Consider the following 144,179-nt stretch of genomic DNA (forward strand, 5'->3'; position numbering starts at 1 on the left):
AATAAACCAAATGGAGTTTACTTAACTGAGTGTGGATGGCAGGCGTTCCTTATCTCCAATCTATTTCCAGCAGTAAATCATTCACCCACCGAGGCTACAAGCAACATTTACCACTTTGTAATAACATGAAAGGATATTGAAATAGAAAATATAAATGTAGTTACACTGCATGGATGGGAGGGAGATATGAATATCTCAGATCCTCCTGGTTGGTTTCTGGAGGAGCACTCTCCTGTTCTCTATGGCTGGGAGTGAGGAGGTAGGCTATCTATCTCTGCAATCATAATCAACATCGATTTGACTACACTACATACATGCCAGCAAAGATTCATCTGAAAGGAGACTACCTATGTTTTCATCTCTTCTTATTTGGAATCTACCTGAAAATTGCAGACTGGATGCATTTGAGCACAGATTCATATTATTCATTGTATTTACAGTGTAATAATCTACAACTTTCTTCAGGCTTGCAGTGATTAGCGACAAGAAAACACATTAAAATGTTGTATGGTTACATCATGCAGCTCATGTGAAGAATAGAAAACTCACAAAATACCACAAGACTAATGTAGGTTTCTGAGTTTCTGGACACCGCCTGGAAACCATGACTGAGATATTCAACATGGCGCCAATGACTGTCCTAAGCTTGTAGTTCTCTTTAACTTACTCGTTTTACACATCCAGTGTTAATTTCATCACCTATTTTAGATTTAGTTTTAGCCTTAGTCTTTGTGACTAAAACACTTTCTAATCTTAGTCACATTTTAGTCATTTCATCCTTCTTACTTTTAGTTATTATCAATCGACTAAAGCTCGGGACAATTTTTGTCTAGTTTTAGTCACAGTCATTTTAGTCTTATTTTAGTAATTGTAACTTTCTTTTGTTTTATTAAATAGCTCATACAAACCTCTAACTTAACTTCCATCATGAACATAATAGCTTCCACTCCCTTAGGCACAGCCATTTCAGTCACATAATAGTCAGTGCAATCTTTTTTATTAAGTAATTAGGCCAATATTCAGGCTACCTGTAACTTCCATTATGTGCACATTCAGATAGCCTTGTCCAACTAGGCCTACTATCCCCTTGCATACTTTAACTGGCTACATTGATATTGTGGTAGATTGTAACCAATGCCAGTCATAATTAACCATACACTATAAAGCTCAGATTTTCTCCCCATCATAACCATCAAGGGGGTAAATAAAAGTGGTTTCCTGGGAAAAGGGGATAATTAAAGCTTCACAGAAATGCCAGAAGTATTACTTGTACTCCTAATATTCAACAAATAGCATTTGTTTTTCCCATAGGAAAAAAGCAACCTCAACCCGCATTTGTGGACTGCAAGAGACCGCATCAATGAACAACAGCGCACATGGGAAAATAGAGCTTCTGATGAGATCAAAGCAAAAAATAGCCTACATGAAAGTAAGAGGGAGAGTAATCACTATTGTTTCTAGTTCAGGTTAGTTACAAGTGAAGTGTCCTGGCTTCGCATCAGTTCAAATGATTGACGAGTGAGTGAAGACACCGCCTGGGAGCTGTGTGGGAGAGCCGCGCAGATCAGCTCAATCAGATGCAACTAAAATATGTTAATTCTGCCAACGAGAGGATTGCATGACATTCTGCATGCATGCTTGTGATTGGACAAAACAGATGAAAAGGAGCTTCATGTCAAATGTCCATTAGGAATTATCGTCTAGTCACATTTTCGGCAACTAAAATTAATAGTCATTTGTAAAAGTTATCAGGTTTATTCCAGGGTATCCTCTCATTATCATAATAGTTTTAGTCAGGAAAAATAGGTAATTGACGAGTATTTTTCGTCATAGTTATTGTAGACGAAATTATATCAAACTGTATCAAACTTGTCTACTAAAGGTTACAGATACTTTAATTTACACAACAAACCCCCAGCAAGCTTAGTAATTAAAGCAGTGCAGTTGACAAAGCCCCTATGGTGGGGCTGAGGTAGTTCTCACTGAGGTGGGATGACATGAAATGGCCGATAAACGTTAAGCCATCATTTGTCAACAGCTCTCACCATGAGAGAAGGTACAGACCCATATGCTGTGGCCCAGTGAGTTCTAGGTATGGAACCATAGGGCAGAGCCTTATTCTCTCTAGCAGATGTACAGAGTGTAATTACTGTTCACACATAGGGGTTCCAGCACCATGCTATGGGCCTCAGGTCCTGTCCAACACAGCTTTTCTCTAGAAAGAGCCCTCTGGGAAAGAGCCCTGATGGGGTGGGCTGTGTCCCTGTGCCCCCTGTGACCCCCTGCCTCATGCTGTCAGAGATGTAGATGACCTTTGACCCCCAAAACTGTCCCTAGATGGAAACAGGGCATATGTGCCACTGCCATCGTGCTCAGTAGCAGAGCCTTGTTTTGTAACCGTATGCTGGATAACATGGAAAGGTAGCAAAGGCAGTCAAGAGAGGCGAATTACAAGGTAATTGTGGTGCAATTTTAGGAGAACATGACAGATTTGTGAGTTTAATGAGCATAGAATGTTCAGCATTTTAGTCTGTCATCTGATTTGAAATGGTTAGACATTATGTCCAAATTATTACAAGGCAATTGATTTAATGAGAAGCTGAAGAGCCAAAAGTGGTTTCTGGCTACAATGCATGAAGTAATAATTGAAGCTGGTTTCACCATCTCAAAAAATATCATCATAAAAAACTACAACATAGCCTACCTAACCATAAGTTATAGTCTATCTCGAACTACACACTTACAACTTGGAGCCAGTTGAAGTAAAGACAAATTTTACCTGTATCGTTTCAGTTTCTCTACTAGTATAAATTCCATTTTCATTAGGCACTTTTATGGCCCGGTTCCCAGGTGAAACCCCCTGTAAGGTATGGCTGTTTCCTCCCATAGTTATTAATCAAACAACAATACGTCTAAAGGAACCCATAGGGCGGAATGCTCTTTTCCTCCGACTACGACACTCCACTGACCAATTTCCCATCAGGCACAGTGACTCACCCCCATGTTGGTAGAAGCTGCAGTGAGACTTTATTACCTCAGCACAGGCAGACAGGGAGTCATAAAGCTGACAGGTGTGATAACTCGTCCCCACCTTGTCAGGGTGGAGCGAGGGATGGGACAAAGGTGTGATGGGGAAGGGCAGGAAGTGATCATCTTTGGAGGTGCTGAATGGTGCTGAATAGTCTAGCGACACGCCGCTGCCACGCTCCAGCCAGGGACTGACAGGGTGAGAGAGAGCCGTGGACAGTGATGGGTGACTGAAGGGGAAGCGTGATAGATCAGATCCGGCTGCTGTGGGTACGTTCCAAATGGCACCCTATTCATTCTCTATATAGTGCACTACTTTTGACCATGTGCCCTGGTCAAAAGTAGTGCACTAAATTGGGAAAAGGGAGCCATTTGGGTGCAGTCTATGTCTCCCGTTGTTCCTCCTCTGTAGAGTACAGCCGTCCTCTGGGTTGGCACTGGAGAAGCACACACAGGCCCTGTGCCAGGTTCTACCCCTTCTACCCTCTGCCAAACCCCCATCTCACTCTACAGTCTCAATGAAACTGTACAGCCACGGTGGGTTGGGCTACAGTTTTAAAAGGTAAAAGTAGCCTAACATTTTGTCATCAATCTACTTCAACAATAACAAATGGATAGGTCATGTTCAAGCTTTGTGACTTTGTCTTCTTATAACTAACTAATGATGACCTTGAAAAGATAATCAACTAAAACCTTAAAGGTGCACTATGCAGAAATCGCTCCACCATTTCCTGGTTGCTAAAATTCTAATAGTTCGCCTAATTTCAGTTTATGTGACAAAACCTCTGTGAAATATATTTTCAATAAACAAAATTGTGTTTTCAGCTGTTTGAAGCTGGTGTACAAAACGGAAAGTAAAAGACGCAAAAAAGAAATTTAAGAACAGCAAAAAAGGGTGGATGACTTTAATTATCTCTTACATCTAGCCTACATACTTAAGAAGCTACATACAAACTCTGCCACAAAGCAAAATGTCAAACATATAGTTTGATCTCTATCAGTTTCTACTCATAAATATTAATAGAAGTGCAATGATTTACGGCAAGAGAGGGTTTTTGATTTAAATGTCATTCTACTGCCAAATGTCAAATGGCCAATCGTGACTGGGAGGTCATCATATCATATTCATAGATCCCTGTTTAACTTTGTGGCTGGGAGGCAGTACTGTCGACCAGAGCACAGACAATAACTTATTGCTGATGTAGATCACAGCCAACACACAGCCACTGTGTGCTGGTTACATGAATATTTTATCTCATACATGTGTTCCACAGCGCCCTCAGAAACACATTATCTTCTTTTCCCTAGCCCTAGCAATAACATATGAATTATGCCTCTGTCAGGAGATTTGTCTTAAGACCATTATATTTTTACCCACCGAGCACATACACTTACATGTAATAGCATACTGTCAGAATATCTAAATGCATGCAGGCTATATAGCCTTTATGTACAGTGAAACTCTCAGGGGGCACAGAGAACTGGCTGCTTGTATCAGCATGAACGCCCCTAGCTCCGAGGCAGAGACGGATGACACACCTCCAGACCCACCCGTCAGTTCATTTACCTCCAGAATCAAGATTCAGTAGTCTATTTTGTTTCTATGGTGTTTGCCAGAGGTGCTCTGTTTTGCTCAAGGTTAAATTAATTGAATGGGCGTTTCGCCAAACCACTGTAGCTAACTCCAAACCATAAGATATTTGCAGCCCCTCCCCTTGGCCTGGAGAAAGAGAGATATCGGGTTGTGTGAGTGTGTTTATCGCTTTGGCTGTCGGCGGCTCTGTGGGAAAAGTTTATGATGCTGAAAGAAGGGGCAGTCTGCAAGGGCTTTGGATACTATTCTGTGAGAAACAAGAAATAATATTAAGCAAGACACGCTACGTTTTCCTGATGAAATATGAAAAGTCTCTCATTAGAATCATTCTAGTATGGAACAATAGATGATCCTATAGTACTATCGACTAGTTAACGTTCCTCAGCCATTTCCTTAAAGACTTCATGGTGTTGAGATCAATGTCCATGTAAACAAGAAAGCAAGTAAACAAGTCAGTTGACTGAAGTACGTTCCAAATACACTGAGTGTACAAAACATTCTGAACAGGATGTGATATTCCTTGGGATTTGAGCAGGTGTGGGTCTTAGTTGAGGAAGGGTATAGGCAGTATGGCTTTTGATTGAATGAAACATTACAAATCTAGAGAAATGTGTCGCTCTATGGTAAGTCAGTCAGTGACTAACAATATACATTGAGTGTACAATACATTAGGAACTGCTCTTTCCATGACATAGACTGACCAGGTGAATCTAGGTGAAAGGTATGATCCCTTATTGATGTCACTTGTTAAATCCACTTCAATCAGTGTAGATGAAGGGGAGGATTTGTAAGCCTTGAGACAATTGAGAAATGGATTGTGTATGTTTGCCTTTCAGAGGGTGAATGGGCAAGACAAAAGATTGAAGTGCCTTTGAACAGGGTATGGTAGTAGGTGTATCATGAATGGTCCACCACACAAAGGACATCCAGCCAACTGTGTGAAGCATTGGAGTCAACATGGGCCAGCATCCCTGTGGAACGCTTGACACCTTGTAGAGTCCATGCCCCCAATGAATTGAGGCTGTTCTGAGGGCAAAATGGGGGGATGCAACTCAGTATTAGGACGGTGTTCCTAATGTTTGGTATACTCAATGTATGCATAAAAAAAGTAGGTATATATATATATACATAACAACAGCAATACCTCAATGTTTGTGCAACTCAATGTTCGTAATGGTTTGTACACTCAGTGTATCGTTTTCTACATTCAGTAACCTAACTACAAACTATTTATTTATTTGAAGAAATTCCATCAGCGAGCCTCATTCATAAGGAAGATGCAGCAAACGTCCCTGTAAGTCATCAGCCAGCAGCCAGTACAGTCAGGACCAGTGTGCAGTGTGCCCATGAGCTGCATGACTGCCTCCGTCATGGGCGGCATACGGAGGCACTGCGTCCACCAGGTGGCCCACACATCTGGCCCATTACCTCTCAGCTACTGCCATGACTCTCCACCGCTCTGACAGCCTGTTGGAATAATCTCATCAGGACCAGGGAGGGAGGCAGGGAATCACATACTGTCATCGTAACATGCTGCTGTCTGAAATCTGCTGGAGCAGGGCAGCAAAGGCAGCCGTGTGCAGACAGTGTAGTGGGAATGAGTTTACATTCTTGTGACGTAAGAACGAGATGGCCCTTAATTGTACTTTTTCAGATAAGTGATACAATTAGGAAATGTACTAACAAGGAAGTTCCCCGTAGCTATAATATGACTGATGTAATATGGCTTCCGACAGTTGTGGACTCAGAGCTCTAAAAGACAGGAGAGGGGGACATTAGACGTTAACTGCTGTTGTCTGGCCGACTGCCACTGTCACTGACTTTCTTTGCCTGTCAGGTACTGTCTGATGATGATTCTCTAGAACAGGGAGGGGCAACTTTGATGGGGGTGGGGGCAACAAAAAATCGGTACTCATCATGAGGGGCCGCAGTTACATGAGGGCCCCCCCCCCCCACACACACACACACACACTGCAAGCAAAACGTTTTAGTGGCCCCCCTCTTGACAGCGGAGAGAACGTTTTAGAGTTAATTTCGTGCAATTCTACACCTTTTGCCATGGGGTGTAGAGAAAATGTTGCAAGTTTGCTGCAATTCTACACATTTTGCCATGGGGCGGAGAGAAGATTTAACAGTTTTACACATTTTGCCATAGGGTGGAGAGAAATGTTTGCAGTTTTTAATATGATAGCTGAGTGAGACTGACTAACAAAATCAATGGTTGCCCCCCAGACGGTAATTCGACCATGATAACAAGTTGAGATAGCTGGCCGCTAAACTAACTAAAATGTTAGCTGACATGGGCTAATTGACTGACTATCCGAGACTGACATAATCAGAGAAAAACTGCTGATGCACAACCAAATTTAGAAATTGCACCTTGTGTATTCTACTACTCTAACTCGCAACAGTAAGTATATAATAATTATTTGTTGTTGTTTTATTGGGGGGGGGGGGGGGGGTTGATCCAATGGCCATGAAAAGGGGGGCGGCCCTGTTCTAGAAGTACTGTCACCAGGACTCCAATCTATATATTACGTGATGATCCTCTAGAAGGACTGTCACCAGGACTCCAGTCTCTATATAACACGATGTGCTTCTGACCGAGGTCAGCCTTGTTAGCTTATTAGCTCTAAGCACTAACCTCATTAAGGACAGAGTTCTCGGCCTTTACCTTCCAGCGCCCTCCGCTGACTCTCCCATCACCCTAGGGGGGCGCGATGGCATCTCAGAGGTATGCCACTTGGCCCGAGGGCTCCGAGTGCCACCAAGCCAACCGGCGTTTTCTATCCACCATTTTACAGCGTTGAGGCGAAACTGCTGTCAGGGCAAATTTTTCATGAATACAATATTCCGGCTACTGTCACTGCCTTTAATCCCAGAGCGAAAGAGAGAGGAGCTCTGAAGATGGATTACCGCTTCACGTGATATACTGTAGTACTAACCAGACCCTGGCTATGAGCACTAGCAGCAAGTTCAGCACTCAGAGAGAATACAGCATGCAAGACGAAGGTGACTGGAATACCTGGGATACACTCCTACTACTACTACTACTACTACAGATCCCTGCCTGTTTCCTGAAATGTGGCGACTGCACCTCATTCCTGTGTTTACCCTCATTTAGGGCCGTAATTCGGTGTTTGATAAATTGCATAATCCTATCAGAACACAGCAGGACAGGCTAGTACAGCAGGGCGAATGTGATGACAACATTGGTGTCAAGCGCCGGTACGATGACAGATCCTCTATTTATCACGGAGAGAGAGAGAGAGAGAGAGAGATGAGGTGAAATGGGAATGTTGTTGTTTAGTCCCTGGCTGTCTGGCACTCTCCCTAGCCCCAGCCTCACTCCCCTAGCTTCAGCCTGTGTCTGTCCATGCACTCCTGGCTCCTGTTTAAACTGGGCTGCTTTTGTCCTTAAATGACAGGAGCTGCTGATGAAGCTGCTCCTAAATAAAGAAAGACTAGTGTAATGAATGCTGGGTCTCCTCCTGCCAAAAACTGCATTACAGGCTCTAATGTGCTCCCTTGTCTGAATCAGTCTATCAGCTAACCTGTTTCCAGAGAGAGTGAATTAAAAATCCAGAGAGGAATTAAAGATGATATTGGAGGAGAAGGGGGTAGTCGGAATGAGGGCTGAAGGAGAGCCGATGAGAGACACGTCGAGACTCACCCAGGGCAGGTACACGACTTCGATCACCAACCCGGTGCCCAGGCGGCCATTACCTTTTAAAGCCTCTTTGAAATGAGAGGCCTCTCCATCCTTTCCAAGGTGAACAGCTCTCCCTCTATGTTGAATGGTGAATTTCTCTCAGCAGGAGACAGCAGCAAGATGGTCATCATCAGAGACATACCATACATGCTTCCAGAGGGATACCATACATGCTTCCAGAGAGATACCATACATGCTTCCAGAGGGATACCATACATGCTTCCAGAGAGATACCATACATGCTTCCAGAGAGATACCATACATGCTTCCAGAGAGGTACCGTTCATGCTTCCAGAGAGATACCATACATGCTTCCACAGACTCCAAAACAATCTCTAATGTTCTCAGCTTATTTATTTATTTGTTTATTTGTCAGGGACCATGTACAACATGTCGTTGCACCAGATTTAGCTTGATAGCTCATTTTCATCTGTAGTTCCTGGGCAGGAAACAATCAACATCAATACATAATTACAATGCTACAATACACTGAGCGTACAAAACATTAAGGACACCTGCTCTTTCCATGACATAGACTGACCAGGTGAATCCAGTTGAAATCTATGATCCCTTATTGATGTCACTTGTTAAATCCACTTCAATCAGTGTAGATGAAGGGGAGGAGACAGTTTAAATAAGGATTTTTAAGCCTTGAGACAATTGAGATATGGATTGTGTATGTGTGCCATTCACAGGGTGAATGGGCAAGACAAAACATTTAAGTGCCTTTGAATGGGGTATGCTAGTGGGTTCCAGGCGCACCGGTTTGTGCCAAGAACTGCAATGCTGCTGGGTTTGTCACATTCAACAGTTTCCTGTGTGTATCACGAATGCTTTCAACACCTTATAGAGTCCATGCCCAGAAGAATTGAGGCTGTTCTGAGTACAAAATGCAACTCAATATTTGGAAGGTGTTCCTAATGTTTGGTATACTCAATGTATATATATAAAAACATCTAAATATATAACAATATCAATACCTAGTGAAGACAATTTAGTGTGAATGCAATGATACTTTTGTGAAAATAGATGATTAATCTTGTCTGAAAACATGAATTTTCCACTCAGACTAGGCTGTAGATATTTTTGTGAAAATAGATTATTCGTCTCGTCTGAAAACATGGATTTTGGGTACTCAGACTAGGCTGTAGACATGCCATAAATGTTTCACAAACTCCAAAACAATTTCTACACAATGTTCTCAGCTTAGTGACGACTGATGAAGACAATTGTGACAATATGTGGACCAGAATTTGTATCTCTTGCTGTCGATATCACTCAAAGACAGTTATTTTCCTTCCGGAAATGTCCTATGTCAAGAACAGTTTTATTGGGTCCTTCAGAGACCAACTAAAGTACTTGTTTTCAAACCAGGACATCTTGTGATGAGAAAACAGGAATATAATAGGAAAATGAGCAATGGTGAATTGCTAATTCATTATCCCAATGAATTAGTGATTGAGAGAGGGTGAGAGACATGAGGCATATGAAGAAGAGGGGCTGCAGATGCTCCCTAGTGCCAGGGGGCTCAGAGTGAAACACACACACACACACACGCACACACAACCCATGTCACAAAACCAACCTCTCCCACTGTTCATAATATACTGTCCATTTCCGAACACTTTTCTTTGTGTAGGGCACCAGATTACTAGATGTCTTTCACCAATACATTTGTAAGCCCGTGATATAACTCTGGATGCATCAAACAAATAACCATATCCAAATGCTCCCGAGTGGCGCAGTGGTCTAAGGCACTGCATCTCAGTGCTTGAGGTGTCACTACAGACCCCCTGGTTCGATTCCAGGCTGTATCACAACTGGCCGTGATTGGGAGTCCTATAGGGTGGCGCACAATTGGCCCAGTGTCGTCCGGGTTTGGCCGGTGTAGGCCGTCATTGAAAATAAGAATTTGTTCTTAACTGACTTGCCTAGTTAAATAAAAATAATAATTCCCTTCTTCAATCCATATGATGTTGGTACTCTTACCGAGATATTGTCAGTTTCAGGTTTAATCTTTGAATTTCAACTTGAATATATCAACTTCACTTCCATCGCTGTCTATCAGACAGTGCATGGCAAACATACAAGCAGGAGCCGGGAGAATACTGTACATTTAGAAAATATCATATTCTGGGAAGTGTGTTTTCTACCCCTCAAGGAACGAAGCAGAAGTATTTTTATTTTTTTACCCAGAAGGATTATCTGGACAGGCCACAAAGAAATGTCTCTGGAGTGAGAATATTGGGCAAGCCATCTTCTGACACAATACTGCCAAGGGAAGGAGAGAAGGAGTCTGACAGTGGCAATAAGAGCGCATCTCTTCCTTCTGCTATCAATATGTACAGCTGGTAAAAAAATAAAAAAATAAACATTATGCTTTGACAATAACACTAGGATTGGAAACTGCACAGCATTTTGTAAAAAAATTAAATACAAAATAAAAAGCAACTGCAAGAAGTGCAAGCTTTTCCTTTTATTATTTAGGTATAAAAATTCTGATATGGAACTGAGTTTCAATGGGTATTGATGCATGTGGCTTTTTCGCCTCCAATAAAAATGCTATTGCTCTTCAATACAAACATACATCAAACCTGGCACACAGGTTGATGCTAGATATAATGTCCTCCGTAAATGGCTTCCTTACCCTTAGCAATATCAGCATAACAAATAGATGATGTCATTTCGATAAATAATGAATGATTCTGAAACAGTGATACCATTAGCCAATAACAGCTGTCAATTGGGGCTGCATGATTATGTGGAATTAGGGAGGAATTTTACCTCCATAGCTAAGCACAGCCATTCACCAGCCGACTCAAGGACTTGTTTGGTTTGCTATTAGTTGAAAATCTTCCTTAATTCAGCACAGGTTGTGTGGAGCATACTGAAGAGACTGCCTCCATCTGTGAAATAAAAATAGTGGACACACAAAGGCTGGTACGTACAGTAATAATTGGATATTAAACTGGTTATGGCAGAAGGCCATAAGTACCCCTTATGGTAATCTCTTGTGGACAGACTACGTAAACATAAATGGTACCGTTGATATGTCATGATACAACGGGATGCGTGCGATAAAGAGCAGCATTAGTTCCGGTCCTTAGGTTTTACGTCACTAGTTATTTGGAGAAATCACGATTTTGCAGGTGTTAGCATCTTTTGAATTAAGGAATGGGTGGAGAGAAGGTGGAGCTCCTTGTTCCGGTTCCGATGTTCTTTCTCTCTCTTCTCTTAACACGCATGGACCGAGAGTTTAATAGAGCATCTGACCAATTACGCAATACTTTAATTCTGGGTTAATTTAGATTACCCGAATGGCAACATGCACTTCCTCCTCTACTAGAAGGGATGGCTGGAGGAGACACGTGCTATTCGTAGTTTGGTACCACAGATGGGTCCTATCTGTCCTGATCAGATGCCTGAGCTGGGCTGACTGTACATCTCTGGTGATTGTTGTCAACATGCGGCACACGCACACACCACACAGCCTGCAGTACGGGAGGCAGTGCACGTGCACACTCAATGTGACGTTCTCAGAAATATACCTCTGTGGATGAGAAGAAAGTTTTCCTGAAAATGTATTTCTAAAAGGTATTCTTCTAAATCCAATCAGCCTTTATAGACTAATGATATAAAATGTGCCGTACTCTTGACATCAGACAGCAAGCTATGTCAAGTCTAATTATACCCAGTCTATAATTAGACTGCATGTTACATTCAGAAAACCAGAAACCAGAGACTCTAAATAAAATGAAAATCGAGGCGAACAAATACAATCTCATGCAATTTCTTGTAAACATCTCAATATATCGAAGAGTACCCTCTTATCTACAGCAAATCGTCAGTGCCTTCAGTACAAGTTATCCACAGCACTAACAATAATGCACTAGCAGTGCAGAAGTTCTTCATGTTAAATACCTAAGGGTATAACTTTAATTAAATTGGTATTTTATCTTTCGTTTTTTATTGACATTTCCTAATTTCCGCTGTTCACATGAATTAGCAATGTATCTAATATCCCCGTCATCACATTAAGCTGTCTGAGCTTGATTTGTTGACAAATGACACACACTCATGTCAGATCAGTGTCACAGATGAGCATCTAGCGTTGCCTTACTCCCCACGGTAGAGCAGCGCCAAATAACAAAACATACTTGTGTGTTAAGAGTAAGCCCATGGAAGAATGACTGACTGCCAGACATCACTGATTGTTTGGCTTGTATTCATGTTATCCTCCTGATGGCACTGACACGGATAGAGAATCAGCTGCCGGCCCCCTCGCTCTCTCTCTTTCCCCCTCCTCTCTTCTGAGGAGTAGGCACTGATCTGCCAGAGGACCCTGTACCTCTCTCCGTTTATCCGACAGTTGATCCTCTTCCTCTGGGCACTGCTGCCACTGCCTTCCATCTGTGGAGGCGACAGACAGGACAGACATGGCACTGTGGCATGGCGACTGGGGAGGTCCTTTGGAGAGCTGCTTGTGATTTAGAAACTTGGCTTTGCCAGAAACCCTCATCCTCACACTAATTTGTCATGCACAACTTCACCACTCAACGCACAGACACACACACACACCACACACACACCACACACACACACACACACACACACACACACACACACACACACACACACACACACACACACACACACCACACACACACACACACACACACACACCACACACACACACACACCAAAGGAGATCTCAAGACATTATAAGCTAAATGGAAAAATACAGGAAGCACAAATGATTGCCCAACAGGGAGAGAACGATAATCCTAATCAATATACTACTCTCCTCCACCCACCCAAATCACTAATCTATATCTTCACACTTGTCTGTATCATTCAGTCACCACTGGATGGTGATATGGTGTAATACCCTCAAGGGAAAATTCAGATTCTTCCCTGATTCTTTTGTCGGTTCTGATAGTAGGCTACATAAGGGAGAGACGAGTTCCATGCTGCAGTTACAATGTAGACGGAGAGTAAACAAAATCGTATGACTGAGACACAGCCACTCTGTCTGTCTGTCTCCAGGGCTTTGGTCACAGTCACTTTTCTCATTTCTAACTTGTCAGACTCGGCTTCGTCTTTTTTTATCGCCATTGAAATCCCCATTCGCACCACGAGACACTGGAGCAACTTGACAGTGCAAATATGACAATAACACATTTGGACCGAATAGCAAAGAGAATGAATACAGACACCACCACCAAGTGGTTCCCAACTCCTGGCTGTAGACACTGGAGCCTACTACAGCCAGTCTCCAATAGACAATATATCAGTGTTCTATATCTATGTTGTTCTATATCTATGCTGTTCTATATCTATGTTGTTCTATATCTATGCTGTTCTATATCTATGTTGTTCTATATCTATGCTGTTCTATATCTATGTTGTTCTATATCTATGCTGTTCTACATATATGCTGTTCTATATCTATGCTGTTCTAGATATATGCTGTTCTATATCTATGCTGTTCTATATCTATGTTGTTCTATATCTATGTTGTTCTATATTTATGCTGTTCTATATCTATGTTGTTCTATATCTATGCTGTTATATATCTATGTTGTTCTATATCTATGCTGTTCTATATATATGCTGTTCTATATCTATGCTGTTCTAGATATATGCTGTTATATATCTATGTTGTTCTATATCTATGTTGTTCTATATCTATGCTGTTCTATATCTATGTTGTTCTATATCTATGCTGTTCTATATATATGCTGTTCTATATCTATGCTGTTCTATATCTATGCTGTTATATATCTATGTTGTTCTATATCTATGTTGTTCTATATCTATGCTGTTCTATATCTATGTTGTTCTATATCTATGCTGTTCTATATATATATATGCTGTTCTATATATATGCTGTTCTATATCTATGCTGTTCTATATATATGCTGTTCTATATCTATGCTGTCTGTTACTACGTAAAAGCTTCAAGAAGTGAGAAAGTAAATCTACTATGCCATGTTGTATAGGCTAAATCACAATCCTCCTTGGCCGGGGCAGTAATATAGAACGAGGGTTTATTTCTGTGCCACTGCGGTCGGGTGAGACTGAGTAAGTACACCTTTCCTTCTCCTAAGTGCAGGTGAGTGTGTGATAACAGTTTATGCAATCCAAGGCTGCTGGAGATAGTGCCTGCAGGACCCTGGTTAATTTGCAGTTGCCAGTGATGTGTTAAATGGCCATCTGTGAAAAGGTGAGAGCCTCAGTAATGACTTCCTGTCTGGATGAGGAGGAACGGTGGAGTTTGGGTCTGACTGGGTGGGGGGGGGGAGGGGTGCTCACACTTGATGTTCCTGGCAAACTGGTATCATACTGACTGTAGAGGGCAAGTTGAAACTGCATGCACTGGCGCTACACAACCTGATCTGTCAGTCAAAGTTATTTCCAGTGATATGGCTTCATGGGAATTTTAGAGTGAGTTTTGCTCTATTTCATTAATAAATAAAAACATTTTCTGTGTTTTTTGGTTTACTAACCAAATTCTTTAATGATGGTTAGTTAATACAAATATATACAGTATATCTATATATGATTTGGAGCTCAGCTAAATTTCAGTAAGTAATTTAACCATTTCCAAAATCCCAGAACTAGATACAATGCTTAGTGGGGAGTTATTACTGCACATGTTTTACTGGCCTTACCTCACCAAGTATGGTATAGATTGAAAGGGCCACGTCAGTCATTCTCAGACACTGCGGTTCAACTCCAGCCCTGTATTTGTGGGTATTATGCTGGTAACTTCTGAAATAGAGTTCTCCCACCTTAGAGAATGATAATTATCCCTAATCATCGGCTCAACAAGCCTACTATGTAATTTTACAGTAGTTACTTTGGACAGCTACAGCTAGCTAGCATTCTGCTTTCAGCTTGATCAGCAATTCCCTGTGCCGGTTTGGTCACAGTCATTTCAGCCAGGTCACACCAGATCGACTTCAGTATTCAATGTTTGTCCAAGTCCCCAGGACGTCGTGAGATGCGTTTAATACGTCCACTAGGGGCAACGTGAGCACCTATTACCATCTAGTACAACGGTTCTCAACTCCAGTCCTCATGTACCCCCAACAGTACACATTTCTATTGTAGCTCCGGACAAGCACACCGGAATCAACTAATCAACAGGCCCTCATGTATGTATATATATATATATCATGCTGCTGGTACCTCTATGGTCATTCCACCCCACCCCCTCAACAGTCTTTACTCTGCCTCCACCCCAATGGACATTTATTTGCAACAGTTGTTATGATGTATATAGTGCTATTTCTATTTCTATTGTTTTTTATTACCATTTTCACTCTTTTACTTCACTTGGTCCTGCTTGTTGGAGCTCCAAGCTTAAGATTTTCACTGTACCCTGCAATCACACCTGCAACCCTGTACATATGACTGTTAAAACATCTGAATCTGAATCAATGAGCTGTCTGGAGGCTACAACTAAAATGTGTGCAGTTGGAGGTACGAGGCCTGGAGTTGGGAACCACTGATCTAGTCTTAGAGGATCGCAGGTTCAATCCCAGGGCTGGGCACCTGTTTTTGATTTTTCTGTTTTAACCCTATCCCAAACCTTAATCAGTCGGAATGAATGTCTAAACTTAACCCCCCGGACAAACATTGAATACTGAAGTGAGATCTTCTTGGTAATTTACCTTTCACTAGACCAAATCCTTCATGCCTATCACTGTAATGTGCCTGATATAAATTCAAATGGAAACTTGGCACTTGCTGATTTATTGAGAGTACAAGGTGTGTTTGACTGATTGCGTTTCTACTGTGTTCCGTTTAATGATGCGATTTCATTGAAACTACATTGATGATTGAAAAGTAGGACTGTAAGAAGGAAACAAAATGTAACCGTATTGGATACTGCTTAACTACCTAAATTGTTCAATACAGACCATGAACTCTGAATCAGAATCTAGCATGGGAGTGTTTGAATCAGTAATGACATTGTAGTCCTAGGGGGGAAATTATGAGTTGATGCATGAACTAATTACACGCTTATCACACTATATTACAAGATAAATATTTTACAGCACCTGATTGCAAAACGAATAACTAATAACACAGTCAATAACACAGTCAAAAACCATCAGTGAAAGGGCTTTAACATGCAGGTGTTGATTTCTAGATCATTCAACACAAATCTTTCTAAGGAGCGTTGTCGCTCAGGTCTTGTGTGTGTGTGTGAGAGAGAGACGGAGAGAGAGGTGGACTGCTGCCCGTACTGTGTTTTGTTCGATGGGCCACTCTCCTGGAGAGAGGTAAAGTGAGGAAACATACTGGACAAAAGCGCTGTCCCCAGTCAGCCATGAAAACAGCATCAGTGTTCCTGCTGCTAAGCTGCCAGCGCTGAAATGAGACTGTCTAATGACACAATACCCTGGGAAGGCTCAGGTCAGCAACCCTGCCTCGAGGGAAACCTGCCGTGTTATTTAGCTGGCCGGCCCACCCTCCACACATGGACAAAAGTGAGAGGACTGAGAATGTCCCCGTAATGAAACCATCTCTACCTCTCAGAGTGGGTGTTATTACTCAACAGGGATCCGTGTCTGAAAAGGACTGCATGGGCAGTTAATGATCGAATGTCTTAATTTTTTTTTTTTATGGAAACCTTCCCCCCCCCCCCCCCCCCCCCACATAAGACAATAAAGCAACAAAAAAAAAAAAATGAATGCAATGGTCTGAGCTCTAAACCCAAGCTCCAAAACATTCCAAAATAGTTTTGATGTTTAACATGCAGTCTCATTCTGTTTGCTCCCCAGGTCAAATAAGCCAGGTGCTCATGAATATAGAAGGAATTAAAGATGCGTGAAGTTATTCATTACAAGTTGGAGATTTTCTTTACAAGGTTATTCTGCTTTCGTTTTGCTTTCCAGTCGGAGACACGGCTGTCAGATCGTCTCCTGTTCTCTCTCCCCAGGTGGCCCTGAGGGCTGGATACACAGACAGCAACAACAGCCCTCACAATTCATCCGAATGCAACAGTCAGCCCTGGTTCTCATAAAGGAAGGTTGGTACGGGAGTGTACATGGCTCATAAACGCAGGTCAATGTTGAACGTGAAAAGGGCAGAAGGATAATGAATACCGAAATGAAAACTGCACCTTTTTTTAAATCTACTCATTGTTCATTTTACTTTCTGACAGGAGTAAACAATTGATGTAGCAAGATCACATTTTCCAGTAGATGGCCAGTTAGAATCAAACTCCCAGACAGGAAATTTACATTTGTATGTATCACCAGTGTGCGGTGTGCATTAAAGATCTCTCTCCTCCCATCACTGACGGCATTAACTCCCATCCCAGCTCCATACAAGCAACCAGCACATGGCTGTCTCACTGGGAACGCCAATTAGAGTTAAACTGAAATGTTCTGTTAGGAGGAGGGTATTGTGATCAAGGCTGCTAACTATGGTTAAATAGCAATCTCTATGTGATTGCCTGTCAAACTGATTTATAAGAGGGAATTCAGAAAGAACATTCCCTCCATGCTCATCCCCGATGTCATTACCTACTTCTTAAAACATAAATTCTGACTTTTTTTTTAAACATACTTTTATTTCTTGGTTCAAATACTCCTCTAGACTTTACCACAGAGACATGCTGTGAGATGGATGTAATGGAATGAAATCGTCAAGGAATACATAGTGGAAGTGAAATAGCAGCAATGCATCAGAGTACTTGGGTTGTGTCTGAAAACACTAGCCATCAAATCTTTGCATCCTCCTTCCTTACCTCAATATTCCTCTCAAAGCAAATGTGAGGAGGCTCCTCGGACCTCCTCCTCCCCAGAGCTTTGAGGAAACAAGGAAGCAAGGATTTAGGACAGCTAGGAACGTTTTCAGACACTATTATGGACGACGCTGATGAAACGAGAGCGTTCTGATAATAGAGCTGTTGCCAAGGACACTGATAACACACTGCAGAGATGGCAACACCCGGCCGTGTCCTGCGAGTTTAGCTAATCACAGTGTTTGAGTGTGAACACAAGGCTTTATCTGCTGCTGGATAGTGTCATTTTCATTCAGATTGCTCTTCCAAAAAGCAATGAATGTTACTGCTAGAACTGTCTGTACTGCCACACATCTGGTGATGAGGCTTTTCATGTAAGAGTGTAAACGAATTAGCAGGCAACCATTGGGTATTTCTGAATGCCAGTGAGAGTGCTGGGTTTATACAGCGGCTGGTGCTCGGGATAAATCATGTAGCATGGGCTCCACACAGTGGTGGCACAGGGAACAGGAAAATCAGATATCTTCACTGCATAGTCACTTAAATAACTCTACCTACATGTACATTCAGTGGGGAGAACAAGTATTTGATACACTGCTGATTTTGCAGGTTTTCCTACTTACAAAGCATGTAGAGGTCTGTAATTTTTACACTTCAACTGTGAGAGACGGAATCTAAAACAAAAATCCAGAAAATCACATTGTATGATTTTTAAGTAATTAATTTGCATTTTATTGCATGACATAAGTATTTGATACATCAGAAAAGCAGAAGTTAATATTTGGTACAGAAACCATTGTTTGCAACTACAAAGATCATATGTTTCCGGTAGGTCTTGACCAGGTTTGCACACACTGCAGCAGGGATTTTGGCCCACTCCTCCATACAGACCTTCTCCAGATCCTTCAGGTTTCGGGGCTGTCGCTGGGCAATACGGACTTTCAGCTCCCTCCAAAGATTTTCTATTGGGTTCAGGTCTGGAGACTGGCTAGGCCACTCCAGGACCTTGAGATGCTTCTTACGGAGCCACTCCTTAGTTGCCCTGGCTGTGTGCTTTGGGTCGTTGTCATGCTGGAAGACCCAGCCACGACCCATCTTCAATGCTCTTACTGAGGGAAGGAGGTTGTTGGCCAAGATCTCGCGATACATGGTCCCATCCATCCTCCCCTCAATACGGTGAAGTCGTCCTGTCCCCTTTGCAGAAAAGCATCACCAAAGAATGATGTTTCCACCTCCATGCTTCACGGTTGGGATGGTGTTCTTGGGGGTTGTACTCATCCTTCTTCTTCCTCCAAACACGGCGAGTGGCGTTTAGACCAAATAGCTATATTTTTGTCTCATCAGACCACATGACCTTCTCCCATTCCTCCTCTGGATCATCCAGATGGTCATTGGCAAACTTCAGACGGGCCTGGACATGCGCTGGCTTGAGCAGGGGGACCTTGCATGCGCTGCAGGATTTTAATCCATGACGGCGTAGTGTGTTACTAATGGTTTTCTTTGAGACTGTGGTCCCAGCTCTCTTCAGGTCATTGACCAGGTCCTGCCGTTTAGTTCTGGGCTGATCCCTCACCTTCCTCAGACCGAGGGTGATTGACCGTCATCTTGAACTTCTTGCATTTTCTAATAATTGCACCAACAGTTGTTGCCTTCTCACCAAGCTACTTGCCTATTGTCCTGTAGCCCATCCCAGCCTTGTGCAGGTCTACAATTTTATCCCTGATGTCCTTACACAGCTCTCTGGTCTTGGCCATTGTGGAGTGGTTGGAGTCTGTTTGATTTAGTGTGTGGACAGGTGTCTTTTATACAGGTAACGAGTTCAAACAGGTGCAGTTAATGAGTGGAGAACAGGAGGGCTTCTTAAAGAAAAAACTAACAGGTCTGTGAGAGTCGGAATTCTTACTGGTTGGTAGGTGATCAAATACTTATGTCATGCAATAAAATGCAAATTCATTACTTAAAAATCATACAATGTGATTTTCTGGATTTTTGTTTTAGATTCCGTCTCTCACAGTTGAAGTGTACCTATGACAAAAATTACAGACCTCTACATGCTTTGTAAGTAGGAAAACCTGCAAAATCGGCGGTGTATCAAATACTTGTTCTCCCCACTGTATTACCTCGACTAACCGGTGCCCCCGCACATTGACTCGGTACCGGTACCCCCTGTATATAGCCTCGCTACTGTTATTTTACTGATGCGCTTTAATTATTTTATATTTTTAGGTATTCTTTCTTAAAACAGCATTGTTGGTTAAGGGCTTGTGGTCCTCTGTAGCTCAGCTGGTAGAGCACGGCGCTTGTAACGCCAAGGTAGTGGGTTCAATCCCCGGGACCACCCATACACAAAAATGTATGCACGCATGACTGTAAGTCACTTTGGATAAAAGCGTCTGCTAAATGGCATATTATTATTATTTACGCATTTCACCGTAAGGTCAACACCTGTTGTATTCGGCGCATGTGACAAATAACATTTGATGTGAGTACAGGACAACCAACTACTGCAGTGTTCAGCAGGACACAATGTTGAGGAACATTCTGATAGAAATATTGTTAAATCGAACAAATGTCCCTGTGACGTGCAGACTGAGGAATCACGTCAGTTCTATTCATGACACTGTTCCACTTCTATTGCGAAGAAGTATCGCTACGGGGAACGTTGATGAGATGTAGTCAGTCACAGACAGTCTAAACAAGAAGAAAATGGAATTCTCCTCGCATGCTTGCACTGAAATTCTGTCCTCTGATTGAGACAAAACGCAAGGGGAGAGGGCCTCCCGAGTGGCGCAGCGGTCTAAGTCACTGCATCGCAGCGCTGGAGGCGTCACTACAGACCCGGGTTTGATCCCGGGCTGTAACACAATCAGCCTTGATCGAGAGTCCCATAGGGCGGAGCACAATTGGCCCAGCGTCGTCCGGGTTTGGCCGGGGGGGCTTTACTTGGCTCATCGCGCTCTAGCGATGTGGCGGGCCGGGTGCCTGCAGGCTGACCTCTGTCGTCAGTTGAACAGTGTTTCCTCCGACACATTGGTGCGGCTGGCTTCCGGGTTAAGCGGGCGGGTGTTAAGAAGCGTGGTTATGCGGGTCATGTTTGGAGGCTCGACCGTCGCCTCCCGAGCCCATTGGGGAGTTGCAGCGATGAGACAAGATTGAAATTGGGGAGAGAAATACAGAAATACAACCCCCCCCAAAACAACGCATGGGGAGAATCAGTGAATTAATGCAGTGACAAAGCAGGTTTCCAATGTCTCAATACAAAGTCATCAGTGTCATGCGAGACAAAACAACCAGAAATTAACAGAATGTTGAAAAACAAAGAATTAAATTAGATTATATTTTATCAAAAATGTCAAGTTTCCAGGATGAAGAAAATAACAGTGCAACAGTTATTTCAGACATACATATTTACAAAACAGGAAGCATTCAGCAAAGTTGAAAAAAAGGCAGCAGTTTCAAGTATCGTGGAATTTTTCAACACATCAACAAAAACATCCCTCCATATAAAACATCTACGGGAGAAAAGGCCAGTTAATAATTTCGCTATGACAGCATTTAACATTTTAAAGGCCATTTCATAATTTCCTTATGATAACATTCAATAGTTCCGCAAACACATTTTACAAAACTTAAATACAAAAAGCTTAAATTCATATTTAAAAAACAGCTTACCAAAATTCAAAGCTTTCTCTTGTATTTACTCTGGGGGAATACTGTAGGCAAGGGGGAATACTGTAGGCAAGGATACCACACATAGTTCGTTGAATGGCAACCACTGATATACGCTGCTCAATAGTGTAACCCCGTAGACTTGGAAGCAGTGCTGATTGTTGTCAGCCGATCTTAGTGTTGGCCATTTCAGTGGTTTGGCCATTTCAGTGTGTGTTCATGGAACAAACCTGTGCTTCTCCGAGGCTCCTCTCTAGCTCCTGAATACAAGGAGAGATCAACTGACTGTGCAGCTGTGCCATTTTAAACCTGAAGGAAAGAGTTATAGAAAAGATTAGTTGAAAGGAGCAGTATTCCCATTGATTTATCTTTTCATAGTTAGAAAAGGCCTGACGTTCTCCTCCCACAAGAACTGGGATTAAAACACATCTAGCGTATACAATGTTTCCATTAGGAAAAGGTTGTGCCGGTCAAATGTCCGAACATATTTTAATTTGACAGACAAATGCGAGATTTACCGGCCGTATCAAATAGAAAACCCATTTAAATGCCACCACGTGTAGGGTTATGCTTTTTTAGAAGTGCCCACTGCCACCAGTGGGTTTTAAACAACTAATTATTAGAATTCCATGTCGTTCGTTTTTTTTCCTGTGAGCTCAATGCGCAGTTTCTTTGGCGATAAATCAGATCAGGCCAAAACTGTGCGACGTAGGAGGGAGTTGTAGTTTCCAACAGGCCAATGTTCTACATAGTTTAGCACAAAACATGGCAATTAACTAATGACCATAATCCCTTTCATGCCTACTTTTCCAGTCTGTTTCTTTTACGCCTGCTACTTTAGGTTAGTGTGGGGCAGACATGGAGAGAAGAATGTGGGAGAGAGCAGTTGCTTCGGGAGGCATCTCGACCTAAAAATATATGACCTAAGTGAGAAAGTTGGTATTCAGCAGTCAAAATTTGAAGAACTACTAAAATTGTGATTTTGTCAGACAGCAGCTCTATAGAGATGAGATGACTTGGAATGAAAAAATAAAGTCATCAAATAAAACAAAAGCCATATACACAACTTAAATATTTTATTAAAGTGAATAAGTGATGGTTAATAAGTGTTAAGTAAAGAAATGTAGGAGTACAATGAAGAATATTTGAGGCAATACAGCTAGTCACGCACTGGTGCCCTAAATTAGAATTCCAGGTCGCACAGCAGAAATATTTAGGCGCATATGCAAGTAAAATGGTCTCAGTGTAGAGCCCTGAGCCTCGTCTGTCACAGACTCACTGGCGCGGGAAACTTTGAGCTGGTATCAGGTAATACAGTGTTGCAAGTTTGCTATAGCAAGAGCTCAAGACTGACAGGCAGAGTTGACAGAGTAGAGAGATGATGCGATTGAAAGACAACCAGAACCAACCTCCATGCATAGCCAAAGTGATTTATAGAGCATATTTATTTTCAGCAGAATGTTTTTATCTGGTTTTATGCATTTTTACCGTTCCAAAAGCCGGCAATTACCGGTCAAAGGAAACACAGTTTAAACTCAATACAGTGTTAACAATTCAATCAGAACACCTATGACCTGTGAAAAGCTTCCAAAGAAAGGAGGACTTACCTCCTGTGCAGCTCTCTGGCTTTGCTAGGCTCTGGGCAGTAGTGCTGTAGAGCTGTGATACAGTGTGCTGCCAGCATGCTGTAACACTGTTCTCTCACCAAGTTGTGGCTGCTGGTGTCCCACTGTGGCAGCTCGCTGGTGTACCTCCACGCCACTAGGGCGTGCTCCAGAGCAGACTCCCACTCTTGGTTCTGCAGCAGCAGCTGGCCCCACTCCTGGCAGGAAACCTGTGAGGAGGAAAATGCCAAGGTTCATTCAGACACACAGCAGGTGACCCAGCTTCATACCAATCACAACCCAGTTTATCAAAAGTCGAGCACAATGCAAGGAGATTTTCCAAGAATTTCTAGCTATTCAACCATCTTAGAAGCACTTAAGTCACACAATCAGCTCAAATAAAGTTAGAGCGCAAGTCTTAAAATACTTATTATTTATTGCAAGGAGATTCAATTTCAGGTCAATTATGCAAGGAGATTCAATTTCAGGTCAATTACCCAAGTTACATTCACATAAGGACAACTTAAAGAGCATATAACTAAAATGTTGATACTCACTTTAAACACCACAAGGTGTGGATATGCCTTTCTGTAACAGTGTGCGTCTCTGTTGGACCCCAGGCGTGAGTACGGTATAGATCTGTAGACATTGGTCTTCTTCAGGTGCAAGTCATCCTGTAACGGCTTCAGGTCTGTAATGAGGGCTCTGGGCTCCTGCCTCTGCCCCTGTTCTACTAGGATGAGAGATCTTATGAGCTGCACAAGCTGCTGGTTGGACAGGGGTGTCTGGTTGTCTTCCATTCTCTCACTCCGACTACTCCATGTTCTGTATATGGCTGGGTCCACTGCAAAACACACCACTGTATTAGTCACAAGCCAACTAATATAAGACTAGAAACTGAGTGACATGATCCATTTAATTTGCTTACTAACATGAATTCCCACGTTTTGAGTTGCTGGTAATGTTTCTGCCTCTAGATGTGTTTGACAATGGAGCCATGCGTGAACTTAGAACCTCCAGGTAGGACCTTCGCATACGAGCTGCAAAAAACATTTGGCATAACTTTAGAGTGCATTTGTGACTACTAAAGGATCATAGATAACCCAGTTATAATATTCTAGTTGTACTAACGTTAGATAGCAAAGCAGATGCAATGTATTGGTTCTTGCTGAATTAATAACTACAAACAAAATGACAAACAGCTCACCCACAGTCAACAATCTCCATTTGTTGCTTAGCTAAATGTCCAATATCAGCTAGTTATAATTAGGTAAATAGTTGTTAGCAAAGGCTAACAATAGGTACCATGTTGTGTCAATGCATTTGCTAACTTAAAGCTGGCTAGCTAACTAGCTAGTTGACCACACAAGTTAAATTGCCATTTTCAATATGACATGATTTGTTTGTTCAGACTTAGTGTTTAATTGGATCTTACTGGCTGACTATACAGCTATGATGAAAAATTGTTACAAAATATAAAGTTGCCGTTAGCTAGCTAGTTAGCCACATTTGTTCTTGGCGCGCGCTTAGTTCACCGAGGACAGCTGTTATGATGCTGCAGTGGAGGGAAATTTAGCTTGGCTAGCCAGCCACCTACTTTGTGAAGTTGTTGAAGTCAGACGTACCTGCAATTTTCGGCTGTGGAGCTGGGATTTCCACCAGGGCACGTCTTGAGTGACAAATGGTTGCCATATTAGATACGTTGGATCAAAACGACAGACCTCCTGCAAAAAGTTAGCCAGTTATGTCGTTAGCTGTCTAGTTAGCTAGGAAGCTGTCTAGTAGTGCACAGCCAACAAACTGTAAAGGTTGTACTAATAACACGCAGCTACTGCCTGCCAAGTAACTCAAATAAATGCCATAAAATGAAATAGTCCTTGACATTGGGGGATATGCACGTTGCTGACAAAACTTTGCAAAGCTCTTCTCCCGCGAATGTATGATAAAATACTGCCGCAAGAACTTACCGCGCGGGCGTGGTTTCATTATCCATCAACCTGATTGGTCATTGTCGAAACAGGCGCGTGCCTTTTTATTGGAGAACGGGATCTTGAATTGCGCTGTGTTGAAATACAAACAAAATAGCCGCTTAAATACGGTAGGCCGGCACATGTACTATTGTGAAATATGACTTATATAACCATTTGTGAAGTGGTTGAAGTCAGACACACCTGCAATTTTTGGCTGTGCTGTGGGGATAATTAGCTAGCTACTTTATAGCAAAAAGACATAGCACTTGCAAACATTTCACCAGTTCTGTTGTGTTAGCTAGCAAGCAGAAGCTGTGGGTGACCATTGATGTACTTTCTTTTAATAACATGCAGATGCCAAGTAGCAAACAAATGACAACAAATGCATTATAATAATAATCATTGCTACAAATTAAAAAATATTCTTCTGTGGGGTTTATCGGAGGTTGGCATCCAACGTTATGGAGCATTAACGCCACCTACTGTACTGGCCACTTACGAAAAAAGATTGCAGTCAGAGTGCAGTATAACTGCTGTTAGTGCAGTGTAAATACTGCTTCCAAAATAACAAAAACATTTCCCCCCGCAGTATTTTTGCAGTGTAAATGCAGTTAGAGTGCAGTATTACTGCTTCCAAAATACCACAGTCGACTGCAGTTACTGCATATTTTTTTGTAAGGGCGTGTGGGCCAGAGAGGCAGGAACTAAATCCTACCAGCCAGCCCCGTTCTCTTTTAAAAGATAACAACATATTTGAGACTGTATCTAATGATGTTCTACTCAGTATGATCTTTAAACTCAATTCCTGTACCCCCTTCTCCCTCATACTGGATCTCAGCCTCTCTATTTCCCCCTCATACTGCCCACACTGTATCAGTGCATGCTCAACTGTCTCTGTTTCCTGGCAGCAATCACACCTTCCTGTGGTTGTGACTAGAGGGAGTACAGCTCTGACTGGAAGTTACTTTTTGTAGCAGGTTAGCAGAGCATTTTAGCTAAACCTAACCCTTTTCCTAACCTTAACCTAAGTCTCCTAACCTGCTGCGTAAATTCTCCTAACCTGCTGCGTAAATTCTCCTAACCTGCCACAAAAAAGTCTGGTCTTAGCTGTACTACCTATAGTCAGAACCACTTCCTGTTGGATGCTTTCCTATCACATTTAATGTATTATTCAACCTGCTGTGTCCCACCCTTAGCCTTGTAAAGATGGCCTCCTCTCTTCTGTCTCTTCCTACCGTCCTCCCCTCCCGACTTTCCTCTGTACTTGGAATAGATGCCTGCCCTTAGTGTCTCTGTTCCACTGCTCCTGCCATCTCTGCACCACCACTGTCCATATTATTCCCTTAAGCCTCTTCCTTGCTCGTCGGCACCTCCACATCCACCTCCTCTCTCCTAAGGGCCTGTTTAGCTATCACGTCTACTTCCTCATTCCCTTCCACCCCCACATGAGCCGGGACCCAAGCAAAACTTATCTGGATACCCATCTGTCTCACCCGGGCATGAATTTAGAGTACATTTACATTTACATTTTCGTCATTTAGCAGACGCTCTTATCCAGAGCGACTTACAAATTGGTGCATTCACCTTATGATAGCCAGTGTGACAACCACTTTACAATATATTTAAAAAAAACTCATATAACAGGTTGGAGGCTACTGCTGAGAAAACTTTACAGATAATCTGCATCTCGCAGGTTTTCTGATCACCTGATTGACCCATCAACATGAATGGTCATCGTCGAAACATGTGTGTGCATTGCAATTGGAGGATGTAATTTTGAATTGAACCATGATGAGAGCCTCTGAAATACAGGTAGGCCTGCATGTACACAGGGGTCAAATACTGTGATGGAATAGTGTGAGAAATACCAATTAAATTTTTTTATGTCAAAAACACAATTATTAGCTTGCATTATTCATATTCCCACCAGATTGGGTGTTTTTTTTTATGTCCCATATTTCTGGCAAGAGCAAGCTGGGTTTCTTATATATAAAATAAAATGAGTATGTAAGTGTACATATACATGTATATGTAGGTATAAAAACAATATTTATTGATAACCAAATAATAGGCTGATCATTACATTTCAGAGATCATCACTGAGGAGGTCGCATTCAACATAAAATATGAATAATACACATGTATGTACATTATTGCCACTGTTAAAGCATTCCTTTTTTTGCCATTCATAGAATTAGACTAATTAAGTAGTGGATGTAAATTAGATAGGTCTACCACATTAAAATAGCAATACAGTTAATGTTTCAAGGGGATAATATACATTCATATTTGAATGATATTAGCATTTAACAGTAGCCTATATATATATATATATATATATATATATATATATATATATATATATATATATATATATATATATATACAGTGCTATGAAAAAGTATTTGCCCCCTTTCTAATTTTCTCTACTTTTGCATATTTGTGATACTGAATGTTATCAGATCTTCAACCAAAACCTAATATTAGATAAAGGGAACATAAGTGAACAAATAACACAACAATTACATATTTATTTTCATTTATTTCATAAACAAAGTTATGCAACACCCAGTTCCCCTGTGTGAAAAAGTAATTGCCCCCTTACACTCAATAACTGGTTGTGCCACCTTTAGCTGCAATGACTCCAACCAAATGCTTCCTGTAGTTGTTGATCAGTCTCTCACGTCGCTGTGGAGGAATTTTGGCCCACTCTTCCATGCAGAACTGCTTTAACTCAGTGACGTGTGGGTTTTCAAGCATGAACTGCTCGTTTCAAGTCCTGCCACAACATCTCAATTGGGATTAGGTCTGGACTTTGACTAAGCCATTCAGAAACTTCAAATTTGTTGCTTTTTAGCAATTTCCATGTAGACTTGATTGTGTGTTTTGGATCATTGTCTTGCTGCATGACGCAGCTGCGCTTCAGCTTCAGCTCACAGATGGATGGTCTGACATTCTCCTGTAGAATTCTCTGATACAGAGCAGAATTCATGGTTCCTTCTATTAAGGCAAGTCGTCCAGGTCCTGTGGCAGCAAAGCATCCCCAAACCATCACACCACCACCACCATGCTTAACCTTTGATATGATGTTCTTACTGTGGAATGCAGAGTTTGGTTTTCGCCAGGCATTACTGGAACCATGTCGTCCAAAAAGTTATACTTTTGAATCATCTGTCCATAGGATGTTCTTCCAAGAGTCTTGATGATCATCCAGGTGCTTTTTGGCAAACTTGAGTCAACTTTTTGGACGAGATGGGTCCCATTATGCCTGGCGAAAACCAAACACTGCATTCCACAGTAAGAACATCATACCAAAGGTCAAGCATGGTGGTGGTGTGATGGTTTGGGGATGCTTTGCTGCCTCAGGACCTGGACGACTTGCCTTAATAGAAGGAACCATGAATTCTGCTCTGTATCAGAGAATTCTACAGCAGAATGTCAGACCATCCGTCTGTGAGCAGAAGCTGAAGTGCAGCTGGGTCATGCAGCAAGACAATGATCCAAAACACACAATCAAGTCTACATGAAAATTGCTAAAAAGCAACAAATTGGAAGTTTTGGAATGGCCTAGTCAAAGTCCAGACCTAATCCCAATTGAGATGTTGTGGCAGGACTTAAAACGAGCAGTTCATGCTTGAAAACCCACACGTCACTGAGTTAAAGCAGTTCTGCATGGAAGAGTGGGCCAAAATTCCTCCACAGCGACGTGAGAGACTGATCAACAACTACAGGAAGCATTTGGTTGGAGTCATTGCAGCTAAAGGTGGCACAACCAGTTATTGAGTGTAAGGGGGCAATTACTTTTTCACACAGGGGAATTGGGTGTTGCATAACTTTGTTTATGAAATAAATATGTTGTTGTGTTCTTTGTTCACTTATTTTCCCTTTATCTAATATTAGGTTTTGGTTGAAGATCTGATAACATTCTGTATCACAAATATGCAAAATTAGAGAAAATTAGAAAGGGGTCAAATACTTTTTCATAGCACTGTATATATATAGTACCAGTCAAAAGTTTGGACACACCTACTCATTCCAGGGTTTTTCTTTATTTTTACTATTTTCTACATTGTTGAATAATAGTGAAGACATCAGAACTATGAAATAACACATATGGAATCATGTAGTAACCAAACAAGTGTGAAACAAATCAAAATATATTTTATATTTGAGATTCTTCAAATAGCCTCCCTTTGCCTTGATGACAGATTTGCACACTCTTGGCATTCTCTCAACCAGCTTCACCTGGAATGCTTTTCCAACAGTCTTGAAGGATTTCTCACATATGCTTAGCACTTGTTGGATGCTTTTCCTTCACTCTGCCGTCCGACTCATCCCAAAAAATCTCAATTGAGTTGAGGTCGAGGGATTGTGGAGGCCAGGTCATCTGATGCAGCACTCCATCACTCTCTTTCTTGGTCAAATAGCCCTTAGACAGCCTGGAGGTGTGTTGGGTCATTTTCCTGTTGAAAAACAAATGATAGTCCCACTAAGCCCAAACCAGATGGGATGGCGTATCGCTGCAGAATGATGTGGTAGCCATGCTGGTTAAGTGTGCCTTGAATTCTAAATAAATCACAGACAGTGTCACCAGCAAAGCACCCCCAAACCATAACACCTCCTCCTCCATGCTTTACAGTGGGAACTACATATGTGGAGATCATCTGTTCACCCACCCCGCGTCTCACAAAGACATGCCGGTTGTAACCAAAAATCTCAAATTTGGACTCCAGACCAAAGGACACATTTCCACCGGTCTAATGTCCATTGCTTGTGTTTCTTTGCCCAATCAGGTCTCTTCTGCTTATTGGTGTCCTTTGGTAGTGGTTTCTTTGCACCATGAAGGCCTGATTCACTCTGTCCCCCCTGAACAGTTGATGTTGAGATGTGTCTGTGACTTGAACTCTATGAAGCATTTATTTTGGCTGCAATTTCTGAGGCTGGTAACTCTGATGAACTTATCTTTTGCAGCAGAGGTAACTCTGGGTCTTCCATTCCTGTGGCAGTCCTCATGAGAGCCAGTTTCATCATAGCGCTTGATGGTTTTTGCGACTGTCGTTTCTCTTTGCTTATTTGAGCTGTTTTTGCCATAATATGGACTTGGTATTTTACCAAATAGGTCTATCTTCTGCATACCCCCCACCTTGTCACAACACAACTGATTGGCTCAAACGCATTAAGAAGGAAAGAAATTCCACAAATTAACTTTTAAGAAGGCACACCTGTTAATTGAAATGCATTCCAGGTGACTACCTCATGAAGATGGTTGAGAGAATGCCAACAGTGTGCAAAGCTGTCATCAAGGCAACAAAAAGGTGGCTATTTGAAGAATCTCAAATACAAAATATATTTTGATTTGTTTAACACTTTTTTGGTTACTACATGATTCCAAATGTGTTATTTCATAGTTTTGATATCTTCACTATTATTCTACAATGTAAAAAATAGTACAAATAAAGAAAAACCCTTGAATGAGTAGGTGTGTCCAAACCTTTGACTGGTACTGTATATATATATATATCATAATTGATCAATTACTGCAATTACTGCTCACACAGACAGATCAGTGAATTGTTCTTTGTGAAACACAAATGCTAGGCAACCTAGGCCTACTAATCTTCCTATTTTGGTGTTTTCATTATCAATACCGAGGCACACAAAAAGCGGAAGTCTTTGTAGCAACAGGAATACATCATAATTGAGATCATAATGTGAAGATACATCCAAATGTGTGATGTTATATTCTAGTGGGGCGGATGACCATATTTAGGTTGTTGGCTGCACTCTGAGTACCCCGGCTGTCCTTTATTGCTCTGCCCTGGATTGACCGCACTGTTTGTCCCTTTTGTATTGTAGGCTTTAGGTTTGGGGATCCTGGTTGGGCCTGGGCGTCGGAATGCTTCCAAGGGGATCTGAGAATAGACAGAGAGAAAACAGGGATCAATATACTTACGATACATAATGTAGGTTGTTTATGAAACTGACCACAAGATGGTGCCAAATAATGTTTTTTGGCATACAGTAGCCAATATCTAGCAGTTTTCGACAAAACACATGACAAAATCATTCATTACATGCTTATTAAGACATGTAGATGCCCATATATGTGTGCAGTATAACAAGTAGACTAATAAAACATTACTATTTAAGTAAAGCTTTGACATTTTTTTCAACACAACCGCTGTAAAGAATGGAACTAAAGAAATCCATGATTCTCTTTCTAATACTGTCTTTGGAGTTTATAGAGCTATTCACACACAAGTCATTGTTTTGCTCCTAAAGAAGGCCTATAAGAGAGAGTGGGGACGGAAAATGTTCGGAGACAGGTGTTGGATCGTATTTTAGCACCAACTGCCAAAACAGTGACAGGAAATGTCTCCTGAGGGGTTTGCATCACTGCACTGTTTACTGCACAATCAGCTTAAACTGTCGTCTAATGCGCCTAGCTCTCCGTCTCAGCTCTGCCAGAAGGTGATGTCACCGTAGGAGATCTTCATGTTTGTCATTGCTCTGCGTTTAGTTTAAACCCCTCTCTGCTCTCTGCTCAGTTTAAACCTCTCTCTCTCTCTCTCTCTCTCTCTCTCTCTCTCTCTCTCTCTCTCTCTCTCTCTCTCTCTCTCTCTCTCTCTCTCTCTCTCTCTCTCTCTCTCTCTGCTCAGTTTAAACCCCACTCTCTCTGCTCAGTTAAACCCCCCACCCCTCTCTATCTCCTCTGGATTTATGTAACTGCATGTGAGACTAGAGGGATGATGATGAGGGCACTTAGAGCGAAGAAAGACAAGAAGGAGAATAGATGATATCTGCGTCCCAAATTGCACCCTATTACCTATGGGCTCTGGTCAAAAGTAGTGTGCTATTTAGTGAATAGGGTGCCATTTGGGAGGCAGATCATCATGCACATTAAGGCATTCTCCCAGACCTGTTGCATAATGTAGGTTATTATACTGTAGTTTTGAACATTGCAGCTTATTTCATCACTCTTTCTTTCTCTGAGAGAGACCTCTTGTGAGACACTCCAGTTTCGTGCTGAAAGCTATTGAGTGAATCAATCCCAGTCCAAGGTGTGAGTGGTTAAAGACTGTTAAAGACCAACTGTAAGTGAGTGTGTATAAGTGTTTTATGGTTTCGAAAATTAATTCTAAAATGTGCAATGAACCATGTCCTTAAATCCATGCAGGACATAAATTTGAAATGTGTTTTGAAAATGAGGTTAATGGACCAGAAAATCTGTGTGGGTCGTGTCAGGGGGCCATGTTGATTTTACACAGAATGACCTTTAATTATAAGCCTCCTCCCTTTGGAGCCATGCAACAGGAGTACTAGAGAAAGCACTTCCTCTGCCACGGACAGACCAGACTGCAGTTCAGTAGGCCGGCCTGCGTTCTGCAATACTGGCAAAGATGCACGGTTGTCTCCATGGCTACAAAACACAGGATTTGTTTGGTGCTTGGATTGAGGTGGGAGACATTATTTCACAGCACACTACTGGGCCTCAGGATCCTCGTTCATTCACAATATGAGGCCTTTGTTTGAAATGAGCCCAGCCCTGTCTGTTTATTTTCCTCTCCTTGTTCATTGGGCCTATCGGTCAAGGTGTTTGGATTCCATTGTAATGATGACCGTTATTGTAAACTACACGTGAATCCCATCAACTCCTAAACTAGCCTGTGATTAGCCTATGCAGGGTTGCCAGAAACCGCTAACATTCGGTTTTCAGGGATATAGTCTTTTCAACCTAACTTCTGTTTCCCCTGAATAACAGATGTGGGAACTCCGCTCAGGCGTCTTTTTACGCATGCTACGTTAGGTTAGCCTGTGACGTACACTGAAGATTAGTCTCGCCTCTGATTGGCTACTGTATTTTCTGTATTGAAAAACAGCACAGTGGATGATGGTGCCGTGTGATTGTATAGCCTTCATAGACCTTAGATTTAGCTGACATGTCAAAGGTCATGAGTCAAGTGAGATATAAAAAAGGAAAGGGTGTGTCGGACTATGACGCCATCATCCATACTACTTGCACTTTGCTCTTATTCGATATGGACTATGATGTTCTTTTTTACATCAGAACATATGATCTGGCTCAAACAATGACCTCACTAGATGTGAATAAGTACGATCAGATAGATAATGACATGGAGGATATTTAAGGACACAGCCTCTCTGATCCCTTTAATGAATAGCATCTTGTTTAGCCTGCAAATTATTTTGGGCATTGAGAGATTGGGATCCTGTTTCCAAAGTGCAACGCTCCCAGCCTGAATTGACCTAAAGCTTGATATAGACAGCTCTTTATAGTGATACTGACTCAGAGGGTATTTGGATTGTGTGGCGTGTACACGTGTGAATGTATCGGACACAGTTATGTTTCATTCAAGTGAGCTTTAAATGACCAATGTTAATCTGAAGTCTCTTCATGATAAGCCAGTGCTTTGAGTGATGAGTGTGGTTTTTCATCATTACTATAGTGCAATCTATTTGCATTGTTGTGTAGGATACATTATAATATGCCATTAAAACAACTGTATGTATTTGCAAAAGAATCATACAACACTCTGATGAACATAAAAATCATTGATTCACATTGATACAGAGAGTTGCAGCAAAGAAACATCCACTTGGAGAATACCCTCAATAGTTAAAGCACCTCTTGTTTGTCCAAGCTGACTTCCATGTACTTTCCATGGTATCATTAAAGAGGAACTTCAAATTCACTCATGCTAGTCTTTACTCTTGGTAACTGGGTTTCTGTGTTTTGGATAGAAGGAGAAACTATGACATCACCAGCCTATGAATTTAACTCAGCCAAGAAAACACATGTCAGAATTCTCTGGCCTTTTTTTTTTTTTTTCATTTTCTTATAAATTATGGATGTTAACACAAGAGTTCTTCTGAGAGGCCTTCTAGTAATATATATATATATATATATATATATATATATATATATATATATATATATATATATATATATAAAAGTGGCTTTAAAATGCCCTATTCATTGTATGTTTGTGTCTTGATGGTTGAAGGACAATGGACTGCTATCAGAGGTTGTATTGATTGAATACTATTTCAAATAGTTAAGGTAGCACTTGAGCAGTGAAAATTAGATCACACTGAAAACTAAAATATAAAAACTAAGAGTTAGAAAACATGCAGAAATCACATTTATATATATATATTTGAATCTTGAAATATATTCCTCATTTTCATCATTCAGCATGCAGGGTTTCCACTTTAGAATGAGTAAATGAAATATGCAGGCATGGATGACAAACTAAAACAGACATTTTTGCACACTTTAATATTTAGAAAATAAATCGGCTTAAACAAAATGCAAGTAGTGTAATATGAAGTTTAAACAGAATTGAAACGGTCCATCAGTGAATAGTCTTAGTACATGGTATATTTACCAAATAGCATATACAGTAAAGTTACCCCGGTGTTCAGTAAAAGTTTCTTACTACTAGTGCCTTCAAAGGGTTATTGTTTTGGTTTGTATTTGAACGACAATTCATGCACGCGAACATCTTTCCAAACAGAACCAACCAAACAAACCCCAAACACAAACAGAGAAGCGCTTAGGTCGGACTCTCTTCATACAGATCAAGTCAAATGGAGGTGGAGGGAGCAATATAGGATGACTAGGGACTGAGGAGGTTGGGTTGGGATAGGCGATGGTAGTGGGTGGCGAGCAAACTAGGGTTTACTAATTAGGTATCTTGGGATGGGGAATCAGTCAATCATAGGCATTACTTACTGTAATTTGTGAAGGCCTTTTGATTGGGGTGGATGTTGGCTTTATAGTGATGCTACTTGTGATTTTGCTGTTGCCTTTGACAGGGGCACCATTGGATAATATAGGAGTTCTCTGCTCCTGCCCAGGTGAGTAGCATGGGCTCACAGGCTGGGGTGTAGTGTTTAAGCTCTGAATGAAGGGACTCCCTAAGTGAATGTGGATTTTGTTGTCCTCCGTGGTGATGACTTTGGGGCCGGAGCTGTTGGACCTCTGAACCTGCCAGCTGCTCTGCCTCTCTGGTGTCACCCTGAAGACTGCGTGACCTCCCACAACCTCTACCGGCTCCGTGGACAGGGACCGGTCAGGAGTGCCTGTTGTAACCGACACGATCTGGATGGGTGACATGGCCCTGTCTGGAGTGACCGACCCAGAGGAGTCTGGGGTCATCGCTCTGGAGTAGGTGGCCATGGTGAAGGGAGATATGGCTCGATCGGGAGTGCAGGGGGAACCATCTGACGAGGGGGACCTTTGACCTTTGTTTCTGGTAGTCGGGGAGATGGATGCGTTCTGAATTATGGTGATTCTTTGTTTGGGTGGACCACCGCTTGTGGGGATGACTGCAGTGCTGGTGTATGACTGTGTGTTTTCCGCGGTGGGGCTGGTGATTTCTAGCATGGCCATGTTATGCCCGTGGTCTGGGGTTACCTTGATGTGCAGTGGTTGCCCGGGGCTGTGTGTCAGAAACACGTCTCCTTGCTGCACATGGTTCCCATTCTGTCTGGGAACCTGCACTTTCCCGTTGACTGGGTTGTGGCTTTCTTTGGTTTTGAGGAAGGGGACTCTGGCTCTCCTGATGTTGTTGTTGAGGTTGTTGACATTGTTGATGAGGGAGGGGTTACATTGGGCGAGGGGCAACTCATTGTTGTAGTTTGGATCGTCCTCAGAGTCACTCTCTTCGTACAGTTTTCCGTTCACCACGGCCCGCTCCAGTGGGGCGATGCTCTTGTAGTTGGGTCGAAGGTAGTCTGCTGGATCTGTCTGTACCTCCTTGGTGCACACCTGTAAGTCTGAGAAACGCCTGCCGTTCATGCCTGGGCGGAGACTTTTGCTGAAGCGACGGTATCGCTCCAGCTCCCGATTGAGGGTCTCCATCTCTCTGGCCAGTTCTTTATTTCTCACCTCTTGCAGAGTCAGTTTTCTTTGCAAGGTGGAGTGGTCATTTTTAATGCGACAGATGTTTTCCTCTGTGCCCATATATTCATGGATCTTCTCTTTTAGGGCCGCCACCTCTCGGGTCAGATGGCTGGACTTAGCCTCTTCCTCTTTCAGACGCTTGTAGAGGATGTGCTCCTGGTTGGACTCTTGCTTCTCTGCCAATTGGTACTTTGAGAGCTCGTTCCTGGATATTTCCAACTCCTCCATCAAGGCCTTTGCTCGCTCTTGTGCCTTGGAGTATCTCTTCTCCATCGACTCAAACTCATCCTCAGTCTTCAACAAGTCGTCTTCGACGACCTTCATATCTTTAAGTTTTCGCCTCAGGCGCTCAACTTCCTGTGTAAGGTCTTTGACTTTGTATTCCTCTTGTTGGGAGCGGTTGGCGATGGGTGCCTTGATGCTTTCCTCTTTGGCTTTGTTCCTCAGGAATTCCCTCTCTGCAGCTTCCAGTGACTGCAACCTCTTCTTCATCATGGTAACTTTGGACTGCAGGTCGTTGCTCTTTTCCTCCTCGGCTTGGAGCTTGGCCTTGAGTTCATCCCTGTCCTTGGTGGCGCCATACATTTTCTCCTCAAGCTCAGCCTTCGACCTTAGGGCTTTCTTGCTCTCGTCGATAAGCTTCTCTGTCACTGTTGTGACTTTGTCCTGCTCAGCTTGCAGTTTTCCAGTGCTGTTATGGACCTTGTCCTCCATCGCTTTCAGTTTCTCAGCCATGGTCTTCCTTTCATCCACCAGCATGACCGTCAGCGTCTTTAGCTTGGTGAGGTCTTCCTTTAGGGTAAGCTCTGTCTTCTCCAGCTGACCCTCCACGGCCTCCAGTTCTTTAACCCTCGCTTTCAGGACGTCCATCTCTCTGGACAGAACCTTTGACACGGTCCTCTCTTTGTCCAGATTGCACTTTAGCGCGTTGCACTCCTGTTTGCTCTTGCCGAACGCATCCTCTAGTTTCTCCAGCTCCATGATCCTGTGGTTCAGCTTGTCCACATCAGCCTTCAGGCTACGGCTTTGGCTGGCTTCCTTCTCCAGCTTCTTGTTGAGGTCCCTGCACTGGTCCTCCATTCTGACCAGCTCCTCGTCCTTCCCCTCCATCTCCAGAACCCTTTTCCGTAACTCCTCCACCTCGTCCATGAGGCTGGAGTTGCCACATTCCCCGCGGCTGATCTTGTCCCTCAGCTCCTGGAGCTCGTCCTCAGCCCTCCGGAGGGTCTTGTTGGTCTCTTCCAGTTCATCCAGCTGCCGGCTGAGCATGGACAGTTTCTGCTTGAGCTGCCGGTTTTGGGCATCCTCGCTGGTCAGTTTGGCTGTCATGGTCTCCTGTTCCTGGTGGAAGCGACTGGCTTGGTCGCCTAGCTCCGTCTCCAAGCGAAAAACTTTCTCCTCCCCCTCTTGCACCCTTGCATTAGTGGAACTCAGCTCTTCCTGGGCGTGGGATGCGCTGGCGGTCAGTTCCTGGACCTTAGCAGTCTGTTGGGTCAGTTGCTCTGTGAGGCGCTGCTGCTCGTCCACGACCATCAACGCAAAGGACTTCAGCTTGGTCAGCTCCTCCTTTAGGCTGGTGACCTTCTTGTTGTTCTCCTCCTCTTTCCTTTCCTGATAGGCCTTTTCCTGGTCAATGAGCAACTTCAGTCTGAAAGAAAAACACAAGAAGAAGAAAATAAGAAAAAAAGTTAGAAGAAAGAAAGAATGTTGAACTTTTCACAGATACACACATTGGACAACAGACAGATGGGTGGAGAAAGTGATGGATGACACAGGGAGCAACGTAACACAACACAACAAAATATCAATAATATAATATAAACAATATACAGTATATCAGCTTGGTAGACAGTTGTCATTGTTTGTTTGCTTGTGAAATGTGAAATGTGTCTAATTCTTATTCCCAAAGTGCCATCGGGCCTATTATTAGTAGGAATGCAGATAGACCATGAACACTCATGGGTGTCACATTTGTCTGACCATACTGAATGGATTTCTGAAGGGGTTTGACATTTTTTGTAATGGAAACTTTAACAGATGATAAATATAGCTGTGCTGTAACTTTCCCAGATCGGTAGCCTGACATACACTTGCAGTGTTCCTTTTTAGATCCCCCGATAGCAGTTAACTCTCACATGGGTTGGAAACTCTACATGCTGTAGTAAATGTGACATGTGAGTCCAAAATAGTACTTCTTATAGTCATTCTTTTACAAATTGATTTACAACTAAAATATCTAGATTACCCTTATTTTGGATTTGCATTACTTATGTCCCGTATTACTTATCTACTGTTACTTAAAAAAATAAAAAGAGAATAGAGATTGGATAAAATGCAATGTTTTTACTGTGTGAGGATGTTCTGTCCAAATGCACTCTGATCTTTGGCTTTGGTGGCTAGACCTTTCTGGAATGCTGAATGTTTACCCTGATCCGTATCTGACAAGAATACTCCCATCAGCCCAAATCAAACTGTAGACTAAACCTTTATTCAACCACACTGCTGCTTTTGAAATGTCCCACTGAGTACAGTCCTCTTTCATACCTGTTAGAAGCACCTACCCTGCTTAAATAAACAACTAAACTTACATTGTAGTTATTTTAATGTCTAGAGTAATACTGAGTTCATAGTGTGCACTTGTGTAAGCGTCGGCCCATGTAAGTGTACAGTCTACTGTATGCACAGCATATGTAACAGAATCACAGGGGAAGCTGGGGTCACGGTGGCTGGCAGGGTATGCATCTCACCGGGCCAGTGTGCCTCCGCTCCAGGCAGCGTTGGAGGGGATGTTATGACTGCTGCATGTGCAGCTGCCAGCGTGCTAGCACAGATGTCGAACTGGCATGGAACAATCCCCTAATTAAGGGATTCCTCTACTACCCCCTCCCTCCCTCTCTCTCTGGTTATATATTTGAAGGAATCCCCCCCCCCCCCGGCTGGATAAACAGAGGGCTTCTCTCAGTGATCACTAATTACATCAGCATGGTAGAGCTGGGGCTAGGGCAGGTTCCTGTACCCGTCCCCCTACTGTGTGTCAACTCCGAGTGGAGGAGGTGGAGGGGTTAATGTCCTATGATGTTAATCCTATGATGTCCCATATGTTCCACATGTTCCATATGCTCCACATGTTCCACTGTGCCAGAGATCTGATGATCAAAGCTGATTAGCTTGAAGTTGATGTACAGCAGGGGAGCATCAGATGGGGAGGAGTTTGTAAATGCTTTTAGTGTCCCCACTGAGAAAATTCACAATGGGAATTTGTGGGATAATCAGTTCTACAATATCTGAAGACATTTTGAAAATCATGATAGGCTATTAATATTGCTGAGACGTTAAGACAGAGCAGAGGACTGTCAGCCATAGAAAGTCCTCAAATGTAGCTAGAATGCCTTATTTATATCCTTGTTTACTCTAGCAGTTATCTCCACTACCACTATTTTCCCAGTGATGTAATCAAACCAGAATAGAATGTGAACTGAGCCGAGGTCCTGGACTTCAGACTCTGCTAGTTAGTACAAGTCGACCTGGTTTCCCCATTTTTAAACAGAAAGGGTTACGTTCTGAAGATACATTATGCAAACAGAAGATACATTCAGGGAAACTTCCATGTATTATTAATCAGGTGCTTGAGATCAGCCAAGGCATAGTAGGCTATATGATGTCTCTGGTGAGGAAATGGCATGTATTCCCTAGGATCCTGATCACTTGACATAAGAATACTGTATCCCTTCTAAGGGACAATCGTTGGATTCTGTTTCCCATGGACTCAGAAGTCTGCTGGACAAGTGGGACTTGACAATAGAATAACAAAACTTGGGAGAGCAGAAGTTCAACTGCCAGTGGGTCAACTGTGACTACTGTAAGTCGCTCTGGATAAGAGCGTTTGCTAAATGACGTAAATGTAAATGTATATGGTTGAAAAGCAAATAAGAGAGGCATGACAGTTACCACTTGAAATTCTCAACGGTTGCCAATGAATGATGTATTAGTTTACCCAGTTCATCCTTATATGGCTTTGCATTCAAACTTGGTTATACAAGATGTCAGCTACAGAGAACAGCAACTTTGTTGATTAATCATTGAAAAACTACCGAATCCTATTCTAAATGAATGAATTCTATTGCGCGATTACCTTTGGGATTTTACAGGAATGGTGATTACAAGGCCACACTTGATTGAACTATTTATTTTGTCACTGCCAATTTTCCAAATAGAGTCAGTCTGTCTAAAACGGTACATTCCCATAAGGAGTTTCTATGTCATGGAAAATAGAGTGGTGCATTCTGCATGGTAAGCAGTTGAGAAGTGGGTGCGGGTGCAGATGGCTATTAACCCAAAACCAACCATTCACCTACTGACCTCTTCTGAGCAACATCAGCATACAGACGCTCGCGCACACACACACACACACACACACACACACACACACACACACACACACACACACACACACACACACACACACACACACACACACACACACACACACACACACACACACACACACACACACACACACACACACACACACACACACACACACACACACACACACAGCCAGCAGCAGGATGTCACCATGCCCACTATTACGGCGAAGGCCACAGAGGGCTTTCCTCACATTTAAATAAGCAGCTGTGGCCAGTGGCCTCAGAGCTGGAAACTATGGCTCAGACTCTGTAAACAGTGCTGCTGCTGAGATGATACAGGACATGGCAGTAAACAGTGCTGCTGCTGAGATGATACAGGACATGGCAGTAAACAGTGCTGCTGCTGAGATGATACAGGACATGGCAGTAAACAGTGCTGCTGCTGAGATGATACAGGACATGGCAGTATTCTGTGTGTATGTTTTAGAAGTTAATGTCCAAGACAATGCCGTTGTTATAGAAGTCAATTTCCTGCCATTTCCTTAAAACACCAGATTGTATTTTACCTTTATTTTAACAGGGAGTCCCTTTAAGACCAAGCTTCTATTCCTCTTTCACACAGGAGCATACACATACTTTACAAAATACATTATAAAACAATGATCTGTTCATGTCTGATCCTGAAGCCTGTTTTTAGTGTAAATAGATAGAAGCAGTCAGTCTGTTAGGAGGATTCTTCCTGGAGTGCGTTATGAAAGAGACATAGGAAGCTAGCCAGGATACGTCCAGCAGAGGGCAATCAGTAAGCAGTATGGGTTCATAAAATTATAGGCAGTATTTGTATGCCTTTAGTTGAATGACTGTGCTAGTTTAATATTTTATTTTTAATAGTTACATTTTAGGGGTTTAGCTGGCTATGCTGTATGTTACATAATCAATAGCTCATAATAAAAACAATTATTTTTCAGGTTCTTGAATTCATTGTAATATCTGAGTTTTATATTCAAACTTAATTTAACTTGTTGGTTCATAAACGTACCACTCAGAAACAAAGATCATGGAGTATGTGAAGTGATTAATCTTTCACAGGAGAGCAGGTTCAAATAACATTTATCATCTTTTTTATTTCACCATGCACATTTCCCCCGGATTTTCACAGACAGAGTGTCGTGTGAGTGTTGAGTGGCCCGTTCAACTACACTTACGAAATGAACCACTGAATTAACCATAGCTTTAACTCATGACTTCACACACTGAATCAGCTTCTACCAATGTCCTCCCTCAATGGTACGTTTGAAAATCACAATTAGGGAATTAATATTGTGCACAAATTGTTACAATATTTAGTTACTGTACTTAGCATCCCTTCAATTGTAATCACAGTTTCCAAAATATCAGACTGAAATTTGTCAAAATTGTTTCAGCATTTTTTCATGAACTTGTTGAATGAAACATTTATTTCTAACAGATTGCATATAATTTTATCCCAAAAGACAAAACTTTCCCAGAGTCAGAAATCAATTCTTTACACTAACCGAACGGAATATGTAAATATCAAAGCTGTACTTATCCCCCTTGCACTCAGTCACAGTGCTCCATAACGAACCAACAGAGCAGCTAAGTTGAGTTAAAGTTGCCTTGCCTCCTACCTGTTCCATAGGTCTGTCCGGTGGCAGCCTCAGTGATTGAAGCTCATTATGTTGCAGTACTCTCTCTGTCTCTCAGCTCTCACACAGCGGTCTGTGATGTGGACATTCCAGCAGGGAGACCAAACAATAAGAGATGTCTCACTGCATGCTCCCTGCCTTTGGAGCATTACATCATCAACATGCCCTTATATGGAACTTTGTGTTGTACAGCCTCCCTGCCTCTCAAAGGGGTGTGTGCTCCAGTGTGTGTGTGTGTGTGTGTGTGTGTGTGTGTTTCAGTGTGTGTGTGTGTTTCAGTGTGTGTGTGTGTGTTTCAGTGTGTGTATGTGTTTCAGTGTGTGTGTGTTTCAGTGTGTGTGTGAGTGTGTGTGTGTGTATGTGTTTCAGTGTGTGTGTGTGTGTGTGTGTGTGTGTGTGTGTGTGTGTGTGTGTGTGTGTGTGTGTGTGTGTGTGTGTGTGTGTGTGTGTGTGTGTGTGTGTGTGTGTGTGTGTGTGTGAGAGAGACAGATTATTTGCATGTGGGCTTAAGCGTATGTGTGTGTGTGTCCACCTAGGTGTGGTTGTGTGTGTGTGTGTGTGTTTGTTTGTCCACCTAGGTGTGGTGTGTGTGTGTGTGTGTGTCCACCTAGGTGTGGTGTGGGCTTTATAACAAGAATAGAGAGGAAAAGTGTTGAGCGACGTCTGTAACGTGTGAAATATCTGCTCTCTCTGGTCTGTCTATACTCCAGAGGCAGAGGGTGAGGAGAGACAAGCGCTTTAGGTTACAACATTTCCTTCTGGCTTTCCTCAGTAAGAGTCATGCATTCAACTGAGGAAGAAAATACACAATTAACTTGACCGACAACCGTGTTTAGTAAGGAAATCTGTGTGTGTATGGAATGTATTATTGTACTACACTATTAGATCCGAACCGAATTAGAAACATGCCAAACATTTACATGCAACACTTCACACAATCGACAACACAAACATACCGCAATAGTATATGGTACTCTACTAATCCATAATGATGGATTGAATGTAAGACCGTTATTAGGGACTGCTAATCGAGTGCTGTCAGGACTTTTATTGCATGACCGTTCATCTAGAAACTGTCCTCACATTTACAGCTCACAATTCACATTTACAGCCCTCGTATTATCACAGACGGCTCATTTCTCAATCTATTCTACAGTGTGCTTATCTTTCCCTTGTTACCAAGACTCCTCTCTCCACTTCAATTCACGCAAGCAAAATAATAGATTCACACTAAATAGCTGGCAGCAAACTACACTCTAATTTAGACTGAGCTAGTACCCAACTGCATTAAGTTCAGCGGCCAAAAATCCTGGACATAGCCTGCTAATAGAGATCATTGAGTAAATTGTCCTCCCGTATCGGTTCAATGTCCCTATTATCGTCGGACAGAACATCAGCTGTTCGCTGAAACAATGGAGTCCACAGCAACAGCACGGACCTAACATGACATCAATCATCCTCGTTAGGAGGAATCAAGGAAACGCTGGGACACTTCCTGTCCCAAAATCCTCTAAATCAGATGTCACAGCTTCACAATGGGAGCCAAAGCTTGGTTGCCAAGCTGTAGAAAATTAAGAAATACTGTCAAGACAATGTAGAATAGAGATGTCCATTGAAGGCCAGAGAGCAATGAACCAAACAACCCCCTCCCTCCTTGTTAGTGGTTTGAAAATTGCAGCAACCACAATGAAACAAATACGTCATTTGACACGGTGCAATCAAGTTTCTTGAGAACATTTTGTGGTGATAACCCCCGATTATACAACGGACCAAACAACCAAATACTGATTACATTTGACTCTGTCATGATCTTTCTAGAATTTTTATAACAATTTGTTTGTTCTTGACGTAAACACATTCCTTCATTTAGAAAGCCCAATTAGAATTTGTCTATTTCTGAATCGGGACATTTCCAACACATCCTAGACAGAGTGCTCCTGATCCCAGATGTTCTTCATTGAACATGAAAGTTGGCCACACAAACATGTTCTCTATGTGAAGCATCTGCCAAATTATAAATAGTGGAAAAACGAATCCCTGTTTTATGTAATGTCTTGGTACATGAGTCTTCCTCTGACACTCCGAAATGGAATGTAGAGTATCATGAATCAGCTAGATTGAGTGAAAATGTGTGGTTTCAGAGAACATTTCCCATGGACACACAATCCTAGAGCCTTCGGAAAGTATTCAGACCCCTTGACTTTTTCCACATTTTGTTACGTTACAGCCTTTTTCTAAAATTGATTAAATATTTTTTTCCCTCATCAAGCTACACACAATACCACATAATGACAAAGCAAAAACAGGTTTTTTGAAAGTTTTGCTAATTTATAAAAAATAAAAAACTTAAATACATAAGTATTCAGACCCTTTACTCAGTACTTTGTTGAAGCACCTTTTGCAGCGATTACTGCCTCGAGTCTTCTTGGGTATGACGCTACAAGCTTGGCAAACCTGTATTTGGGGAGTTTCTCCCATTTTTCTCTGCAGATCCTCTCAAGCTTTGTCAGGTTGGATGGGGAGCGTTGCTGCAGAGCTTTTTTCAGGTCTCTCCAGAGATGTTCGATTGGGTTCAAGTCCGGGTTCTGGCTGGGCCACTCAAGGACATTCAGAGACTTGTCCCGAAGCCACTCATGCAATGTCTTGGCTGTGTGCTTAGGGAAGTTGTCCTGTTGGAAGGTGAACCTTCTCCCCAGTCTGAGGTCCTGAGTGCTTTGGAACAGGTTTTCATCAAGGATCTCTCTGTACTTTGCTCCGTTCATCTTTGCCTTGATCCTGACTAGTCTCTCATTCCCTGCCGCTGAAAAACATCCCCACAGCATGATGCTGCCACCACCATGCTTCACCATAGGGATGGTGCCAGGTTTCCTCCAGACGTGACGCTTGGCATTCAGGCCAAAGAGTTCAATCTTGGTTTCATCAGACCAGAGAATCTTGTTTCTCAAGGTCTGAGAGTCTTTAGGTGCCTTTTGGCAAACTCAAAGCGGTCTGTGCCTTTTACTGAGGAGTGACTTCCATCTGGCCACTCTACCATAAAGACCTGATTGGTGGAGTGCTGCAGAGATGGTTGTCCTTCTGGACGGTTCTCCCATCACCACAGAGGAAATCTAGAGCTCTGCCAGAGTGACCATTGGGTTCTTGGTCACCTCCCTGACCAAGACACTTCTCCCCCAATTGCTCAGTTTGGAAGAGTTTTGGTGGTTCCAAACTTCTTCCATTTAAGAATGATGGAGGCCACTGTGTTCTTGGGGACCTTCAATGCTGCAGAAATGTTTTGGTATCCTTCCCCAGATCTGTGCCTCGACACAATCCTGTCTTAGAGCTCTACGGACAATTCCTTTGACCTTATGGCTTGGTTTTTGCTCTGACATGCACTGTCAACTGTGGGACCTTATATAGACAGGTGTGTGCCTTTCCAATACATGTCCAATCAATTGAATTTACCACAGGTGGACTCCAATCCAATGTAGAAACATCTAAAGGATGATCAATGGAAACACCTGAGCTCAATTTCAAGTCACATAGCAAAGGGTCTGAATACTGATGTAAATAAGGTATTTATGTTTTTTATTTTTAATACATTTGCTAAAATTTCTAAAAACCTATTTTTTGCTTTGTCATTATGGGGTATTGTGTGTAGATTGCTGAGGAATTGTATTTAGTTAATCCATTTTAGAATAAGGCTGTAACGTAACAACATTTTGAAGAAATCAAGGGGTCTGAATACTTTCCGAAGGCACTGTATGTATCCACAGCTCCCAAAGTGTGTTGTGCTGAATATCGCTTATGTCTATATTACATTTTCTTATACATGATTTGTAAAGCATTTATGTAGGTCTTATAAAGGTCTCATGGCTTCATCAGGCCTTTGTAAGACATTATTGGTTCAAGTGACCTTCTCTTGAGACTTGCCAAGTGAATAAAACCAATGTTTCAAGCCACAAGTTCTATACCATATAGGAAGAACCACCATGACCCACCATTTGGGAATCAAACCATGCCCCTAGATGACAAATGGACTCTCTGCACCCTGTGAGTGGTGGGAGTGTGCAGACTGTCAGTGCTGTGGGAGTATGCAGACTGTCAGTGCTGTGGGAGTGTGCAGACTGTCAGTGCTGTGGGAGTGTGCAGACTGTCAGTGCTGTGGGAGTGTGCAGGCTGCAAGTGCTGTGGGAATGTGCAGACTGAGACACATGTTTGCGTGATCCTCACTCCATGCCTGGGGCCTGATTACCTGACACATATGACATCACTAGTCCCTTAATCACATCCATATGGCTACTGTGTGTTCACTCTCTCTCTCTCTCTCTCTCTCTCTCTCTCTCTCTCTCTCTCTCTCTCTCTCTCTCTCTCTCTCTCTCTCTCTCTCTCTCTCTCTCTCTCTCTCTCTCTCTCTCTCTCTCTCTCTCTCTCTCTCTCTCTCTCAGTAAAGGCAGAACTGAGTATGTAGTAGGCCAGGGTGAGTCTGGGATCCTTTGACCTCGTAACAAAATGCACATAACCTGGCTGGCTGTGGAGTCTGAACATCCTGAGGGCTGCTTTACAGGTGTTTAAATGGACACCACCTTCACCCCCATACCCCTCCTCACCACCACCACAACCCCTCAGGGGAGTAAAATGTATGTCTTTCTTCCCAGTTATACTGTCTCAGAAATAGTCTACCTGATAGTATTGTATCAGTGTTACATAATATATAGTATTGAGTACAGTATGAGTCATAAAACACGGGAATGGTTCCAATCGTATTTTCACCCTTCATTTTTCCATCTGGGATTTTAGAACTACTTCATAGAAGGTCTGTGTTTCGTGTAGGCTTACCCTGGCGTGACGTTTTGACCTCGGACAAGGTAACTTTGATCAACAATTAGCATTGCGAATTGTTTTGAGTAAATTGAGGCGAATATATTGATAAAACTCACCTTGTCCGAGAGAGAATTACACGGCTATCAATACGTCATGCCAAGGTAAGCCTACATTAAACACACAATTCATTTGAATTTTTTGTAGAATTCACGATGTGAAAAATGAATGGCGGAAAAACCATTGGAAACATTTCCGTGTTTTTACAGCAGGCTATACTATACATGGTATACTTAAGCAATAAGGCCCAAGGAGGTGTGGTGTATGGCCAATATACCACGGTTAAGGGCTGTTCTTAGCACGACGCAACGCGGAGTGCCTGGACACAGCCCTTAGCTGTGATATATTGGCCATATATCACAAACCCCCGAGGTGACTTATTGCTATTATAAACTGGTTACCAACGTAATTAGAGCAGTAAAAATACATGTTTTGTCATACCCGTGGTATACCATGGCTGTCAGCCAATCAGCATTCAGGGCTCGAACCACCCAGTTTATAATATATCTATATCAAGGCAGTGGCATAATGGACAAAACAAATGACTCCATGGTGTGACATCACCAGGAGACGATTATAGGTACATATCAAATGACAATGTAACAGTTGAGATTGAAGAGTGACACCAAACAGGCCATAATTTAGGACAAAATAACTACCATCACCTCATAAAGGACACACTCTTGTTCTAGCCTTCGGTGAGAGGAGGGGTGTGTGTGTGTGTGTGTGTGTGTGTGTGTGTGTGTGTGTGTGTCGACAGGGCGTGTGTCTGTTGCCATTTCTGGGCGCAGGCAGCTGATAATAATTACTTCTCAAGTATTTTGACTGATCCTGCAGCTCTGGAGTGCTTTGGAGGAGGATGTTTCCAATGGCTGTTTTCACAGGAGACACAATGGATTGGGGCCATTACAGACATAGGTCCTGAGACCTGGGGCCATTAAAAACAGAGGTCCTGGGGCCATTACAGACAGAGGTCCAGGGGCCATTACAGACAGAGGTCCAGGGGCCATTACAGACAGAGGTCCTGGGGTCATTACAGACAGAGGTCCTGGGGTCATTACAGACAGAGGTCCAGGGGTCATTACAGACAGAGGTCCAGGGGTCATTACAGACAGAGGTCCTGGGGCCATTACAGACAGACGTCCTGGTCCTCTTACATACATATTAGTGAGCTGCTGGCAGGAATAAGCCTTCCCCTGCGTCCCAAATGTCACCCTATTCTCTATAAAGCACAGCGCCCTGGTCAAAAGTAGTGCACTATATAAGGAATAGGGTGCCATTTGAGGTTCACCCTAGAGCCTTGGCCTGGCTAAACAGATCACATATCACACACTACAGATGGGCAGGGCGCAAGTGTGGTCAGTCGGTTGAGGAGCAGTTCAGCCACTAAGCCACTATGGCTTCCAATGAGAGCACACTGCAGGGGAAAACACACTACTTAGGCTACATAACATGCTATTTTCCTATAGCTCTGGCTGGCCGCAGTCTCTACTCCCTATCCTCAGCCAGTGATTAGCGCAGTATCTGCATGGCTCTCGCATCTTAAACTGTATAGGAAGCACAGAAGAGATAAACAGACATTACTAACAGATCTGGGTCTGCCTGGGCGATCCTTAGATCCAGATCAGCTGTCAGTTGTCTATCTATTATTTCTCCTGGATTATCAGGAGTCTCAGGTTACCACAGATCTAGGATCAGATTACACAACCCTAAATCCCAACCTTAACCATAAGGAGCATGAAATACAGTGCCTTCAGAAGTATTCATACCCCTTGACTATTTCCACATGTTGTTGTGTTAGTCTGAATTCAAAATGGATGAAATATTATTTTTTTCTCACCCATCTACACACAATACCCCGTAATGACAAAGTGAAAACATGTTTATAGACATTTATGCACATCTATTGAAAAAGAACTACAGAAATATCTCATTTACATAAGTATTCACACCCCTTAGTCAATACAATTAGAATCACCTTTGGCAGCAATTACAGCTGTGAGTCTTTCCTGGTAAATCTCTAAGAGCTTTGCACACCTGGATTGTACAATATTCTTCAAGCTCTGTCAAGTTGTCTGTTGATCATTGCTAGATACAGTGCCTTGCAAAAGTATTCATCCCCCTTGGTGTTTTTCCTATTTTGTTGCATTACAACCTGTAATTTAAATAGATTTTTATACATAGACATACACAAAATAGTCCAAATTGGTGAAGTGAAATGAAAAAAATTACTTGTTTCAAAAAATTCTAAAAAATAAGTAACGGAAAAGGGGTGTGTGCATATGTATTCACCCCCGTTGCTATGAAGCCCCTAAATAAGATCTGGTGCAACCAATTACCTTCAGAAGTCACATAATTAGTTAAATAAATTCCACCTGTGTGCAATCTAAGTGTCACATTATCTCAGTATATATACACCTGTTCTGAAAGGCCCCAGAGTCTGCAACACCACTAAGCAAGGGGTACCACCAAGCAAGCGGCACCATGAAGACCAAGGAGCTCTCCAAACAGGTCAGGGACAAAGTTGTGGAGAAGTACAGGTTTGCGCTATAAAAAATTATCAGAAACTCTGAAAATACCCCACGGAGCACCATTAAATGCATTATTAAAAAATGAAAAGAATATGGCACCCCAACAAACCTGCCAAGAGAGGGCCGCCCACCAAAACTCATGGACCAGGCATGGAGGGCATTAATCAGAGAGGCAACAAATAGACCAAAGATAACCCTGAAGGAGCTGCAAAGTTCCACAGCAGAGATTGGAGTATCTGTCCATAGGACCAATTTAAGCCGTACACTCCACAGAGCTGGGCTTTACGGAAGAGTGGCCAGAAAAAAGCCATTGCTTAAAGACAGAAATAAGCAAACACGTTTGGTGTTCGCCAAAAGTCATGTAGGAGTCTCCCCAAACATATGGAAGAGGGTACTCTGGTCAGATGAGAGCTTTTTGGCCATCAAGAAAAACGCTATGTCTGGTGCAAACCCAACACCTCTCATCACCCCGAGAACACCATCCCCACAGTGAAGCATGGTGGTGGCAGCATCATGCTGTGGGGATGGTTTCATCGGCAGGGACTGGGAAACTGGTCAGAATTGAAGGAATGATGGATGGCGCTAAATGCAGGGAAATTCTTGAGGGAAACCTGTATGTCTTCCAGAGATTTGAGACTGGGATGGAGGTTACCCTTCCAGCAGGACAATGAACCTAAGCATACTGCTAAAGCAACACTCAAGTGGTTTAAGGGGAAACATTTAAATGTCTTGGAATGGCCTAGTCAAAGCCCAGACCTCAATCCAATTGAGAATCTGTGGTATGACTTAAAGATTGCTGTACACTAGCGGAACCTATCCAACTTGAAGGAGCTGGAGCAGTTTTGCCTTGAAGAATGGGCAAAAATCCCAGTGGCTAGATGTGCCAAGCTTATAGAGACACCCCAAGAGACTTCAAGCTGTAATTGCTGCAAAAGGTGGCTCTACAAAGTATTGACTTTGGGGGGGGGGGGGTGAATAGTTATGCACGATCAGGTTTTCTGTTTTTTTGTCTTATTTCTTGTTTGTTTCACCCCCCCCCAAAAAATAGCATCTTCAAAGTGGTAGGCATGTTGTATAAATCAAATGAGATAAACCCCCCCAAAATCCATTTTAATTCCAGGTTGTAAGGCAACAAAATAGGAAAAATGCCAAGGGGGGTGAATACTTTCGCAAGCCACTGTAGCCATTTTCAAGCCTTGCCATAGATTTTCAAGCCGATTTATGTCCAAACTGTAACTAGGCCACTCAGGAACATTTGATGTTTTCTTGGTAAGCAACTCCAGTGTATATTTGGCCTTGTGTTTTAGGTTATTGTCCTGCTGAAAGGTGAATTTGTCTCTCAGTGTCTGATGGAAAGCAGACTAAACCAGGTTTTTCTCTAGGACTTTGCCTGTGCTTAACTCTATTCCTTTTATTTTTATCCAAAAAAACTCCCTAGTCCTTGCCGATGACACACATACCCATAACATGATACAGCCACCACCATACTTGAAAATATGAAGAGTGGGACTCAGTGATGTGTTGTGCTGGATTTGCCCCAAACATAATGCTTTGTATTGAGGACATAAAGTTAATTTCTTTGTCAATTTTTGTGCAGTTTTACTTTAGTGCCTTATGGCAAACAGGATGCATATTTTGGAATATTTTTTATTCTGTACAGGCTTCCTTCTTTTCACTCTGTCATTCAGGTTAGTATTGTGGAGTAACTACAATGTTGTTGATCCATCCTCAGTTTTCTCTTATCACAGCCATTAAACTGTAACTGTTTTAAAGTCAACATTGGCCTCATGGTAGAATCCCTGAGTGGTGTCCATGCAACAAAGGGGTTGAATACTTATTGACTCAAGACATTTCAGCTTTTCATTTTTAATTAATTTTGTGTAGGCAAGTGACAAAAAAATCTAAATGTAATCAATTTTAAATTCAGGCTGTAACACAATGGAAAGAGTCAAGGGGTGTGAATACTTTCCGAAGGCACTGTAGATCTGACCCTGGATCAGCAACTGCTACCATGTTCATGGTTTAAAGGCTCTGATCATAAACTTATATGTTGTGTATAAACCTGTATTATTTAATAGTAGTCATGTATCTCTCTACAGACTTGTATTCCAGTCATCTTTCATATGCTCCAGATGGAAACTTGTTGTTGTCACTACCCATGAACTTGTAAATATGTCTGATATATGGACATGCCCTGCTCATAATCCTCAATGTCTTTCCCTGTCTGTCCTATCCTCTTGAACATGAATCCAGAACTGATATGCTTGGCCTAGCTACTGTAGGTAGAACGATAATTCAATAAACCTCAAATATGCTGTTGCTAAGCGTTAAATCACCGGTTGCCTTTGTTATTTACGGTTTGGGAAAAGGTGCTAAGGAGAGGAAGCTGCTGTTTAACTTGTACAGCCACTCCCTTCCACCCATACTGCTGTTCTAAGTGTATAGTGTTCCTTCCAGCAAGGTCCCAGCTTGAAACAATACAGGGCTAGAATTAGTGTAATTAACATACCTGCACTTCAAAGTCAAAAAACACCGGAGCTGCGTTAGATTACGGCTAACATAAGCAACACTTGTTAAACGCAAGCGACCGGGGGCTGCTGCTGCTGTTGCCTGGGACTAAAGTGGTTCTTAATAAAGATATATTCGTCATTTCCCTCTGCATGCATCATCTATAAACAGTGGTCAGTGATTATATGCAGCGGAAATGGTTTTCTAATCCATGGTTTCATTATTTTGTGATGCATTGGTGGAAGAATCCACAGGCTATATCCCCTATTAGGAAGTAAATATGCCCCCAGTGACACAACTTCATCGCATAGCTATTTCAAAATAGCCCTGGACCGTGGGGAAACTTTTCTGTCTCTTCTCTGGAAACAATTCTAGAATTAGATTATGATGTTCTACAGAAGAAGTAACCAGCGTTAGAACAAAGCTTTCATTTTAACCAGCCACCCAAAAGAGTGCCAGGTCTCAAGAAGACGATGCTATTCTACTGTACATGTGTTATAACCCCGACAAGGTGGGTTCAGATTGTGGGCTGGTTCCATGAATAGGCCTCTGATGGCACATTAAGACACATCAATGACAACCAAGGGATCGCTACAGCATCACTTAACATGCTTTATTACAGGAGTTGTCCACTCCCTAATCCTCCCTAGTCCCTGCCTTATCATTCAGCTGGCTAGTCAGGTTTTCCGTTACAGCAAGCCAACCAACTGCTAGCTGGAGCTCTGGGTTGAACCCACTGGCCTAGACAACAGATAAAGATGTGAGTCTGTGTGTTGACTAGGAATGTAAATGATGGTGATTGGGGCTTTAGGCGTGAATTTACTTAGCAGAGACTCTGGACGGCAGATGACAGATTTCTTCGGTGGTGTGTGTGTGTGTGTGTGTGTGTGTGTGTGTGTGTGTGTGTGTGTGTGTGTGTGTGTGTGTTTAGGTTGAGATTGTGGTTCGTTGTGTCTGACTGAGAATGACATCATCCCCCCTCCTGGAGCTTCCATAAGAGGGAGGAGGAGGGATGGGAGGATGGGAGGAGGAGGGATGGGAGGATGGGAGGAGGAGGGATGGGAGGATGGGAGGAGGAGGGATGAGAGGATGGGAGGAGGAGGGATGAGAGGATGGGAGGAGGAGGGATGGGAGGATGGGAGGAGGAGGGATGAGAGGATGGGAGGAGGAGGGATGGGAGGATGGGAGGAGGAGGGATGAGAGGATGGGAGGAGGAGGGATGGGAGGATGGAGAGATGGGAGGATGGGAGGAGGAGGGCTGTGGTTTGGGATCCTGGTTAGTTGGAGAGAGTTCACTCTATTGTCTAGCTGTCTCCTGTCCAGGCAGCTCAGCTCTCATTGAGTGTCTGAAACACCCCCCTCACCACGGCCATTATCTCTCCCTCCTTGAATTCATCAAGCTTTCCTTAACATGAGGTCTGTAGTCATGATAAACAGGAAATGGTGGACATCACTACTACAGGCCCATGTCAGGCTGGCATAGACTTAGGGATCAGTGTTGATTTATTAATGAGAGCTTCCCTTGCACTCACGACTCACCCGGCCCATGTTGATGCTGTCATCGTCTGGGCCGAGAGTTTTCTCACCTCAATGACAAGACACAACAGATGGTTTGTATCTGTCTGGGCCCTTGAGGGGGGGTGGGTTGGGGCCCTGCTCTCTGTGTCTGTCTCTACAGTGGGAAACCTTGGAGAGATGAGAGAGAGGACTGTAGAGCGACCAAACTAGCCTAACCCAGCCTAGGCCATCTGGCCCCTCCCAAGTGTGAAGGAAGACATATAGAGGAATACTTTTAGGTTTGATATAAAGGTCTGCCATTGAGCCTAGAGCAAAATCACTGTAGTCAAGTTAATGCACGTTGTCTACAAACAATTATACCCGCAATTTATAATAGGATGTTCAAGTTTGGACACTTCCCCGGTGCGGCGGTGCCAAACGGAACCGAGCCAAAACTTTACTGGCAGTCACTGAGCCAAAAAGCTATATCAGATTTTGTCTTTGTTATTTTGGGTAATCATAAAACTGCCAGTAATATATGGGAGCTTAAAACGTGAGATCATTATGTTCTTTGTTTTAAAAATGAGTGTGCTTTAAAATATGAGGTCATACTATACTTACATTAAATTAGAGATCCAAGAACAGTGTTTATGCATGGGGTTTTATTCTCATGTGCTTGCTTGTCCACATAATTTCTACCTTCTTTCTAGCTACGTACTGAAAGATTATGAGTATTGTCATAAACCATTCATACTGATGATACAAGCCAGGGAAGAGCAGGTGGAGGAGGAGTGCTGTGCAATGTCCTCAGTCTAACCCTAGAATTGTAAATAGGATGTCAATGTCTTGGTATGTGTGGTACCAACTTGTTGCCGTGGTTGAAACTACATCTGGATCCCAAGTTGCAGATGTACTGTAGTATCTATGGTACATGGTAACAACAAACTTTACAATAGTGTTGTACGTTTCAGTTTACGGCTACATTTTGTGTCATTTGGAACCATTTTCTTATGACTTGAGGGAGGCTGAAATATTGAATACAAGAAATACAAAAATACAAAAAAGTAACTAAAGACTGTAAACCCTTTGATATAACACCACCTCAACCAGCAGCATCCCTGACAGAGACTAACAGTGTCAGAACCTGACTTGTGTTCAGCCTCCTCACTCTTGCATTGTTACTTCCCAGTTCACTCTCTCACTAAGCCAACTCTATGGCCTCTTCAACTCACTAGACTCCAGCATGAACTTATTGTGAACCCCGCCCCCCACTCCAACTCTTAAAGTTCTCAGTAAGGCACCTCTTTTATTGCCAGAGGATTACCTGGGGAGTGACCCCCACACATTTATCTCCAGATATTGGTTCCCTCTGCTGCTGCTGCTTGACACAGTCTGACCATATGTTTTTATGTAGAGGGAGAGAAAAGTAAGGGGGGGGGGGGGGGGGGGTCAATGGTACTGTAGATATCTGATCCTGTTCAGTTCCCCCTGGCCTCATGTGCTGTTGCTGTATCCTTTAATGTTTCACAAATTGCCCTCTCAGGTTTCTCTAAAGCTGTGGTAAACTGTACCCCCACCCCCCGAACCACTCATAACATCAAGAGAATAATATAAGATCTGCTTCAAACACCAACATAATAGGATAATAACACACAGTGTGTTGCTTATTCAGTCGTGTAGAAAGATAGGACGGCTGAGGGTAGAGCAGGAACTTGATTATTCATTTGAAATGGTTGCTCAAAAGCAGTTGTGCCAAGGATGGATTTGCTAACCACTATCTTGTAATCAGATGATGTTTCTGTGTGATGTTGTTTTTCTATAGTGCTGCAGTTGATGTAAGTAGTCTTCTGAGTTGTGTGGCCTTTAAAACTACTATAATTAGCCGTTCCAGCCATTGGGCCTGCTGTATACTTGTTACAATTGACTGAGAACTGGTCAAATCTCTGAATTCCTGTCGTAAAAAGCCTGGATTTCGTTTTATGTTAAGCCAGGGGTATTCACACGATTTGAATTACATTTCTGTAATGTTCTCCAAGAAGCTTGGTGGGCTTGTAAAATGTTAACATGTTTTGATTTAGCGCTTTTACACTTGGTCCACGTGGCATTTGTGAAGAACTTACATTATTCTGGTTGTCTTGTATTGTGTGTCGTTGTGTTGCCATCGCAAGTGTTGCATTTTTCAGGTTTTGCTACATAGCCGAGGTATCCAATTTTGTATATAGACGGATTTCGCAATCGTCTTCATTCATGTGACCTTTAGAATAAATGGAAAAGGTCTTCATCAATCATCACAGACACCTGCATTGAGCCAAGAGAAGAGGACGGAGACATTTAAGACTACTGTGGCTCTTATTTCCCTGGTTGAAACATCTCATCAAAGCCCCCAAGATGCATTGGGACAGGGCGGTCCCTGTGACAGCTCTTTATTGTTTCAGCCAAACACCTCGTCTAGTTTTACGGTTTGGTTTCTATATCATGACTTGACATCCGACCACCTTCAGTCTCGACAAGTTCTCCCAAGGCTTCAGGATATGGCCTTGAATTAATCTTTCCAATTTTAACCACAAACTATTCATCTGTCCCATTGTAACCACAAACTCAACCCCTTGTCTCAGTTTCAGCCAGTCTATTCTTCTTGGACTTGTTACATTTGAAAGTTCACACTTGTAAATTCCCTGTGTTAGAGAGGGTGAGTGGTGGGTGGGGACATGTTAGATAACAGTTATTAGCAGACTGACCTAGCTTGCCTCTAACAAAGGGCTGCATTCACACCAAACAAGTAAACAAACTTGATGATGGCCATGTCGAGTCTACGTCAGCAGACGAATTCCGTCAAGGAAAAGTAAATTGAAACTCCGTCCCCATAAATGTTAGTAATGAACAGTTCTCACCTCAAAATTAGCAGTTTCCTAACGCTTTGCGCGAGTTACGAGGTCGATTTTAGATTTTATACAAAGTTAATAAAACGGTGTGTACACACAGAGGCTGGAAGTGTGTACACCACATTGCCTTCCATGTTGATGGGATAACCCAATGAATAATAGCAGATATAAATCCAACACTGACTCATAGAGGACGTACACAACATGGCCTTGGAACATTACTCCTAGTATATGGTGAATGCTCACGTTTACATCTGTGGAATAGAAGTATCTAAAGTAACCCAAAGAGTTATGGCTTAGAATCTGTTGGTGTTTGTAACAATGCAGAGTTGTAAGTGACTTTTGTTTTACAGCCTAGTGTCTGTGGCCCTCGTCATCCCAGATCCCATTGGTAGAAAGAGGATGTGAGGTCATAAGGTGCTGATTACATGAATTTCCTGGGAGAGTGTAATTTGTTAGACTGGTGTCAAAACAGTGAGAGCTTAAGCTACACACAGTACTTGACATAAACCATTAGACCTTACATCAGGGGCAAGTCATGTCAGAGATAAGCCCCTTAACTCTGGAGTGACCCAGCCTCCTCGCTTGTACAAAACATTTTCATGTCTCTTTTGGCATGTGTTGTTACTGACGGCTGAATGTCAAATGACACGTCAGAACACAGAATGACACTAGATTGCAAATATAATTCTTCCGAAAAGATTAGCGTGAAATGCCACTGTGATTATGGGCAGACGCCATCAAAACAGAAAGAAATGTTTGCCACATCCAAGTTTGAATGAAACGTTTGCACAATTCAGCCAGACAGAGAGAGAGCCGTCCGGCCCGGAGAATGGAGAATGCATTCACCATGACAAGAGATTTCAGCTGGCAGCTCTGGGCTCCTTTTTCCCCATAATTCACTCACTATCTTGACACCATGTTGGCGGGAGAGCGTGAGCAGCACCAGCACATTGTACAGACAGACACAGCTGCTGCTGCCAGCCTCAGAGACGTCATGTCCAAGTCTGCGTCCCAAATGGCACCCTTTTCCCGTTATAATGCATTATACTTTTGACCAGGGTCCATAGGGCTCTGGTCATAAGTAGTGCACTATATAGGGAATGGGGTGCCATTTGGGACACACCCAAAGTTCTCGCTGTCGGGCGCTTCCTTCCAGCCTGACAATATGAAAAGAACTTCCTTTACCCATGTTGTGCCAGTCATAATTTAAGAGGTACTGTGTAGGCTATCCACTCAAACAACTGCTACAGAGAGATTAATCAGAAAAGCTATCCTTTGTTGGTAAAAGTATCCTCAACATGTAATTCCTGGCATTTTTGCTCCTCTGTTGTAATCGAAGACTTGTCTTTACTCACTCACCAGATCATACGGAGGCAGAACATGGGGAAGACATTTCAGGCATACTGGTGTGTTAACTGATAGATTTTTTTCCAAAGTTCCATTTACTTTTTGGAATACCTCTGGGGGAGTGAAATGAAACCCTAATAGCTGGACATACTTACGCAAGGGAGGAATCCATTTATACAAGGGACAGTGACACAAACTTGGCAAATCTTAACTGGGCTTAAATTCCCCAAAAGTTGGAGAGTTTTACAGTGCATGAAAATGCGGGAGGAAAGGAGTGGGAGGCATTGTTCATTATGCAAAGCACTGATATGCTTAATCATCCAAAGTAATACACTCTCTTGCTCTCTCGCTCTCTCTCTCTCTCTCTCTCAGGGGGAAAATAGGAGCTGAGAGTAGAGTATGTACTCTGTGGTCTGCCAGGCTAATCACTGCATTCTGTCAGAGATATGTAATCACATGACGCCATACAATGACGGCTCCCCGGACCTAATTGGCCCACACATTTACAGAGGGAACGGAGAAACGTCTGACAGCTCTGCACACTAAGAAAAGCACTTACATGTCGTAAAACGGGCCTTTAATCATTATGTCCAAGGTTTTAGTTATAGTTCACCTCCTAGACACATTACAGGTTGAGGTTCAAGATGGACATCATTGTAGATCTTGTGTATTGAGTACGGTGCACTAAAACTGTCCATTAGTTGTGCAGTGGGTTTTTAACAGGCTTTCTCGGCACAATACGTAACCTGGTGGGATCTGCTTCAGTTCTATTAGAGGCAGACCTTAGTGGAGCACACTGATCAAAATGTTGGTCGCATCATCATCACGTCCATGGCTAGACAATCCTTTCACTATCTGACAGTAGAAGAGGAAGACGGAGTGTTGGCAGACTAGTCTGTTAGGTCACAATCAGGAATCAGCTCACATTTTCCAATCGGTCCAAGGCCACGCCTGTGTGAAACAATGACAGTGTATACAGGTGTGGGATCTTAATTTGACCAGTTCCTCACAGCAGGAACGTAATCCTGCAGCAACAGGAAATGTGAATTATTATGTGGATTATAATTAATTGGACATTTTTGTATGGGTTGATGCATTTTTCATAAGGGAAAATGAAGTTTGAAATTTCTAAGTGGTAATTACAAACTTTAGAATCAGTTTTAAAACTTCAAATAGACTACAAGTTTTAAATGTCATGCATTGAAGGAAAGTTCCCTGGTTTAGGTTTAGGTGAGGTTGGAAGCCCAAAAGGGCTTACAGTTGAAGTCAGAAGTTTACATACACTTAGGTTGGAGTCATTAAAACTAGTTTTTCAACCACTCCACAAATTTCTTGTTAACAAACTATAGTTTGGCAAGTCGGTTAGGACATCTACCTTGTGCATGACACAAGTAATTTTTCCAACAATTGTTTACAGACAGATTATTTCACTTATAATTCACTGTATCACAATTCCAGTGGGTCAGAAGTTTACATACACTAAGTTGACTGTGCTTTTAAACAGCTTGGAAAATTCCAGAAGATGATGTCATGGCTTTAGAAGCTTCTGATAGGCTAATTGACATCATTTGAGTCAATTGGAGGTGTACCTGTGGATGTATTTCAAGGCCTACCTTCAAACTCAGTGCCTCTTTGCTTGACATCATGGGGAAATCAAAAGAAATCAGCCAAGACCTCAGAAAGAAAATTGTAGACCTCCACAAGTCTGGTTCATCCTTGGGAGCAATTTCCAAACGCCTGAAGGTACCATGTTCATCTATACAAACAATAGTATGCAAATGTAAACACCATGGGACCACGCAGCCGTCATACTGCTCAGGAAGGAGACATGTTCTGTCTCCTAGAGATGAATGTACTTTCGTGCGAAAAGTGCAAATCAATCCCAGAACAACAGCAAAGGACCTTGTGAAGATGCTGGAGGAAACAGGTACAAAAGTATCTATATCCACAGTAAAACGAGTCCTATATCGGCATAACCTAAAAGACCGCTCAGCAAGGAAGGAGCAACTGCTCCAAAACCGCCATAAAAAAGACAGACTACGGTTTGCAACTTCACATGGGGACAAAGATCGTACTTTTTGGAGAAATGTCCTCTGGTCTGATGAAACAAAAATAGAACTGTTTGGCCATAATGACCATCGTTATGTTTGGAGGAAAAAGGGGGTGCTTGCAAGCCGAAGAACACCATCCCAAACGTGAAGCACAGGGGTTGCAGCATCATGCTGTGGGGGTGCTTTGCTTCAGGAGGGACTGGTGCACTTCACAAAATAGATGGCATCATGAGGAAGGACAATTATGTGGATATATTGAAGCAACATCTCAAGACATCAGTCAGGAAGTTAAAGCTTGGTCGCAAATGGGTCTTCCAAATGGACAATGACACAAAGTTGTGGCAAAATGGCTTAAGGACAACAAAGTCAAAAGTAATGGAGTGGCCATCACAAAGCCCTGACCTCAATCCTATAGACAATTTGTGGGCAGAACTGAAAAAGCGTGTGCGAGCAAGGAGGCCTACAAACCTGACTCAGTTACACCAGCTCTGTCAGGAGGAATGGGCCAAAATTCACCCAACTTATTGTGGGAAGCTTGTGGAAGGCTACCCGAAACATTTGACCCAAGTTAAACAATTTAAAGGCAATGCTACCAAATACTAATTGAGTGTATGTAAACTTCTGACCCACTGGGAAAGTGATGAAAGAAATAAAAGCTGAAATAAATAATTCTCTCTACTATTATTCTGACATTTCACATTCTTAAAATAAAGTGGTGATCCTAGCTGACCTAAGACAGGGAATTTTTACTAGTATTAAAAGTCAGGAATTGTGAAAAACTGAGTTTAAATGTATTTGGCTAAGGTGTATGTAAACTTCCGACTTCAACTGTATATGAAAACCACACCACAAATATAAGTAAAAAAAAAAAAAGTTTTCAACAGGTTGATCAAATTAAGATCCTACAACTGTAACTGCAAATACATAAAAGAAGAGAGAGAGGTGGATTTCCCCTTAGGTTCCATCTTTAGTTTAGTTTGTAGCTACAGCCACCTCAAGAGGATACGTTTCTACCTGAATACACACTGTATAATGTGAACTGCCATAAAAAATATATACAGGCTTTTCAAGTTCAGACAATAAACTATTCAGAGAGGAAGTCATAAAACAAACCACATTAACTACAATAATCGTCTAACAAGTCTGGTTAATAGGTGTGGTATTTTCATACAAAAAAAGCAGTATTATTGTGAATGGCAGTTTTCAAAGGATGACTCCTAGGACACTGACACAACTCTCACACTTGCAGAAATTCTGAATGCATGGAGGTATGTTTGCAAAATGTACTCAGTCCGTATTTCCCAGAAGTGGAAGGTCAAAGATGTACTGACGCAACTGGAGCTGAGTTACAGCCCGCTTTGTTTGGACAAAGCATATCGAAGGGAGTCTGTGCCATCTGTATGTTTAGAAGGAGTTGGTGGATATGTCATAGTTGTGTGATGATTCTGGACCTCACCACAGTTCCTGTGGTCGGGCCTTAGAGCACACTACTACACACATTTCAAACAACGTCACCACTCCACACATGTAAAACAAAGTCATTGAGAGTTTGCTTACTGCAAGTGTGTTTCTCTTTGCTCTTCTCCCTTCCACGTCCATGACCTCTATGTTTGCAACTCTTTCTCTTTCCACATCAAAAAGCAGAAATAAACAATCATATAAAAAATTTAACACTAAAGATGATATCATGTTTTGTTCATCTTACTCCTTGCTGGGGATAAACATTTTGCTGGCAAGTCACAACATTCTGTCATGTTTGCTCTATACCTTCAACCCTACACTGAAATTCCAAACAGGAATGTACAGCATGCGTAAGTGTAGCAAAGCATTCTGGGAGCCGTGGCAATACAGGTGTGCTATTCATTAAAGTCATGACCAACTGTTAGAGTCTTGGCTGGATGCTCTGGAATCTAATTGGTCAGCAACAGATGATTCATCATTCTGCTGCCTCTAGTAGTTAATGAGAGAGTAATAGCATCTAACAGAGATAGTCAAGATGTGACAGGGGATCCTGCTTGTGCTTGCACCAGTAACAGCTGGATGATAACTTCTTAAAACATAGTCCTGGACATTTGTAGTCGATTCTCACAACCTACCATGAAGGTGTAGCCATACTGAGAGAGGTATGCTGTTCCTGCTCATAAATTATAATGAATTCATGGAAGAAGATCAAAACACCCAATGTTCTATCTTCGAGAACTGGGAAGGATGTACGTCCCAAATGGCACCCTATTCCCTATATAGTGCACTACTTTTGACCAGAGTAGTACCCTACATAGGGAATAGGGTGCCATTTGGGACGAAGGCAGATAATAAGCATCCCAGGAATGATGGCATGGCAGTGGAATGTTCCAGATGCACCTGAATGATGTAATCATGACAGAGTCAGTGGGCCGGCACACTAAGCCCCTGTGTGTGAGATGGGACTTTAGAGAGGTAGAGAGAGAACACCCATCCATCTTACTGTGCTGTCAAATCAATGACCAGAGTGCTACTTTTTCATGACAAACATCATATTTGTCTAAAGGTATAGTCACCCACTAGCAAGAAAATAAAAACATCCAGATTTGCATATTATCATCCTAGTCAACCAAGTTAACCTTTCACCTTTCAAACCCAAAAGAGACTGAGTGTGCTGAAGCACCTCTGTGCCATACGTAACACGCGTGTTGAAGTCATGTTTTAGGCAACATCTGCTGATGGTTAGAGTGCTCTGTGCTGCTCTGCTCTCAAGCCCCACCACACACACACACACACACACACACACACACACACACACACACAAACACAAACACACACGAAAACACACACACACAAACACACTGTACACTGCAGTGAGGTCATCAGGCCTGGACGTGGCTCGTTAGCCAATTAATCAGAGGGGGCTGCTTGACCTCTATCAACCCCCTCAAACTCCCTCTCCCTCCTTGCCCTCTAACCCCCAGGCTTTCCAACCCAACAGTTGGAGGCTCAGTGCCAAAATATAGAGGAAGAAAGAGACAATGAGAAAGAGTGAGAGAAAGAGAGGAGGAGACGGAGATAGAGAGAGAGAGGAGGAGACGGAGAGAGAGAGAGAGAGAGAAAAAGAAAGAAAGAAAGAAAGAAAGAGAGGAGGAGGAGACGGAGAGAGAGAGAGAAAGAGAGAGAGAAAGAAAGAAAGAAAGAAAGAAAGAAAGAAAGAAAGAAAGAAAGAAAGAAAGAAAGAAAGAAAGAAAGGAAGAGACGGAGAGAGAGAGAGAGAGAGAGAGACAAAGAAAGAAAGAAAGAAAGAAAGAAAGGAGGAAGAGACGGAGAGAGAGAGAGAGAGAGAGAGAGAGAGAGAGAGAGACAAAGAGAGAAAGAAAGAAAGAAAGAAAGAAAGAAAGAAAGAAAGAAAGAAAGAAAGAAAGAGAGGAGGAGGAGACAGAGAGAGAGAAAGAGAGAGAGAGAAAGAAAGAAAGAAAGAAAGAAAGAAAGAAAGAAAGAAAGAAAGAAAGAAAGAAAGAAAGAAAGAAAGAAAGAAAGAAAGGAGGAGGAGACGGAGAGAGAGAGAGAAAGAGAGGAGGAGACAGAGAGAGAGAGAGAAAGAGAGAGAGAGGAGACGGAAAGAGAGAGAGAGAAAGAGAGAGGAGACGAGAGAGAGAGAGAGAGAGAGAGAGAGAGAGAGAGAGAGAGAGAGAGAGAGAGAGAGAGAGAGAGAGAGAGAGAGAGAGAGAGAGAGAGAGAGAGAGAGAGAGAGAGAGAGAGAGAGGGGAAGGGAGCTCTGGTGTCTCGTCCATTCTCAAATCCCTGCTACACATAGCCCTCGTAGTATGTAATCACACTTGCTGTTTGCCAGCATGGTCCAGAAAGGAAATGACTGCATCCAGCGAAAATGCATCATACAACAATGGATTAACGGGCATGAAATCAAAAACTGGTGCTGCGCAGTGCTCTTCAAACAGGTGAACTGTAGCCAAGCTTTAGTACTTAGATCACAGAGGCTATTGTTGCTCTCTTCAGACGAATGATAATTGGTTTGTCTATCTACATTCTGTGTTTTGAGGTTTTGCTGTGTTGCTGATTTGTGTTTCTGCCCCCTGTGATAATGTTTTGGAATGTCTGTCTTCAGAACAGAAGCTGCCACACGACGTATGAGGTCCCTGCTACAGTTACAATATTTATTGAAGTTGCTTCGGGGAATTATTTTTGCTGCAGACACCCAAGAGAGTCCAAGAGAATGTGTTTCCATTTTGACCAAAAAGGTTTATGGTTCAAATAAGCCTTTTTACCCCCTGGTTCATGTCCATGTTTGGTCCAAATGGTAAACACAAGACAAGACAGTAACACATGTGACAGTCTGTGTACGTGCTGGTGGGCTATTGAATGTAAATATGCAGAGTTACTTTGGACAAGTGACTCCACTGTTTCTTTGTTCTGGCCCAACTTAATTTAGTTATTTTGTTTTGCTTGAATAAACACTGTTCGTCATATATGCTACTTATTAAGAGCCTAAAGGATACAGTCGTAATAGAACAGAACCCTTAAGTAATCTTAAGGGTTGCTGACTCTGTAGATATTTGATAGTTTGTAAGAGTATAGCATAATATCATAATTACCCAGATTATAGCCATGTAAAAATCGGTCTTTTGAGGATAGTCTAGACAAACAACCAGGGATTAGATGAGGTAAGGCAACACCTCAGAGACACCCACCTTTACTCTACCATTGTTCCCCAAGCACTTCACATGTTGCTCTAGCTCTGCTCTAGCCTGTCTCCGAGCGAAGCCAGATGACGAAGGCAGATGTAGAAGAAAACTTCCAGCTCTACTTTCTTTACAGTTTACACACTCAAGCCGAAATCTGGATGTCCTCTAGTCTACAAAGCTTTGGCCAAACTTTAATCATTACCATGGCGACCTGACATCTTGTTGAACATGCAGTATGATTAATGCTCTTTTCCTCCTCGACCACTGTGTTCTTTCTCTCCTGTATAAATCTTTCGCCTTGTTCTCACAGAGTAATTAACGTGATCCCTGGACGGAGGGATATTTATCATGGCACTCCATCACTTCCTGACACGCTCCTCCGAACCGTGACTGAGTCCAGTACTGCAGGCCCAGGCCGTGGCCGCGGTCCGCCAAGCCAAACACACCGACCGACCCAGAGAGGTTCTGATAATGCGGTCAACATAATTAGGGCACCTCGCTCTGGACCGGGCTGATGGCCAAATCTCTCTCTCTCTCTCTGAAGTGATTTGGTGGACGTGTAAAGTAATCTGGCTGAAGCAGCAGAGACCGCTAGAGGGAGGGATGGATGGAAGGAGGGAGAGATGGAGGGAGAGATGGAGGGAGAGATGGAGGGAGGGGGTCATACTGTACCTGTATGGTACAGTCTAGTCCGTTTTACACCAATTTACAATGATAGATGTCTCTACATGAAGGCATAGCCTCAGTCAGAAGGTGAACTCCCTGTTAGGGCTTGAATGTTCTCAGTCAGGTTGGATACACTTAAGCCAGATCTCTCTGACTTCACTTCACACTGACTGACTTTGCCATATAAAGACATTACTTTGACACAGAGAATCTGCCAGAGTATGTGTTTGCAGAGCTCAAGAGAGAGAGAGGGAGATGTTGCTTATAACAACGGCAAAGGCAGTTTCATTTTGGGCCAAGTCATCGGGTTTGACTTCCACAGTCCCGATCTGCAAACTATGGTCGAGTTTCTAAGTACCAAAATGAGTGTGGGTCATGTTTGAGTTACGACACTATTAATGTCTATAATAGGGGAAAACTGGACTCTGTCAGATGATCTGTTAACGTGTATAGAGTGTAATGTAGAGTTTGTTTTTGACATCTCCTTGGCATGCCCATTAATTTCCTGTAATATTATACATAGAGTATATTACAGGTCAATTATCACAGAGTTGCAGAAACCTGGTTGAAAGCTAAACGTGTGTAAAACTGGGAACCTTCAAGAACGATTTCTCTGTATGTAACTACAGTCTGCTATTCATAATGTCGTTCTGAATTCCAGGTAAATACCAGCTAACCATGAAGAGCATGTATTACTCCAATATCTAGCCTACACAAACATCAGTATGAATCTGTCTCTAACTATTCAGGGTTGGTCAATTGTGCTTTGGAAGCCAATGAGTAAAGCTTCTTTGGCATTATGCATCACTCTATCAACTTACGATAACATGTCTCAACACAACCTGGGTTATAATACAGCCAGATCATTTATAAGGGGATTACCAATCAAAGGCATCCTGACACTGATGTATTAAATTATTTATCAAGCTTTTGGTTTAAAGCCCCTCTTTTCTAAGTGAAAACAGTAATTACAAACCATCCAAAAAGGTTTTGGCATGTAGGTGTTAATTTCAAGATCATTCATTCAACACCTTGAGGAACCTTTCTGAGGAGGGTGCTCAGCTCTTGTGTGTGTGTGTGAGTGTGTGTGCATCCGTATGTGTGTGTGTTCATACATGAGTCCGTGCCTGCTTCTGCGCATGTTCTTTGCTTCTGGCCATTTTGAGCCAGTAATCGAACCCACAATTGCTCATGCTCCAGATACTCAACTAGCGACCTGACATTTCTAAGTGACCCCAAACTTTTGAACGGTAATGTATGTTTGTTAAGTTGAGAAACAGAGCAACAAACAGACCTCTCTCGTTCCTGCTCCAGCAGGTTGGTGAACTCGTCGCTCTTCCTCATGAAGTCTCCATGGTTCCTCTTCTCGTCCTCCAGCTTGTACAGGGCGTGCTTGTGGGACTGCTCAGTCAGCAGCAGCTGCTCCAGCATGCGACGGTGGGTCTCCCTCTGCTTCTCCACCAGCTTGTCCAGCTAGGCCAGACCAGAGCATTTACTGACCACTCCTCTATGTGAGGTGATATAGGATGTATAAATGTATTTTAATACATGATTGTCCAGTCATGAGACAAAATCCCATAGTCAATCTTTGAACCTACAAAGTAGCTACTTCATATACATTTCAGCAGACACTCTTATCCATAGCGACTTACAGGAGCAATTAGGGTTAAGTGCCTTGCTCAATTGCACATCAACAGATTTTTCACCTAGTCGGCTCGGGGATTTGAGCCAGCGACCTTTCGGTTACTGGCCCAACGCTCTTAACCGCTAGGCTACCCACCGCCCACCTACTGTAGCTGAAGTTATAAGTCTCAAGTCTCAACCCTTCCACGTCACCTTATCAGGGTGCTACACTTCACTGACCCCAGTCTTTACTGAGCTGCTGTATTGAATGTGTTGTGACTGTGCTACCTCAGCCATGGGCCTCTCGTAGATGTCCTCCTGGAAGGTCTCAGCCTTGCTCTGGACGGTGTCTCTCTGCAGGGCCTGAAGGACCTTCTGTGGGGTGACGAACCCATACTGGGCCTCCAGGAGGGCCAAGTCAATCTTCTCAGCCTTCAACACTGTGATCACCTCGTCTCTGGCCTGTGTTCGGGGAGAGAGAGAGAGAGAGAGAGAGAGAGAGAGAGAGAGAGAGAGAGAGAGAGAGAGAGAGAGAGAGAGAGAGAGAGAGAGAGAGAGAGAGAGAGAGAGAGAGAGAGAGAGAGAGAGAGAGAGAGAGAGAGAGAGAGAGAGAGAGAGAGAGAGAGAGAGAGAGAGAGAGAGAGAGAGAGAGAGAGAGAGAGAGAGAGAGAGAGAGAGAGAGAGAGAGAGAGAGGAAAGAGTTCTATGAGCATGAATCTAAGGAAAAAAGCACCATGCACCATGCCCCAGATCAAACCACAAATCCCTCTCTCCATCCCTCCGTTTCTCCAGATGCCTAGAGTCACGCTCCATCACAAATGAGCGCCACCTCTCCACTCCTCCAGCCAAGGTCACCAGGGCTCTGAGGATGCGTTCCAAATGGCACCCTATTCCCTACACAGTGCACTACTTTTTGACCAGAGCCCTATGGTGCCGGGTTAAAAGTAGTGCACTATATAGGGAATAGAGCGCCACTTGGGACATATCTTGAGCCTCTTGATGTCTGCAGGATGGATTAGACCTGAAGTCTTCAGGATTTCTATAAGGTTGGAGATGCGCTGCTCTGCAATTTAATAGGTTCATCTTGTGGGTTCATCTCTGTTTATAGGTCTCTGTGCTATTGATGCCTGCACCATCCATCAGTGTGAGACTACTAGGTCTACTGTTAGCTGTCTGATGTCAGAAACCCTCTACAGCTCCCCAGCTGTTATCTGTCTGTCTATTACCAACAAGCCTGTCCTATAGCTAGACTACCCATGGTTTAGTATTACCAACAAGCCTGTCCTATAGCTAGACTACCCATGGTTTAGTATTACCAACAAGCCTGTCCTATAGCTAGACTACCCATGGTTTAGTATTACCAACAAGCCTGTCCTATAGCTAGACTACCCATGGTTTAGTATTACCAAGAAGCCTGTCCTATAGCTAGACTACCCATGGTTTAGTATTACCAAGAAGCCTGTCCTATAGCTAGACTACCCATGGTTTAGTATTACCAACAAGCCTGTCCTATAGCTAGACTACCCATGGTTTAGTATTACCAAGAAGCCTGTCCTATAGCTAGACTACCCATGGTTTAGTATTACCAAGAAGCCTGTCCTATAGCTAGACTACCCATGGTTTAGTATTACCAACAAGCCTGTCCTATAGCTAGACTACCCATGGTTTAGTATTACCAAGAAGCCTGTCCTATAGCTAGACTACCCATGGCTCGGTTGACCCTTATCCCAGATAACTCATGTTAGGACCCAGTCTAATGCCAAGCCCTCACCATGTTCAATCTAACATGACTCAGTAGCTAATCTACTCTATGCTACTCTGGTCATATGACCTGTTAGTGTAGCCATGAACTACTATACTCTAATCTGACCCAGTCCAGCCCACACCTGGCCCAGTCTCTAGTGGTCCACCCTCTCACAGTGTCTCCTCACCTAATAACCCATGAACCAGCCCAGTCCAGCCAAACCCTGGCCCTAGTCTCACAGTCTCTCCTCACCTGCAGTTCTCCCTCCAGCATAGACAGCAGGAACAGAAGGTCATCTCGGGAGAGGTCCCTGGCCTTCCCGCCTGCTGCCTTCTCCCTCCGGCTGTTACTGCTGGCACTGCCACTCCCACTGCTGCCACTGCCCTCCTTGTCCTTCCTCTGGACAGTGCCTGTGTTTGTGCCCGTGTCATCGGGAGGCTCCCTGTGTCTGGCCCGTCCTGCACCCCTGCCCTGTGGCTCCTCACGTTCTGTGGCCCGCCGCCGCGATCCTGCCTGATGCTGCGCCAGCTTGGCCTTGGCGGCGTCCTCTAGGCTGTTGCTACGGGAACGCATGGTTGTTTACCTGCGGGGGGAACAGGAAGGAACATAGTGGGAGGAGATTAATAGGTGGGGTGGGGTGTAGCCGTGGGGTAAAGGGTTGGTGGGTTGGTGGGTTGGGGCGGGAGACAGCTGTGCTGTGAATGGAGTGATCTGTTTTATTCAGCCCCGAAGCGCAGTCGTCCAGGCTTTGTATCATTGGATAAGACCGTGGTTTGGTTAAATCACTGACTCATGACAATGATGAAGCCATGAATGGCCCGACAGTCTTAAGCTCCATTCACAGTGTCATTTATCGTTTTCTGAGTTGTATAGTACCGGGAAAGGTATACGTACACCTTGATGAAAAAGTGATTGTGAAAATAAATCCTGAATAGGCATAGGCCAATCTCTGTCCTGTGTGTTTGATCTGAGGAAAAAAAGAAAACCCCTTGAAGAAAACCCCTTGAATCATTCATTACATCACCAGTTGTATTAGTGGCCTGGCCTGGCTGACAGTTTATTAGGAAGAGGGATAGCTGTTTGACTGCATATGTACACAGGCAAGGCACGGAATGATTCAGGGATGATGTCATCACCACAAGCAGCAGTCTGCTTGAACAGATCTAAGAGATCTGGGCTCCAGGCGAGAGCAGAGAGCAGCCATATCCGTTAGTGAGTGTTTGCTCACACACCATCACAATGCACTAGTCCCTGGAGGATAGCGTGTAACTCTGTCAACCTTCATCAGGGTTCTGTTGATGAGTAAACTGTGTCACAGTAGAGACTAAAGCAATCAGACCCTGTCTGGTCCTAATGGATCACAGCTATTACTCACAGTTAGTCTCGCAACATTTGAGCTGTTCAAACAGACAAAGGGCACAGCTGGGATCCAGGTCGACAAGGAGCTGGTTACGCAACACCTCCAAAGAGTTCAACTCGGGTCATTGTACACTCTTAGAAAAAAAGGTGCTATCTAGAACCTAAAATGGTTATTCGGCTGTCCCCATAGGAGAACCCGTTGAAGAAACCTTTTGGTTCCAGGTAGAACCTTTTGCACAGAGGGTGGAAAAAAGGGTTCTCCTATGGGGACAGCCAGGTAGAACCCTTTTCAGTTCCATGAAGAACACTTTCCACAGAGGGTGGAAAAAAGGGTTCTCCTATGGGGACAGCTGAATAACTATTTTGGAACCCTTTTTTCTAAGAGTGTACTGCCAAAGTGCCAAACCTGACGAGTACTCAGTGGGTGTATAAAAATATCTAACAATCTCTTTTATTGACTGTCCTGAAATCCCAGATATGCCCCAGTGTTCTCTGCTGTGCTGTGTGTGTTTGTGTGAGACTGAAATAAAGCTGGCTGGAGTGGAGTGTCTGGCGTGTCTCCATATCAACCCTGGCTGTTGTGCGCTCACTTCCCAGACAAAGCTGTGTGTTTTGAGAGGAAACATTGCCGAGGGCCAATGCTACTGGTCAGCGTTGGGTTTGACAGTCACACAGGCTGCCCTGTTCCATGACTGTAGTGGTTGGACGTAGGAGTGCTGGGAAACCTATACTATACTATACTATACTATACTATACTCCTATACTGTGAGCGAACTATACTTCTGTTTAGAACCTCTCACTGGGAGTGTCTATGGTTCCAATCCTAGGCTGGATCACTCCCTTCGGCACATCTATACTGGCTTTGCTTAGTACACTACTTTTAGAGAAACGTTGGTAACACTTTCTTTTTAGAGCCTACCTTCCTTTGGAAGCTCTCACCCAGATCACTCTCTCCCTATCATTTTATAGTCCAACAATAACAGAAACAAAACTAACAAGAATGTGCAAAGAGTGACTTTTGCTGGAAAGCACCAGTGATTCAAGCAAGCCTTATGAAAGCACAGTTTGAGATGATGATGATGATGATGATGTTTTTGGAATTATCCCTGAACTTCTCAGAGTCAAAGGTTATCCTCAGAAGAGCACGAAACAAAAACACCAGTTATGTAACTGCTGATGTACGCTATATATGAACTATGAGCATGGTTTACTGTTGCTGATGTACGCTATGTATGAACTATGAGCATGGTTTACTGTTGCTGATGTACGCTATGTATGAACTATGAGCATGGTTTACTGTTGTTGTGTACGCTATGTATGAACTATGAGCATGGTTTACTGTTGCTGATGTACGCTATGTATGAACTATGAGCATGGTTTACTGTTGCTGATGTACGCTATGTATGAACTATGAGCATGGTTTACTGTTGTTGTGTACGCTATGTATGAACTATGAGCATGGTTTACTGTTGCTGATGTACACTATGTATGAATTATGAGCATGGTTTACTGTTGCTGATGTACGCTATGTATGAACTATGAGCATGGTTTACTGTTGTTGTGTACGCTATGTATGAACTATGAGCATGGTTTACTGTTGTTGTGTACGCTATGTATGAACTATGAGCATGGTTTACTGTTGCTGATGTACGCTATGTATGAACTATGAGCATGGTTTACTGTTGCTGATGTACGCTATGTATGAACTATGAGCATGGTTTACTGTTGTTGTGTACGCTATGTATGAACTATGAGCATGGTTTACTGTTGCTGATGTACGCTATGTATGAACTATGAGCATGGTTTACTGTTGCTGATGTACGCTATGTATGAACTATGAGCATGGTTTACTGTTGTTGTGTACGCTATGTATGAACTATGAGCATGGTTTACTGTTGCTGATGTACGCTATGTATGAACTATGAGCATGGTTTACTGTTGCTGATGTACGCTATGTATGAACTATGAGCATGGTTTACTGTTGTTGTGTACGCTATGTATGAACTATGAGCATGGTTTACTGTTGCTGATGTACACTATGTATGAATTATGAGCATGGTTTACTGTTGCTGATGTACGCTATGTATGAACTATGAGCATGGTTTACTGTTGCTGATGTACGCTATGTATGAACTATGAGCATGGTTTACTGTTGCTGATGTACGCTATGTATGAACTATGAGCATGGTTTACTGTTGTTGTGTACGCTATGTATGAACTATGAGCATGGTTTACTGTTGCTGATGTACGCTATGTATGAACTATGAGCATGGTTTACTGTTGTTGTGTACGCTATGTATGAAACCACAAACATAGTTTGTTGATGAACACATTTGTTTTGCTGCCTGTCAGCTTGGCCAAGGTGTGAAGAGGAATCTGCCAGAACACAAAGTCTGTAACTAGTTAGTCACCACATTAGGTAAGAGACCTTGCATGGCCTCTTCTACTGCTGCTGATGATGAGGTGCACCACAGTGGTATTATTTTACCAGAACATCCCCTCCTCCATAGTGTTCTGAACAGCAAACAACATCTTCACGTCAAGTATAATACTGGGGATAGTTCATAACAATACAATCTGTAACATTGAAATGACCACTGAACAGATTCCCAATCCCCAGACTGTACCTTTAAAGTCAACTCACATACAATTGTCTAGGGAAGGTGATTGTTATGAAATATTGATACACTACAGTAAACCCAATGGGCAAAAACTTTTTTTTACCCAACTTTGAACCTAAATCCAATGATATGGTGAAATGTTTTGTTTAATTCACATTAGTTGACAACTCAATCAAATGTAAATCAAATATGGACGTTGAACTAACGTCTGTGCCCAGTGGGAGCACTGAAGAAAGCACAATGCAATGACAGTCTTCTCCCCCTCCATGTAGTAAACTGATCAGACTAGTTTGACATCCATACTCTGTGACACTATGAATGAAAGAGTTTGTAACGTGTGCGAATCTGCCCAGAGAGATGACTTAATCATGATTTGTTCTCCTACTAATCTGGCCAGTTTATCATCACACAGGCTGCTTCCCAAATGGCCCCTAATTACCTACATAGGGCCCAATAGGTCCTGGTGAAAAGGAGTGCAGTGCATAGGGAATAGGTTACCATTTGGGACGCAAACACAGTCATTGTGTCAAACCGGCTCAGGCCCTTTCACGTCTCATTGTCTCATTCTTCTACAGGACCACAATAGGAGTAGGATCACAGCCAAAAGGTGATGGAATGATAAACAGCACTTCATACTGTTTGCAGAGGATTAGCTATTGCTTTTGGCAGATAGGACATTAACGTAAGCACGCAACATGGACTCATGCTTGCTCATGTCTATAGGCCTATACTTTGCATTTTAAGTAATATCAGTACGCACACACATACACCTCTCTTTCTCACACACACATTTGGTACTAACTAGTACAGGTAGGTACTGTAGATACTACCTCTATAGCCAGTACACAAAGCTTGCCTGAAAGACCTGCAACATATCTGTAATATACCTGTAACATAACATAGTCATCATTCCTCAACACAAACTTTGTCTAAAATAGAGTAGAAAATCGTTTGGCAAGACTCCCTCTGTGGTGCAAATGTGTCATGACATCCTGATGTGATTATTGCCAGAGTAATGACCTAGGAAAGAGTGCTGTGAGTTTGGGGGGATATGAGGGATGTGAGGTTGGGTTTATAAGGCTGCACTGTGAGGTCACAGACCTGGCAGAACTAGACTCAGCCTCTCTCTTACTGAATGGAAACAAAGTTTGTCAAAGGCGCCTGACCTTTACATTGATGCCCTGCCTTTCTCTCTCTCTCTCTCTCTCTCTCTCTCTCTCTCTCTCTCTCTCTCTCTCTCTCTCTCTCTCGCCCTCTCTCTCTCTCTCGCCCTCTCTCTCTCTCTCAATTCAATTCAATTTCAATTTAAGGGCTTTATTGGCATGGGAAACGTATGTTAACATTGCCAAAGCAAGTGAAGTAGATAGTAAACAAAAGTGAAATAAACAATAAATATTAACAGTAAACATTACACTCAGAAGTTTCAAAAGAATAAAGACATTTCAAATGTCATATTATGTATATATACAGTGTTGTAACAATGTGCAAATAGTTAAAGTACAAATGTGAAAATAAATAAACATAAATATGGGTTGTATTTACAATGGTGTTTGTTCTTCACTGGTTGCCCTTTTCTTGTGGCAACAGGTCACAAATCTTGCAGCTGTGATGGCACACTGTGGTTTTTCACCCAGTAGATAAGGGAGTTTATCAAAATTGGGTTTATTTTCGAATTCTTTGTGGATCGCTGTAATCTGAGGGAAATATGTGTCTCTAATATGGTCATTCATTTGGCAGGAGGTTAGGAAGTGCAGCTCAGTTTCCACCTCATTTTGTGGTCAGTGTGCACATAGCCTGTCTTCTCTTGAGAGCCAGGTCTGCCTACGGCGGCCTTTCTCCATAGCAAGGCTATGCTCACTGAGTCTGTACATAGTCAAAGCTTTCCTTAAGTTTGGGTCAGTCACAGTGGTCAGGTATTCTGCCATTGTGTACTCTCTGTTTAGGGCCAAATAGCATTCTAGTTTGCTCAGTTTTTTTGTTTGTTCTTTCCAATGTGTCAAGTCATTCTCTTTTTGTTTTCTCATGATTTGGTTGGGTCTAATTGTGTTGTTGTTGTTGTTGTTGTTGTCCTGGGGCTCTGTGGGGTCTGTTTGTGTTTGTGAACAGAGCCCCAGGACCAGCTTACTTAGGGGACTCTTCTCCAAGTTCATCTCTCTGTAGGTGATGGCTTTGTTATGGAAGGTTTGGGAATCGCTTCCTTTTAAGTGGTTATAGAATTTAACGGCTCTTTTCTGGATTTTGATAATTAGCGGGTATTGGCCTAATTCTGCTCTGCATGCATTATTTGGTGTTTTACGTTGTACACGGAGGATGTTTTTGCAGAATTCTGCATGCAGAGTCTCAATTTGGTGTTTGTCCCATTTTGTGAATTCTTGGTTGGTGAGCGGACCCCAGACCTCACAAACATAAAGGCCTGGACATGTACTGGCTTAAGCAGGTCTCCCGAGTGGCGCAGTGGTCTAAGCCAGATCCTAATTGGTATGTCAAATTTGATGTTCCTTTTGATGGCATAGAAGACCCTCTTGCCTTGTCTCTCAGATCGTTCACAGCTTTGTGGAGATACCTGTGGCGCTGATGTTTAGGCCGAGGTATGTATAGTTTTTTGTGTGCTCTAGGGCAACGGTGTCTAGATGGAATTTGTGGTCCTGGCAACTCTCTCTCTCTCTCTCTCTCTCTCTCTCTCTCTCTCTCTCTCTCTCTCTCTCTCTCTCTCTCTCTCTCTCTCTCTCTCCCTCTCTCCCTCTCTCTCTCTCTCTCTCTCTCTCTCACTCTCTCTCGCTCAGGACAGGAGCTGCTGCTTGTAATTCAGACCGTGGTCTGTTCTTACATATATATTACTTGGTGACGATTAAATCTTGACGATTTTTCGCAACACACATAGCGGTCCTGGCCACCTGCACTAGAGTCCAGGAGAAGGTCCAGACAAAACACATCCTCCCATGAAACCTCTCTGCTCTCCAGACCCTGACCGTGGGACCTGTCCCATATGGACACACACAAACTGGAACACTTGTTTGAGTAACGCAGACTGATAGTGTATTTCAAGCCTACTCTTCACATTCCATAGACCGCAATGTATTTACCATTAACTTATTTCTTACCAGAAGTCAGTCCATGGACTTTAAAAGGAGTATTTGTTGTCCCGGTACACAGATAGGGTTATGGTGATGACTTCACTTTATGTGCATGGAGGAGGAATGGGGGGAGGGGGAGGAGGGGTGGAGGGACGGGGGGATGAAGGAGTGGGGAGGAGTGGGGAGGAGTGGGGAGGAGTTAAACAGAGAGGTTGAAAGGTGAGGATGCAGGTGTGCTTCTAACATACTCCTTTTCCTCTTTTTCCCTTGCACACACACACACACGCACACGCACACACACACACGCACACGCACACGCACGCACACACGCACGCACACGCACACACACACGTATGCACACACACACGCACACAAACACACACGCACACACACACGCACACACATGCACACACGCACGCACACATGCACGCACACACACACGCACACACACACACACACATAGTATGCACGCACGCACATGTATGCAATGCACATACACACGTGCATACACAGACAATTAGACAATTTCCTCTTAGATCACTGAGATTTCCTCTTGGATCACTGAGAGCTGTACTTATCTATTTCATAATAATTATTGTGTTTTTTTTATCAGATATTATGCATTTTACTACGATTTCCACAAAATTCTCATTACCGCAACAGTTTTCAAAGTCCCAAAAAGTTATAAACAAGTTATTTTTTTTAAATAAGAACCTAATTCTGAAGGCATTTAAGTGAATAAATGAACTTAACTAGTGCTCATCTAAGGACTACTCCTCTGGATGATGCATCATAGGAGAATAAAACTTTATTTAAAAACTGATTGGAATTTTTACAGCAACTTGAAGAAGTGTTACAATAATGAGACATGTTCACAGACGCTGTATTTGTACATAATAAATATTGTAGTTTAATGTAAACTTCAGCTAGTATACCTTTATGATATATGGACAAACTACAGCAACATATTTTGTGTTTTATTCAAATAAATTAAATTGTAGCTATAGGCTTGTCTCTAATCCCTCTGTTTAGATAACACACCACAGTCAACTGATCCTGAACTCTCTAAGACACAGGTGTCAAACTCATTCCACGGAGGGCCGAGTGGCTGCGGGTTTTCGCTTCTCCCTTGTACTGATTAGTGAGGAACTCCCCTCATCTGATTGTGTCGGTCTTAATTGAAAGGAAAAAAAACAAAACCCAGCAGACACTAGGCCCTCCATGGAATGAGTTTGTGTGTTGGATGTATCATAGTGTCCATGAGCTTAGTCCTAGAGCAGGGGTGTCAGAGTTATATAACTTTTATCACACTATTTCAGCGCTGGCATTTCAGGCTTTAATTGTTCATTCCAATGTTCCATTTCTATAGCGTAGGCTATAGCATTTCTCTCTGGAGACATGATAAGGAACTAGAGGAGGCAGAATAGGACAGATGGTATGGTACGTTACAACACAATGTAAGTCTAGGAAAGAGAGAGCATTATAAAGTCACTGCAATGCAAAACCAGATCAGATTTCTCTTCTCTCCCTCTCTTTCAGACACAGAGCATTGTGTAAGAAGCCTGACTACAGGCAGGGGTGGTTAAATGATCATTCACGTCAGTTGTTCAACTGTGTAATCGTAGATTACTTTTTGTGCAATGATTTACGAGAGCTATCTCTTATTTGTTATTGGATGTTTTCCCCCAGTCTAAATGCCAGAGGTAACAGATTCCCATCCTCAGTTTGTATAGACTGTTAGTATTCTCTGCTTCACACTGTATTGTTGTTTATCACAATGGGACAATAGGAGATTCATCCCTGCATATCCTCTCTGACTTGACCTATGCACTGACACAGACAAACACAGACACAGACACTGGTGTGTACGTTGTGTTCTCGTAGTGTGATACAGTAAAGTTAGCAGCCGATGCGTAACTTAGTGATACAGTACAGTTAGCAGCCGATGCGTAACTTAGTGATACAGTTCAGTTAGCAGCCGATGCGTAACTTAGTGATACAGTAAAGTTAGCATCCGATGCGTAACTTAGTGACAAGAGGAACACCTACGTGAGAATGCTATTCATTGACTACAGCTCAGCATTCAACACCATAGTGCCCTCAAAGCTCATCACTAAGCTAAGGATCCTGGGACTAAACACCTCCCTCTGCAACTGGATCCTGGACTTCCTGACGGGCCGCCCCCAGGTGGTAAGGGTAGGTAACAACACATCTGCCACACTGATCCTCAACACGGGGGCCCCTCAGGGGTGCGTGCTCAGTCCCCTCCTGTACTCCCTGTTCACCCATGACTGCATGGCCAGGCACGACTCCAACACCATCATTACGTTTGCCGACGACACAACAGTGGTAGGCCTGATCACCGACAACGATGAGACAGCCTATAGGGAGGAGGTCAGAGACCTGGCCGTGTGGTGCCAGGATAACAACCTCTCCCTCAACGTGACCAAGACAAAGGAGATGATTGTGGACTACAGGGAAAAAAAGAGGACTGAGCACGCCCCCATTCTCATCGACGGGGCTGTAGTGGAACAGGTTGGGAGCTTCAAGTTCCTTGGTGTCCACATCACCAACGAACTATCATGGTCCAAACACACCAAGACAGTCGTGAAGAGGGCACGACAAAGCCTATTCCCCCTCAGGAGACTGAAAAGATTTGGCATGGGTCCTCAGATCCTCAAAAAATTCTACAGCTGCACCATCGAGAGCATCCTGACTGGTTGCATCACCACCTGGTATGGCAACTGCTCTGCCTCCGACCGCAAGGCAATACAGAGGGTAGTGCGTACGGCCCAGTACATCACTGGGGCCAAGCTTCCTGCCATCCAGGACCTCTATACCAGGCGGTGTCAGAGGAAGGCCCTCAAAATTGTCAAAGACTCCTGCCACCCTAGTCATAGACTGTTCTCTCTGCTACCACACGGCAAGTGGTACCGGAGTGCCAAGTCTAGGTCCAAAAGACTTCTCAACAGCTTCTACCCCCAAGCCATAAGACTCCTGAACAGCTAATCATGGCTACCCGGACAATTTGCACTCCCCCCCACCCCATCTTTTTACGCTGCTGCTACTCTGTTAATTATTTATGCATAGTCACTTTAACTATAACCACATGTACATATTACTTCAACTACTTCAACTAGCCGGTGCCCCTGCACATTGACTCTGCACCGGTACCCCCCTGTATATATAGCCTCCCTACTGTTATTTTATTTTACTTCTGCTCTTTTTTTCTCAACACTTTTTTGTTTTTGTTTTATTTGACTTTTTTATAAAAAATAAATGCACTGTTGGTTAAGGGCTGTAAGTAAGCATTTCACTGTAATGTCTGCACCTGTTGTATTCAGCGCATGTGGCCAATACAATTTGATTTGATTTGATTTGATACAGTACAGTTAGCAGCCGATGCGTAACCTATTGAAACAGTAAAGTTAGCAGCCATGTGTAACTTAGTGATACAGTACAGTTAGCAGCCAACGCGTAACCTAGTGATACAGTAAAGTTAGCAGCCAACGCGTAACCTAGTGATACAGTAAAGTTAGCAGCCGACGCGTAACCTAGATGATACAGTAAAGTTAGCAGCTGATGCGTAACCTAGATGATACAGTAAAGTTAGCAGCTGATGCGTAACCTAGATGATACAGTAAAGTTAGCAGCTGATGCGTAACCTAGTGATACAGTACAGTTAGCAGCTGATGCGTAACTTAGTGATACAGTACAGTTAGCAGCTGATGCGTAACCTAGTGATACAGTAAAGTTAGCAGCTGATGCGTAACCTAGATGCCACCCTACTGTCATTCTGTATTTGACCATCATCAATCCTCCATGATGCTTTATACTCTACTCCATGATTCACCTTTATCACGCTCCTGAGGTATTTCACACCAGCTCCTTGGCCCGAGACACTCTGTGCATACCACAGTCATGCGACCTCCAAACTGTTTATAGCTGTGCCTATGGAGTTTCATAATCATCTGGATATTCCCATCCTGAATTCCAAACATGGCTACTATCTACACTTGTTATTATGTTAAAGTTAGTGTTAATTTCAGTAAGTGTTTGTGCATGTGTGGTTATTTAGCGCGAGTAGTAGTGAATAAGGGCTAATTTTCTCTCCAAATACTGTGAACTGAAAGTGGGAAGAGCCTACAGGCTTTTCTGTCCAGCGCCAGCCCCTAGAAAATGAATTGTTTACAAACAGCAGAGTGATCTCCTTGGTTACGGGCAGTGATCACAGCTCAGACTTGGAGGTGGATGGGGCGGCGGCCAATAAAACCGTTCCCTGAGTTTCTTGCTACAACAGAGAACTCATTTGGGAATTCCACAACTCTGAGATAAATCAATTGCTGGGGACAGACGGCTGTAATTCCTCCAAACCGACCAGAGAGATGTTCAGGAGCGGGTCAGGCGAACAGGATGTTTTAGGGTGGCCATAAAGTATGCCATTCTAAAAAGCCTCTATATATGACATTGTTATAGACCTATATTTCCGTTGCTGTCGTGTGGGCCTATAGCAGGGAGTGTAAATACTCAGCCACAGAAAGACTGTGTGCATTGCAAGTTTTTGCATCAACGAGCTTTGCAGTGCTCCAAGTGATGCAATCGAATCAAGTTTAGTTATCTAGAGATAATGGTAGTGTTGACTTTCAAATGTTTTACTTTGCAGGAGTGCCTCTTGAGATTGTTATGAGTGGACTTTGTCTTTCCAGATCTAAGCCTAAAGTACATTGCGTCAGTACATTATCATTTCTGTCACCACTCCTATAGCTCATTGAATTAAAATACAACCTTCAACACAGCACGGCTACAACTCATGCCAAGAACGATCACAACTACACGAGTCCCAGAGTACACAATAGACACACAGTGACATATGACATGACACATGCGTTAGTGCAGCGCGGCCCCAAGGGTCCCCAGAAAGAGAGAAGACGAGGGGGGAAACCTGAAGATGAATTACAAAACACATGAAAATACAACACAACCCTGTGCTGGAGGCAAACATCCAAACCTCCTCCTCCTCTTCGCACTCCCACGCAGCGGCCAAAACAAACAGAGAAATGTGTTTAGAGTCTCAGGCCTCACTCCAGTAGCATGACACAAGCTGTTGACAGAAGGACAAAGGGCTACGTCCCCCCTGGGAGGAGAGGAAGGACAGATCCTGTCTCTACACAGAGGCCCTGCCAGATTTGGGTTGAGGAGTTGGGTCTGTCTGAGAAGACGTCCATGCGTGTGTGTATCAGTCTGTCTGCTTATGTTGAGGTGTAGTTGTTGCCATGGGGATTCTATCACATGATCTCATGGTCTGTGCCAGATGCCGAACTCCAATCCCACTTTTTATGATCGACCAGGAATGCAGAAGGACCTAGGGTGTATGGGTTGGAGGGTGTGTGTGTGTTTCTGTCTGTATGTTTGTTAGTACAGTGGGGAAAAAAAGTATTTAGTCAGCCACCAATTGTGCAAGTTCTCCCACTTAAAAATATGAGAGAGGCCTGTAATTTTCATCATAGGTACACGTCAACTATGACAGACAAATTGAGATTTTTTTTCTCCAGAAAATCACATTGTAGGATTTTTTATGAATTTATTTGCAAATTATGGTGGAAAATAAGTATTTGGTCACCTACAAACAAGCAAGATTTCTGGCTCTCACAGACCTGTTACTTCTTCTTTAAGAGGCTCCTCTGTCCTCCACTCGTTACCTGTATTAATGGCACCTGTTTGAACTTGTTATCAGTATAAAAGACACCTGTCCACAACCTCAAACAGTCACACTCCAAACTCCACTATGGCCAAGACCAAAGAGCTGTCAAAGGACACCAGAAACAAAATTGTAGACCTGCACCAGGCTGGGAAGACTGAATCTGCAATAGGTAAGCAGCTTAGTTTGAAGAAATCAACTGTGGGAGCAATTATTAGGAAATGGAAGACATACAAGACCACTGATAATCTCCCTCGATCTGGGGCTCCACGCAAGATCTCACCCCGTGGGGTCAAAATGATCACAAGAACGGTGAGCAAAAATCCCAGAACCACACGGGGGGACCTAGTGAATGACCTGCAGAGAGCTGGGACCAAAGTAACAAAGCCTACCATCAGTAACACACTACGCCGCCAGGGACTCAAATCCTGCAGTGCCAGACGTGTCCCCCTGCTTAAGCCAGTACATGTCCAGGCTCGTCTGAAGTTTGCTAGAGTGCATTTGGATGATCCAGAAGAGGATTGGGAGAATGTCATATGGTCAGATGAAACCAAAATAGAACTTTTTGGTAAAAACTCAACTCGTTGTGTTTGGAGGACAAAGAATGCTGAGTTGCATCCAAAGAACACCATACCTACTGTGAAGCATGGGGGTGGAAACATCATGCTTTGGGGCTGTTTTTTTGCAAAGGGACCAGGACGACTGATCCATGTAAAGGAAAGAATGAATGGGGCCATGTATCGTGAGATTTTTAGTGAAAACCTCCTTCCATCAGCAAGGGCATTGAAGATGAAATGTGGCTGGGTCTTTCAGCATGACAATGATCCCAAACACACCGCCCGGGCAACGAAGGAGTGGCTTCGTAAGAAGCATTTCAAGGTCCTGGAGTGGCCTAGCCAGTCTCCAGATCTCAAACCCATAGAAAATCTTTGGAGGGAGTTGAAAGTCCGTGTTGCCCAGCGACAGCCCCAAAACATCACTGCTCTAGAGGAGATCTGCATGGAGGAATGGGCCAAAATACCAGCAACAGTGTGTGAAAACCTTGTGAAGACTTACAGAAAACCATTGCCAACAAAGGGTATATAACAAAGTATTGAGAAACTTTTGTTATTGACCAAATACTTATTTTCCACCATAATTTGCAAATAAATTCATTAAAAATCCTACAATGTGATTTTCTGGATTTCTTTTTCTCATTTTGTCTGTCATAGTTGACGTGTACCTATGATGAAAATTACAGGCCTCTCTCATCTTTTTAAGTGGGAGAACTTGCACAATTGGTGGCTGACTAAATACTTTTTTCCCCCACTGTATGTCTGTTTGTCTGTCTGTTTATGCACTGCTCTGCTCTGTACTTTTCAGTCTATAAAGAATAAACTCATTGCCTTGTGCTGTACTTTTGAGCTTTGGTATTCATGAGTCTGTCTATCTCTGTGAGTGTGCTCTTCCATACATCATATTTGATACTGACTCTCTTGTTTCATTAGTTGGCAATGGGGGCAAACCGCAACATCATCTTTAGCAACACACTGTACCTTTTAATTTATGCAGGTGATTATGATGAGAGGTGTCAGTTAGTGACACCCACCACCCCCTGGTTTCACACCCTGCAGGCAGCTGACACCAGAGCCCAGGGAGGAAGCTGCCAAACCCCCAGTACTGACACAGACAGATGTTCCTGGATTTTCCATGGATGTGTTTTTGTAGAGAGATGGGGAGACAGACACAGTAGAAGGGATGTTTTTAGGTCATGCCCACTAATATTGGGTCTCTTCTTTGGGAATACGGTACAAAGAGCCTAGTCCCAGATCTGTATAGATCCTCTCTGCTATGTTCGCTCATGGTGATGCCAAACATGACAACAGTAGTCAGAGCAGAGGAGTTGGCTGAAGCACACTGCACATACCTGGGACAGATCTGGGACCAGGCTATATTACAATATTTGGCTGAAGCACATACAGTATTATGTGGGACCAGCAGATGCATTCTTAGGGAAATATCCACTTTCCCCGGCCCGGAGCACTGGCATATCACCACAGCGGTTGGCAGTCGCAGACAGGACCCACCGGGGTTGGGTGTGAATATCTGGGATGTTCTATCAGCGTGTGGGCCCCCGTCCCGGGGCAGAAGACAAATCATGATGAACTCTACTGGTGCAGCCAGCCTGGTACTCTCCATTCCTTCCTCCATATATAGTATGGTCAAGAACCCACGCTGTGCTTGTTGCTGCCCTGTACATGAAACCTCACCTGGGACATGTTCTATGCTATCAAATCAAATATATATTGGTCACATACACATATTTAGCAGACGTTGTTGCGGGTGTAGCGAACTGCTTGTGTTCCTAGCTCCAACAGTGCAGTAGTATCTAACAATTCACAACAATACACACAGATCTAAAAGTAAAAGAATGGAATTAAGAAATATAAGTTATTTCCAGCTGTATGAAATAACACAAAAAATATGTAAGAAATAACACTACATTTGTTTTACAATACTGCAAAGTTGCTTAGGAGCTAGAAGCAGAGCTGCCATGTCTGGTGGTGCTATCTCATATAGCTATAGAGATGTCACTAGGCTATGCTCAACCAGCATTGGAAATTATCGCCTATCGTAAATCTCTATGGTAAATGTTACTCTCAAATGTCTGACATACTTTTAGGGCAGTCTACAGCGTAAACATGAGTTGTAGCGTCCTCTATACTGTTTTCCCATGCAGGACAAAGAGTGGAGCTCACTCCCACAGGGGACCAGTATAAAAATGCACTCACTACAGTAAGTCGCTCTGGATAAGAGCGTCTGCTAAATTACTGAAATGTGAAGAAGAAAAAAAATGCATTGGCCTAAAGCTGTACATTCTGGTGATGCTTTTAATGGATAACCAGCAGAGGGCAGCAATTTGTAACTTTTTGGACTTTGTCCTTTATCCTGCACACTCAAGCGCCATAGCAGCACTGAGTAAGATTGTCAATAACATCATTTTTAAAGGCACTATGCAGGTATCATGACTCTCCTACCAATGAGCCTATCCTCTCTGGCTGCTGTGACAGTTCTGGGCAAAAGTTTCCTGTAAACACTGATCTAGGATTAGTGACCTTTCCCCAATCTTTACATTTACCATAAGGGAAAGAAATGTAAAGCTGACCTTAGATCAGTGTTTCTGACAGAGGTCTGACAAGAACGCAGTAATGGGTAACAGGGTCCATTAGGCTGGTCATCAGGTTGTCAGTGTCTCTGATACAGCCTAGAGCCCTCTGCATGGTGATTCCTCCTTTCACCACTTCCTGTAACTGTCCATGTCTTGGCCTTACCCACCCTGACCTGTCCGAGAGATACCTACCACTACAACCTTATGACCCCGAGTGACCTCACGACAAGCCAATTCATTCCTTCTCATCGTCACGTCAACTGAACTACACACAACTATCCGTTTGCGGAGGTTGAAAATACCTCTTTGTAGGGTTTTCTAATATCTCAGTTTCTGGTTGACTCTTTCTGACCATCCATCTATTGGAGAGGAGTGACTCCACCTTGTAACTCTTGAAAACCTTTTCTGTTGTCTCATCTTGTAAGAGTCCCATGTCCGTCTCTCTGGTCTATTTCTTCCCATAAAAGCACAGAATACCTCTCTCCGCCCACGTTCAATCTTACAATGATAGCCTATCTATATATATCCTCAGTATTTTGGTGCTTCTACAATTGTATGATAGGGGACTATGAATGTCATGGCACTGTGTGCCAACCATAGTACTAAGAATAACAGGTCCTTTCTAAGAATCTAAGAATACTAGAATAAGTTCAGCATACTATGATCCAATTAAAACTCAGTCCACTTGATGTCAAAAACTCCCAGTTCCTTTTCTCAGACCGTAGCTTGGAGCTTTATGCCCCCTACTGGGGAAAGGGGAACCAGACATGTCAAACAAAAAGTGGAGCTGCAGTCTGGAAGAGGAGAGAAGTAATGGTGGAACTTCAGCTAGACCTCCATACCATACACCCTGCATCCCACTGCTGGCTTGCCTCTGAAGCCAAGCAGGGTTGGTCCTGGTCGGTCCCTGGATGGGAGACCAGATGCTGCTGGAAGTGGTGTTGGAGGGCTAGTAGCAGGCACTCTTTCCTCTGGTCTAAAAAAAAATCCTAATGCCCCAGGGCAGTGATTGGGGACATTGCCCTGTGTAGGGTGCGTCTTTCGGGTGGACGTTAAACGGGTGTCCTGACTCTCTGTGGTCACTAAAGAGCTCATCGTAAGAGTAGGGGTGGTAACCCCAGTGTTCTGGCTAAATTCTCAATCTGACCATCATGGCCACCTAATCATCCCCAGCTTCCAATTGGCTCATTCATCCCACCTCCTCTCCCTTGTAACTATTCCCCAGGTCGTTGCAGTAAATGAGAATGTGTTCTCAGTTAACTTACCTGGTAAAACATAAATAATACAGAACACATTGATGCTAGGAATGTAGACCAGGTATGTAATCAGGCAATCCAAACAGTGAAAGGCTCATTTGTGAAGAGGCTAACTAGGCTATATTGCAAAGGTCCCTTCCTTCTCAGTAAACACCAGGCCTATACAAAATACCCACATGGGATAATAAGATATCACTGGCTTCATTCTGCTGAGTAGGAGTCATGAGTAGTCTTGCCTGCATGAAGGCCCAAAAAAGAGAAATGGCTCCACAGAACTGTGAACCATCTCTATGCTTTGTCCTTAACATGTCCCACAGTTTATAGTCTGTTGTGCAAGACACGGCTATGGCTATTAGCTATCCTGCTAATTCGGCTCTGCTAGCTGTTGGAGTGGGGCTAGCTTAGCATAGCCTTCACGCATATATGCTCTATGGCTGTTGGAGTGGGTCAAGTCTAACCTAGCCTAGCCTGTGATGGCTGCTGCAGTGGGGCTAGCCTAACATAGCCTGTGCTATCTGCAGCAGTGCTAGCATTGGAGTGGGTCAAGCCTAGCCTGTGCTAGCTGTTGGAGTGGGGCTAGCCTAGCCTGTGCTAGCTGTTGCAGTGCTAGCTGTTGGAGTGGGGCTAGCCTGTGCTAGCTGTTGGAGTGGGGCTAGCCTAGCCTGTGCTAGCTGTTGGAGTGGGACTAGCCTAGCCTGTGCTAGCTGTTGCAGTGCTCATGTTGCCGTTATTAAGCCTCTGTGCTTGCTGCCCCACTGATCCCTTCTCCGCATTCCCCCACTGTGTTTATGTGCCCAGACTTGAGGCGGGATGATATCTCTGTAATCCACGCCCGCCCAACGGCCCGCTGCCTGCTATAATTAGGGTCATTCGATCCGCCCCACTGTAGTGGAGCAAAGGGTGCGGGACCCCAACCGGCTGGCCGTAGGCTACTGGGTGGGTGGTGGGGGGCTAGCAGTAGGCTTTTTTGCATGCAAAAGTTGGATCATTGAGTTGTAGTTCCTAATAATTTATACAGTTGCCACCAGGGAGCTGTGTGTGCAGCATGTGCTTGTTTGTTTGTGTTTACCAGAGCAGCACTGGCTTCATTCCTTTGTTATCTGTGACCTCAGAGCACCAGAGTCCCAACAACCATGTTTACTACATGTACAACATATGCCATGCTGGTGTATGTGGAGTTTAGCAGATAACAACTACAACAACAACAGTAGGTTATAGGAGTGTTGTAGGTTATAGGAGTGTTATAGGTTATAGGAGTGTTATAGGTTATAGGAGTGTTATAGGTTATAGGAGTGTTATAGGTTATAGGAGTGTTATAGGTTATAGGAGTGTTATAGGTTATAGGAGTGTTATACCAGCCTGACACTGTGATTGTGATATTTTCTGTTTAATCCATTAGCCTCTTGTGGTGTTTTAAATCAAACTAAATGGTTAGCCACACAGTGAAAACCTCCACAATTGATTTATCACCAGGTTAGCTCACTGTTGCTCACGGCAACAGACCCTCAAGGGTAGCTGTCTGTCTGTCCATCTGTCGGACTGAAATCTCTAACATGCATCTACAAATTTGGACAGCTATAATATCAATTCAATAGGCTTTGAACTCTTTACTAAGAATAACACATATTGTTATTTGCTAGCGCAGCAAGCTGAGGTAACCAATTAAGACATTGACCAGCTGTCGAGGTCATAATGGATGTCATTCTTCCCCCTTGATGGTGATTAGTTAATCATTAAGCATCTCCTCATTGACTGACTCGCTGGGAAAGAGGGAATTGATCGGCTATTTAAGACCACTCACTTGTATTGATCCTAATGTATTGACTAACACTGGTGTCTTCTTTTTGGAGATTTTAACCTTTACACTAACAAATCTAAGATAAAAAACACCAGGGCCCAGTTTCCCAAAAGCATCTTAAGGCTATGTTCATCGTTAGAACCTTCGTAGGAGCATCGTTAAATCTCTGAGCTGTTTCCCAAAACCATCATTATTAACGTTGCACTTGAGAACACTCTTAAATCTAACGCCTGCCTCAGACCACTCGTAGAACAGCTAAGTGCGTCGTTAGATGCTTTATTTTACCCTACCACGTCACTTTATACACAGAAGATCTCTGCTAAACATAGAATCCCATGTTTTATCTGTCTCTCTGTGACTGCCGAAAACTTCAGAACAAAGTTGACTACAAATACAAAGTTGTCTACAGTAGACTATAGGCCTATGTAAATCATATTGAAATACATTTAATGTTCAATCAATTGAGTTCTATTTTGATACTTGTATGCTACTGTCTGTAATTTGTCTCAATATATTTTCATGATGTGCGCAATGATGTGCCAAATCTTGATTTTGAGCATTATTATAGGGTAAGCATTATAATAAGCCACCTAATATTTGCAGCCATAGGTGGTAATATCTTTCTAGGAGCTGATCCGTCGTCAGTATTGTGAAATAATTTAAATGTTAAGGTAAGATTTTAATAGAGAAAGCTGATCCGAGAGCAGTTGCCTTTCGATCCTATCAGTATCGACACATGCCTCAATGACGCACTTTGCGAACGTTCCCTCAGTATGCCGTTTTGGGAAACCTATTTTACAACTTCGGCCGTTGTAGAAAAGATGCATCGTTAAAACACCCGTAAGCCTAAATGCCAACACTTTTGGGAAACCGGGCCCAGGTTGATTATTCCTGACAATGATCCAGCTATTAGCTAGCGAAGCATGGCTGTAGATCTACACGTTCTGTTGTAGTAGTGCTATAGCAGTGGAACCCAGGAAGAGGAGCTGCTGCTTCTGCAAAGGCTAATGAGGATCCAAATAAACAGGTCATCTGAGTCACATTCAGATAGACATGTCATGAATAGAGCTGACATGATTCCTTACTCTACGTGTAATAGAGCCATGTCTGTTCTACTAAATACATTTCTATCTGAATGTTCCACACCACTGTGCCCTACTTCCTTTACTGCTATCCTGAGGGAAAGACGACATGGAGAGAAGCTGCTGTCTAAGAGAGATTGGGCCATTGCTTTATCCAGGCCTGTTATAGGGTTTAACTGGGCACTATGGCAGACAGATGGTGTACTGTACCATCCTCACAACTCATGTGTAGCTCAGTTCTGGGCCCCATGCCAGCCTGAGACTGCACCATGCTGTGTCCTGGAGGCCAGAGCTCATATCCAATGATGTGTGTGTGTGTGTGTGTGTGTGTGTGTGTGTGTGTGTATGTGTGTGTGTGTGTGTGTGTGTGTGTGTGTGTGTGTGTGTGTGTGTGTGTGTGTGTGTGTGTGTGTAACATGCCTCAGTCAATCAGTACCGTTAAATAAGAGGGGAACGGTTGAGGGGAACAATGTTCTAGTGGGAGAAAATAGCCTGATAATTGCTCCTGTCATTTGATGAATTCCAGAGTTGTGGCTGTGACAAGCTAAGCTCTCTGTCATTTTTAGTATGACCATCCCTAGCGACGTGATGTCATAGACAGGACAACAACAAGGGTCACTGCAACCAGTGGGGCCGTTTTTAACCAATTGGAACTCAATGACCTTTTATTATTTCACTAGCTCACATTTAGCAGGGAACCCAGTACCTATGCCGTCTTATCCAATCCTTTCACCTCATGGCTTGGTTTTTGCTCTGACATGCACTGTCAACTGTGGGACCTTATATAGACAGGTGTGTGCCTTTCCAAATCATGTCCAATCAATTGAATTTACCACAGGTTGACTCCAATCAAGTTGTAGAAACATCAAGGATGATCAATGGAAACAGGATGCACCTGGGCTCAATTTCGAGTCTCATAGCAAAGGGTCTGAATACTTATGTAAATAAGTTATTTCTGTTTTTTATTTTTAATAAAATAACAAACATTTCTAAAAAACAGTTTTCACTTTGTCATTATGGGGTATTGTGTGTAGATTGATGAGAGAAAAAATACAATTTAATCAATTTTAGAATAAGGCTGTAACGTAACAAAATGTGGAAAAAGTCTGAATACTTTCCGAATGCACTGTATATGTTCAATTCCAGGAATGGGTCATCCAATCAGCCTAAAACCAAATCCCTTCTTTATTCAGTAGCTCACCAGCAATATGTCTCACACCAGGCTTAGTCTGGACATCAGGCTAAGCAGGTCCAGACTCCTCTGAAAAGTTTATAAGCTGGGGATTCACTTCACCCTGTAACAACCCAGCTATAGGATTCCACAGGCATGGCACTTTCAGACATTAAAATGAGGCCTTTTCATCTGCTGCTGAGTTTCTAATGCAGCACGGATGCTCATCCGTCACACTAGGCCTAATGTACTGTGTGTAGATGCAGCGAGTGGCCAATGCTCCCCGCTCCCCACCTGCTCTGTGGCTTTAGGAGTCAGAGCAGGATACAATCAGACCAACCATTGAAATGTGTTTATTTGTTTACTCAAGCCCTACCCCTACCAACACATAGGCTACATACACCTGTCTCATCCTGAAATCTGTACACTCTTAGTAAAATGGGTTCCAAAAGGGTTCTTCGGTTATCCCCATAGGATAAATTTTTTTGGTCCCAGGTAGAACCCTTTTGGGTTCCAAGTATAACCTTCTGGGGAAAGGGTTCTACATGGAACCCAATAGGGTTTTACCTGGAACCAAAAAGTGTTCTTCAAAGGGTACCCCTATAGGGACAGCCAAAGTACCCTTTTAGGTTTTTTTCTAAGAGTGTACCTATTTCTATCTATCTGTGAGAGGAGTCTATCAGCTGTTTTTACAATGCAGTACCCAAAGATCATTATGTGATTTGACTTGACTACAGGGAAAAAGGTATGTTGAACTGTGTAAATACTGCAGTGCAGGCTTGTTTTGATAGAACTCTAGGGCAGAAGGTCTCAAGAGGGACTAGTAAACAACTCACTTCTCTACCTCCCCACATATTCTCTGACTGGGGAGAGAGAAGTCCCTACAGCACTGAATTCTCCTTCAACCCACAGATACAACAACTGCAGTGCAGCTTGAAGCTATGCTGTGATTATAAATGACAAATAGAGGATTAGAAATAAACATGCTGATATTTAACTTCAATGTGCAGCAAGGCACAGCGTTGTGGCTGGCAGGCAGGAGGAGGAGGAGGACAAAGCCATGTGGGGGTGAACAACATTAGAATTTCTCTTCAGATATATATAGAGCTCTTTTCCCAGAGACTACACCAGTGGCATTCTGTGAGGAAACAGGATAGCTGGTCTAAAAAGGAAGCAACTTCGCTGCTCCTTGGGGAACTACATGTGCTTGGCTCAGGTCCCACTGGCACTGGTCAACCCCGCTACAGCCCCCATCTCAACCCCCTCTCTACCCCCTGTCTCTTTGACCAGCCACCATCTCAACCCCCTCTCTAGCCCCTGTCTCTCTGACTAGCCACCATCTCAACCCCCTCTCTACCCCCTGTCTCTTTGACCAGCCCCCATCTCAACCCCCTCTCTAGCCCCTGTCTCTCTGACTAGCCACCATCTCAACCCCCTCTCTAGCCCCTGTCTCTCTGACCAGCCCCCATCTCAACCCCTCTCTAGCCCCTGTCTCTCTGACCAGCCCCCATGTCAACCCCGGCCTCTCTCTAGCCCCTCTCTCTGACCAGCCCCCATCTCCCCGGCCCCTCTCTAGCCCCTGTCTCTCTGACCAGCCCCCATCTCAACCCCGGCCCCTCTCTAGCCCCTGTCTCTCTGACCAGCCCCCATCTCAACCCCGGCCCCTCTCTAGCCCCTGTCTCTCTGACCAGCCCCCATCTCCCCGGCCCCTCTCTAGCCCCTGTCTCTCTGACTAGCCCCCATCTCAACCCCAGCCCCTCTCTAGCCCCTGTCTCTCTGACCAAACCCCTCCATGGCCTCCCTCAGACCACATGATGGACAAACCCCGAGACCTGGTCCAGCACTAACACACCGGGTTCAGTGAGTCCAGGGCTTGGTGCTATTGGATTAGTTGAATTAGGTGTGGTTGTGCTGAGCTGGAACAAAAGCCTGCATACACAGTATCAATGTCCACAGCAGTAGGAGGGGCAGCTTGTGGGGTGTGTCGCTTTTAATGCAGTCATAACCTGTGTCAACTTTCTGAAGAAACTCCCTGTGCGGTTTCAGTTAATCTGCAATTGGGGCCAAATAAGTGTTACAGCAGAATCCAACTAGTGTCATGAGGAAGACAGATGAAGTGCTGATGAAGCCTGGCAAACACCCCTGCCAGCCCCCGTTAAACCCTTACTGAAGGGATTTGGCTGAGGGGAAGAAGGGAGGAGTCTACAGCCATGGTTGGTATTAGGGGCCACGGCCTCACAGCACATGTTAATGAGACAGAATGATGGTGGCAGTAGCTTGTGAAGTTCTCACTGCCTGCAGACATGGCTTCATATCTGGTCTTACAGCTGTACCTGTTCATATATTCATTTGATACCTGCACGGATGCACACACACACACACACACACACACACACACACACACACACACACACACACACACACACACACACACACACACATACACACACACACACACACACACACACAAACACACACCTCTGAAGGTAAACAGATCACTAACCCAATCCCTTCTAGCTCTAGACAGCAGGAGGTGTGACTAATGCTTGTCAGTCTGATGTACTGATTACTGCCCCACTGCCCCACCTCCCCCAAACTGTCAAACTGCCAAACCAAGGTAACAATCTCTACAGTAACCACTGCATCAGTATCCCACCCAATCCATCACTCTGTTCAAATGGCCCAATGGAATTTATAACCCCAAATCCCTGGGCAGCTGTTCCTTGACCCCTTTCTCCTCAAAGTCGAAATAAAATAAAATTGCATTCGTCACATGCTTCGTAAACTGTAGACTAACAGTGAAATGCTTACGGGCCCTTCCCAACAACGCAGAGAGAAAGAAAATAGAGAAATATTAGAAAAGTAAAATAGGTAATAATAAAAGGGTATGAGGGTATGAGTCGAGAATCCTGCCTATTTTCCTCAAAAGTACGTAATGTCACGATTTCAAAGCTATACGATATTACAGAGAACAAGTTAATTATCTCACATCTCTGAAAATATTTGTAATGTTGTGCTTCTTGTTCACGTAATTCATGCTAATGGTGGATTTTTGAGCTGGCACCCAATTGACTCCCATTGACTCCTTGAAGGAGTGCCCTACTTGTAGGATTGTACCCAGAATGCAGCGCACAGCCCATTGACAACGTACGGGCAACATACACAATGGCCGTTAATATGAATCCAGTGGCTTTTCCCATCTCCTCAATTCTTAAAGTATTTCAGGTCAGGCCTGGTTGTATGTGCTAGCCTGTCGCTTGGACTTACAAACCACTCTGTTGGGTCTCAAGCCTTTTAAAAGTTCATCTGGAGCATAGCTGGGTGTCCTTCTGTAAGGACACATATTTGCTTACAGCACAGATTAGTGTTAGGTTTAGGTTTAGTGTTAGGCTGATCAGGGGCATGGAGCTTCAACAGGTTATAGATGAGGGAAAACACAGACACAGTCCATTCATGTTTTATGCATAGCTTGATGACCTCTAAGGTTCAGACTTAACGCTAGAGGGATTGACATAAAGTTATGAACTATAGTCAGCAGGTTAGATGAGAGGAGAGGAGGGCATTGACCAAAGCTATAGCTGTTTGTTTCCTGAATGCCTTGGTGACACTAATGTTCGCACTTAAAGCTAGAGGGGTTGACATTCTGTTCTGTACTATAGAAAGTATGTCCACAAGGAGAAAGGTAGGCATTGACCCCGAATGCCTTGGTGACCGTTAATGTTCACACTTAAAGCAAGAGGGATAAACCTAAAGGTCTGTACTGTCACCGAAGATTTTGTGGTCCTTTTCATGTTACACAAACATCCAATGTGCTTTACCACTGCATGGTTGCCATGCCAACCCCTGGAGCCTCCCAGGAATTGATAACATAAATGTTAACAATGTTGAAGGAATTCTAAGGGTCTTCAGATTAGGAACCCTAAATGACTGACTCATCTTGGGTCACATATTGACCATACTGTACCCTCTAAATGAGCTACTGTAAACGTGGGAATGACCTGCTCTAGCTTGAGAAGTGACGACCAAACACAGACAGGCTTGTTTTGGGCGCAATGTTTGCGCCAGTCTGATCCACAGCCAGAAGGATCTGATCGCTGCTAAAATGTACTGATGACAGCCAGGCATCCACCTCCCTCTCCCTGCCCTGGGACGACACTTTCAAAACGGAGCTACTGGGTGAAGGCCTGATAACCCGATTGGGTTTGGCCCCCCATAGCCCCCACAGCCCCCTGGTGATCTGAGACGCACAGGGACCTAAGCCTGGACCCGCTGCCCTTTGGAAATACCCTGCTGCTATCAATATGTACCACTTCAATGTAGAACATCCATAGGCCATCTTTGTTGATATTTGTCTTTGATGTGTGGTAAGGAAATTGATTAGAAGGTCATCAGAACTTAACATCACTACTGCCCAGTGGACTTGGTGGCAACTACTTTCTGCACTTCTCAGTTGACAATAGATAGATATGTTCATATTAGCTGCAGTCAATCACATGGTATTATGTTTAACTGGAAACTGTCCCCATAGAAGAACCCTTTTTGGTTCCAGGTAGAACCCTTTTTGGTTCCAGGTAGAACCCTTTTGGGTTCCATGTAGAACCATCTGTGGAAAGGGAACCAAAGAGGTTCTATCTGGAACCAAAAGGGTTCTTCAAAGGGTTATCTTATGGGGACAGCCGAAGAACCCTTTTCGGTTCTAGATAGCATCTTTTTTTCAGTACAGTATTCCATCCAGATACACAAACAAAACATCAATACTCATGCAGATATGCACCCAAAACATCAATAATCATGCAGATATGCACCAAATACATCAATAATCATGCAACGATGTCAACTCAACAGGAGTGAATAGGATTGATAGTGGATCTGTAAAGCAACTCCCTCAGCTGATCTCACTGAGAATACAACAGTGAGCAGAGTGGTCTCTGTGATCACTAAATGTTCCCCTCATGCAGTCAGTACATGTAGCTATATCTACCTGCCCTGTCTAATTAGCCACAACACCGTCACTGCAACACGCACTCAACACCAGCCTGTCTCCATACACTGCAGAATGCACATGATAAAGTGAATGAAGTACTGTAGACACAGAGGGTTGTCATGGGTACAGAGAGAGAAGTCCCTGTAGTTTGACCTCCCTCTCTGGGTGTAGCTGCAGCGTGTAGCTGACAACCAGTCTTACCTCAGGGAGCGGTGAGTCAAAGCTGTAGTCCAGACTGCTGCTACTGCTACTGCTGCAGTGTCACTCTGTTGCTCTGTAGCCTCCTGCCAGCAGAGAGGAAATGTTATCCAGTGTGTAGTGTTTCCACGTCTTCCTTCCCTGATCAAACCCTTTCTCTCCTCTCCTGTGTGTCCTCAGCTTGCCTCTGTCTGTACAATCCAGTTAGCGCGATGGGGGGAGGAGGAGGAGGAGGAGGAGGAGAAGGGGGGGGGGGGTGAATCACTCTCCCGCCGATGCTGACGGAGAGAGGGAGCGTGCCTGGGAGAGAGAGACAGAAAGAGGGGGAATGAGACGCTGCTGTGATAGAGGAGTGGATAGAAGGACAGTGTGGTGCAGTGGAGAGAAATGACTGGGGAGGGAGGGAAGGAAGGAGAGAGGGAGGAGGGGGTAGAGGGACGGAGGGAGGGAGAGGGTAGAGGGAGGGATAGGACCTGGCATGCAGATATCAGCCTTGCTGCTAAATTTAACCCACCCCTAATGACACCTCTAGCCCCCTTCCACAGTACATACACAAACACACACACACACTTGGCCAGATGGTCCTGTCAGGGAACTGATCCCTAAGGAGTCTGGGACAGTCCCCGTGGAGAGAGAGAGAGAGGAAGGAGAGAGAGAAAGGGGGGTAACTTGTTTCAAGTGCCCAGGGGTAGGTTAGTCCGATTGGGTGATTGTTGTTTTATGAAGAGAGTGAAAACCTTGACAGGGGAACATGAAGTATAGACAGGTTTCCAAGTTGAAAGAAACTGGCCAGTAAGACCCTAATTGCATCTACCATACACATCCTTTAGTTCTATATGATTGTACATGTCATTTGATGGCATCTACCTTCATCAGGACAGACAGAGAGACAGAGAGAGAGAGAGAGAGAGAGAGAGAGAGAGAGAGAGAGAGAGAGAGAGAGAGAGAGAGAGAGAGAGAGAGAGAGAGAGAGAGAGAGAGAGAGAGAGAGAGAGAGAGAGAGAGAGAGAGAGAGAGAGAGAGAGAGAGAGAGAGAGCGAGAGAGAGAGAGAGAGAGAGAGAGAGAGAGACACAGACAGACAGACAGACAGACAGACAGACAGACAGACATGCAGACAGACAGACAGACAGACAGACAGACAGACAGACAGACAGACAGACAGACAGACAGACAGACAGACAGACAGACAGACAGACAGACACTAACAAGAGGCAGCACTTTGGAAGGCTGAGCCCTACATGTAATCAGGACTTTAGTTTTAGTGAAGCCACTGGTACCCACATCACCCACAGCTTAAACAACAGGTGACACAAGGTGACAGAGTAAAATACATTGTAGTTTTTATTTGACTCAGGTGGTCTATTCTGGATGACAATAGAGTCTGGGTGACCATGTCACCTGGTCTGGTACCTTAGGACAAGGCATTTGATTTGCATGTGGGGAATCAAAATGGTTGTCTGATAGGAGCATAGTAGTATTCAAAAACAATATCCAGATTCTATGTTCATTTGCCAGCCAACTCTGCAAATAATTGAAAACTGTATTTTTCAAAGAATCACTGAACTTCACAGCATGTTCTTTCCCCTTTAAAACCTAGGGTTCCTTCCAGAAGTATAATGTTCTACGCTTGGACCTTCACTGAGGCATGCTCTCCTGTGGGACTACTTTCTGTCCGACCACACCACGGCAACCACACTGCAACAACGGGATTCATCTCAGACTCCTTTCAATGTGTCCTTGGCTCTATGCAGGTCTGTGTTTTCAATCAGTGAGCAGTGCTGCGGTGGGTGTGTGGGTGGGAAGGCTTTTCCTCTGGCCTCTTGAGTAGCAGTGGTGTCAATGTTTCAGTGTCTGCAAGTGTTTCTGGACTGACACAAACTATGTGTGTGGTGAGGACAAGGCACATTCGAGGCTTCCATTGTGTCAGTCCCCAGCTGTCATCTGAACTTCTCCTTGACACACACACACGTACATCTTCTCAGAAACAGACTAAAAGCTGGGCCTCACAATCCCCGCTAGGGGAGGTAGAAAATATCCCCTTATAGATTTAGACCTCAATGGGCTCCCATCGTCTCTGAGCTTATTTACAATGTGCTGGGGGTTGTCATGGAGACGTGACGGTGCCTGTATTGTCAGAGCCACCTGTTGTCCTTCTCAGGAGAACAATAAGGCAGGGTAGTGGACAGCATGTCACTACACACTCAGTCCCACTGTAAATGAAACTGTTGGAATACAGGAAAATAGATTATACAGCCAGGCTAACTTTTTCCAGAGAGTTGAGAGGAGTCTCTTTATAGTGTGCACAGTTCAAAAAACACATTGAGTTGCCAAAGACACACATCATTCATCAATTCACAATGAACTCTGAGGGACGTTCCTGTCTAGTCTGACTCCCAACTCTGTTTGTGCTGTCTTGCCAACTTTGGCGTGACGTTGACATAGCAGTTGGCAAGACAGCACAAACAGATGTGGGACTCAGGCTAGCTCCTGTGCCCTCAGATATAACTAGTTCATCGTTGGCCTTGCGGCCAGTCACTGTGGCATGATGGATGTGATCTGCCTCTTGGGGATGCTGTGCTGAATGCCTGCGCTGATGTATTTCATTGACAGCTATGTCAGCCATTTTGAGAGTGATGTACTATCCTTATATCCCAGCTAGGTTTATTTACGATACATAGCCTAGCAATTTAACATCCTCTCTAACTGACAAAGTGAAGTAAGAAAGTTCATATAGCCATCAGTTACTTTCAGTCATCAGCAAGAAATTGTCAACTGAAGAAAAATGGCTATAAAATATCTTGACTTCTATAAAGGGAGCCGGATAGAATATTGACATTGAAGCATCCTAGACCTGGGACGATAAACCGAACCACTTATCGTGGACATTTTGCTGATATCGTTCATTATAATAAATAACCCATAGGGCCCTACTAGGAAATGTGTAGTTTGAAATAAGTTTGCTAATATGAGTGACTGTTGAGGCGTAACTTAACCATGCCCACGAATCACAAGCATCATAAAATTAACCTCACTGACAGCTCCCAGTGTGATCCAGCTGAATGTGCAGGGCTAGAAGTTCCCACCTGCCCATCTTTCATCGCCACCCAGCCCGCCGGGAGCCTTGCAGGAGGGGGAAGGCTATTTCCGTCGCACCCCCTGGTCTGAGCTGTGATCCATCCCACTGAGTGTATGTATATATAACACCTCCACCTGGAGAGGGAGGGAGGGAGGTGCATTCCAGAAATAGACCCCAATACCAAGGACTGGTAACCAGAGAGGTGCATGCTCCTCAGGCGTACCATGGGCCAGTCTGGATGGAGCATACTTATGATGAAAGCTGAAGGATATATGGGTTATCAACCCCACGCAGGTCTAGACCACTGACCTATAGACTAGGGTACTTTGGCCAATGAGGCATGAGGCCCTGTCTAGAATCAACCTCTAGCTCCTCCCCCTATAGGCTAGATCTTTAAGGACTCTATGACCTCATCCTCTCTCCACCTCTCCCATTTTGTTGTTGTCCATCACATAATGGCTGCTGTGCTGCACAATACTATGCCTTTGACCTCAGACAAAGTTAAGTGCTTTTCATTGTCCCTGCCAGACATGACGTTGCCTAGTGCTCCATCCCAAAATGACTCAAACAGTACACATGCACGCATGCACACACACACACACACACATACACACACACACACACACACACACACACACACACACACACACACTAACAAATGGGCCATTATCGCTAATAAAAGGCTCTCTGGTGCAGAGATGCTTCCCAGAAAGACCATTCACAGCTGCTCTCTCCAGCCAGCGTTAGCTTAATGCTATACAGTTGAAGGAGACAGGTGGTGCATTTGTAAAAGCACTCTATGGTGACGACTACCTTTTTACCCTACTGTCTATTCTCAATGTGATGACTGTTTAATACACTTCACTTCATTTTTAGGACATCACTTTGCCAGCCTGGGTCTCGGAAGCATAGCTGATAGTGGAATCCCCCCCTTGTGTGCTATTGACAGAATGAGCTACAGATGCTTGACGGGGAAAAAAGAAAAAACACATTTTGACAGTTTATTTGTTAAGCTATTGCTCATCCTGCAAATGTTTAATACCATATGGGATTTCTAGTTTCCCAACTAGTGCTAACATTTATATTTTGTTACTTTGCCTGTGTGAAACTACATTTCTGCTTCACAGAATTTTTGAAAAGAAAACGTTTTGGTGTCTAGAGGAAGAACTAAAGGGCTTGTTCCCAGGGGGAGAACTAAAGGGCTTGTTCCCAGGGGGAGAACTAAAGGGCTTGTTCCCAGGGGGAGAACTAAAGGGCTTGTTCCCAGGGGGAGAACTAATGAGTTTGTTCCCAGGGGGAGAACTAAGGGGTTTGTTCCCAGGGCAATAACTAAGGGGCTTGTTCCCAGGGGAAGAACTAAAGGGCTTATTCCCAGGGGAAGAACTAAAGGGCTTGTTCACAGGGGAATAACTAAGGGGCTTGTTCCCAGGGGGAGAACTAAAGGGCTTATTCCCAGGGGAAGAACTAAAGGGCTTGTTCACAGGGGAAGAACTAAGGGGCTTGTTCCCAGGGGGAGAACTAAAGGACTTATTCCCAGGGGAAGAACTAAAGGGCTTGTTCACAGGGGAAGAACTAAAGGGCTTGTTCACAGGGGAAGAACTAAGGGGCTTGTTCACAGGGGAATAACTAAAGGGCTTGTTCCCAGTGGAATAACTAAGGGGCTTGTTCCCAGTGGAATAACTAAGGGGCTTGTTCCCAGGGGAAGAGTAGAAAGGTGCCATGTAAAGTCATGTGACTCTCCATCTCCTCCCTTGGCCCTAACCTCCAGGAAGCAAGTGTTGTAAAGCTCAGATTCACACCCCCTCCCTTCCCCGTTCTCTCCCTCAGTGTGATGGGCCCAGTCGGACAGTTTAAAAAAAGAAATATTTATGACTCAGCATTCACTCTCATCTTCCGTTCCTGGAGCTCTCTTGTGCATGTGCCTCAGCCTCAGCCTGGCCAGCAGGACGGCATGAAGAGCAGGTTTAAACTTAGCTGTCAGTTCTGTTTGGCTATATGTTCCCTTACGGCTTGTGGCTCGGGGAAGCACACGGTGTGTGTGTGTGTGTGTGTGTTAATTGGCTTCTCGTTTCAAAAACATGTATTTTGATGCTCATAAACATAGTATGAAATGCACTTTTTGTTTAGAATTGTATTAAAAGGTATCCTCATAGTGTTTGATATTGCTGCTTCAGGTCACAAGCATATCAAGGCTGTCTGCTACTAATGGTGTCTGACCGCTAAGGCCAGGTACACATCACTGTCACAGGTCTCTGATGTGGACAAGGAGGAGAGGGCAGATCTGGCTTCAAAGGAGAACTCCTGTAGAAACTGTAGACACTGCATTATGCTATTTGGATACCCGAGCAGACAAGGTGAAAAATCTGTCGATGTGTAATTGAGCAAGGCACTTACCTCTAATTTGCTCTAGGGGCGCCATACTACTATGGCTGACCCTGTAAAACAACACATTTCACTGTCTGCCCCTATCTGCTGTATGTGACAATAAAACATGGTTAATTGTATTTATTTCACTCCCTGAGCACATCGATTAAGGCAGCCCCCCACACCTCTCTGATTCAGAGGGGTTGGGTTAAATGCGGAAGACACATTTCGGTTGAATGCATTCAGTTGTGCAACTGACTAGTTATCCCCCTTTCCCTTCCCAGTAACTCTAACAACAGTCCTGATGATTCCTCAATGCAGGTGCAACCGCTTGTCTCCCTCTAATGGTCATACACTACTATTACATGTTTTTTTTTACATTTTAGTCATTTTAGCAGACGCTCTTATCCAGAGCGACTTACAGTTAGCACATACATTATTTTTATTGAACCCACAACCCTGGCGTTGCAAACGCCATGCTCTACCAACTGAGCTACATCCCCTGCCGGCCATTCCCTCCCCTACCCTGGACGACGCTGGGCCAATTGTGCACCGCCCCATCTGCAGCTGGCCAATTTGATCTTTGCTGTTTTCCCCTCTGTGTCTCCCTGCTCCCGACCATTTTTAGAGGCGCCAAGAGCCATGGCATTTACAGTCAGCTGTTTAGGGATGATTTAGCCTCGCTGGAAGGTAGAATTTCAAGCAATGCAATTTACCATCCATTGTATTTTATGTTTACTGTATTTATATTGTATATTATGTATGTTGACCGTGTAAATTCCTATGTCTGTATTCTGTCTGTATATTTGTCTATTGCTGGGTATGAGTAAATGTACTTGGTGAATAAGTACATTCTGATTCTGACGGTGAAATGATGGTGAAATGTATGTCAAGTGAAAGCATCCAATGGCCTATTACTCTTCTCTCACTGCTTTCCGACCTCCCTCTGAGATTCGAGGGTGAAAACGGATTATCACACATCTATCTCTATCTGAGAAACGTTCTATTGTAGGATAAAACAATTTAAATGTAGCCTATAAAACATTTAAAACCCTGCAACATAATTGAAAATATCAGTATTGTCAGATCAGTGGTTAACCTAACCCCAGGGAAGGGAGAAAGGAAGCAAGGAGGAAGGGATGCAATTGTAGGTGAGATTGGAAAAGATGGCGGAGGCGGAGGATGAAGTGGATTGTGAATCTAATGGCGGTAGAATCAAGGAGGATTGGAGTCTTTTTCAAAAAAATGGAAAATGGAGTAAAGTAGGGTACAGTGATGAGAACGTCCCTTTATATCTTGTAGGAAGAAGGTTTGTTAATGAGGAGCAGCTTATCCAAATACCAATCTTGAAGAATCCATTTGAGCTATCCAAACTGGTGGAGAGAGTGATGGGTAAAGTGAAGGATGTGAGGGTCATGAGAGGCGGGTTTGTTTCGATTCTTTGTACTTCTGCGGATCAGAAGGAACGTGTGTTGCGGAAAAAGTTTGACGTGTCGTGAGTGTCTCTTCGGAACAGGGCACCCCTCAAGGGGGTAATATATTGGGTCTCGTGGGAAGTCGATGTTAAAGAGATGAAAAATATTCCTGGAGTGATTGATGCACGTCGGATGAATCGAGTGGTGAATGATGAAAAAGTGAAGAGTTTATTTGTTCTTTCGTTTTTTGATATGGAGTCTCTCCCTATTCAAGTGCAGTTGGGGTATATAAACTACAAAGTCAGAGCATTTATCCCAAGACCAATGCAGTGTGATCACTGTAAAGCTTTTGGTCATGTGTCAAGGGTTTGCAGAAGGGAGAAACCGAGATGTCCAAGTTGTGGAAAATATCATTTAATGTGTTATAAAAGTGATGAAAAAGTGAAATGTTACAATTGTGGTGGGAACCATGAAGCCACGGTGAAAGAAAATGAGGAGGCCAAAGTTAGGGTTGTACAGAGCATTTCCAATGCAGCAGCGGTTAAAAGGGTTGAGGGTTTGAATGGTGCTCCTGAAGAGTCCATGGTGGTGGATAGGCCTTCAATGAAAGCTGCAGGGGTTGCCTTTCACCAAGATGATCCTGACATTTGAAAGGTTAAAAATGTGGACTTTGTGGCCTTTATCGCAATGGTGATTAATGGCACTACCAAGGTGGAGAAAATATAGAAATCATTGTGGTTGCGGCAATTTAATCCTCCAGAAACGACAGAACAAATAATGCAACAAATATTGTGGTTAAATTCAAATATACTAATTGACAAAAAACCTTTATTTTTTGACAGAATGTTTAAAAAAGGTATAATCTTCGTAAATGATATCATCGGTACGACTGGTGGAGTTATGTCGCACATGCAGCTAACAAAAACATATGGAAATGTCTGCTCTACCCAAAATTACAACCAAATAATTGCAGCCTTACTGCAAAAGTGGAAGAGGAAAGTGGAAGGGGGAGAAAGTAAGGAACTTGTCTGTCGGCTTTGCATTAAAGAACATAATTGGTTAAGGAAAACTGTGATAAATAAAAAAGTATATCAGTTTCACTAAAGGACCAAAGGATTGACAGCCGTCCCATATAGATTGCAAAATAGTTGGGAAGAGATTTTTGACGTACCGATCCCATGGCATAGTGTTTATGAACTGACACGCAAAACGACACCGGATTCAAAAATTAGAATCTTTCAATTTAAATTATTATATAATATTCTTGCTACCAATATAATGTTATTTATATGGGGAATACAATCTTCCCAGCTCTGCAGATTTTGCTGTGAAGAGACAGAATCATTAGATCATTTGTTTTGGTTCTGTCCATTTGTAGCTTGTTTTTGGACATGTCCAGGAATGGCTAAAGGATTGCAATATTTACCTGGAGCTAACCTTGCAGATAGCATTACTGGGTGATCTGAAAAGTCATAGTCAATCGATAAATAATATAATAATACTTTTAGCAAAAATGTTTATTTTTAATTCACAATCTGTAGAAGCAATGAGAATAGTTTATGGACATAGTTTAGAGACTTGTCCCAAAGCCACTCCTGCATTTCCTTGGCTGTGTGCTTAGGGTCGTTGTCCTGTTGGAAGGTGAACCTTCACCCCAGACTGAGGTCCTGAGTGCTCTGGAGAAGGTTTTCATCAAGGATCCCTCAGTACTTTGTTCCGTTCATCTTTGCCTCGATCCTGACTAGTCTCCTAGTCCCTGCTGCTGAAAAACATCCCCACAGCATGATGCTGCCATCACCATGCTTCACCGTAGGGATGGTGCCAGGTTTCCTCCAGATGTGACGCTTGGCATTCAGGCCGAAGAGTTAAATCTTGGTTTCATCAGACCAGAGAATCTTGTTTCTCATGGTCTGAGAGTCTTTATGTGCCTTTTGGCAAACTCCAAGCGGGCAGTCATGTGCCTTTTACTGAGGAGTGGCTTCCGTCTGGCCACTCTACCATAAAGACCTGATTGGTGGAGTGCTGCAGAGATGGTTTACCTTCTGGAAGGTTCTCCCATCTCCTCAGAGGAACTCTAGAGCTCAGTCAGAGTGACCATCGGGTTCTTGGTCACCTCCCTGACCAAGACGCTTCTCCCCTGATTGCTCAGTTTGGCCGGGCGGCCAGCTCTAGGAAGAGTCTTGGTGGTTCCAAACTTCTTCCATTTAAGAATGATGGATGCCACTGTGTTCTTGGGGACCTTCAATGCTGCAGAAATATTTTAGTACCCTTGCTCTGACATGCACTGTCAACTGTGGGACCTTATATAGACAGGTGTGTGCCTTTCCAAATCATGTCCAATCAATTGAATTTACCACAGGTGGACTCCAATCAAGTTGTAGAAACATCTCAAGGATGATCAATGGAAACATGATGCACCTGAGCTCAGTTTCGAGTCTCATAGCAAAAGGTCTGAATACTTATGTAAATAAGATATTTCTGTTTTATATTTTTAATACATTTGCAAAAATTTCTAAAAAACCTGTTTTCGCTTTGTCGTTATGGGGTATTGTGTGTAGATTGATTAGGATTTTTTTATTTAATCCATTTTAGAATAAGGCTGTAACGTAACAAAATGTGGAAAAAGTCTAGGGGTCTGAATACTTTCCGAAGGCATTGTATGTATGGTCACTTCTATCCAAGTTTCCCAACAGTCTTCCAAAATGCCTCTTCCCGTATTTGAAGATTTTTCACACACACACACACACACACGCACACACACACACACACACACACACAGTTTTGTTACTTTGAATTCATGATTAAACATAATTTAAACAAAATGCACCGATATATCTGGATGATACTAGTACATTGTGTCCAAACTCAAATGGCAAAGTGTTTACATTGATACTAGCTATACATACTCACACTTTCATACTCACATTCACACATGAACCCCACCTTCAACAGGTCTGATCACATACAAGGTCCCTGGTTTGGCCTCATCTCCCTCACACTGGAGAGGCAATTGAGTAGTCTACTTCCTTACATTAAACTAGGCATAGCTCCGGTGCTGATGTGCTCTCCAATTCTTGCCCTCCCACTGTTTATTATCTACCTTTGTCTCTATTGCACCTTATCTCTCTCTATTTTATCTGTTTCTATGTAGCCTATCTTCCTTGGTCATGCATGTCTGTGATAGAGACAGAGATAAGATTTTATGGGAGAGAACCCTGTTCTTAGACTTAAACCAGTACTGTAGAACATAACGTGTATATAATAAGTATAGTATTAATGGCAGTGTAGCCTAGGTTGCCTCTGGCTATGTCAGAGGGAATGTTTCTGTACTTGTATCAGTACATTTTAGGCTACTAACATAGACCTAACTATTATTGTAAATGTGTGTGTTTACCTTTTGTTATAATAACCTATTTTCAATACAAATGATAGGACTGACTGAAAAACTGACTTTATAGGCTCGGTTGTAATTAATTACATTTGAAAGCCCACAACAGCATTGCTGTTAGATAGCTCCATGTATTTAGTTACCTGTACGAAATTAATAATACCCTAAAACTTTTATTAGCTGTATTGCTAGCTTTATTCAAAATAGCACAACATACCTGCCAGGCTACAAGTCCACTCTCCAGCGCTGCCTCTCTTTACGCGAAAATCGTCATGCAGACTTCATGGAGATTCCGCGCACTGGATAATTAATACTGAGGTATTAATTTGTGATACCTTACTAGGCTAAAAACTGCGTTTACTCGTTCATTCGTGTCCGTCAACCACTGAAAGCATAAATGTGCCAAACTTTGTCTGCCTCTTCTTATCCATTTGGTGGAATTTCAACCAGGCTCTGTCTTCTCTGCTTCCCACCTCTCCTTATGCACTTCTCAAATCTCACTCCCTCTCAGTCTCACAACAAGAGGATCATGGTGGTGTCTCGTTTCCCTTAGCAACCAGTTGCTATAGTAATATTCCTAGGTAATTCAAAGTGTTATAGTATGTTGATGATGACAATGAAGAGTCCAGATGAACGACCAAAATAGTTAGATTAGACTGGTTATTAAATCAAATACATTCATTTTACAATAATAGACCCCTAACCTCAGAAGAAACGTCTCTTATAAACATCTGTGTGCAGTTGCAGGGGGTAGCCTACTCAAAAATAGAGAGAAAATTCAGGAAAACATATTAAATCCACTTTTTGCACAGTGCAAGGAGGTTCCTCATCATCTTAGCTGCTGCAAGTCTCGTATTTCCCAACATCTTTGCAGAAACTAGTCGTTTCTATGAGAAGCATCTGTGGCCACTTCTGGAAGTAGCCTAAATGACATCACACAGTGTGACCAAAACAAAGATCTACACAAATGCAAGAGGCATTTCTCACTCAATACAAAAAGTGGATTTAATATTGTTAGGATATACTGGCTTTGATTCAGTTACTCACCTGGAAGGAGAAGAGGCACTGTGTAGTTCGCTGTGTTCAATGAAATAGGCTACCAGAGAGAGGACTTGAGGATCTTTTAGTTAAATTATGTCCACTAGGCCTAATTACCCTGAATGTGTCTTTCCCCAGTATGGTCTTCCATACTGGGGAAAGGTATGGCAGTGGAGGTGTGGTGTCTAAGGAATTTATGACTTTGCTAACGTTTGCAAATGGTATCTTGGAGGATGTTGATTCAGCTTAGGGAAGCATCTGGGGAGCAGTTTTATAGGGGCACCCCATAAAACAGAGGAAGTCTGTTGTGTGGAGTCATGGGATTGGTCTCTAGGGGAAACCACCCATATCATGGTAAAGATTATAAATACTTGGTTGAGACAAAGGAGGACAGAACAACATATTATTTTGGGTCGTTGTTCTCCAGATGCCTGCAGATGTCTGTAAACTTACGCTGAAATCTTGTGATATAAATAAACCTTTATAATCAAAGTACAGTGTAAGCGGACTCCTTGTTCTCACAGCAAAGATTAGCATCATTATTTAGAAACAACAGAATGGCGACGAGGAACGTTTGGGGCGTGATGCGTCTCTCCAGTGTTCCATTCATGAGCTGCGAAGTGACTCCCGCTCAAGACGCTGGCTCATAAGGTGAGATTTCTCACAATTTTGTGTGTTGGTTGGTTCGCTTGCTTGCTTATGAGGGTGTGTGCGCTGGAGAGATGTACCGTTGTACTTATGTGTGCAAGTTTTGCTTTTATTTGCTGTGGGATAGGAGTCCGTTCTAAAATTCTAAATTTGTTTGTGCTGGTAACAACGCAAACAGTGGGGGAGTGTCTATAACTATTGAAGAATAGAATGAAGGAATAAGGCCAAGGAAAATGTATACAAATTAGGACATTGCGAATCTATGGAAGCCCTCTAACGAGGCGATCATAAGGATGGGCCGAAAAATCCTAAAAGCACGTTAGGTGAATTTAGGTAAGTCCCGGGGACTTTGGGCTGTGGTATATATATTCGGTTGCAAGTTACTGCTCAACTTATAGTTGACGAAGTATATGATTGATGTAACCGCTCATCGAATGTCCGCGAACTCGTGGTAGCAGAAATGTAGGAACAATGAAAATATACGGCGCAATGGAGGTAGCATACTGCCTTAGGGGTCCATAGGAATGGGAAAAGCCTCTTAAACTGTATGTGTATGTGTGTAGAAGAGAGTAGGATTTGTGTTCGATGTTTTATGTTGGTTTGTGAGTTCTGTTAAGTGTTACTGTTTGTCTATGGGGGGAAAGAGAGGAAGTGCATCGGGACTGTCTACTTTCTGTTGTCTAGCTGGGAGAGAGCTGGGAGAGAGCTCCCTCCACTCTGAAATCGCACTGGTGAATGTACTACGCATGCGTGTGATTTTGTGGGTTTGGAGTTACGTGGAGCGAATGTGCCGCTCCTCTGCCTGCACTGAGTTGCTGGTAGACACAGACTCGGAGCAGACAGGGAGTGGGGGAGATTTGAACACGAATAGAATGTTCTGTTTGTTAAATTGGCTGTTGCTTAATGATGAAACTATTTGTTGAGATCTATTGAATTGATAAATGAGAGAGATATGTTGACGGATATAAAAAAAAAAAAAAAAAAAAAAAAAAAAATGTTATTGAGCTATTTATACAATTCCTGAGTTAAGTTGTTTGCTTATTTCTCAGAGCGAATGTGAACAGAGGGGTATTGAATGGTTGAAATAACCCAGTGAGTGCATAAACAACTAAATTATTGTCTGTTTCTTTGTTCTTCTGTGATATGAGAGACGATAAGAAGGAGGAGACAGAGAGAGAGAGGAAGTGCTGACGAGTGCATCATGCGACAGAGTGTGCTGCAACGGATCAAGTCAAATCAAGGCTAGTACTGTTCTATTCACAAAACGTACCTTCCCATAGAGGATATTTTGGGTGCCTAGCATATTTGATGTTATGACAATTTTACAAGGACTTGGCAACAGACTGATCAATTGATGTAATTAAGAATTGTATTTTGGAGTTTTTGTGCATGAGTGGGTTTGATTAGAGTTGAGTGGGGAAATCGAGTTCTGACATTATTCTGTAAAATTAAGGTAATAGGGTGCTTATTAAGCATTGGGGTTTGTGAGTACTGTAGTGTTGCAGGATTAGAGGTCTTTATTTTTTGGATTGCTCTGAAGTTGACTACTTTCATTTACTTTTCCTGATCGGATGTGGTAAGATTGCCACTAATCAATAATTTGGTAAAATAAAATAAAATAAATTGATACAAATAAATAAATTGATGAATAAATTTATTGATTAATTAATTAATTTGGGGAAGAAAAAAAGAAAAGAAAAAAAAAAGAGGGAACAATAAGCTACATAGTCTAAAATAATGAAATAATTTACAATAAAGGATTATAAAAGAGTTGTTACAAGGGTGGAAAAGGACATAAAAACTATAGAAACTACCATAAAGATGAATCCAAACTCCAAAATTAAGAAGAAAACGAGACGTCTGGAAACTAAGGGTGGAGTGAGGTTCAGGATGATGGAACTTGAAGATGAAGATGATGATGATGATCAGAGTGATTGAGAAGAGATCATGGGTGGATATGACTCTGTGATCAGAAGGAAGTTGGCAAGAGAGGAAAGAAGAAGGATACTAGAGATTTGATCTCTGATGGAAGTTGAAGGAAGAAGGATACTAGAGATTCGATTTCTGATGAAAGTGAAGATGGAGAAAGCGATAAAGATTTGGAGATTAAAGGTGCTTTATGTTCAGGAGGATTTTATCCTACAATGATTAGCAAATAAGAAATAGAAAGAGATATAGACCGATGCGTATCATGCCTGGATAAGGGGAATAATTTAGAAGAAGTAAGAGAACTGGAACAACAACTCAAGAAGCTGAAGATACAGAAGAAAGAACTGCTGAGAAAAGGATCCCAAGAATTGGAGAAAAAGTATACATTGAGGCCAAGGAAAGAGGGCACAAGTAAGAAGATGATGCAAGATGATATTTCGAGGACAGAACTTAGAATATAAGCCTTTGAAGAATACCGATATGTCAACAACTAGAAAGAACAGGACCAAGAAACTCTCAGAAAACTTGATGAAATACAACTGGGCGAGATTAAGAAGGAGAAGAAAAGCTTTGGTTATGAAGAATCAGTGTGCACCAAATCAACAATCACTGCCACAGCTTCAACTGAACAAGGTCAAATGCAATTGTACCAGCCACAATAGCTGTACCAGTTGTTTCATATCCATAGACAGTTTCTGAAAAGATAAAGAATTGGAGAGGAAGAGGACGAGAAGACTTAGAAAGAGGAAGAGGAGGAAGATGGAAGTGATGGTGGATAGCGGAAAGGCTTTTATCTGTGTTCAGCCTGAAGAGGTTAGACATCTCACTATGTCAAATCAACTAATTAGGACAATCGGATTCGAGGGAGTAAAACAGCTGATTCCTCTTACGGAACCAATTGCGCTCTGCTATAAAAAAATAATAATTACAATACCCATACTGGTATCAGAACATACACCTATTGCATTGTTGGGAAGAGATGCATTGTGGAAATTGAATTGTACAATCAGATATACACCAGACGGCTGTCTGGTAGAAGTGCCAAAGGAATAGGTTTACCAATTGTTAATGATGACAGAGATGGATTTGTCTACAGTATTCTGGATTGGAAATCTCAGTGAAGATTTTTAGGAGCCAGACCTCCTTGGAAGAATCAGTATCCATTGAAAGATGAAGCAATCCAAGGGATTGAACCAGAAATTGAAGGACTTTCAAAAGCAGGTGTTTTGAAGACAAAATAAAAAAATCCTTAGAGTAGGAATAAATTGTTGTTTTGGGGAGAAACCATGAGGGGTTGATAGTAGCGCCTCTGGACCTATTAGGTCTGATGATTTAGGAAGCTAGGGGTTAGCTAATGTTGCAAGGGGGGAGATTAGGAGAAATATGAAAAAGGAGTAGGGTTTTTGGGAATAATATTTGCTTGAACAGATTGACTATATCATAGGAAGGTGCACAATCTGTCTGAAAAGTAATGTTTACAGGGGGTGACTGTTATTCTTGGTTACATTCCTACACCAAGAGGGGAATAAGATTTCAAACTAAGCTAAAAGATGCTCAGTCGTTTGCCAAGTCTGTGTGTAAAGAAGTCATAAGCAGCTGGGGACTTCCCGATCACATATCCTCAAATTAGTGGGAAAGGAATTTGTGGATAAATCAGTGAAATGGTTTTTGAAAAGTTAGAAGAAAAGTCAGACAAAAAAGTTAAGAAAACTAGGGTTGAAGGAACTCTAGGACGGTCAGCTCAGCTTCAATGTAAGTGCACGAGAGAGAACAGTGGTGAAGGGAAATTTAGAGTTCAGTGGGAAGATAGATATGGCAGGAGTTTAGATCTGTTTGGAGCAGTTGCATTGAGAAAGTATGCGTTGTTGAATGATAAGAGAAGAATGAAGATTGAGGGTGATTGCAGTATCTATGTTTACGATTCCCAGCAGGAAGATCAAGGTGATTATAAATGTATTTTTTATAATCAACAGTTTGAAAGTGAGGGATTAGAGTTGGGACTGAGAGTTAATGTAGTGACACTAGTGGTGATAGATGGAAATACAAGTAAAGAGTTCAAAGCTTTAGGGAAAATTGATGGATCAACAACAATGACATTAACACTTCAGTCTATTATAGCAACGGTGAGAAGCAATTCAACTCTTTCAACATTGATAGTTATTAAAGCTATAAATATATCACATTTGATTACAAGGGAGCCAATCGAGAAGGAATGTGTAGAGGTGATATTCCTCTCATGTGGAGAGATAATTATGGAGAAGAAGTGTTGTTATGAGGACCAGAAGTAGAAGCTGTGTCACCTAGTGAAAGGAAGTATATTTTGTACAACAATATGAAGTGGAAGAGGGTTATGAGTGATTGCTAACTTATTTTGAATAATGTTAGAGGGAAGATTAGGGAGAATACTATCATGGAGGTATAGGATGAGTTGTTTGATTTTGATGGAAGACAAGAATATATATCTGATCAATACTGTTCGTTAGGGAAGAGAGAAACTAAATGGAAGGCATTTGGATTTAATTCTTCTGTTTGGAAATTAAAGATGGATGGGCAGGTAGGAATCTTTGGTTCCAGCAGTTAATTCATACTGTAAGATCAGTGAGGAATCTTGAGGGTCCATGTCTGTTGAGAATTCCAGCACTAGGAACATGGGGTTGAATCTTAGAGAAGGTAGCTCAACCTCTATAAAGTATGTGTCAATCTTATGCTTTATCATGGCTGTTGTATTAGCAACAATCATTAACAGATACAATAATGTCGTTGTCGAAGCATTTGTTTAGGCCTAGGTTTAAGTGTTCTTGGTTAAATGAATTACCCTATGTGAATTTGTTAGATGGGAAGGAAAATCAGTTAACAGCGCTTCATGAAGCATTGGAGGTGAAACCAGTGAGGGCTAAAAACTGTTTTTGTTAAAATAAAACATATGATGGAAAGATGATGTTTAGGGGAATATCAGATGGTGATGATTATATGATGACTTTGGGTAAGCATGAACATAAGGTTAGTAATGAGAAATATAATGTCACTTTTGATGTTTCATTTAGTAAGAAGAGCAGGAGTTTGATGGTGAAAGATCAGCTTTTGCATAGTAATGTGGCTATTGGGAATTTTAGAAACATCTGGGGTTTGTGGTGAGAAATAATATATTCTTACCCTATGGATGGAAAGGATGTTGTTACATGTCGACGTTGAAGCTTCCATATGAGGTTTTTACCATTAAAAGAGGGGAAGCACCGGACACTGATAAATCTGAGTCTAGGTTTGGAAATAGGGTGAAAAGGGACAGAGAGGAATTTCATAGTCTGGAAGCTACCATTGGAGGATAAGTCTAGGAGAGAAGTGGGGACTTTTTCAATGGTATGGTGTAAAATTTGGGAAGATAACATAGATAATATAATTTGAAGGGTTTTGCAAATGAAACGATAAGAGGGTTTAACCTTCTGTCAAGACTCAAAGGAGCATTGATTTATAGATATCAATTTTGAATATCCGATCATTTTTTCACGTTTTTAAATATTATGGTGATTTTAGTATTTTGTGATGAACCAAAGGGGGGAAATGGTATGAGATTCATTTTATATATCATTTTATATATCATTTTTAGTTGATAGTGATGTTTTAATTTGAATGTGTTGTTTTGCAAAAGATACTGTTTGGTATTTTATTTTCTTCCAGAAGCATATGTGGGAATGTGTAGAGGGGATTCAAATACTCAAACATGGACAATATGAAGGGACAATATGAATGGACTGGAGGAAGTGGAACAAGGAAGGTGTGGAAATGTTCAGATTCCATCATCGACATTGCATTGGAAGTCGACACTGCTGAGGAGATGAAGTGTAGTGGACTACATTCCAGTGTCTGCAATGATATATAGATTGATTGATTGATGGATATTTGGAAAGAAAGCTGCCAGACAGGTTTTTCGCTCTCACACTCCATAAAGATTTGTTCATATTTCATAGAAATGTATTTACACTCCATAGAAAAATGTGTTTTGGTTTATTGTTAAAGATACTCAATAAGAGAAATTGTTATTTGTCATAATCCTATTCTTTTTGTTTTCGAGACTTAATTAGTCTCGAAGGGGGGAAATATGTGGTGTCTAAGGAATTTATGACTTTGCTAACGTTTGCAAATGGTATCTTGGAGGATGTTGATTCAGCTTAGGGAAGCATCTGGGGAGCAGTTTTATAGGGGCACCCCATAAAACAGTGGAAGTCTGTTGTGTGGAGTCATGGGATTGGTCTCTAGGGGAAACCACCCATATCATGGTAAAGATTATAAATACTTGGTGAGACAAAGGAGGACAGAACAACATATTATTTTGGGTCGTTGTTCTCCAGATGCCTGCAGATGTCTGTAAACTTACGCTAAAATCTAGTGATATAAATAAACCTTTATAATCAAAGTACAGTGTAAGCGGACTCCTTGTTCTCACATCAAAGATTAGCATCATTATTTAGAAACAACAGAGGTATTGCAGTGGAGGCTCTGGTGGTTGAAAATCAACACTATCCCTCCACCCCCTCCTGCGGCAGAATCAGCACCCTTGCTTGTGGAGATTTTACTAGCAATGGAATGCTTTGATAAAGGATGACGGTATAGTAGGTAGCCTATTGTAAACTGTAACACATCTGACAAATTAGAGTAACATGCCATTTTATCAATAGGGACATCAAAATTGTGCAATAGAGTACAGACTGTTTGGTTTAACAACGTTTCCATAACTCCATACATAGGCTTTTTGTTTTGTTTTGAAATGTGTATGCCAGTAATAGCCTATGTTAATTTTATCACCAGCACTTTTGGAACCATACCACCAATGTAGCTATATAATCCAACCACCTTTATTCCTCAACCTGCCTTGATTCCCTTTGGTCAGAGTGACAACTGTCTTGATTCCTTTTGGTCAGAGTGACGACTGCTGGAAGTTTCTAATTTTCACAGACTGACCAAACTTTTTAGATTGTTGGTCATGAAGATGTCCCTTTCTTAAAATGTTGTGGCTAAAGGAGGGTCGGGGAAGCGAACCCAGGTCACTGGCGTGAAAGATAAGCAGCCTACGCATTGCGCCAACAGGGTCAACCAACCTAATATGAATTGTCTTGTGGCTCACTGGCCCTTATTAGCGAGGATCACTATACTGCCGCCCCCGAATGGGAAGGCACGTCCCCATGCTTCGACCCCTTTGACCAACAATATGTATCCTACAGTTTTTTAGAGAGACAATATCTTTGTGGGAGTCCTTCCTAATTAAAACCCTAACCAGCCGTAACATACGCATTAGATTTCTATTGTCTGCCATTTTCTGTCTTTTAGCCTCTAATTCGTTTTCTCTCCTGAAGAGGATTTGTGTTGGTCTACTGGTTTTCCTCAACATCCACCCTCTTTGGATTTCTTATTGTTGCCGGCTATACAGCCAGAGCTTGTGTGCTCGCCTAGGGTTTCTATGTTAGTCTATTTTGGGATTAGGGTTATGTTATGAAACGTGGGATACTACATTATAAATATGAATTATCCAAATTATCAATCAACTGTAAAAACTTTCAGATACTGTTTAACCAGCAAAGCAGAAGTGCCAAGAGATGAGAAGAGTAGGCTATCTCAGCTGATAAAAAATAAAAACAACTATTTGAATTGTGTTTGAGTTCCATGCATGTTTGTTGAACGCTTTGACACCTTGAAAGTGAAAGTGAGAGTGGTTCAGTGAGTGGGCTCGGCCTAGAACATCAGGGAGCTGATGAACGCAGGAACGAACGTTCCTTTTCAGAACCATGGAGAGCGCACTGTGCATAGTGGCGCAGTCCCTTCTTCTACTCCTACTTAGAGCCATATGTATATTCTAAATTATTCTACTCCTACTGCTCTCTAAACCATGGTTCATAGTTCACCATTTTATAAACTCCCAAATCATCTCCAAAATTCAACTGAATTGATATCACTGTTAAATGATTTTTAATCCGTTTGGTAAACATGTTCATCCCATTGTGACATTGCCATGGAAGCATTTGACGTATTAATGGTTCCCTATAAAACCCTGTAATTCTAAGAACGTGTCAGATGGTTTTGAACTCGGTCAAAATCACTGCAGTATGAAGGGCGATAATGAGTAGGCATACATTCAGTACTTTGTTGAAAGCGACCACGCTGAGATTCCTCCGCGAGCGGCCGCTTCTGTGTGCAGCTGGCCTGGTGCTTGCGACTGGTTCGGCTGTCTACTTTTATAGAAAATATTACGGTGTCGGTGAGGATGAACCGGCCACCGTGGAGAGCGTGTACCGTGTTGTCACGGTTGAGGAGGGTAAATTTACAGATTTTACAATGTCTAAATAGAAATACATACTGTTTATAGTACGGACTGAAACTATATTTAGCCATCATCATGTCATCATTTGAGTCCCAAACGGCACCCTATACCCTATTCCCTATTCCCTATTCCCTATTTTTTTTTACCAGGGCCAATAGTTATATGGTCAAAAGGCTCTGGTCAATAGTAGTTCACTAACTAGGGAATATGTTGCCATTTAGGACTCAAATAATGACATTTACGTCATTTCGCAGACGCTCTTATCCAGAGCGACTTACATTATATATTTTTTCATACCCCCTGTGGAAATAGAACCCACAACCCTGGCGTTTCAAACACCATGCTCTATCAACTGAGCTACATCCCATAATGACATAATGATGGCTAGCAAAGCCCAGAGGATATTTGATATGTTTTACAGTGTAGCCCTAGATGCTATGGAATTCCACTATTAACAACAACAAACGATCATGCTCCTCTGAAACCAAACCTTTGCTTTAGGTTTAATTGAACATATTGGTACATTATGCAGACACATAAATACAATGTGATATCACACAATATAAAATACAAATAAAATATAAGATCGGCCTAACTACATGGACAGATGTCTGGTGTCTTGCAGTATTTCTTAAACTTAGAGAAAATAATCCTTTATTGTTTATTCATAAAGATCATGAGCCCACCCTGGACCAGGAGGACCCAGTCCTTGTTCAGGTAATAATGTAGGCCTATCAATAGTCTGAGTACCGGTCTGTTACTACTCTCTTGCTAATTCCATCGTGGCAATATGATATTTGCATAACAATCCAATAAGGTTGTGGGCAGAAAGCTGAAACAGACTGGCACCCAGGCTATAACAATACTGCTTCTGTAGCAGGATTGGTTCAATAACAATCTGACATTCAAACTGTAATTTTACTCACTCGAAAATTGATCCTTAGTTTGTAGATGAGGAGGTTTGGCAGCGGCCCTGTCTGGCTTTAATCCCTTGGTCTGGACCTCTGTGGGTTTCAAGCGCTGTAAGTCCATCCATTCTGATACTCTCTGGTCTTTAGACTGGTTTATGTAACTTAAACATAAACATGACGTTTTCTAAAGAACAATATATAAATACATGTCTGTAAACATATTTCCTGTTTTTCTAATAGTCTGTAACACTGCAGCCAACGTATTACCTTACCCATGCTGGGAGGATGCTGGTGAGAGAGCTGGCAGTGTTAAACCCACAGGTAACCATGCAGATTATTGGACAAAGCTAATCTGATCTAATAGGCAGGATTACCTTCAGTATCTACTATGGTAGTGGGATACTTTGATGTCCTTAAACCTATTCCCTAATTTTCTTACAGATTTTCATGAATGAGCAACACATTTTCATCTCTCATGCTGGCACGATGGTATGGGATGAACAGTTTTCTCAGCCTGAAGAGGTAGCCATTCACATGCAGGTACTTTAGACATGTTCTTAACATTTGTAACTCAGACCTGTGTGTTTCAACTACTATCATTGCAGTGGCCTCCTCTTGCAATCCTCCCTATACCAGTCTTTCACTCCTATACTAGTGTATTATTCAAACTGACTCTTAAATGGATCCTGTCTTGTTCCTTAGTATGTGGATGAGGAGGTTCGGCAGCAGCCCTGTCTGGCTTTAATCCCTTGGTCTGGACCTCTGTGGGTTTCAAGCGCTGTAAGTCCATCCATTACGATACTCTCTGGTCTTTAGACTGGTTTATGTAATTTAAACATAAACATGACGTTTTTTAAAGAACAATATATAAATACATGTCTGTAAACATATTTCCTATTTTTCTAACAATCTGTAACACTGCAGCCAACATATTACCTTACCCATGCTGGGAGGATGCTGGTGAGAGAGCTGGCAGTGTTAAACACACAGGTATCCATGCAGATTATTAACCAATGCTCATCTGATCTAATAGGGATAATTAACCTTCAGTATCCACTTTGATAGTTGAATACTTTGATGTCTTTAAAGCTGTTCCCTTATTTTTACCAGATTTTCACGATGGAGCAGCCTATTTTCTTCTGTTTCACTCCAGCTAGGAGGATGGTATGGGAGGAACTATCTTCTCAAAATGAACAGGTAGCCATTCATATGCAGGTACCTCATAGGTTTCCTTAACCTTTAAACACAGACCTGTGTAGTTCAACTGCCAATTGTCTTAGAATCTATCTTTGCAGTGGCCTCCTCTTGCGATTCTCCCTATACCAGTCTGTCACTTCTATACCAGTCTCTCATTCAAACTGACTCTTAAATTGATCCTGTCTTTTTCCTTAGTATGTGGATGAGGAGGTTGGGCAGTGGCCCTGTCTGGCTATAATCCCTTGGTCTGGACCCTTGTATGTTCCTGTCTCTGTAAGTCTATCCATTCTGATACTCTCTGGTCTTTAGAGGATATTAAACATTAACATCAAGTCACTAGTTTTCTATAAAACAATATAATGAACATGTCTGTAAACATATTCCGTCTTCTTCATCTCCAAGCCCAAACCAGTCTACTATCTCACCCGTGCTGGGAGAATTCTGGTGAGAGAGCTGGCAGTGTTAAACACACAGGTAACCATTCACATTATTAACCAAAGCTCATCTGATCTTATAGGGAGAATTTCCTTAATTTGATGGCTTTACCCTATTCCCTCTTCTTTTCACAGAATTCCAAATGGGTTACTGAGGAGCCTACCTTTCACCTCACTGAAGCGGGGAGGCTAGTGCTTGACGAACTGTCAGCACCTTTAGATAGCCATTCACAGGTAGCTATTCACATTATTAGACAGTCATAGAGTATTAGTAATAGTACACATTAACATGTCCTCTATCTCCACAATTGTGTTTTTTATTAATCACAGAGAAACCTCTGAAATTAGGGGATGTCTTTGTTTTTCAGCCAAATAGTGAAGACTCTCGTTTTCCCTATGAGAAGTTGCAGCTGGTTGGGAACTGGGGTTCGTTTAATTTCCATTACTGGAAGATCCATTATGGACGAGTGCAGGTACTTCAGACATATTCTTAACACTAATGAACACACCAGTATATTTTAACTCCCATTTGTCTCTGGGGTTTATTTTGTATGTCTGGCCCTAATTGAAACGTAGGGGAAAGTTGTTATATCACTGCAAGTAATGATAGTCAAAACTTCGTCTGCCAAATGATATAGAAATCTATAGTTAAAATATAGAGAAAGGTCTGCAGACTGAAGGCGTTTTTTCTTTTAGCAAAATGAAGAGGACTTGCATCACCTGTGCATTGTGAGGGGAGTGGAGAAACAGCTGTGGTGGAGCAGAGTCATTCAGGAAAAAATCCTGGACCCATGGGTGAGAGATTCTCAACTGATCTTTCATCTCAAATGCACCTGATTTGTGTCAAATGACACACACAATATAGGGCTACTTATATTTCCTGGATGAAATGTAATGTTTCCCTGTGTCTCTTTTAAAGGGTCTTGTCCAGGTGGTCCTCACCAACAAGGAGCTGACTGGTATTAAGGTACAGTCAAACACTTTTTCACCCCCCAAAAATGGGAAGTGGCAAATGTCCATTTACCTGTTTCAATAAATGTTGACAGAAAATGAAATGAGACATTTGAATTTCTATCCTCATTTTTAGTTCCTTGGTAGAAGGATCTATGGACTCAAGTCCTGCCTTGTCAAGAGGAGGTCTGAGTTCACCTATTATGAGGATGCCCAGGTATAACTCGTTGTTTCTCTGTGCTAGGATTTATTTCAGTATTTGGTTGAGGGGTTTTTAATATTGTGGTTTTCAATGTTGGGCTTACAGTGTCACATGTTGTGTGTTAAACAGCAGGTGGATATCTCCACCACAGTGGAGGGGTTCCAGGAGAGGGGGGATGAGATGACGTCGTATCAGTTCTCCACCTCTGACATCATCACCACCCCTCATGAACCGTTCTCTGGCTCCTCTCACCAGTTCCCCCAGGATTCTCCCCCTCCCCCTCCCCCTTTCCCTTCCGATTCCCCTCCCAGTCCCCCTCCACCTTTCCACTCCACCCAGGACCAGGACCAGACCCCTGACAGCACTCCTCACGTAAAACTCTTTCTACAGTCAATAGCACTTTTTTCTTTGTTTTACTGACATTTGTACTTGTGTGTACAGGTGTGTGTCTAAGTGTCATTGTGTTCAAAACACAATGTTTTGGTATCGACAGGTTTGTATTGTCTGTCAAGGTCAAGTTTTTAGGTCAAGATGAAAGTATTGTTATGATGTCACTGAATGTTTTGTCTGCTTTAGTTGATGTTGCAGGTGAAATGCAGTTTAGTAGAGTTGATGTTAATGTGATGTCTGCTTTAGGAGTTTGTGGAGGAGCAAAATAATGTTGCAGATGTGCCCCAGCTGTGGTGAGTTTGCTTTAATGTGTTCATCTATAGTAAAAACATTTGCTTTGAAATAATCTGCCCAATATTGTACTTATACAGAAGTAGGACCTTAATAACCTTTTACTGCAGTGGGCTAGATCAGGGTCACACAGTGTGTTTCTTAATAGTCTTAAACAAATCTACTTTGAAGCAAAAGTATACATTTCACACATATGGATATGGTCTTAAAAAAAGAAGACACCTTTACCATGTCAGATATAGAGTTGAAACACTTTCTATACGTTACCAGTCAAAAGTTTGGACACACCTACTCATTCCAGGTTAAAAAAAATAAATAAATATATATTGTAGAACAGGTTTCTTCAATTCCGGTCCTGGAGGGCCGAAACACTTCTGTTTTTTATTTCTACCTGGTAGTTAATTGCACTCACCTGGTGTCCCAGGTCTGAATTAGCCCCTGATTAGAAGGAGAGGATGAAAAACAGAGGTGTTTCGGCCCTCCAGGACCGGAATTGAAGAACCCTGTTGTAGAATAATAGTGAATACCTCAAAACTATGAAATAACACATATGGAATCATGTAGTAACAAATAAAGTGTTAAACAAATCAAAAAAATTCACTTTTGAGATTTTTCAAAGTAGCCACCCTTTGCCTTGAGGACAGCTTTCCACACTCATGGCATTCTCTCAACCAGCTTCATGAGGTAGTCACCTGGAATGCATTTCAATTAACAGGTGTGCCTACTTATAAGTTAATTTGTGGAATTTCTTTCCTTCTTAATGCGTTTGAGCCAATCAGTTGTGTTGTGACAAGGTAGGAATGGTATACAGAAGATAGCCCTATTTGGTAAAAGACCAAGTCCATATTATGGCAAGAACAGCTCAAATAAGTAAAGAGAAACGACAGTCCATCATTACTTTAAGACATGAAGGTCAGTCAATCCGGAACATTTCAAGAACTTTTAAAGTTTCTATGATGAAACTGGCTCTCAGGAGGACCGTCACAGGAAAGGAAGACCCAGAGTTACTTCTGCTGCAGAGGATAAGTTCATTAGAGTTAACTGCACCTCAGATTGCAGCCCAAATAAATGCTTCACGAAGTTCAAGTAACAGACACATCTCAACATCAACTGTTCAGAGGAGACTGCGTGAATCAGGCCTTCATGGTCGAATTGCTGCAAAGAAACCACTACTAAAGGACACCAATAAGAAGAAGAGACTTGCTTGGGCCAAGAAATACGAGCAATGGACATTAGACCGGTAGAAATCTGTCCTTTGGTCTGATTAGTCCAAATGTGAGATTTTTTGGTTCCAACCGCCGTGTCTTTGTGAGACGCAGAGTTGGTGAACGGATGATCTCCGCATGAATAGTTCCCACTGTGAAGCATGGAGGAGGAGGTGTGATGGTGTGGGGGTGCTTTGCTGGTGACACTGTCTTTGATTTATGTAGAATTCAAGGCACACTTAACCAGCATGGCTACCACAGCATTCTGCAGCGATACGCCATCCCATATGGTTTGCGCTTAGTGGGATTATCATTTGTTTTTCAACAGGACAATGACCCAACACACCTCCAGGCTCTGTAAGGGCTATTTGACCAAGATGGAGGGTGATGGAGTGCTGCATCAGATGACCTGGCCTCCACAATCACCCGACCTCAACCCAATTGAGATGGTTTGGGATGAGTTGGAGCGCAGAGTGAAGGAAAAGCAGCCAATAAGTGCACAGCATATGTGGGAACTCCTTCAAGACTGTTGGAAAAGCATTCCATGTGAAGCTGGTTGAGAGCATGCCAAGAGTGTGCAAACCTGTCATCAAGGCAAAGGGTGGCTACTTTGAAGAATCTAAAATCTAAAATATATATTGATTTGTTTAACACTTTTTTGGTTAGTACATGATTCCATATGTGTTATTTCATAGTTTTGATGTCTTCACCTTTTATTTACAATCTAGAAAATAGTAAAAATAAAGAAAAACCCTTGAATGAGTAGGTGTGTCCAAACGTTGACTGGTACTGTACATCACAGAAGACTGAAATATAACAAAACCGTTTGACATAGAAAAACCAGATTTTCTGCATTTTTAAAATTCATTTTGATTAACTATGAAATTATGAAAAAGATTAATATCATTACACCCATGAGGCCACTAGAGGGCGAGTTGGTCATTTGACTGCAGGAAAGGGTCTACTTTAAGCCAGTGTGCTACAGCAGGGAAATAATCCTGCAGCAACAGCAAATATGAATTATTATGTGGATTATAATTTTCATTTTTGTAGAGATTGATACATTTTTTGGGCAAATCAGTCTGACATTTCAAAGTGAAAATTACAAACTTTAAAAGCCTTTTTAAAACTAAAATACACTATAAGTTAAATTTCCTGCCGTGCAGGAAAATTCTCAGCAACAAAAGAGTGATCAAATGAAGGTCCTACATTGGTATGGTCTGTCTGAATCCTGCAGTTGTAACATAGGCTAACATAAGAGGATATCTTCATATCATGGCATTGATGTATGCTTTATCTCCTTATGTTGCACATGTGTTACTAAACATTTATATTTACAGGAGTTACTTTGGAAACCAAGGGACAACCAACTTCTCTCTGAGGCTGGCCGGTATCCGACATGCTATGGAGGTGTGAAATTGTGAATTTAGCACCTTTTGTATTTCATTTGATGAACATTTCTGGACTGTTTGTAAATGTATTGTCTTGTTCTCACAGGCTCTGACATCCTCAGACAGTACCTCCCTTAATTACCTCACCCACGCTGGGAGGATGGTGTTGAGCGGATTGTCCAAGCTCAACCAGCAGGTAACCATTCACATAATTGTACAGAGTTCATCAGACCAGATATACAGTATAGTTCCCACATAGATGTCATTTCAACGTCTAGTTTTGAGTTACATTTGGTTGAGTTGTCAACTAATGTGAATTCAATGTGAAATCAACAAAAACATTGACCATGTCATTGGATTTAGGTTAAAAGTTAGGTGAAAAAAAGACTAAATTCCCTTACGTTGATGACTTTTTTCAAATCCAATCAGTTTTCCACGTTGCTTTAACATCATCACATTACATTATTTTGTTAAAATGACATAGAAACTACGTTGATACAACAAGATTTGCCCAGTGGGTTACCTTTAGGCAACAGTGATTCATAGGTTTTAGTTGAAAAGTTCCAATGTCTTACAAGCAAAACAATCAGAGACCCTCTGAATTACAGACCTGAATCTTTGATTTTATGATCTAAGTTTAAGGAATTGTATGATTGTTTTGTTTTGAGGATGTGAGGCAGTTTGAGCAGGCCTACGACCTCCTGGTGAACTTCATTAATGAGCCAGCAAACAGGGAGCGACTAGAGCAAGAGATGGCTCTTGTAGGAGTAGGTTTACATGCAAGTTTGAGCGTTAGCTGCAGGCACAGTCTGCTCATCCAACATCTACTCAATGAGACTTTCTAAAGTGCTTGTCAATGAAGATTATGTAATTAGCGTATTTGTTTGACTTCAGATCGACCGCATCAACTTCGTGGATGTATTTTATGAATTCGTTCTACTAAGCCTTCTAGAAGGAAAAACATCTCTTCCTACATCTGTAAGTGGCCCTAAGAATGTAAACATCCTGTTGTTTATCTATCCTATCCACACTGTTGTATCAAGCCTGTAGACACTCACTCATGTCCCCTGTTCCTTCTCCAGAGGCCTGGTAGCTTCTTTTATCTGCTCATGGAAGTGATAAAGAGGATTCACCCTCCTGGAGGAGCCTGGACAGAGGCTGCTTGGAACTTCTACCTCCTCATTAAGGTACATTCTCTCTCTCTCTCTCTCTCTCTCTCTCTCTCTCTCTCTCTCTCTCTCTCTCTCTCTCTCTCTCTCTCTCTCTCTCTCTCTCTCTCTCTCTCTCTCTCTCTCTCTCTATATATATATATATATATATATATATATATATATATCCTGAGCTGTGTGTGATGGTTTGTTCATCATTATCTTTGTAGTTGGTCATTAAATAATAGTTGATGATGTGTCTGTTGTCGTCAGGGCCAGATGAAGGCGTGGCTGGACTCCATCTTCAACCTCGATGAGTCCATCTATGAAAGCCCACAGAGGCTCTCGGGGCAGGTGATGGGGAATCTAGAAATGCAGGTTGAGTTCCTCCTGTCCAGCCTGGATTAAGGGTCCCAAACTGAGCTGAGGATCACTAACACAAAATAAAGTTTTTTTGCATTTAAACATTATCTGTCAATCGTAAACTAACTTTACATAATGTGTGGGGGAGAGTGGGGTAAGTTGAGCCATTTTTTACATTCAGTATCACTCCGTCAAGGGAAATATAGTATTCTTTCTAACAAAGATATCTACATATATTTCAACTTGCCATTGGCTCAACCATTGGCTCAACTTACCCCAAGGCAAACATTTTGACTTTATTAGCCCACACAGCTATAATGATGCACTTTCATGCCAGGTTTAGGACCTCATATTAAAGCTTATAGAGACCCCAACTGATGTATAGAACAATCTTTACATTATCTACATTGGTTTAGGTACAAGCATAATGAAACCTCTAACACAAAAAATTAATTTGACTTGGTGAAAATCTGTTTTTTGGACCTTACTTGCTTACCACTTTTTCTATGTGGTTTCTTTCTTCATAATAATAATATGCCATTTAGCAGACGCTTTTATCCAAAGCGACTTACAGTCATGTGTGCATACATTTTTACGTATGGGTGGTCCAGGGGATCAAACCCACTACCCTGACGTTACAAGCGCCATGCTCTACCAATTGAGCTACAGAGGACCCATGAAATGAAATGATGACCACACAAGAAGTAGATTAATGAAACTGGTTACAATTGACGGAGTCACCCATAATTCACCAAATGATATTGGCTCTGATGTGGACAAGGAGGAGAGGGCAGATCTGGCTTCAAAGGAGAACTCCTGTAGAAACTGTAGACACTGCATTATGCTATTTGGATACCCGAGCAGACAAGGTGAAAAATCTGTCGATGTGTCATTGAGCAAGGCACTTACCTCTAATTTGCTCTAGGGGCGCCGTACTACTACGGCTGACCCTGTAAAACAACACATTTCACTGTCTGCCCCTATCCGCTGTATGTGACAATAAAACATGGTTAATTGTATTTATTTCACTCCCTGAGCACATCGATTAAGGCAGTCCCCCGCACCTCTCTGATTCAGAGGGGTTGGGTTAAATGCGGAAGACACATTTCGGTTGAATGCATTCAGTTGTGCAACTGACTAGTTATCCCCCTTTCCCTTCCCAGTAACTCTAACAACAGTCCTGATGATTCCTCAATGCAGGTGCAACCGCTTGTCTCCCTCTAATGGTCATACACTACTATTACATGTTCTCATCTGCAGCTGGCCAATTTGATCTTTGCTGTTTTCCCCTCTGTGTCTCCCTGCTCCCGACCATTTTTAGAGGCGCCAAGAGCCATGGCATTTACAGTCAGCTGTTTAGGGATGATTTAGCCTCGCTGGAAGGTAGAATTTCAAGCAATGCAATTTACCATCCATTGTATTTTATGCTTACTGTATTTATATTGTATATTATGTATGTTGACCGTGTAAATTCCTCTGTCTGTATTCTCTCTGTATATTTGTCTATTGCTGGGTATGAGTAAATGTACTTGGTGAATAAGTACATTCTGATTCTGACGGTGAAATGATGGTGAAATGTATGTCAAGTGAAAGCATCCAATGGCCTATTACTCTTCTCTCACTGCTTTCCGACCTCCCTCTGAGATTCGAGGGTGAAAACGGATTATCACACATCTATCTCTATCTGAGAAACGTTCTATTGTAGGATTTAAAAAAATTATGTAGCCTATAAAACATTTAAAACCCTGCAACATAATTGAATATATCAGTATTGTCAGATCAGTGGTTAACCTAACCCCAGGGAAGGGAGAAAGGAAGCAAGGAGGAAGGGATGCAATTGTAGGTGAGATTGGAAAAGATGGCGGAGGTGGAGGATGAAGTGGATTGTGAATCTAATGGCGGTAGAATCAAGGAGGATTGGAGTCTTTTTCAAAAAAATGGAAAATGGAGTAAAGTAGGGTACAGTGATGAGAACGTCCCTTTATATCTTGTAGGTGGAAGGTTTGTTAATGAGGAGCAGCTTATCCAAATACCAATCTTGAAGAATCCATTTGAGCTATTCAAACTGGTGGAGAGAGTGATGGGTAAAGTGAAGGATGTGAGGGTCATGAGAGGCGGGTTTGTTTCGATTCTTTGTACTTCTGCGGATCAGAAGGAACGTGTGTTGCGGCTCATCCCGATTTGAAAAGTTTGACGTGTCGTGTGTGTCTCTTCGGAACAGGGCACCCCTAAAGGGGGTAATATCTGGCGTCTCGTGGGAAGTCGATGTTAAAGAGATGAAAAATATTCCTGGAGTGATTGATGCACGTCGGATGAATCGAGTGGTGAATGATGAAAAAGTGAAGAGTTTATTTGTTCTTTTGTTTTTTGATATGGAGTCTCTCCCTATTCAAGTGCAGTTGGGGTATATAAACTACAAAGTCAGAGCATTTATCCCAAGACCAATGCAGTGTGATCACTGTAAAGCTTTTGGTCATGTGTCAAGGGTTTGCAGAAGGGAGAAACCGAGATGTCCAAGTTGTGGAAAATATCATTTAATGTGTTATAAAAGTGATGAAAAAGTGAAATGTTACAATTGTGGTGGGAACCATGAAGCCACGGTGAAAGAAAATGAGGAGGCCAAAGTTAGGGTTGTACAGAGCATTTCCTATGCAGCAGCGGTTAAAAGGGTTGAGGGTTTGAATGGTGCTCCTGAAGAGTCCATGGTGGTGGATAGGCCTTCAATGCAAGCTGCAGGGTTTGCCTTTCACCAAGATGATCCTGACATTTTAAAGGTTAAAAATGTGGACTTTGTGGCCTTTATTGCAATGGTGATTAATGGCACTACCAATGTGGAGAAAATATAGAAATCATTGTGGTTGCGGCAATTTAATCCTCCAGAAACGACAGAACAAATAATGCAACAAATATTGTGGTTAAATTCAAAAATACTAATTGACAAAAAAACTTTATTTTTTGACAGAATGTTTAAAAAAGGTATAATCTTCGTAAATGATATCATCGGTAGGACTGGTGGAGTTATGTCGCACATGCAGCTAACAAAAACATGTGGAAATGTCTGCTCTACCCAAAATTACAACCAAATAATTGCAGCCTTACCGCAAAAGTGGAAGAGGAAAGTGGAAGGGGGAGAAAGTAAGGAACTTGTCTGTCGGCCTTGCATTAAAGAACATAATTGGTTAAGGAAAACTGTGATAAATAAAAAAGTATATCAGTTTCACTTAAGGACCAAAGGATTGACAGCCGTCCCATATAGATTGCAAAATAGTTGGGAAGAGATTTTTGACGTACCGATCCCATGGCATAGTGTTTATGAACTGACACGCAAAACGACACCGGATTCAAAAATTAGAATCTTTCAATTTAAATTATTATATAATATTCTTGCTACCAATAGAATGTTATTTATATGGGGAATACAATCTTCCCAGCTCTGCAGATTTTGCTGTGAAGAGACAGAATCATTAGATCATTTGTTTTGGTTCTGTCAATTTGTAGCTTGTTTTTGGACACATGTCCAGGAATGGCTAAAGGATTGCAATATTTACCTGGAGCTAACCTTGCAGATAGCATTACTGGGTGATCTGAAAAGTCATAGTCAATCGATAAATAATATAATAATACTTTTAGCAAAAAAATATATTTTTAATTCACAATCTGTAGAAGCAATGAGAATAGTTTATGGACATAGTTTAGAGACTTGTCCCAAAGCCACTCCTGCATTTCCTTGGCTGTGTGCTTAGGGTCGATGTCCTGTTGGAAGGTGAACCTTCACCCCAGTCTGAGGTCCTGAGTGCTCTGGAGAAGGTTTTCATCAAGGATCCCTCAGTACTTTGTTCCGTTCATCTTTGCCTCGATCCTGACTAGTCTCCTAGTCCCTGCTGCTGAAAAACATCCCCACAGCATGATGCTGCCATCACCATGCTTCACCGTAGGGATGGTGCCAGGGTTCCTCCAGATGTGACGCTTGGCATTCAGGCCGAAGAGTTAAATCTTGGTTTCATCAGACCAGAGAATCTTGTTTCTCATGGTCTGAGAGTCTTTAGGTGCCTTTTGGCAAACTCCAAGCGGGCAGTCATGTGCCTTTTACTGAGGAGTGGCTTCCGTCTGGCCACTCTACCATAAAGACCTGATTGGTGGAGTGCTGCAGAGATGGTTTACCTTCTGGAAGGTTCTCCCATCTCCACAGAGGAACTCAAGAGCTCAGTCAGAGTGACCATCGGGTTCTTGGTCACCTCCCTGACCAAGACGCTTCTCCCCTGATTGCTCAGTTTGGCCGGGCGGCCAGCTCTAGGAAGAGTCTTGGTGGTTCCAAACTTCTTCCATTTAAGAATGATGGATGCCACTTTGTTCTTGGTGACCTTCAATGCTGCAGAAATATTTTAGTACCCTTGCTCTGACATGCACTGTCAACTGTGGGACCTTATATAGACAGGTGTGTGCCTTTCCAAATCATGTCCAATCAATTGAATTTACCACAGGTGGACTCCAATCAAGTTGTAGAAACATCTCAAGGATGATCAATGGAAACATGATGCACCTGAGCTCAGTTTCGAGTCTAATAGCAAAAGGTCTGAATACTTATGTAAATAAGGTATTTCTGTTTTATATTTTTGATACATTTGCAAAAATTTCTAAAAAACCTATTTTCGCTTTGTCGTTATGGGGTATTGTGTGTAGATTGATTAGGATTGTTTTATTTAATCCATTTTAGAATAAGGCTGTAACGTAACAAAATGTGGAAAAAGTCTAGGGGTCTGAATACTTTCCGAAGGCATTGTATGTATGGCCAAGTTCCCTAACAGTCTTCCAAAATTCCTCTACCCGTATTTGAAGATTTTTCACACACACTCACACACGCACACACACACACACACACACACACACACACACAGTTTTGTTACTTTGAATTCATGATTAAACATAATTTAAACAAAATGCACCGATATATCTGGATGATACTAGTACATTGTGTCCAAACTCAAATGGCAAAGTGTTTACATTGATACGTTATCATACTAGCTATACATACTCACATATTCACATTCACACATGAACCCCACCTTCAACAGGTCTGATCACATACAAGGTCCCTGGTTTGGCCTCATCTCCCTCACACTGGAGAGGCAATTGAGTAGTCTACTTCCTTACATTAAACTAGGCATAGCTCCGGTGCTGATGTGCTCTCCAATTCTTGCCCCCCCTCTGTTTATTCTCTACCTTTGTCTCTCTTGCACCTTATCTCTCTCTATTTTATCTGTTTCTATGTAGCCTATCTTCCTTGGTCATGCATGTCTGTGATAGAGACAGAGATAAGATTTTATGGGAGAGAACCCTGTTCTTAGACTTAAACCAGTACTGTAGAACATAACGTGTATATAATAAGTATAGTATTAATGGCAGTGTAGCCAAGGTTGCCTCTGGCTATGTCAGAGGGAATGTTTCTGTACTTGTATCAGTACATTTTAGGCTACTAACATAGACCTAACTATTATTGTAAATGTGTGTGTTTACCTTTTGTTATAATAACCTATTTTCAATACAAATGATAGGACTGACTGAAAAACTGACTTTATAGGCTCGGTTGTAATTAATTACATTTGAAAGCCCACAACAGCATTGCTGTTAGATAGCTCCATGTATTTAGTTACCTGTACGAAATTAATAATACCCTAAAACTTTTATTAGCTGTATTGCTAGCTTTATTCAAAATAGCACAACATACCTGCCAGGCTACAAGTCCACTCTCCAGCGCTGCCTCTCTTTACGCGAAAATCGTCATGCAGACTTCATGGAGATTCCGCGCACTGGATAATTAATACTGAGGTATTAATTTGTGATACCTTACTAGGCTAAAAACTGCGTTTACTCGTTCATTCGTGTCCGTCAACCACTGAAAGCATAAATGTGCCAAACTTTGTCTTCCTCTTCTTATCCATTTGGTGGAATTTCAACCAGGCTCTGTCTTCTCTGCTTCCCACCTCTCCTTATGCACTTCTCAAATCTCACTCCCTCTCAGTCTCACAACAAGAGGATCATGGTGGTGTCTCGTTTCCCTTAGCAACCAGTTGCTATAGTAATATTCCTAGGTAATTCAAAGTGTTATAGTATGTTGATGATGACAATGAAGAGTCCAGATGAACCTAGGAATGAACCTAGGAATGAACCTAGGAATGAACCTTCCGTCTTCAAGAGAGCGAGAGTTGCACCCCTTCTCAAAAAACCAACACTCCATCCCACTGATGTCAACAACTACAGACCAGTATCCCTTCTTTCTTTTCTTTCCAAAACTATTGAGCGTGCCGTCTTTAGCCAACTCTCTCGCTATCTCTCTCAGAATGACCTTCTTGATCCAAACCAGTGAGGTTTCAGGACTGGTCATTCAACTGAGACTGCTCTTCTCTGTGTCACGGAGGCTCTCCACACTGCTAAATCTAACTCTCTCTCCTCTGCTCTTGTCCTTCTAGACCTGTCTGCTGCCTTTGATACTGTGAACCATCAGATCCTCCTCTCCACCCTCTCCGAGCTGGGCATCTCCGGCGCGGCTCACTCCTGGATTGCGTCCTACCTGACCGGTCGCTCCTACCAAGTGGCGTGGCGAGAAGCTGTCTCCGCACCACGTGCTCTCACCACTGGTGTCCCCCAGGGCTCAGTTCTAGGCCCTCTCCTATTCTCCCTATACACCAAGTCACTTGGCTCTGTCATATCCTCACATGGCCTCTCCTATCATTGCTACGCTGACGATACACAACTAATCTTCTCCTTTCCCCCTTCTGATAACCAGGTGGCGAATCGCATCTCTGCATGTCTGGCAGACATATCAGTATGGATGACGGATCACCACCTCAAGCTGAACCTTGGCAAGACGGAGCTGCTCTTCCTCCCGGGGAAGGACTGCCCGTTCCATGATCTCGCCATCACGGTTGACAACTCCGTTGTGTCCTCCTCCCAGAGTGCGAAGAGCCTTGGCGTGACCCTGGACAATACCCTGTCGTTCTCCGCTAACATCAAGGCGGTGACCCGATCCTGCAGGTTCATGCTCTACAACATTCGGAGAGTACGACCCTGCCTTACACAGGAAGCGGCACAGGTCCTAATCCAGGCACTTGTCATCTCCCGTCTGGATTACTGCAACTCGCTGTTGGCTGGGCTCCCTGCCTGTGCCATTAAACCCCTACAACTCATCCAGAATGCCGCAGCCCGTCTGGTGTTCAACCTTCCCAAGTTCTCTCACGTCACCCCGCTCCTCCGCACACTCCACTGGCTTCCAGTTGAAGCTCGCATCTGTTACAAGACCATGGTGCTTGCCTATGGAGCTGTGAGGGGATCGGCACCTCTGTACCTTCAGGCTCTGATCAGTCCCTACACCCAACCGAGGGCATTGCGTTCATCCACCTCTGGCCTGCTGGCTCCCCTTCCTCTGCGGAAGCATAGTTCCCGCTCAGCCCAGTCAAAACTGTTTGCTGCTCTGGCACCCCAATGGTGGAACAAGCTCCCTCACGACGCCAGGACAGCGGAGTCACTCACCACCTTCCGGAGACATTTGAAACCCCACCTCTTTAAGGAATACCTGGGATAGGATAAAGTAATCCTTCTACCCCCCCGCCCCCCCCCCCTCTAAAAAATAAATAAAAATAAAAATATTGTAAAGTGGTTACCCCACTGGCTATAGGGTGAATGCACCAATTTGTAAGTCGCTCTGGATAAGAGCGTCTGCTAAATAACGTAAATGTAAATGTAAAAATGAACGACCAAAATAGTTAGATTAGACTGGTTATTAAATCAAACACATTCATTTTACAATTATAGATCCCTAACCTCAGAAGAAACGTCTCTTATAAACATCTGTGTGCAGTTGCAGGTGGTAGCCTACTCAAAAATAGAGAGAAGATTCAGGAAAAAATATTAAATCCACTTTTTGCACAGTGCAAGGAGGTTCCTCATCATCTTAGCTGCTGCAAGTCTCGTATTTCCCAACATCTTTGCAGAAATTAGTCGTTTCTATGAGAAGCGTCTGTGGCCACTTGTAGAAGTAGCCTAAATGACATCACACAGTGTGACCAAAAACCAAGATCTACACAAATGCAAGAGGCATTTCTCACTCAATACAAAAAGTGGATTTAATATTGTTAGGCTATACTGGCTTTGCACTGTGTTTGCGCTGTGTTCAATGAAATAGGCTACCAGAGAGAGGACTTGAGGATCTTTTAGTTAAATTATGTCCACTAGGCCTAATTACCCTGAATGTGTCTTTCCCCAGTATGGTCTTCCATACTGGGGAAAGGTATTGCAGTGGAGGTGTGGTGTCTAAGGAATTTGTGACTTTGCTAACGTTTGCAAATGGTATCTTGGAGGATGTTGATTCAGCTTAGGGAAGCATCTGGGGAGCAGTTTTATAGGGGCACCCCATAAAAACAGAGGAAGTCTGTTGTGTGGAGTCATGGGATTGGTCTCTAGGGGAAACCACCCATATCATAGTAAGATTATAAATATTTGGTTGAGACAAAGGAGGACAGAACAACATATTATTTTGGGTCGTTGTTCTCCAGATGCCTGCAGATGTCTGTAAACTTACGCTGAAATCTTGTGATATAAATAAACCTTTATAATCAAAGTACAGTGTAAGCGGACTCCTTGTTCTCACAGCAAAGATTAGCATCATAATTTTAGAAACAACAGAGGTATTGCAGTGGAGGCTCTGGTGGTTGAAAATCAACACTATCCCTCCACCCCCTCCTGCGGCAGAATCAGCACCCTTGCTTGTGGAGATTATACTAGCAATGGAATGCTTTGATAAAGGATGACGGTATAGTAGGTAGCCTATTGTAAACTGTAACACATCTGACAAATTAGAGTAACATGCCATTTTATCAATAGGGACATCAAAATTGTGCAATAGAGTACAGACTGTTTGGTTTAACAACGTTTCCATAACTCCATACATAGGCTTTTTGTTTTGTTTTGAAATGTGTATGCCAGTAATAGCCTATGTTATTTTTATCACCAGCACTTTTGAAACCATACCACCAATGTAGCTATATAATCCAACCACCTTTATCCCTCAACCTGCCTTGATTCCCTTTGGTCAGAGTGATAACTGTCTTGATTCCTTTTGGTCAGAGTGACGACTGTCAATGCCTGCTGGAAGTTTCTAATTTTCACAGACTGACCAACCTTTTTAGATTGTTGGTCATGAAGATGTCCCTTTCTTAAAATGTTGTGGCTAAAGGAGGGTCGGGGAAGCGAACCCAGGTCACTGGCGTGAAAGACAAGCAGCCTACGCATTGCGCCAACAGGGTAAACCAACTTAATGAGAATTGTCTTGTGGCTCACTGGCCCTTATTAGCGAGGATCACTATACTACCGCCCCCGAACGGGAAGGCACGTCCCCATGCTTAGACCCCTTTGACCACCAATATGTATCCTACAGTTTTTTAGAGAGACAATATCTTTGTGGGAGTCCTTCCTAATTAAAACCCTAACCAGCCGTAACATACGCATTATATTTCTATTGTCTGCCATTTTCTGTCTTTTAGCCTCTAATTCGTTTTCTCTCCTGAAGAGGATTAGTGTTGGTCTACTGGTTTTCCTCAACATCCACCCTCTTTGGATTTCTTATTGTTGCCGGCTATACAGCCAGAGCTTGTGTGCTCGCCCAGGGTTTCTATTTTAGTCTATTTTGGGATTAGGGTTATGTTATGAAACGTGGGATACTAGGTCTACATTATAAATATGAATTATCCAAATTATCAATCAACTGTAAAAACGTTCAGATACTGTTTAACCAGCAGAGCAGAAGTGCCAAGAGATGAGAAGAGTAGGCTATCTCAGCTGATAAAAAATAAAAACAACTATTTGAATTGTGTTTGAGTTCCATGCATGTTTGTTGAACGCTTTGACACCTTGAAAGTGAAAGTGAGAGTGGTTCAGTGAGTGGGCTCGGCCTAGAACATCAGGGAGCTGATGAACGCAGGAACGAACGTTCCTTTTCAGAACCATGGAGAGCGCACTGTGCATAGTGGCGCAGTCCCTTCTTCTACTCCTACTTAGAGCCATATGTATATTCTAAATTATTCTACTCCTACTGCTCTCTAAACCATGGTTCATAGTTCACCATTTTATAAACTCCCAAATCATCTCCAAAATTCAACTGAATTGATATCACTGTTAAATGATTTTTAATCCGTTTGGTAAACATGTTCATCCCATTGTGACATTGCCATGGAAGCATTTGACGTATTAATGGTTCCCTATAAAACCCTGTAATTCTAAGAACGTGTCAGATGGTTTTGAACTCGGTCAAAATCACTGCAGTATGAAGGGCGATAATGAGTAGGCATACATTCAGTACTTTGTTGAAAGCGACCACGCTGAGATTCCTCCGCGAGCGGCCGCTTCTGTGTGCAGCTGGCCTGGTGCTTGCGACTGGTTCGGCTGTCTACTTTTATAGAAAATATTACGGCGTCGGTGAGGATGAACCGGCCACCGTGGAGAGCGTGTACCGTGTTGTCACGGTTGAGGAGGGTAAATTTACAGATTTTACAATGTCTAAATAGCAATACATACTGTTTATAGTACGGACTGAAACTATATTTAGCCATCATCATGTCATCATTTGAGTCCCAAACGGCACCCTATACCCTATTCCCTATTCCCTATTTTTTTTTACCAGGGCCAATAGTTATATGGTCAAAAGGCTCTGGTCAATAGTAGTTCACTAAATAGGGAATATGGTGCCATTTAGGACTCAAATAATGACATTTACGTCATTTCGCAGACGCTCTTATCCAGAGCGACTTACATTATATATTTTTTCATACCCCCTGTGGGAATAGAACCCACAACCCTGGCGTTTCAAACACCATGCTCTATCAACTGAGCTACATCCTATAATGACATAATGATGGCTAGCAAAGCCCAGAGGAGATTTGATATGTTTTACAGTGTAGCCCTAGATGCTATGGAATTCCACTATTAACAACAACAAACGATCATGCTCCTCTGAAACCAAACCTTTGCTTTAGGTTTAATTGAACATATTGGTACATTATGCAGACACATAAATACAATGTGATATCACACAATATAAAATACAAATAAAATATAAGATCGGCCTAACTACATGGACAGATGTCTGGTGTCTTGCAGTATTTCTTAAACTTAGAGAAAATAATCCTTTATTGTTTATTCATAAAGATCATGAGCCCACCCTGGACCAGGAGGACCCAGTCCTTGTTCAGGTAATAATGTAGGCCTATCAATAGTCTGAGTACCGGTCTGTTACTACTCTCTTGCTAATTCCATCGTGGCAATATGATATTTGCATAACAATCCAATAAGGTTGTGGGCAGAAAGCTGAAACAGACTGGCACCCAGGCTATAACAATACTGCTTCTGTAGCAGGATTGGTTCAATAACAATCTGACATTCAAACTGTAATTTTACTCACTCGAAAATTGATCCTTAGTTTGTAGATGAGGAGGTTTGGCAGCGGCCCTGTCTGGCTTTAATCCCTTGGTCTGGACCTCTGTGGGTTTCAAGCGCTGTAAGTCCATCCATTCTGATACTCTCTGGTCTTTAGACTGGTTTATGTAACTTAAACATAAACATGACGTTTTCTAAAGAACAATATAGAAATACATGTCTGTAAACATATTTCCTGTTTTTCTAATAGTCTGTAACACTGCAGCCAACTTATTACCTTACCCATGCTGGGAGGATGCTGGTGAGAGAGCTGGCAGTGTTAAACCCACAGGTAACCATGCAGATTATTGGACAAAGCTAATCTGATCTAATAGGCAGGATTACCTTCAGTATCTACTATGGTAGTGGGATACTTTGATGTCCTTAAACCTATTCCCTAATTTTCTTACAGATTTTCATGAATGAGCAACACATTTTCATCTCTCATGCTGGCACGATGGTATGGGATGAACAGTTTTCTCAGCCTGAAGAGGTAGCCATTCACATGCAGGTACTTTAGACATGTTCTTAACATTTGTAACTCAGACCTGTGTGTTTCAACTACTATCATTGCAGTGGCCTCCTCTTGCAATCCTCCCTATACCAGTCTTTCACTCCTATACTAGTGTATTATTCAAACTGACTCTTAAATGGATCCTGTCTTGTTCCTTAGTATGTGGATGAGGAGGTTCGGCAGCAGCCCTGTCTGGCTTTAATCCCTTGGTCTGGACCTCTGTGGGTTTCAAGCGCTGTAAGTCCATCCATTACGATACTCTCTGGTCTTTAGACTGGTTTATGTAATTTAAACATAAACATGACGTTTTTTAAAGAACAATATATAAATACATGTCTGTAAACATATTTCCTATTTTTCTAACAATCTGTAACACTGCAGCCAACATATTACCTTACCCATGCTGGGAGGATGCTGGTGAGAGAGCTGGCAGTGTTAAACACACAGGTATCCATGCAGATTATTAACCAATGCTCATCTGATCTAATAGGGATAATTAACCTTCAGTATCCACTTTGATAGTTGAATACTTTGATGTCTTTAAAGCTGTTCCCTTATTTTTACCAGATTTTCACGATGGAGCAGCCTATTTTCATCTGTTTCACTCCAGCTAGGAGGATGGTATGGGAGGAACTATCTTCTCAAAATGAACAGGTAGCCATTCATATGCAGGTACCTCATAGGTTTCCTTAACCTTTAAACACAGACCTGTGTAGTTCAACTGCCAATTGTCTTAGAATCTATCTTTGCAGTGGCCTCCTCTTGCGATTCTCCCTATACCAGTCTGTCACTTCTATACCAGTCTCTCATTCAAACTGACTCTTAAATTGATCCTGTCTTTTTCCTTAGTATGTGGATGAGGAGGTTGGGCAGTGGCCCTGTCTGGCTATAATCCCTTGGTCTGGACCCTTGTATGTTCCTGTCTCTGTAAGTCTATCCATTCTGATACTCTCTGGTCTTTAGAGGATATTAAACATTAACATCAAGTCACTAGTTTTCTATAAAACAATATAATGAACATGTCTGTAAACATATTCCGTCTTCTTCATCTCCAAGCCCAAACCAGTCTACTATCTCACCCGTGCTGGGAGAATTCTGGTGAGAGAGCTGGCAGTGTTAAACACACAGGTAACCATTCACATTATTAACCAAAGCTCATCTGATCTTATAGGGAGAATTTCCTTAATTTGATGGCTTTACCCTATTCCCTCTTCTTTTCACAGACTTCCAAATGGGTTACTGAGGAGCCTACCTTTCACCTCACTGAAGCGGGGAGGCTAGTGCTTGACGAACTGTCAGCACCTTTAGATAGCCATTCACAGGTAGCTATTCACATTATTAGACAGTCATAGAGTATTAGTAATAGTACACATTAACATGTCCTCTATCTCCACAATTGTGTTTTTTATTAATCACAGAGAAACCTCTGAAATTAGGGGATGTCTTTGTTTTTCAGCCAAATAGTGAAGACTCTCGTTTTCCCTATGAGAAGTTGCAGCTGGTTGGGAACTGGGGTTCGTTTCATTTCCATTACTGGAAGATCCATTATGGACGAGTGCAGGTACTTCAGACATATTCTTAACACTAATGAACACACCAGTATATTTTAACTCCCATTTGTCTCTGGGGTTTCTTTTGTATGTCTGGCCCTAATTGAAACGTAGGGGAAAGTTGTTATATCACTGCCAGTAATGATAGTCAAAACTTCGTCTGCCAAATGATATAGAAATCTATAGTTAAAATATAGAGAAAGGTCTGCAGACTGAAGGCGTTTTTTCTTTTAGCAAAATGAAGAGGACTTGCATCACCTGTGCATTGTGAGGGGAGTGGAGAAACAGCTGTGGTGGAGCAGAGTCATTCAGGAAAAAATCCTGGACCCATGGGTGAGAGATTCTCAACTGATCTTTCATCTCAAATGCACCTGATTTGTGTCAAATGACGCACACAATATAGGGCTACTTATATTTCCTGGATGAAATGTAATGTTTCCCTGTGTCTCTTTTAAAGGGTCTTGTCCAGGTGGTCCTCACCAACAAGGAGCTGACTGGTATTAAGGTACAGTCAAACACTTTTTCACCCCCCAAAAATGGGAAGTGGCAAATGTCCATTTACCTGTTTCAATAAATGTTGACAGAAAATGAAATGAGACATTTGAATTTCTATCCTCATTTTTAGTTCCTTGGTAGAAGGATCTATGGACTCAAGTCCTGCCTTGTCAAGAGGAGGTCTGAGTTCACCTATTATGAGGATGCCCAGGTATAACTCGTTGTTTCTCTGTGCTAGGATTTATTTCAGTGTTTGGTTGAGGGGTTTTTAATATTGTGGTTTTCAATGTTGGGCTTACAGTGTCACATGTTGTGTGTTAAACAGCAGGTGGATATCTCCACCACAGTGGAGGGGTTCCAGGAGAGGGGGGATGAGATGACGTCGTATCAGTTCTCCACCTCTGACATCATCACCACCCCTCATGAACCGTTCTCTGGCTCCTCTCACCAGTTCCCCCAGGATACTCCCCCTCCCCCTCCCCCTTTCCCTTCCGATTCCCCTCCCAGTCCCCCTCCACCTTTCCACTCCACCCAGGACCAGGACCAGACCCCTGACAGCACTCCTCACGTAAAACTCTTTCTACAGTCAATAGCACTTTTTTCTTTGTTTTACTGACATTTGTACTTGTGTGTACAGGTGTGTGTCTAAGTGTCATTGTGTTCAAAACACAATGTTTTGGTATCGACAGGTTTGTATTGTCTGTCAAGGTCAAGTTTTTAGGTCAAGATGAAAGTATTGTTATGATGTCACTGAATGTTTTGTCTGCTTTAGTTGATGTTGCAGGTGAAATGCAGTTTAGTAGAGTTGATGTTAATGTGATGTCTGCTTTAGGAGTTTGTGGAGGAGCAAAATAATGTTGCAGATGTGCCCCAGCTGTGGTGAGTTTGCTTTAATGTGTTCATCTATAGTAAAAACATTTGCTTTGAAATAATCTGCCCAATATTGTACTTATACAGAAGTAGGACCTTAATAACCTTTTACTGCAGTGGGCTAGATCAGGGTCACACAGTGTGTTTCTTAATAGTCTTAAACAAATCTACTTTGAAGCAAAAGTATACATTTCACACATATGGATATGGTCTTAAAAAAAGAAGACACCTTTACCATGTCAGATATAGAGTTGAAACACTTTCTATACGTTACCAGTCAAAAGTTTGGACACACCTACTCATTCCAGGTTAAAAAAAATAAATAAATATATATTGTAGAACAGGTTTCTTCAATTCCGGTCCTGGAGGGCCGAAACACTTCTGTTTTTTATTTCTACCTGGTAGTTAATTGCACTCACCTGGTGTCCCAGGTCTGAATTAGCCCCTGATTAGAAGGAGAGGATGAAAAACAGAGGTGTTTCGGCCCTCCAGGACCGGAATTGAAGAACCCTGTTGTAGAATAATAGTGAATACCTCAAAACTATGAAATAACACATATGGAATCATGTAGTAACAAATAAAGTGTTAAACAAATCAAAAAATTTCACTTTTGAGATTTTTCAAAGTAGCCACCCTTTGCCTTGAGGACAGCTTTCCACACTCATGGCATTCTCTCAACCAGCTTCATGAGGTAGTCACCTGGAATGCATTTCAATTAACAGGTGTGCCTACTTATAAGTTAATTTGTGGAATTTCTTTCCTTCTTAATGCGTTTGAGCCAATCAGTTGTGTTGTGACAAGGTAGGAATGGTATACAGAAGATAGCCCTATTTGGTAAAAGACCAAGTCCATATTATGGCAAGAACAGCTCAAATAAGTAAAGAGAAACGACAGTCCATCATTACTTTAAGACATGAAGGTCAGTCAATCCGGAACATTTCAAGAACTTTTAAAGTTTCTATGATGAAACTGGCTCTCAGGAGGACCGTCACAGAAAAGGAAGACCCAGAGTTACTTCTGCTGCAGAGGATAAGTTCATTAGAGTTAACTGCACCTCAGATTGCAGCCCAAATAAATGCTTCACGAAGTTCAAGTAACAGACACATCTCAACATCAACTGTTCAGAGGAGACTGCGTGAATCAGGCCTTCATGGTCGAATTGCTGCAAAGAAACCACTACTAAAGGACACCAATAAGAAGAAGAGACTTGCTTGGGCCAAGAAATACGAGCAATGGACATTAGACCGGTAGAAATCTGTCCTTTGGTCTGATTAGTCCAAATGTGAGATTTTTTGGTTCCAACCGCCGTGTCTTTGTGAGACGCAGAGTTGGTGAACGGATGATCTCCGCATGAATAGTTCCCACTGTGAAGCATGGAGGAGGAGGTGTGATGGTGTGGGGGTGCTTTGCTGGTGACACTGTCTTTGATTTATTTAGAATTCAAGGCACACTTAACCAGCATGGCTACCACAGCATTCTGCAGCGATACGCCATCCCATATGGTTTGCGCTTAGTGGGATTATCATTTGTTTTTCAACAGGACAATGACCCAACACACCTCCAGGCTCTGTAAGGGCTATTTGACCAAGATGGAGGGTGATGGAGTGCTGCATCAGATGACCTGGCCTCCACAATCACCCGACCTCAACCCAATTGAGATGGTTTGGGATGAGTTGGAGCGCAGAGTGAAGGAAAAGCAGCCAATAAGTGCACAGCATATGTGGGAACTCCTTCAAGACTGTTGGAAAAGCATTCCATGTGAAGCTGGTTGAGAGCATGCCAAGAGTGTGCAAAGCTGTCATCAAGGCAAAGGGTGGCTACTTTGAAGAATCTAAAATCTAAAATCTATATTGATTTGTTTAACACTTTTTTGGTTAGTACATGATTCCATATGTGTTATTTCATAGTTTTGATGCCTTCACTGTTATTTACAATGTAGAAAATAGTAAAAATAAAGAAAAACCCTTGAATGAGTAGGTGTGTCCAAACGTTGACTGGTACTGTACATCACAGAAGACTGAAATATAACAAAACCGTTTGACATAGAAAAACCAGATTTTCTGCATTTTTAAAATTCATTTTGATTAACTATGAAATTATGAAAAAGATTAATATCATTACACCCATGAGGCCACTAGAGGGCGAGTTGGTCATTTGACTGCAGGAAAGGGTCTACTTTAAGCCAGTGTGCTACAGCAGGGAAATAATCCTGCAGCAACAGCAAATATGAATTATTATGTGGATTATAATTTTCATTTTTGTAGGGGTTGATACATTTTTTGGGCAAATCAGTCTGACATTTCAAAGTGAAAATTACAAACTTTAAAAGCCTTTTTAAAACTAAAATACACTATAAGTTTAATTTCCTGCCGTGCAGGAAAATTCTCAGCAACAAAAGAGTGATCAAATGAAGGTCCTACATTGGTATGGTCTGTCTGAATCCTGCAGTTGTAACATAGGCTAACATAAGAGGATATCTTCATATCATGGCATTGATGTATGCTTTATCTCCTTATGTTGCACATGTGTTACTAAACATTTATATTTACAGGAGTTACTTTGGAAACCAAGGGACAACCAACTTCTCTCTGAGGCTGGCCGGTATCCGACATGCTATGGAGGTGTGAAATTGTGAATTTAGCACCTTTTGTATTTCATTTGATGAACATTTCTGGACTGTTTGTAAATGTATTGTCTTGTTCTCACAGGCTCTGACATCCTCAGACAGTACCTCCCTTAATTACCTCACCCACGCTGGGAGGATGGTGTTGAGCGGATTGTCCAAGCTCAACCAGCAGGTAACCATTCACATAATTGTACAGAGTTCATCAGACCAGATATACAGTATAGTTCCCACATAGATGTCATTTCAACGTCTAGTTTTGAGTTACATTTGGTTGAGTTGTCAACTAATGTGAATTCAATGTGAAATCAACAAAAACATTGACCATGTCATTGGATTTAGGTTAAAAGTTAGGTGAAAAAAAGACTAAATTCCCTTACGTTGATGACTTTTTTCAAATCCAATCAGTTTTCCACGTTGCTTTAACATAATCACATTACATTTTTTTGTTAAAATGACATAGAAACTACGTTGATACAACAAGTATTTGCCCAGTGGGTTACCTTTAGGCAACAGTGAGTAATAGGTTTTAGTTGAAAAGTTCCAATGTCTTACAAGCAAAACAATCAGAGACCCTCTGAATTACAGACCTGAATCTTTGATTTTATGATCTAAGTTTAAGGAATTGTATGATTGTTTTGTTTTGAGGATGTGAGGCAGTTTGAGCAGGCCTACGACCTCCTGGTGAACTTCATTAATGAGCCAGCAAACAGGGAGCGACTAGAGCAAGAGATGGCTCTTGTAGGAGTAGGTTTACATGCAAGTTTGAGTGTTAGCTGCAGGCACAGTCTGCTCATCCAACATCTACTCAATGAGACTTTCTAAAGTGCTTGTCAATGAAGATTATGTAATTAGCGTATTTGTTTGACTTCAGATCGACCGCATCAACTTCGTGGATGTATTTTATGAATTCGTTCTACTAAGCCTTCTAGAAGGAAAAACATCTCTTCCTACATCTGTAAGTGGCCCTAAGAATGTAAACATCCTGTTGTTTATCTATCCTATCCACACTGTTGTATCAAGCCTGTAGACACTCTCTCATGTCCCCTGTTCCTTCTCCAGAGGCCTGGTAGCTTCTTTTATCTGCTCATGGAAGTGATAAAGAGGATTCACCCTCCTGGAGGAGCCTGGACAGAGGCTGCTTGGAACTTCTACCTCCTCATTAAGGTACATTTCTCTCTCTCTCTCTCTCTCTCTCTCTCTCTCTCTCTCTCTCTCTCTCTCTCTCTCTCTCTCTCTCTCTCTCTCTCTCTCTCTATATATATATATATATATATATATATATATATATATCCTGAGCTGTGTGTGATGGTTTGTTCATCATTATCTTTGTAGTTGGTCATTAAATAATAGTTGATGATGTGTCTGTTGTCGTCAGGGCCAGATGAAGGCGTGGCTGGACTCCATCTTCAACCTCGATGAGTCCATCTATGAAAGCCCACAGAGGCTCTCGGGGCAGGTGATGGGGAATCTAGAAATGCAGGTTGAGTTCCTCCTGTCCAGCCTGGATTAAGGGTCCCAAACTGAGCTGAGGATCACTAACACAAAATAAAGTTTTTTTGCATTTAAACATTATCTGTCAATCGTAAACTAACTTTACATAATGTGTGGGGGAGAGTGGGGTAAGTTGAGCCATTTTTTACATTCAGTATCACTCCGTCAAGGGAAATATAGTATTCTTTCTAACAAAGATATCTACATATATTTCAACTTGCCATTGGCTCAACCATTGGCTCAACTTACCCCAAGGCAAACATTTTGACTTTATTAGCCCACACAGCTATAATGATGCACTTTCATACCAGGTTTATGACCTCATATTAAAGCTTATAGAGACCCCAACTGATGTATAGAACAATCTTTACATTATCTACTTTGGTTTAGGTACAAGCATAATGAAACCTCTAACACAAAAAATTAATTTGACTTGGTGAAAATCTGTTTTTTGGACCTTACTTGCTTACCACTTTTTCTATGTGGTTTCTTTCTTCATAATAATAATATGCCATTTAGCAGACGCTTTTATCCAAAGCGACTTACAGTCATGTGTGCATACATTTTTACGTATGGGTGGTCCCGGGGATCAAACCCACTACCCTGACGTTACAAGCGCCATGCTCTACCAATTGAGCTACAGAGGACCCATGAAATGAAATGATGACCACACAAGAAGTAGATTAATGAAACTGGTTACAATTGACGGAGTCACCCATAATTCACCAAATGATATTGGCTCTGATGTGGACAAGGAGGAGAGGGCAGATCTGGCTTCAAAGGAGAACTCCTGTAGAAACTGTAGACACTGCATTATGCTATTTGGATAGCCGAGCAGACAAGGTGAAAAATCTGTCGATGTGTCATTGAGCAAGGCACTTACCTCTAATTTGCTCTAGGGGCGCCGTACTACTACGGCTGACCCTGTAAAACAACACATTTCACTGTCTGCCCCTATCCGCTGTATGTGACAATAAAACATGGTTAATTGTATTTATTTCACTCCCTGAGCACATCGATTAAGGCAGCCCCCCACACCTCTCTGATTCAGAGGGGTTGGGTTAAATGCGGAAGACACATTTCGGTTGAATGCATTCAGTTGTGCAACTGACTAGTTATCCCCCTTTCCCTTCCCAGTAACTCTAACAACAGTCCTGATGATTCCTCAATGCAGGTGCAACCGCTTGTCTCCCTCTAATGGTCATACACTACTATTACATGTTCTCATCTGCAGCTGGCCAATTTGATCTTTGCTGTTTTCCCCTCTGTGTCTCCCTGCTCCCGACCATTTTTAGAGGCGCCAAGAGCCATGGCATTTACAGTCAGCTGTTTAGGGATGATTTAGCCTCGCTGGAAGGTAGAATTTCAAGCAATGCAATTTACCATCCATTGTATTTTATGTTTACTGTATTTATATTGTATATTATGTATGTTGACCGTGTAAATT

At 42.5% G+C, this 144,179-nt stretch overlaps 2 protein-coding genes and 1 long non-coding RNA gene across 4 annotated transcripts; 1 reads left to right on the top strand and 2 right to left on the bottom strand.

Moving 5' to 3' along the window:
* Positions 1-21,423: 21,423 nt before the first annotated feature.
* LOC311109757 (uncharacterized protein) lies at positions 21,424-25,321 on the bottom strand. Of its 2 annotated transcripts, none has more exons than XM_084152734.1 (5): positions 24,995-25,321; positions 24,302-24,409; positions 23,927-24,213; positions 23,373-23,599; positions 21,424-22,074 (listed from the first exon to the last, which is right to left on the bottom strand). In XM_084152734.1, exons 1-5 carry the CDS (start codon positions 25,059-25,061, stop codon positions 21,972-21,974), a joined length of 792 nt encoding a protein of 263 aa, XP_084008860.1. In that variant the 5' UTR covers positions 25,062-25,321; the 3' UTR covers positions 21,424-21,971. The 2 variants fall into 2 exon arrangements, with proteins under 2 accessions (XP_084008860.1, XP_084008861.1); XM_084152735.1 differs by having other exon boundaries at positions 24,314-24,409; positions 24,995-25,287.
* Positions 25,322-34,621: 9,300 nt separating this feature from the next.
* LOC311109756 (filamin A-interacting protein 1-like) lies at positions 34,622-42,404 on the bottom strand. Its single transcript, XM_084152733.1, has 2 exons — positions 42,286-42,404; positions 34,622-37,917 (listed from the first exon to the last, which is right to left on the bottom strand). Exon 2 carries the CDS (start codon positions 37,800-37,802, stop codon positions 35,076-35,078), a length of 2,727 nt encoding a protein of 908 aa, XP_084008859.1. The 5' UTR covers positions 37,803-37,917; positions 42,286-42,404; the 3' UTR covers positions 34,622-35,075.
* On the top strand, positions 39,677-96,817 carry LOC311109758. Its single transcript, XR_014610628.1, has 3 exons — positions 39,677-40,128; positions 46,731-46,922; positions 96,670-96,817. It is a non-coding gene; the product is annotated as an uncharacterized lncRNA (long non-coding RNA).
* The last annotated feature ends 47,362 nt before the right edge of the window (positions 96,818-144,179 follow it).

Source organism: Coregonus lavaretus, assembly GCF_964263955.1.
Source record: "Coregonus lavaretus genome assembly, chromosome: 35".
Classification (NCBI taxonomy): domain Eukaryota; kingdom Metazoa; phylum Chordata; class Actinopteri; order Salmoniformes; family Salmonidae; genus Coregonus; species Coregonus lavaretus.

Coding starts and splice junctions, on each gene's coding strand:
- LOC311109757 (XM_084152734.1), bottom strand. CDS start 25,061: ATGGCAACCATTTGTCACTCAAGACGTGCCCTGGTGGAAATCCCAGCT. Junction 24,410..24,994: donor TCCACAGCCGAAAATTGCAG/GTACGTCTGACT, acceptor TGTTTTTTGCAG/CTCGTATGCGAAGGTCCTAC. Junction 24,214..24,301: donor CTCAAAACGTGGGAATTCAT/GTTAGTAAGCAA, acceptor TGTGTTTTGCAG/TGGACCCAGCCATATACAGA.
- LOC311109756 (XM_084152733.1), bottom strand. CDS start 37,802: ATGGTCGTGGACGAGCAGCAGCGCCTCACAGAGCAACTGACCCAACAG.